At 29.1% G+C, this 144,179-nt stretch overlaps 2 protein-coding genes, 1 long non-coding RNA gene and 1 pseudogene across 3 annotated transcripts; 3 read left to right on the forward strand and 1 right to left on the reverse strand.

Moving 5' to 3' along the window:
• Nucleotides 1-15,529: 15,529 nt before the first annotated feature.
• On the forward strand, nt 15,530-48,946 carry LOC136976144 (ras-related protein Rab-11A). Its single transcript, XM_067271354.1, has 6 exons — nt 15,530-15,787; nt 36,140-36,335; nt 38,194-38,387; nt 38,941-38,942; nt 44,856-44,934; nt 46,566-48,946. Exons 1-6 carry the CDS (start codon nt 15,748-15,750, stop codon nt 46,706-46,708), a joined length of 654 nt encoding a protein of 217 aa, XP_067127455.1. The 5' UTR covers nt 15,530-15,747; the 3' UTR covers nt 46,709-48,946.
• Nucleotides 48,947-52,283: 3,337 nt separating this feature from the next.
• LOC136976146 (dTDP-glucose 4,6-dehydratase) lies at nt 52,284-76,977 on the reverse strand. Its single transcript, XM_067271355.1, has 13 exons — nt 76,901-76,977; nt 72,647-72,708; nt 56,270-56,326; nt 56,130-56,184; nt 53,894-53,985; nt 53,711-53,824; nt 53,490-53,643; nt 53,353-53,405; nt 53,159-53,285; nt 53,009-53,094; nt 52,817-52,930; nt 52,643-52,744; nt 52,284-52,578 (listed from the first exon to the last, which is right to left on the reverse strand). Exons 1-13 carry the CDS (start codon nt 76,947-76,949, stop codon nt 52,525-52,527), a joined length of 1,119 nt encoding a protein of 372 aa, XP_067127456.1. The 5' UTR covers nt 76,950-76,977; the 3' UTR covers nt 52,284-52,524.
• A 15,833-nt stretch (nt 76,978-92,810) lies between these two features.
• Nucleotides 92,811-93,451, forward strand: LOC136976207 (uncharacterized). Its single transcript, XR_010880891.1, has 2 exons — nt 92,811-92,925; nt 92,993-93,451. It is a non-coding gene; the product is annotated as an uncharacterized lncRNA (long non-coding RNA).
• Nucleotides 93,452-100,757: 7,306 nt separating this feature from the next.
• Nucleotides 100,758-102,108, forward strand: LOC136976184 (polypyrimidine tract-binding protein 1-like; annotated as a pseudogene).
• The last annotated feature ends 42,071 nt before the right edge of the window (nt 102,109-144,179 follow it).

The raw sequence follows: 144,179 nt of genomic DNA on the forward strand, positions 1-144,179 counted from the left end.
AAATTACGGTTCACTTATTATTGAATTGATAATTTGCAGTTATAAAACGACATTTTCCAAACTTTTAAAAAGCAGTTGGTTTTTCCATTATCTTCGTTTAATTGATTTAGAAGTAGCTAAAGTTTGTCGATTAGCAACAGACGAGAACAATTAGTCTATGTATTTAATATCTTTAAAAATTAATGCACAAGAAGAGATCCGAAATAATAAATACTGTATCCATAAAAATTAGAACAATAGAAACAACACATAGAAACAACACACACAAAAAGAACAATCTCGTGACTCTATCGTCTACACGTCCTCTCTCCATTCTTTCTTCCCTAAAAAAGTCCTCCTCTTCCGTTGAGCATGCGCGATCTCCTCTCTCTCTCCTTTTTTTTCCGAAAAACGCGGCCCATCCTTTCTTTACCCTGCGGCCCACCCAAGGATCACGCAATAGAACACGTGATCTTTGGACCACATATCTCCCCTTCTCCCATTAACTTTTACAACAGGAAGCTTTTATGCTATGAGGGCCTGTCCCTCCTTTACACCGTGAACCACCCAAGGGGTTGGTTACGAACCGGTTAGGCAACAGAACACGTGGTCTTCAGACCCCAGTATGTTTTATACAGCATAACCTTTTTTTTCCGAATCCATCAGTAGTGTGTAACCGTTTTTCCAATTTATGCCAGATTCATCTAGTAAGGCACTTGAAATTCCATACGATTGACGTGTGTTGTTAAATTTATATTGCCAAGTATCTTTGATGGGGTTTAGGACATTTCTTTGATACATATTTTGGTGTAAAAATTTTATATTTTCATCATCTGTATTTATAAGTCGTTAGTAACATCTTATTAATCTCTTTAAAAACCAAGGAAATATTTGAATTCTATTTGTTTCAGCTCTGATAGAGTAACCCCATTACTCTATCAGAGCAGACCCGGCACCGTTCTCTCGAGCTTGAATATTTTACGCAAATAATTAATGTGAAACTTTTCAAACTTATAAAAAAGATCAAGAGCCCACACCAGGCTGGCGTAAAAAAGCGAAGGAAGAATAATAGCGTTGAAAATTTTAATTTGAAGTTTTAAATCAGAAATTTTTAACGTTGAGCATAAATATATAGTATTATCAATGAGTGTATTAATTTTTGCAGTATGTACTTTCAAATGCTGTTGGTATAAACCATTCCAGTTAAAAGTTATTCCCAAGTATTTTATACTGCTGACAATTTCGAGAGGTCTGCGGTCTAAGTAGAAAGAAACCTGTTTCTTGATTAGCTAATTTAGGATTTTTTCTGAATATAATTATTTTTGTTTTGGAAGCATTAATCGATAAATATAACGATAATAAGTATTTATTTACTTTATCGATTTTATGTTGTAGTGTTATGCGAGTAGGTGCTAATAATACCAGATCATCTGTATACATGATATGGTGGAAGATACGGCCGTTGATATGTATTCCTTCATTGTCTTTATCAAATAAATTATTTATGTCATTTATGTAAAAATTGAAGAGATACGGAGATAGAGGTTCACCTTGAAGCCGTCCACGATTTGTAATTATTTCTGGATTATTTAAGTTGTCATTTACGATATAAAGTTTATAGGAAGAAAACAGATACATAATCGAGCCTGAGAAGCAGTTAAGAGCTAAAGAATTAAATCATTGTAATGATTTAATTCTTTAGCTACTTGCCACTGCAATATGCATAATTTTCATTTTTTAGTAGCTTTTAAAATGACAAGCATTGATGAAGCTACATTTGTGGATAAGATTTGGTTTTGGATTTTGGATAAGACTTTTGAAATTAGATGATAAAAGTTATGTTAAATTAGCATATAAAAGATGGTATGAAATGTATTTAACGAGAGATAATTCTATATACAATTAATCACATAATAATTCTACATACAATTAAGATGTAATTTTTACTATTAATGTTATTTTCATTACAATCTGCAAAGTGAGGAAATAAATTGGAATTATGTAACAGAGAACATAGTGATTGTCAAAGTTTATTAAATCCAAATAATAATTTTAAAAAATGTTAAAATAATTGTTAAATTCAAAAGACTTTATACTTTAAATAAATGATATTTATGTATGAAGTAATGTTACAAAGTTAATTTAGAAACCTACTTCTATAAGTAACACATATATATGTAATATATCAATGGCGTGGCTTCTTTATAATGTTTAAAAATCAATTTCTTTAAAAGAAGAACTTTCTTTCTTTAAAAAATAATTGATAAAACCTTCACAGTTAAGAACGAATAAGTTCAACCGTTGTTATGTTATCTGGACCGCATTTCATCAGAGACAAAAAATTACTACTGGTTGTAATCTTTGTTGTTGTTTATTTTACTATGTATTTCGGGTGCAAGGTTTTTCCTGTTATTCCTGTTATGGTACTTTACATTTTAATTTGTATTTAATCTATAGCAATGTCTAGATAAAATGTGAGTTAATTACACTTTATAAGATTTATTGTATTAAATTTGATTTTAAAAATATATATATGTTTAGAAGATAACCATAATACAAAATATGCTTTATCTATTTTTCAAAAATAACTAGTATTATATAATTGTATGGTCTGTAAAGTTAAACATTTAAACTAAAAGTTTGTCTTTAAATGTTATATAGTAATTGTAAAATTATTTAATGCTTTTACACTGCATTAAATCAAATTTGTAAATAATTATAGTAATTCTAAAAGTTTAACACTGTGTTGTGATAATGTAAAATTTGTCATTAAATATAAAGTGTTTTAAAAATTGTCAACATTAATGAATTATAGCTTCTTGACCAATCAATAAAACAAGAAGGAATGGAAAAATCTTTTTAAATGTATTTTTAAATATTTCATATTGTCTTAAGCACAATAAAAAATTATTAATTATTAATAAAACGATTTTATTTTTTCTTCTCATAATATAATTTCATTACATCAACGACAATTGCGAAATCGAAAAAGCAAGGGTGCCTGTAAAACTGATTTTGTGGTTAATGCGTTTTTAGTTTACGTGATAAAATTACTTGAATATTGCTTTTCTAAAAATATAACAGAAATAAGGTAGGTTGATACAGAAGCTATTTATTGCACGTGTACTGTATATAAACTTCAAAAAACTAAAATAAATTTTATCAAACGATGAGATCGGCCGATTAATTGTATGGTGTACATTATTTTATACCCCTAAGGAAAATACTGTAGATCTACGGTAAATTAAATTTCGTTTTCCCAAATCGGAAATGAACTATATAATCGAAAAATTATATCTATGATTGATTATTATTTATAATTTACACAATTCGAACTGTCATTTTTAACATATTTTTCAATTATACCAGCACTAAGCTGGCTTTATAATTGTATAATTGAACACAAGACTAGACAAGAAGCCTATCACATAACATATTTTTTGGGAGAAATTTTTTATGCTAGCGAAACTTGACTACTGTAAAAAACGAAAAGTAACGTATACACGTGAATTTTTTCGTATGTGTATCATGATACACATACGAAATCCCCCCTCCCGCACTTACTCAGGAAGGGACAAAGAGTAAATCGTAAACAAGGCAGTAACTTTACGCCCTGAGGCCCCGCAGAGGTGAACTTTGTAAGAAAAGAAAGAAAACATTACTCTGTTTTAAAGTCAGGAAATATTCACGATCATTTTAATTCTTTTTATAACGCTTTTTCTTGAAAATGAAATATTTAAATATTGCTTTTAAAAAAAGCTTTTCTAAAACTGTAAAACAAATTTAATTCTTGTAAATTTATAATTGAAAAACATTCAAAATAAGACAATGAATGCAGGGTGTGACTAGCTAACAGTATATTTCTAAATGTTTTACAAAATTTCCAATTTTTATTGCTATTTCTGTCCCTTATATTTTATTAAACGTATATGTAATAAAATCTGTTAATTAAATTAATTTGATAATAATATCCCATAAAAAATAATCAAGTAATCCTCCTCTATGAAAGGTTGACGCTCGTCTTCGGATAGAAGCTTCCACCTGCAACCCAACCATTTACTGATCTCCTAATTGTGCATGTCTGGCCGTTGCTTGCAGAAATTTCTTCGATGGATCTTACTCCAGACCATAAAAGCATTAATCGGTCTTTTGATATGGTTTGTAATAGGTTACGTCAACAGAATATACACTAAAAAGGGATTTTTCGATATTCCCCGCGGGGGAGAGGGACAGGATTAAGGCTTACTGTGAAGAACTCGGCTTTTATTATACTATTTTAGATGCGTTTTTGATTGCGTTTTAATAGGGTACGTCAACAGAATGTACACTAAGAAGGGATTTTTTAAAATTCTTCCCACGGGGGAAGTGTTATACATTTATAATAGATACATTTTGAGCCACAACAACGCGTGGCCGGGTCAGCTAGTTTAGTACATAATCACATTGCACTAATTTTATACATTGAGAAAATACCGACAGTATAAAAAATTTAGTCCCAGAAGCATTGAAAACGTTAATCCCTTTCGTCATGTGTTATCTCTGTGAAAAGGGTTTTTCGTCAATAGTCCAATAAATCGGTGTCATCTTTCCTAAACAGTAACAGGATGTAATTCTCAACATTCCTCTGCAATAGTAAATCTTTCAAGTATCGAGAGAGCTATTTAATTATTACAATAACAATACAATAATACTCAAACACCAAAACACGCTTACTGCTATTTTTAATTTCAAACGTTTTCAACCTAATCTTTATAGGTCATCCTCAGGAAAAATTTTTTATTACATTTTCACATTCGAATATAAAGCTTTCGAATGCTCGCGACATTCAAAACTTTTCGAATCTTTAAAAATTTTTTAACGTTTTAAATAATAACAGATTAAACCAACTACAATTACTAATTAACAAACATAAAATAAATAAATAAATAAATATTGTATCAAAAGTAGATTAAACTAGTTACAGCTGCCATGTCCTTTCTACGGGTTTTTTTAATCCCATTTCTTTTTCTATTACGTACTTCCATGCCGTTGGAAGATTATTTGCGTCTTTTGCATTTAAACATTTGTCTTCCACCTTACTCCTATATATTTCTACTTTTTCCATCTCTAACGCAATCGTCGGGGAATGGACTGCTTTTACTATTCTCGCTTCATCCCATTTTACGTTCGCTCCTTCCTCTTGACCCATGATCGCCAAAATGGTGTTATTGTGCTCTTTTTTTACATCATATTTGTGTTCTTTTATACGTGTTGCCAAATTACGTCTAGTTACCCCAATATAATCTTTTGTTATCTCTAATTGCTCATTCTCAAAGGGAATCTTATACACTCCCGCCTTATCCTGCATTCTCATTGCGTCCTTATCATTTCTAAGTAATCTGTATATGCTTGGTGCTCTTTTATAAATCATGTTTGTGTCTTTATATCTACATAACTCTTCTATCACCCCTTCCATTTTTCTGTCGTACGTGAACTTGCTGATCCGATCCCCTCTATGAAATCCTCTGTGTCTATGCTGTTTGTAACTCTTAAGCAATCCTTCCATTACGTTCGCTTTATAACCTAACTGCTTTGCCACCTTTTTAATTCTGTTAATCTCCTTAATTTGATCTCGTATGTCGGTGCAATATACGTACGCCCTTTTAATAAGCGCTTTAAACGCTGACATCTTTTTAATCTATTTAATTATTATTCTTTCCGAAATTCACCTTTCATTCATTTTTCGTCCTGGGTTATGATAATATCAACTTAGTTTTTATAATTTCCTCGTTTAAGATATTATAATGTACTCATCATTTAGAGATGATAATTTATTACTGCTTAACACTGCCTCGCTTAACACTGATTCGATATAACGTGGTCTGCTAAAACCTAAAAAAAGCTCAGAATTTACGCTGATTTAAATTATCGCAGCATTTCATTGATTTGTATATAATACGATCATTTACGAACACGAAGCAATCAGAAAAAGGTGGCAAAAGGTGCACTTTCTTTAAACTTTATCTCTCTTGTTCTCGTTAACTAAATTGTTAGAAATGCCACATAGAAATTTTCTAATTGATGACTTCACTCATATTAATATATTTCAGTTTTTTAAATTTTTTTTTGTGTAGTTTATCTTCTGGATGAAAACTAAATTCAGTTTTGAAATATTGAAGATGTGTGTTAAATTCGATATTCAATTTAACAAAATTGTAACACGTGTGTTTATGTTACGTAGTGTTGATGTACAGTCCACAGCTATGTCACACATGTCAGGTGTGTTGTGTAACTATAGACTTCAGAATGCGGGAGAGATCTTCCTGCCTAGAGAGGGAAAAATTGTGCTTTCCATCGTAATTGTTTTTATAATTGATGAGAACAAATTTTTTAAAATACAAAAGTTTGACGTATTTTCATTTAAAAAAATTAATTTAAAAAATTGTATATCTTGGAAATTCCTGTGGACAGCTAAAATTTCTTGTCCTAAAAAGAATTCCTTAGAAAAATAATGACAGCAAGTGATACACTAGTAATTCGAACAAAAGAGGTATTCACATAAACACCATTATCACCGACCCCTAAATATATAGAATATGCCTACAGCTAAGAACACTAAAAGAGATAGTAGGTTCATAGCAACTTTTAAAATGTCAAGCGTTAATGAAGTCACAAGCCTCACGGGAGCCCTACTGTACTGCTTCACCTAAATATCGGCATACATAAAGGCAATACTCAGAAACACACATACACACGTTACACATACCCCTTATTATTGAGAATCTTCTAATGCAATCGAACGTTTTCAATTTGATCAATTTTCTAGAACGTTTGCAATCGTTCTATAATCGAACAAATATGTAGTAACACATTTCGTTCATTCGTTTATTTTATTGAAATTTCGTATTTTTTTGATAGGATTAAAACAAAAAATTCAATTCGGTTTAACCATTTTTTTAAAGAAATTGTAGCAAATATCAATCAATCAATTCTTTATTGTACTAAGGAAAAAATCCTTGTTAAGGGGGGTTATTTAAACGTGAAATAGACTCATAATAAGTTATTGTACATCATATGTTAGTTCAGTTATTACACATAAATCGAATAAAAAAAGATAAGTTTATTTATACATATAATAAGTTATTGTTGACTATCATTCTCTGAGTCATGATTACTAACATCGTTGTTAAATATATCAGTAATTTGGGTAAAAAAATTATTTAGTTTATATATTTTATTCTTTGATAAGTCTCCAATTCTTGATTTATAATTTAAGTTTTGGTTGATGCCAAGTATTTCTATTATTTGGTATTTTTGACGATATTTTTTAATAACTGTACAGTCTTTCAGCAGATGAAGTATAGAAAAGTTGTTTGATTTGCACCAATAGCAGTTTTGATTGGAAAAGTTTATATATGTATTATTAACCAGTAAGAAATATTTATTAAGACGGGGTTGTAAGCATAATCGTTTAACCCGATGACGACAGAATTTATTTTTAATTAACATGCCTTGAGGCTTGGATTTTTTGTAAAATAATTTAAAATTGCCATATTTTTCGTAATTTTTGCGCTAGACACGCGCTCTCTTTTTATTTTGTCTACAAACACTTCAGTCTCTCCGATTATCGTATCTTTTTACATAATTGACAAGAAAAAGTTTTTTAAAAAGTCAAAAGTTCGACGTATTTTCATTTAAAAAAATTAATTTAAAAAATTGTATTGTTTAACATACTGATTACAAACTTGAAGTGTTTTTACGTCTATCAAAACAAACCACGTCATTCTAGCTGCAGTAGAAGGCCAGATGTTTACGTTCAAAGTTGTGATCTATGACAGGGGAGTTACACACGCTGTCATGGCGGCGGCCCCCCGCTGTGACAAGCGATACTTATTTTTTATTATTTCCAAATATGTAAGATTTAATAAATGTTCGCAATAGAATTACTTGGATTGGCTTTTGTTCAGGTTGTCTGACTGTACACCAACAAATCAGTTCATCTCTAGTCAAATATTCCCGGGAAACCACCTTCCTATATTAAGTCTATGGGAGACTTTCTTGCCGTTAATTGGCTTTAAATTTCTTGTTTATGCGCCTTTTACTCTCTAATTAGTCATTTCTATCATGATTGAATCTATATTAACAAATGAGCGTTCTCTCAGAACCGTCTATTCAGGATTTTCCCTCGAAGAACCAATGTCTTCCGTAGTCACGTGATCGGAGTCAGACCTAAACAAACGTTGAGAAATAGCTATTTTTTCATATTATTGTTGTAATTTTACTAGTTTTCATGTTATTTGACTTTATTTAGACCAGAAGATTACATATCAGAAGCTTCCAGTCGAAAAATTTACTCATTACTTCCGGATGTTGCCTATTCTCTGGAAAAAATTAATTCATCGCTAATTATATTTGAATATTGTAATATTCGTTTTAAAAATATTTATAGTGTTTAACATTTACTTCTCGAAGCAAAAATACGTTTAAAACTCGTTAATGGACTTAACATGACCTAGTTATCAAACCCCACCACTCCCTCGTTGAGTCAGGAAGTAATTATAAACTATTAAGAGATTAAGAGATAAGCGATTAAGAGAATTACTTCTGCAGCATTCAAATGAAGCATCTCTCATTGTGATGACGCTTCCAATGCCTCGTAAGAGTACCTGTTCAGCACCTTTGTATATGGCATGGTTAGAAATGTTAACCAGAGATATGCCACCTTTTTTACTGATTAGAGGAAACCAAAGAAGTGTGACCAACTTTTTACTCATAGAAATTTGTCATATTGATTTCATTTTTTTTTAATTTTATTAAAGAATTTTATTAAATTTTTTATTTATTTAATTTAATTTTATTATAGAAATTTAATTATTAGTTTAATTGATGTTTTAAATCTACATATTGATGAGAGCATCAAATTGAAGAGGGAAAATAACCTCTTGTCTTGGGACCTTCTTTTTGTAAAAAAAGACATGAAATTGAGAAAAAAAAAGCTGAAGTTGTTACTGTGTAACAAAGTGTCTTCCAAATACCCATTAAAATATAGATATATATATATGTGTGTGTATATTGCTTATTTTCATAAATAAAATACTAGCTGACCCGGCAAACGTTGTTTTGCCATATAAATTATTTCTAGGTAATTTCTAGTGTAGACAAAAAATAACTAACTTATTGTAAGTGTGTAAGGATGTGGTATATGCGTGAAATAGGCATGGAGCGCTGTGAACGATGAGGGAATATAAAAATAACAAATGCCAAACATTATTATTTTTAAGTTATTATAATTTATTCCTTAAAATTATATATCATTAATTAATTACGACAGCAACACTAACAAACAATATCAATTTCTTAATGCTATAGCGTGAACAATATTTTTTGTTAGCCCATCTTTAGCTAACACAAACAAACTGGATGGTTTACCCACTCGAGAGCATGCCACGTATAATTGTCCGTGTGAAAAACATGGCGTGCTCAAATCTAAGCCACAAATAGACATCGTTTGGCCTTGGGATTTGTTGATAGTCATTGCAAATGCCAATCTAATCGGAAACTGAATACAAAAAAGATGATAATTGATCAGTTATCGAGCGGGATGAAAAATGATTAAATTACTAAAATGGCTATTAAAAAATAGGGGTTGGTGATAAAAGGGTAAAAATTTAGGGTTGTATGTATTTTTTAATGCCACATTATAGAAAAATAAAAACAAAAAATTTTGTCCAAAAATTAAAAAAAAGGTTAAGGGTCAACAACCCTTATCACTTAGGGGTATGAAAAATAGATAGTAGCCGATTCTCAGACCTACTGAATATGCATATAAAATTTGGTAAAAATCGGTAAAGCCGTTTCGGAGGAGTAAGGTAACTAACATTGTGACACGAGAATTTTATATATAAGATTTAAATTAATCTGAATTGTAGATATGATCACTATAAATTATAAACTTTTTGAAAGTCTTAATTATTTTATTACCAAAACCATTTTTATATTAAAATTGGAAATTACAACAATTAAAAACCCCGGCGTAAAAAATACGCCTAGGAGAGTTTTCAAGCTTACATTAACGCCATCTGGATTTCACAATACTAACTATCTACATACAAAAGTAATATTTTATATTTAATATACAGTATTACAAAAATAAAACATTTAACTTATTAAATATTACACAAAATAATTAGAATGTATTATCTATATTTTTTATTACGATAACTTTGATAAATTTTATAATAATAATAATAGTAAATATAATTTCATTATTTTAATATATTTAAATTTAATTAATGGTAAATATCTAAACAATCAGAAATGAATTTATTTACTGAAATAATGCTTTTAAATAATGGAAAACATTTAAATTATTTCAATTTCTTAGCTAGCTTCTACGTCATAGGATCGTCACAGGAAATAGAATGGCGTCACCTTATCTGTTGCAGGTGTGTCTACGGTCACGTGACCTGTGACGTGGCCTTCAGAAACACGTGTTTTTGTTTTCAATATTATATTTTGTAAATTACTTAACAGAATTGAATAAAAATGTATAGAATTACAAGAAGCGATGTATAACAAATATATAAGAGCATAAATTAGTATAAAAACTAAGAAAATTATTATAAAAACCACAAAAGTGACTTCTATACATCGCATACATACGATTAAAAAAAAAACTTGAATCAGAAATCATGAAAACTATAACAGAAATATGTAATGAACTCAATAAATTTGTGATATCACAAAAACTAGCAAAAAAATTAAAGAAACAGAGAGAAAAACGATCATTTACCTCAGTACTATCATGACCTTGAATAGACTAAGTGGTAAGTTTATTTAAAAAATCAAAAATGACAAATTTATTTAAAAATAAAATCCAAAAAAAATATTACTATGTAAAATAAGATCAGAAGAATATAATCGCGAAAACTGCATACTTCTAAGATGCATAGTTCAAATAAAAATGGTTGTTATTGCCTTCGTCGTCAGCCCGGCAGAAAATTCTGCCGGCTGAGTGTACCAACTTGAAAACGACCCGGCAGAAAATTCTGCCGGGTAACGTGAAACGGGTTAAACTAATCCTGCTATTGTGCCTTTCTTATATCCTAGGGATTCGGCCACTTGCGTGATTCTGTCTATTTCCTTATTTCTATTAATAACGTTGTCACAATAGGTATAGGCCCTTCTGATAAGAGCTCGGAATGCTGCCAGCTTGTAATGGTACGGGTCATTAGAATAAGATGGAATATAAAGTGGGCTGTGTGTTGGTTTTACGTACACGTTGTACGTAAAACCAACGTGATTGCGTTGTTAAAAGAATAATGTAGTAGTTAGTGATGTTCATTAGATCACCAGTTCACTGGATGATATTAACGTCCTTTATTCAAATTTTTCCTTTTGGGATTAATGATTTTTATCTCCATCTGGCGAAAAAGTTTTGCACTAAAAAATACTTTAGCTCCTCCATAATAAATTACTTTATACTTAACGCAATTTACTGTATAAAATATTTTAAGTTAATAGTTCTCTAGCAAAACTATTCCATTCTTAAGCTGTCGTCAAATGGAGAAAACATCATATTGATGACTTTAATTACGTTTTCAGAAATCTATTGATAGGTCGAATCTTCAATTATTCCAACTTTTTATGAATGAAACGGATTCTTTTTAATAAACATTTTGATAAAATCTACTAAATTTTAAGACATGGATTGAATAATTAAGACTTCCAGAGTCTGTAAAATATTAAAAACATAATAATTCCTAAAAAATATATAAAATAACTGGTTTCAGATATTTTTACGGGGATACTATAGATTACTATCTATGGAATTTCGGGACTTTGAGTATATATCTGAACTGAGGGGACCGAGACGAGTTCAACGATACCCTACTTTTGGACCGGAGACGAAAAATAGAAAAGTTATACTTTTTTCGGCGATCGCGCGATGATAGGGAGTCGCGTCGCTCTCCCGCTAAGTCGGCCTCGCTATCGCGATCGGAAGTCCCTCGCTTGCCGTTAAAATTGCCTTTAGTAGACGTTTTCCCCTTTTTTTTACTTTGTTCAAGAACTACCGTGAATCGATCACTAGTTTAGCACATGGCGGCGTGTGGTGGCGCCCATACGAGAGGTCAGTCGGGCCGCCATGTTCGCTGCCATAAGTAACATTAACCGAAATGGCGATCGCGCGATGATCGGAAGTCGCGTCGCTCTCTCCGCTCTCGTATCGCGTGTTTAACCCTCCGGGAGATGACCGTAGTCCGACGTCATGGTTTGCAGACTTTACCGCAAGATGGCAGTACTAGCAACTATGGTGCCGTCTTCATGAGAGCATTAAAAAAGTATGGTAAGTGAAAAAGTATGATAATTTTTTTAGTTTTCGTCTCCGGTCCAAAAATAGGGTACCGTTGAACTTGTCTCGGTCCCCTGAGTTTCAATATATAATCAAAGTCCTGAAATTCCATAGATAGTAATCTATAGTACACCCATTTTTACAACTAAGCTTTTATTTATTGTTTTATCCATCTTATAAACTTCAATATCATTCCAATTTATTTGAAATTATCATTCCGGTAGCTCGTATTATGTTCATTCTGCATATTGGTTAGCATGCATATCGATCTGTAGATCATTGCTTGCATTGTCAAATTTCGAGATTTGAAAGACTTTATTGAATACTGAAAATGAAGCGAAAGTAAATAAGACTACCTATGGAGTGATGTAAACCTCAAATATTTGTTATGTATGATACTTGATCTCATTGCAGTTAGGCCACGAATTAAGTTCTTTTTTTATCTGTTCGGTGATATATGTTTTTAATTGCTATAACTATTCTTTCCGGCCTTGGAGAATAAGATGGCTCTTATTGAAGGTGTAACCGTTAATTGCAACCGCTTCGGCAAGTTTTCTTTTTCGCTGGAAGAGGGGTAGAGAGGATAATGCATTGTTAGCGAAATCCGCTCTCCTAAAACAATTTATAATATAAATCAGAAATGTCTTCAAATGTAACTCCGTAACATCGTAGAAGTATTTATATTTAATTTTGTTACATTATTAAATGTTACATATTAAAACTGTATTAGGTAAACACACCAATAAGCAACCATTTTACTTAGTATTTTTAAAATTTATATAAGCTTAAAGCATTGTTTATGCGTTATAAGCAACGCAATAATGCACTTTATAGGAGTACATACTTCATATTAAATGTAGAATAAGTAGAGCTTTTGATTAAATTTTTTCTAATTTTTTTTTTATTAATCTTATTTCTTCTATTAATTTTAATTTTTTTCAGTGCATAAATATTTTAGGCGAAAATATTATGCTTTGCGATAGTACCTACTTTATACTTGACCAGCTCTTATCTAAAAATTAACTAACTTTTTCATTACTTGACCGAATTAAATATTAATTATATCGGTAATGTGCCAAAGATGTTTCAAGTCACAAATTGGCGCATTTTACATTAACAGTGTATTTTCAATGTAGACAAGAAGTTTCGCCTATAATTTGATATGTAGACAAGACGGGTATTTCTTAAAATGGTACAGCAACGATTTGAGGTTATAACTAAGTTGATAAAGGAATTTAGTTCAAGACTAAAGTCTATTGGCAATTAGAATATCTTAAAAGTATGTCATTGCGACTTAAGTACCTTTGAAAAATTACTGATTCAATTGTACCTTCAAGAATTCTTAACTTACAGAATAAACTCAGCTATATCCGATTAGTTAAATACATTTAAAAATAACTTATATTATTAAAATTAAAAATATTCATTTTTGCGTCGGGAAGAAAAGAGTATTACAGTACTTATGAAGTAATCAATGTAGTTTTCTAATTCAACATTATTAATAGAACAAATACATGCATTTTGGGCCTCCCTTTCAAGTGGGCTCTGTGCGGGTGAACCTGTTGCACCTGCTTAGTTACGGCACTGGTCACAACGGATGACACAGCAGACAATTCTTACTTCATATAATAGCTTTTATTTAAATCTAAATACATTTCGGACTTTTAGTCCTTCTTCAGTCGATTTTACAATTGTTCATCACCTGGTGATACTATAGATTACCACCTATGAAATTTCGGGACTTTGAGTATATATCTGAACTAAGCGGACCGAGACGAGTTCAACGATACTCTACTTTTGGACCGGAGACGAAAAATAAAAAAGTTATCATACTTTTTTCAGCAATCGCGCGATAATCGGGAGTTGCGTCGCTCTCTCCGCTAAGTCTATCGCGTGTTTAACAGGCAATCCGGCAAGTCGGCCATAAATACCTTCAACAGAGGCAGATGTTGATCCACGAGCACACCAATCGTCTGCAGTTTGAATTAAGTTCTTTTCGCACACCCTCGCGCTCCTCAACCTCGGGGCCAACGGCCCCTCAGCCGCCTACACGCTCGCGGTCGGGTGGTACTACGCGGTCGGGTAGTACTACAAGCCTCGAAGGCTTGTCCAACAAACCTAACCTATTTATCCGGAAGATAATCGTAGTCCGACGTCGTAGTTTGCAGACTTTACCGCAAGATGGCGGTACTAGCAACTACAGTGCCGTCTGCATGATAGCATTAAAAAAGTATGATAACTTAAAAAGTATGATGACTTTCTAATTTTTTGTCTCTGGTCCAAAAGTAGAGTACCATTGAACTCGTCTCGGTTCCCTGAGTTCAAATATATACTCAAAGTCCCGAAATTCCATAGGTGGTAATCTATAGTACAGCCCCATTACGTTACAATAAATTATCAGTCTAAATATGGTTTCTTGTTGTTTAAAATATTGTAAAATCATGTATATTTATACATTAAAAAAAACCAATTCATTAGTAACGATTTCATAAAGCCTATTTTACAATTAACAACCTTTAGGTGACAAACATATTCATTTGCAAACTTACTAGTCATCTATTTATAATTTGTGAAAAAGGCTCTATGAAATTGTTACTAATAAATTGTTTTTTTTTTTTTTATGTATAAATATACATGATTTTACAACATTTTAAACAACTAGAAACCATGTTTAGACTGATAATTTATTATAAGGTAACCAAATGTCGGATAAACAATTGTAAAATCGACTGAAGAAGGACTAAAAGTCCGAAATGTATTTAGATTTAAGTAAAGGCCTATTATATGAAGTAAGAATTGTCTTCTGTGTCAACCGTTGTGACAAATCTAGTGAAAATTGAATAGAACAGCCAATCACCAAAATGATAATGAATTCTACTAGATACGAAGAAAACAGCAATAATTTCTTTAATTCTATTTTAAACTATAAATGTATATAATATATAATATATAATATATATACTTTTTTTTCAAAAAGATATACAGTATTTAGACACATGTATTTTAATTTAAGAATTACTTAAGTGAACTTAATCGTAAGTCGGTAAAAATGACATTTGTATCGGATCGGCAAATTTATAATAATAAATAATTTCAAATGAAACTACTTATATTTTTAATACATAATAGTTAAATGATATTTAAGAATTTTTAAATAAAACTATTCACTAGTTTTTTTTTTCCATATGAAATTAATCGTTAGGTGTCGTCAAATTTATAAATTTTCCTGTTTAGTTGCGCATAAGTGGGGGGCGTTGGAATCGGTCGCCATTTTGGAAGAGAGATTTTTGAAATTCGTTTGGTTTGCAACAGAAATTTACTGTATATTAAATGAGCGAGTTTTAAATAAACGAAAAGTTGTCGGAATAACGTTGAATATCGTTTATTTAATTATTTAAGAGGTTTTTCGTTTGAAATATTGATCATTATTGATCGTGATGGGAACTAAAGATGACGAATATGATTATTTATTTAAAGGTGAGATTTGTTCTTTTTGTTTGCTTGTAACTTTGTAAGGTGTTTATAAACGTTTTATAATTGTGTTAATAAAGTATAAGCTGTTACGAAACATCAGAATTTTATATTTTGTTATAAACTCGACTTTTTTTTGTATTTGGTAATATTAATCTTTGTAAGAATGTTTTATAAAAATCAATTTAATTATTTTCCATGATTGATTGATTACTTTAAATACACTCGAAAGTTGTGATGCGTAGCAATTATTAATTGGATTATTGATAAAAGTAAACGGATTTACATAATGTTAACTGATGTAACTTTTGATTTCTTTATTACAATTTTTTAAATTTATAACCAGCATTGACAAATTTCACTTATAATAATTACTTTAACCCATATTGTAACAGCCTTTGTTCTTGTTGAAAAATAAAAGAATAAATGGTAGAATAAATCAATTACTTAATCATTGTAATATATAAAATTAAATCAGTATACTGTATTTTAATTGTTCCATTACTTAAAGGTATTCACAAGTTGAAAGTTTTTCATATTGTGTTTACAATTTAAGAAATTTCATTAATAGAATGATTTTTGAGTATTTATATGTTAAGTCTTTATTCGGTGAATAAAATATACGTAAAGGATTTATTAAATAATTCTTGGTAGAAATTGTAGGTATATTTATTAATTACTTAATTATAAACAAAATACTTAAAATTTTAGTAAAATAAATCTTTTTCGAGACTTATTGGAAAGTTTAGTAATTGATTGCAAACATTATGACATAGACAGTTTAAGTTTTTGTAATTTAAAACATTAGCATATATAAATTTTATTAATATATAACATTCCAATTTTGAATGTTAAAGTTTTTGCTCTGAATTTAATTTTTAGATGTGTATCAATTGTCAGAATATAGAATATTTAATAGTCTGACAATTAGAATATAAATTAAAATAGGAATTTTTTTTTTTTAGTAATGGCTACATTATTATATGTTATTAAATATAATGTAAGTTAGTTTTTAATAAAAGCAAAAATTATCTTGTAATTGTTCTAATCATATACTTATAGGCAAAGTTCGTTTATATGATTAGAACAATCAGTTAAATTACAAACTTCCTATCCATAAAAATGAACATTGAAGCTAGATATTAATTTGTTGTGATCATAAGTGAATGTAGCAAATGTGTGAGTAAACAATAATTTTTAGTTTTAAAAATACAAAACTTTTCATTAATGGATCTGTAATCATATACAGTATTTATGATTAAATAAGAGAATACTGACACATTTATTTCTAAAACATAATTTCATTCTTCGGTTAAGTAAAAAATCTTTTTAAAACTTAACACAATGTAATTTTAAACATATTTAGAGATTGATTTATAAATTTTTCATATATATATATATATTATATATATATATATCTGTATATAACAGTGACATTGTCAGGACTGATGTGATGCTGGAGTTATCAAATATGCCAACTTATCGGACAATGAAATATTTTCCAGTTTTTTGATTCCCTGGAAACAATTTTACATATCTTTGTGTGTAAAACTGTACAAATTGCTTTTTATGATTGTTTAACATGTCATTTTAATTTTTCCAGACTTCCTACTTTTGGTTGGTTTGAAACAAAAATACACTAATCTTACTTTGTGCTTTGCACACTTTTATCTATCTATTCTATATCTATATCCACATACATATTAAAAGCAAACTGTTTTGTCACCCAAAACTGAAACTAATACTTTACAAAAAAGTGTTATAAATGGAGACTCAACTCTGACTGCTTGGATGAAATATAATCAAATCAATCAGATAACAGATTCTTTATCCACACTTTCCAAAATATTCCGTTTCAATTGATTTGATTTTAATTTAAATTAATTAATTTTGATTGTATTTTCAATTTCAGTTTCAAGTAAAGGCTAGAGTTTTAATTATTAATTTTAGTTTTAATTAACTGGCTGCCTAGTTGTGTATATATACAGAAGATAATTCCCAAAAGATGAGTTAGATATGCTGGCTTATTAGGTTTGCCTATATATATATATATATATATATATATATAAAATTAATGGTGGTTTGGTTTGATTGGATTCAGCAAATCAACATATAGGTGATCCACCTCCTGGTACCTGGAGCTCGACTGAAACCCGTGACTCCCACTTACTGTGTGGATGCATTGCCAATTACATTGCCAGTTCAGTCTAAATTATTTAATTAAATTATAATTATTAAATTTAATATGAGATGGCACCTCATGCCTCCCTTACTTTCCTGATAGATTCCATGTGGCCAGCTTGTTGGTGAGATACAGATCTACAACAAACTACCAGTATTCAGTGATTTTTATCCAATTGGCCACTGTTGGGCTCATGTACTATATAGAAACTGATCTGCTATAAAAAATGCAAGGCAACTGATGATTAGTTGGAAGTTCTCAGATTGAAAGTTTATTGTTGAATTTGAAAGTTATGGAGAGTTTATTTCTGAATTTGTTAAATAGATAATGACTAATTATATCAACTACAAATTAATAATTTGTAGTTGATATAATTATAACAATTTCACCTTCAGAAGGCTTGCCTGCAGGAAATTGCCACATAATTTTGATAATGTCTTGTTTAAGGCATACATAAGTGGGGCAAAAGTGCACTTCAGTATTTCCTGTTCATATGTCACCACCTATGTGTTAAATGGTTTTCTCATTTTTTGGGTTGCAATTTGAAAAAATTGTAGACCTATAAATTCCCGCTGTTGTCTGTCTGTCTCTGTCTTTCCTTAATCTCGAGAATGGGGACATATATGAGAGACAAGACCAGATAAGGAAAGCTTAGGATCAGGAGAGACTGATTAACTATATACAAACTTCGGATGCAAACTGGTAGTCACATTATTTCAATTCAAAAATTTTCTTCTGAAAGGAGTTAGATGACCTACATGACTCCATTGCTAATGCAAAAGCATGACATATAGGAGCAAAACACTACTAATTGGAGGTGGAAAGCATATGTATTAAATTAAATATATTAAAAATTACAACCTAATATTGTGACAATTTTAGAATAAATAATTGCTTGTAAGCATTTAGTTGTTTCTGAGCTTTAAAATAAGAGATACTGTATCTACGGTGTACTTGCCAGCATGTGCTTTGTGATAAATATAATTGCATTTAATTTTTATTTATTTTTAAGTATATTTGAAAGAATAAATTACTTTTTTTTGCATATCCATTGCAAAAATATCTTTATTTAACAATGTCTTAGATTTCAATGAATTCTTAGATGTCTATTAGTTTGGAAGTATACCAAACAGCATTTGGGATGGTGTAAGGCCTTCAAGGTTATGGGACGACACTCAATCCATCAACAACAGGGCCTTTCTTTTTTGTGTTGCCATTTTGTTTTGAAAATAAAGCTTAGTTTACACTGACTGAATAGCGAAAGCGAATGATAAAAATGAAAAGCGAGTTTCATTCGCTTAGTGAAATTGACCCTACAAGCAAAAGCGAAAAGCGATTGCGTATTTTAAGGAGCCAATCATTTGCAAGCAAGAGAAAACGTCATCTCGAAAAACAAAATGGCTGCTTCCGATATTCCGTCGTTAACCACGTTTATTTATTTATCAAGAAAGAAAGATACGTCAGACAGAAAACAATGCTGGGTGAGAGAAATACTAAAAATCTGTAATTGCAACATTTATTCTATTGCGTGAGAAAGTTTCTGTAGCCATCTTGAAAACAGCATGAACCACGTGACAACTAGTGAGAATACGATTGGTGGCGAAATTTTTTCGCTAGCGAAACAGTTCGACAGTTCCGAAGTTCGAAGCGATTTGCGAAATGGTAATATTCACCGGAAACAACGTCATGTCTGACGTGTTATTTGCTCTGTTTTTTGCTTTCGCCAGTGAATTGCGCTCAGTATGAACTAAGCTTAAGGCAGCCAGTCTTCAAATATCTTTGCAATCATCCAAGAGTTTTTATTTGACTCTTATGAAGAAGGTAACTGCAACTGCCTTCATAAAATTTCCTTTCTCATGCATTGAGGTGGCAAATTTTTTAACCCTTATTGCATGAGACAGGCAATTATACCACCTGTTATAGCTGTAAATTTCCAGCTGTAATAGGCAGAAAATTTCTGTCATATGCATTAAACATGGCATGGCTGTAATCCATTCCTTACTGTTTTTGCAATTATAGCAAGTTTCATCTTTCAGTGCTAAAGATTTTGATGGCATTAAATTGTAGAATACATTTGTCTCATCTAAGTTGGAGACATCACATTCAGCATATTCTTGCAGTATTGGATGAACAGTTCCTAGCATGTGTTCACTGATGCAGATTTGCTGCAGGAATTGAGATATGATATTGCAGTGGGTTTGAAATCAGCACAATCATCCATTGGAATATTTGGTCATCAATTCCCATGTATATAATGGCTTTTCTTTGATCAGAGGTCCTGACAGGAATATTTTTTGCACACCTATTGTAAAGTGATTGGAAAAGAGCCTCTTCTAGTTCCTCATATTTAAGTCTGCAGATGTTCTTGTTTACTGATTTTTGCGTCACATTCAGCCAATTGAAGTTTGTCGTGGGTTTTTAGCCACGTTGACAGTCAAAAAAGAAATATTGAAAGCTCTTGCAATTGCATGTTTTGAATGTTCATTCTCATCCACCACCTGGAGAATGAAAAAGAGAAAAAAACTGGACAATCAGGATTTTATTGTAGCTTCTCTTGAGTCTTTTTCTGATGCCATCTCCAAGAAAATCACTTAGACAAGCAAAAAAAGTTTACTTTCTACCCACTTGCTATGTACTGTACTTCTATGTACTTTTCGGTCGTACAATGGATATCAGCTAGAAATAAACACTGCAACATATAACCAATATCCCACAAGAAGAAACTATAAGAAAGCAAACATTTTTATCTGTGTTTAATGGGCATTGTCAGATTTACTAATCCTTTGCAGTTTTAATGCAGATTTAAAAAAAAAAAAAAACAATTTGGACAGAAAAGTTATTCTGAATAGGTGATTGCCATCCACATATTAAAAGAGGGAGGGATGGGTGAGAATTATAAGACTAAAATGGTTTAGATATTTAGAACAACTAGAAATTTACAATGCTGCAAGAAATATGTTTATCAACTTTAGAGATGTAGACTCTTTTTTCCTGTGTGGAAGTTGATCTATGAAATTTAGTCTTAGAACCTTTTCCTCCTCCCTCTCTCATGTTACCCATCTTTAACATGTGGACAGCGATTTGCCTATTCTGAGTAACTTTTCTGTTCAAGCTATGAAGGTCAGTTAGCCTGATGATGCCTGTTAAACATGGATGAAAACATTTGCTTTCTTGTAGTTTCTTCTTGCTGGATATTGGTTATATGCATGGTGTTTATTAACCTATACCCAGTTTTGAGTTAATTGAATTGATATCAGCAAGTTTTAACAAAATATCATATACTGTATTAACACTGAAGATAAACAGCATGTAAGGTTGTCCCATAAATATAAAGGCACAACTTGTTATGCAAATAAAGGTAAACTAATTATCATATAACCATACCAATTTAATTTTGAGGTAGTTACAACTGTGAGGCTGCAGATTTAAGGGCAAAAATTTGAAAAAAAAAGAATGTTAAATCATTTGTGTGGATTCTCCATGATGAGGGTTTTTTCTAACGACGGATTTTTATCGTCATTAGAAAAAACCCTCATCATGGAGAATCTGATCGAATGTTACCTCCAATGTCAACAATCAAATGGGAAAGTTAACACGTGAAATGGTGGTGGTCCATTCTGAAATGACTCTCTGAAGAATGCAAGTCATCGTAAACAATGGACCATCATGTGACCCATTTCCCACGATAACGATATAAAAGCTGGAGTCACCGGAAGCTCAGAACGATTGACTAGAAGTTGTACTTATCATAGTGCACATTTTAGCCTCTGCATTCCTGATCCTGCCCAAGAAGACAGCAGATGAGGACTACTGTACTTCCATACAAAAACCAATTGTTGCATACAGCTCTCCATCAATGCATAGAGGTATTTTGTTAGCGGTCTTGAACTCTCAACAGAAATAGGCATAGCTAGTAGATTAGCCCTTTTTGTAAATAATATGCATAGTAATTGCGTTTTATCGTATTTAGCTGTGTATAACCCATATGTATGTTAGCTTTAGATATTCAATAAATGCTTTGTTTTTACATTAACCTGTCAAACTGTCCATTATTCTGAATCTGGACACCTATCGACTTACTCGTGACCTCCCACTCGAAATAGCTCTCCTAAAGCCATCCAGCAGACAAAGTGAGTGAGTTCCACCAACTTGACGAATAAGTGGCATTTAGGGAACATTTCTGTGTCCCTGTATTCTCACACAACTTAAAATAAACATACTAAAAAATTGTTTCTTGCTGTTCCAAAAATATAAAGGCATAATAAAAAATCACTAGAACAGTAGAAAATATAGTTACAAATCTTTAATAATTATTAACTAATAACCAATACACTTCCCCTTTTTCATTATAATTTTGTAGATACTGTCTGACATTGATTGTATAGGTTTTTTTTTATCGTAGTTAGTTTTTCCCAATGGATATTATTAATTGCAAGTTTTAACTCATCTACACTGTTATATTGGCACCCATTAGCATATACAGCTGTAGCTAAGATTCCCCAGAGGTTTTCCATTGGATTCAAATCTGGGGAATAAGCTGGTCAATCAATAACTGGCACTCCATTACTTAAAAACCACTCGTAAGTTGATTTAACTGTGTGGATAGGGGCATTATCTTGTTGGAAAACTCAATGATTTCCAGCAATTATATCAGCCCAAGGCAAAAGATAACTTTCTAGCATGTCTTGATAATGATTTGCATTCATATTGACTGCTGAGGAATGCAATGTTTGTCTTGCTAAACCAACTAAACCCACCCCATATCATCACTGAGCCCTCCCCTTGCTGCCATTTTGAAAATATGTTTTTCTCACCCTTCAAATCATGCTAATAACAAGTCCAACTATCTGGTCCATTGAGATTAAACTTCTTATCACTCCAGATGATGTGCTCCATGTGTCTGTCCATCCCATTTTCTCCTGTGCCTTCTGCAAGCACTTTTGCTCATGGATGGGGGTTAGTGGTGGTCAGGCTTTTTCTTATAGATGAGATGCTGACATGTACAGTACTAACAATTTTTCCAATTGTAGATTTTGATACATTAAGCTCTGGTTTTGATGCTAGTTTTTGTAAAGATGTTTGGTTGCTTTTGATTTCCCTCAAAATACTACATTTTCTTCTATTTGTAAGCTTTGAAGGTCAGCCTGTTGATTTCTTTTGTTTGTATTTGTCTCCAAGCTTTATGAGATTGTTAATTACAGTTGGAGAATTGATTAATTTTCTTTGCAATTGCTATTGCTGAGTAATTTTCATCTCTTAAAGCTGAAAGCTTGCCTTTTTCAACATCTGTTAAGGGTTTTGCATGTCCCATGACAATTTATTTACATCAATATGTAACAGAAATAAGCATTTGAAATATGTGATAGTTATACTTTTATACTGTATGACATCTATTGTTAGAAAATTTGAATCTACCTTTATATTTTTGGGACAGCGAGAAACATGATTTTGATTTAAATTAATTTATTAAGTTGTTAAACAATATAATTACATGTTTTTTAGTAGGTCTATTTGTAAGTTGTAACTACCTCAAAATTAAATTGGCATTGTTATGATAATTAGTTTAGCTTTTATTTGCATAACAAGTTGTGCCTTTATATTTATGGGATGCACCTTATCTGATGAGACCCTCACAGGTTGTTAGATAAGTTTTATAAAAAAAATAAAGCAAAATTCTCAAAATGGTAATCCAAATTACTTTTAAAGTAGCCCAAAAAGTAATAAGTTGCCCAAATCTAAAAGCATAGAATTCTACAAATATCTGAATCTGCTACTTGTAGTCCAATCTTGTAGCCCTGAAATTCAGTCATATTTTATGACATAAGAGAAAAAGGGGTAGTTAATGGTTAAGGTGAGTCATAGCTCACCAAAAAATGTTACTGTAAAAGTAAGGCCAAGGCCATGTTGACCAGATTAGAGTTGTTATTCTGTTGTACTATGGAACCATGTGAACTTCAATCTAAACATACAAATTAACATGCACATCACAGTTGGACAGAATTTTTGCTTTGAATTTCAGAGTAGCCGTATTTTGAACTAACCAGATTCTTTAACATGTAAGTCCCTATATTCCTGGCCAAGACAAATTAGTACAGTTATAAACTAACAGGATTTTGAACTATTAGAGTTTATATTAATGTAGATTTTCTGTAGCTGCTTTATCACTGTCCTAATTCTTCAGTTTTAGTCTCCAAGTACCCAAGAATTTGGTGTAAATTTCTAACATATTTAACCTTGGCATTAATTGTCATATTGATAATAAGAGAACCTAATTTCCCTTGCACATATGATAAATTATCTCTCTAATATTCAAGCCTTTGTTTAATTGTTTAATAAGGGAAGTTATTTCACTTTTACCATTTGTAAGTTTTCAATGTCTTTGGATGGGGAACTTTCTTGATGATTAAGGATCTGAAATATTTAGTCTATTACTTTTCTCTGCCAGAGTACACATACTTTTAATGTCATTTTCTTACATTTTATATACTTTTTTTCCATAATTTTCATCTTCTCTAAGAGAAATGACTCTTAATTTACCATTATTGTCATTTTTCTGCATTTCCTGTATTATATTATAGAATTTTGATCTTTGTCGTCTTGGATTTTCTCAGCTCTCACTTTTTTCTTTAATTATCGTTTATCATAATCAGTAAATGCATTTTCTCATCCTGGTTTGTTTATTTTTCTTGCTGTTTACTTTCAATTCTGATAAAGAAGCAATCCGAATACCAATTTCTTTTGTTGTTAATGTATCATTTTCACAAGAAATTTCACTTGTTTCCTCATTAGGGTTATATGAAACTTTCTTTTGCAATTCAGAGTTCGATCTTGGAAGAAGCTTCCTCAATTGATGAATTTTAATATATGAACCAGATAGTCAGTAAAAATTGAAGGCACTAGGTTGGGAAGAAGTCTTTTAATGGACTTACAGTAAAGTCTATTTAAAATGTAAACTGCATACACATATGCATCTTGTGTAGTTTGATTGTCATGGTAAATTCACTGCTTGTTGCAGGTATTTCTAGAACTGATTTAGCAGCATTGTGTACTTGGAAATGTGGCCATATTTGTTCTGCTCAGTCAGAATGTGTTGCACCCACTTTGTTTGTATACTTGATGCTCAGCTGCTTTAATGCCTTTCAGACTGATGATTGAGAGAGCTCAGTTCAATCTTGCATGTTCTGGGCATCCTTGGCTCCCACCTGCCATATCAGATAATCATTAATTACCTGTGGTCATCTAGAACACTGTTTGGTGTGTAGTCTCTACACCTGAACTTACTGAACCAATTTCTGACATTTCACTCAGTTGGTGAATGCACTCACTTCACTCAGCGTGATTTGAATTTCCACCATAAACTTTTTCCATGTGCTTTTGATCGTATGCTTCACAAGATCTGAGCCAAAATTTATGGAGACCATTGATTTTTCTTGACTTATTTTTGGTAGTACCTTTTTAAAATTTATGTATAGAATACAGTTGTTACATCTGTCTTGGATGTATGTTTTGAGCTACTAGCTGAAAAAGTTAAAATTTTTATATAACACTGTCTACAAGTGTTTTTGTGAGTGCTTTTTACAATTGACTTGATATATAGATTATAAGGCTCTTCCTGTTTCTAATAAACAATTTAGAGAAACTTCCAAAAATCAATGGTTGGTTCTTGATATTTCTATCCAAACTAGAAAGTATATAAATAACGATATGAAATATAATATAGTAGCTTGTAAAAGATTCTTCTGGACTTATAATTCATTTTGATTCCTTGCTTTTATTAGCTCTCTGCTAGAATTATCAATATAGACCATCTAGTCTGGAATTGTAAACCAGGTAGTCTATAATTCTAGCAGAATGCCAATATATTTGGAAGAGAGAAATCTTGCCAAACATTATGATGCTCCATTTAATACTAATGTGACTTTCAAATTTGTTTTAATTTTAGAATGATTGGAAGAGAAAGAAATATTAAAAAATATAAAATTCTGACAAATGTTCACAAAAATAAAGTATAATTAGAAATTTCTCTGAAAACACACACAGCAGTAAATTAAAATCACATACAACACCTTATTTTTGCCAAAGAAACTGTTTTTAATTTAACGCTTGAGGATGGTTTGTTGAATAAGCCAAAAACATTTGCGATTGAAAACTGTTTCCTTGGCAAACATGAGGTGGTGTATGTAATTTTATAATTAGAAAGTTTGGAATAATTATGACCATAAAAGTCAAATTTTTAAGTAATCTGATATTCTAGTTAATTGCTATTAATCTTTCCCATTATTGAATTAGATAGTTAAATATTCCTGTCAAAACCATTCTAAAATTTCTAAAACCTCAAACTTTTTGGCAGGAATGATAAGATATATCTTTCATCTGTTTGCAAGGTCCAGATAAATTTGATATTACTTTCTAAAGCATGCTTAATATTGAAAACTATATAGAATAAGATATCTGATTTTTGTGTTTTTTAGCAATTTATCTTTGATATTTTCCTTTGAATTACAAGACTTGTTTAATGTAATTTATACTTCTAATTAATCAATGCTGTAAATTATCAAGTTGAAAATTTTAATTCTAATAAGTTATCTCTGTTAGAAAATAATATACATATGTATATTATAACAATATTTTTGTTAATCAAAGATTAGTTTATTAAAATACAACAATAAATAAAGACCCAATACAATTAAACATTAGTTTCATAACATTTTGAAACAGTGTGAAGTTTTTCTAATCTTGTTTTCTTATGCTAATCATTAGTTTTCAACAACCTCCACTGTTAAATTTGTTTGAAGTCAAATATTGAATTAAGATCAAAATAGAACAGAGGATGATGATGATGATACTTGCCATTGACATTAGTTATGCTAGAGTGAGAAAAAGAATAAACATTTAATGTTTTTGATATGATTATTATTATATTGAAGATGATATACTAATTTAAAATTTAATTGTTTTTTTTTTAATATTTTAAAATCATTATTTCAAAGAGGAATTTACTTGTCTTTTTCAACAGGAATTGTTTGGTATCTTCAAATAATAAACTCATTCATTATATATACACTTTTCAGATGAAAGGGATGATGATGATCTAGAATGAAACAAATCAAATTGTAAGAATAATAATAGTAGTAGTGTTTTGATGATTATGAATTAAACCTTTTTTTTTGTTTTTGCTTTGGGGTATTCGTTTGACAGATTTTGTCTTACAGGATACATTTTTTTATTTTAAATATTCTTTGTAGTAGATAATGCATTCAATTTATAACTTTCATTCTAATTTTAGATACAAAAAAGTGTCTTATGGAGTGAAAAATACAGTGTGTTAGTTTCAAGACATTTTTATTTTTTACAGAGGTGAAAATTTTATTTGTCTTTCTAAATTCATTGACATTTTTTTAAAATACTGTACTGTTTCTTTTCTGATAATGATAATACATATTACAATATTCTTGTAGAAATTCTAAATCATATATTTTATTCTATTCTTAGACTTCTCTCTCTCTCTCTATTCTTTGAGTTAAATGATATAAAATTAGTCCCCTAATTATTTTCTCTGAGTGGATTATTAGATTATTGGCTAATGGATATGAAGCAATCACAATGATACCTTGGAACTTGAATTCAGTTTGAAACTCAAACACTATCTCAGAACAAAGCAATTTTTCCCATAAGGAATAATGTAAAATGAATTAATCCATTCTCAAACTCCAAAAATGCCCATTTTAATTCTAAGAAATCATAACTATAAACTAATACAAGTAAATGAATTAATTAATGCATAAAACAGTGAAAATAATCATAATATAGATAAAAAATGAGTGATTTTTTATTGTGACACAATGCTGGGCTGCAATTTTTAATCATATTTTTAATAATTTTTTATTTTAAAATATATGCTCTCAATCTCAAATTAGTAATCTTGTTCCTGTACATAATACTTTTTCATTAGCAATAGTCTATCTATCGTCATCTATCTAATCTCTTTTGGGGAAATTTTTAAATTGAAATAACATAACTTCTGGTTTGTGCCAATTCATATATAGTTAATTGAGGCTTCCTGACCCTAATCTTTCCATATCTGATCTCAGCTTTCATCTATCTAACTCCATTCTCCAGATTAAGGAAAGACAGACACACACACACACACACACACACAATAGTTGCTGAATGCTGCCATGCTGGACATAACCTAATGAAGGCCATTTAGGAAAGTTATTAGCCTAAGGGAGATTGCAACTTCATGCAGGACTTTTTTTCTTGACAAAAACTGTCTTTATATACTGTACATAAAATTTTTAAAATTTACCATATTTTAAAGTCTATGGATTGTGATATATACAGCTCTAGAAGTTGGGAATAGGGCCTATTAAATATTATCAGTGTATTAAAATATTATTTCACTGAACTGAATCCTGTTTGACTTAAACCAAGTTTGCTTTATATATTAGTATTTCTAAGGTAGATTAAACCAGTGCTTCCAAGACTAGGATGCTGCAGGACCTCAGTTGGAGGTTACAAAACATTTAATATTCTAAAATAATTTAAATACTTTTAAAACCATTTTTGTTTTGTTTTTAATTTGTTCAGTTTAAACAGTTTAAATAATAAAAAACTACACAATATAACTGAAATTTTGTTTGATTTTTTTATGAATAAAATTTTTTCCTTTACATTAAGCATGGATAGTTGTTTAGTTAGCCAAGTAACAATATATAATTAATTGGGATTGTGTAATTGTTTAATTGTACAATTAATCATTAGCTAATTGTTGTTGGATATCTTTTAAAATATAAAATTTCATTTATAATTCAGTTTTTATAGAGCTTTTTTAGTAATTTAACCTATCTTTTTAAATGTGGATTATATATTTTCTTTGCAGTTCTATATTGATGCCATTCTAAGCAAATAGGTGCTGTGACTAATATTTCTAATAGTCAAATTTTTCCATTATTAATAAACTAATTGACTTATGTTACAATTACTTCCACACACCAGACATCCTTTCAAGTGCAATTTAGTTAGCAATATTAAATAATTGACAATGTAATAACAATCTACTTGTTTAAAAACAAAAAAATTTCTTTCAAAAATAGAGACATAATTTTCAATTAGCTATGAATGAGATTGGAATGTTTTCATTAAAAATTGCTTATTTCTAAAAATTTATTAGTACCAAAGTAAAACATTTTAGTCTGAAAATATAAAAAAAGCTGGTAGATTATAATGGAACTGGGTGTGTTGCCAAGGTTATCCTGAATTATCATTATTAATAAAGTTATTGTTTCACTAAACATCCATCATTCATTTTTTAATGTTAATTTAAAATCATAAAAAGTAGTGTGTGTTTTTCCAATGGAATTTTCATTTACCAATTACTCCAATTATTGGAGAATTGTCACTTGACAGTTAATCAGTGGAGAAACTGATTTAGTATGATTAACAATTAGCAAATGATTAATGGATACAGCCTTTTTTGTATTTAAAGTTGAAGCAGCATTAATTAAACAATATTTTAGTCTCATTTGCCATTATAAATTCTCTAATGATTATTTCAGTTGTTAAAAGCTACTAAATGCAATTTTTATATACTTATTAACAAAAATATAAATGTGTAAGCATGCTGTTTATAAGCTTGTAGAAAATCTGTGTTGTGTAACTACTGCACATGTGGATGATGCCTGTGACCATTTGGTCAATGCTTCCATGAGTTTGCATATGATAAATGGTGCATTTTGGTCTTAGGTGAAAACAAAGAAAGATTAAGAGAGAATATTGTTTAGATTTTAGAAGTGGAAAACTTAAAGGTTTTAAGGTATCACTTGAGTTTGTATCCTACCTTCATCAGTTTTCATGTTAGAATTGCTTAATATTATGAGTTTGTGCACAAGATTTAAAGCTGGGATAAGTTTTAAGTTCCTGTGCAGAAAAATAGTTGTAGTTACAATGACTTTGAACAAGATTCATCTTTGCTCAAAGTCCAGAACTTTGACTGTATTGAGAATATATTGATCTAGGAAAGTGTGCAGAGGATTTCAAAATGGCAGTAACAAGTATTATTCTATACTAATTTAAATATCCATATGACAAAAATTTGAATCATATTATTAACAATAAAAGGAATTAAAATATGAAGAAATTAAAAATTTAATAACATTCTCAGAATATTTTTTCATTATTTCAATATTTTAGAGTTGACTTTACCAACAATAAATAGGTTGATTCAGGTGGATGTACTGCTGCTTAGAGATCATTTTGAGCAAACCATGCCCCATAAACTTAGATTCTTTTCTCAGTAGTTATGGAGTAAGTCACTGTAAACAGTGTGCAACCTTGGTATATTTGAAAATTGAAAATAAAATGTATTTTTTGTAATAAACTGTTCTAAATAACATTAAAAATAAAAGTTGTTATAGATCCATTTTGTATCATGGATAAGTGTATGTAGCTAAGCAGAACAGTGCACTTGTTAAGTGTGCAGCAAGTCTGTTGAAATGGAAAAACATTTTTGAAAATCTCTTAAGTTTGTAAACAGTGATGTAAAATGGATCCAACAACTTTTATTTTTAATGTTCTTTACAATAATTTATTTAAAGTAAAATGCATTGTTCACAGTGAATTACTCCATAACTATTGAGAATAGGACCAAAGATATATGATGTATTTTGTTTGAAATGAGCTTTGAAATAAGCTCCATAGGTTGCAATGTATTTTCTTGAATCCTGTGTATAAATCATCTTACCATTGAAAAAGACTGTTTTTAATAAATTGTAGATGTTGAAATGTTCAACTACTTTATATTCATTTTGAACATTTACTCTGAATCTGAGTAGATGTTTCAGCTTGTTTGTCATATTTCTAGTTACAAAAAATAACACATCAATATATTTGATTGACTACAAAAAGCTAATATCAAAACTTCACTGAAATATATGAATTATTAAAGTAAGTACTACTAAATATTACTGCAGATATGTGTAATTTAACAGCAGACTGAATATGACAGAGGTCCTGTAAGATCATGATGGAGCTGAAAAATTCATGTCCACCTGTAGTTTTTATATGTTCAGATATATAAGTACTTATTGTAATACATATAGCTTATATGAGTAAGTAGTAGACATAATACCATTTATCTAGGTAAGTACATGCTGGTGTTTGCTTAATGACACATTTATCAGAAAACATTCCTGTTGTTAAGTAGTTCATACTGCTGCTTAAAACATTGGGTATTTGTACTTAAAATCCCTATTAAACATTGTCTAGAGAGAGATTTAATAATAGAAATGCAACCAAATTAGGTATAATAAAATTTCAGGACATAGTACTTTTTTAAAAAAAAGAAAATGTCTTTTGCAACTTGCCACTTCGGGTGCTTCAAGAAACAAAAAGCATAAACACATGTTGCAGCTGCGTATAAAAATGGTAACAATTGTTGAATTTCATTTTTATCAGTTAGGGCCATCACTTTGCCAGAACACACATTTCTTATGAAGTTGAAAACAATGGATTGCTGCATCTACATTTTGGGAATTTTGCTATCATAATGATTTACTTCAATTAAATATGCAAGTGAAGTAGAATCTGCAGGAAAACTCATATTTTTTAGCAGATTCTACTGCACTTGCATAAAACTAGACTGATGTGGATTCACAGCCACATTTATCCTTGGATGCTTATCTTTGAAACAGCTAGTCCTAATGGTTTTGTAACATGCTCTGTGAGCATTTCTTTGCTCAATATACCAAGAGATGCTCAACACTTGAATTTAACACTAGAATGTCTGTACTTTCAATCTATTCCATAACAGTTAAGGGGACATTTGTCTCCCCTGAAAAATTCAATACATTTTCACTTTTATGTAATTATTTTCATTAAAAAAAGTTACTATGTCATTACTGGGAATGTTTATATTAACATTTCATGTAATTTTGTTAATTTTAATTTGTATTGACTAGTTACAAATACAGTCAAACCTGTTTTTATGCGGGGGATAGGGACCGCATAAAAAAAAATCTCACGAAACTTCACGAATGGCTGTAAATAATAGTTTTCGCGACACAATTAAAAAATATTTTTTTTATGCGGTCAACAGGGACCATATAAAAAAAGTCTCACATAGAAAATAACTCAAAACCGTACGAAATAGAATTTATTGACAACAGATGTCAGCACTTGACTGCATCTGTCTACTTTTTACATATTTTTGTCCAGGTGGTGTTTTGTTGACTTAAAAAGTAAATTATTTCATTTTTCACATATTCATGCAATAATATTACTATAATAAGTGCATTTATGCTATAATAAGTTTATTTAGCTATAATAAGTCAACGTAAGACATGACGAATCGCACGAGACTAGTCGCCAACTATACCGCACAAATTAAAAATTCGCATTAAAAAAATCGCACATAAAAAGAGCGCATAAAAACAGGTTTGACTATATAAGTTTTATAACACAGTCAAATATTTAAATATTCATTTTTATAATTTGTTTTTATTATGATTAGAAGAAAGTATATAAAAGATTGAACCATTTATGTTATATGAATTATAATAAAAATAATTTTCTTGTTATACATAAAAATTTATATAAGATATCAGGTCAGTCCATAAGTTCATGTGTATTTTTATCTACAAAAAAAGCAGCAAAAAATTTTAATTAAATTTTATTTCAATCTATAATGTATTCACCATTTTGTACAATTTCTTGTCATCTTGATAGTAGCTTTTTAATCCTGTCTTTGTAAAATGATTTCGGTTTTGTATCAAAATTTTCAGAAATAGCCTTTTTTACATTGTTCTCATCCTCAAAAGTTTTTCCTTTTAAAAAATTCTGCAAACTGCAAAAAAGATGATAATCACTGGGAGCAATATCTAGCAAATATGGTGGATGAGGTAAAATTTTCCAGTTGTAGCTTTCAAGTTTCTGTACAGTTATTTTTGCAGCGCGTGGTCTGGCATTGTTATGCTGCAAGAGAACCTGCTTTCTGTTCACTAACGACGATCAATTTTTTTTCAATTTTTTATTTAAAGGCTCTAATTGCTCACAATACATTTGAACTGTAATTGTTTGATTAGGTTCTAACAGCTCAAAGTGAATTACACCTGACATAACCCATCAAACAGACAAAAGAATTTTTTTTGGATGCAACCCACCTTTTGCAGTCGGTTTTGGCTGCTTGTCGCAATCCATTGATTGTCTTTTTCTCGTCACATTATTATAGAGGATCCATTTTTCGTCTCCAGTAACCAGCCTACCAAGAAAAGGTTCTAAAGCAATATGGGATAAAAGAGACGTGCAAATGTTTACACGTTGTTGTCAGTTAGCTATTGACAGTTCATGTGGTATCCATTTTCCTAGCTTTGAACCTTTTCCAATTTGTTGTAGGTGTCTATGAACAGTTCCATGGGATGAATTTAAACGTTCCACAATTTCATAAACTGTTAAAGACAGTTCTGCTTCAACTAGTGCAGCTAGAGCATCATCGTCAAAGTCAACGGGTCTTCCAGTACGAGCCTTATCCTCCACACTAAAATCATTGTTTCTAAATCTTTCAAACCACTTCTGCACAGTCCTTACACTAATTACAGCTTGATTATGTACAGTATTTATTTTTTTGGCAGCATTTGTAGCATTCTCACCACTTAAAAATAAAAAGTATAAAACATGTCTTTTATATTCATCGATTACTTTTATTTTAACGAAAATAAACAACTGAAATGTTCACAATTCTGAACAGTATTATATGAATGAGATCCAATTTAACACTTCAGTGTAAAAATTATCACATTAGACTGACATTTTTAACAGCAAAACAAGATTTTTCTCAAGGTCATAAAAAATGGGCATGGACTTATGGACTGACCTGATACAATGTAATTATAAGTATCCCAATGTAATTATGGTTAAGTATCCCAATCAAAAAGCTTGATGATCTCAGTAAATAATTTAATGTAAATTCAACAAACATTTTTGATCTCAGACAAAATCTACTGCAGGTTAACATTTATTTACTGTTACTGTTTACAACATTTGTCAAATTTACATTAAATTTGTTACTGGTATTATTGAGGTTTTAATTAGTGTGCTTAGTTATGTAACATGATGCAGATCTGTTTTTCAGCTGACACAGTTGACAAACTATAGTGATGTGTTTGTTTCCCATGCACCTTTTGCAGGTGAATTTTCTGCATTTTGAACATACATTAAAACTATTATTATTTATTTTTTTACATGATACTTTTTCTTGGAATTTGCATTGATCCAGAAGTTGCTCAATGTTTATCTTTTCATCTGCTTTTTGTTTGCTGTTGTTGATTTTGAGTTGAAGAATAGTCTTTGGTAAGAAGCTAATTCTAACTTGTTTTCGCATTCATCTCAATTTACATGCTTACAAGAATGCTTATACAATTTGGTGTGTATTGTTAAATTTTTATTTTAACAAATTAAATGAACATTTTTCATATAATTATATAAATAATTTACAAAAGTATTATTTATAATTATGAATATAATATAGATTTGTAAAATGAGGTTAAAACATTCAAGTATAAAAAGTAGGGCTGTGGATTCAGTAGATCATGCTTATGAATCATAGAATTTTAAAGATCAACTCCAGCCTCTAAATAATTTGAAATATACTTTAAAATGTCATTCTGAGTTAATATAATCATTGTCATGAAGTGAATCACCAGGCTACTTTTTGAGTATTTTTAAGTGAATCTTAGGGCATTCTGATCAAAACTGTGAAAGTATCTTTTTTTCATTATTACCATTATCATTATCACCATTGACATAACATTCTCCATGTAGTTGTAGTAAGGTATTCAAAAACATTGATTTAATCAGAATCATTATAGCCATTTTGTATGAGTCTTTTGAAAATAAAAATTTAGAATTAAATAATATAGAATGTACTTGAATATAAATTTCTGAAAAGAAAATCAACAATAATTAGTGATGTTAGTGATGTGCCAAGAAAGATCATGAAAGAGGGGAATTATCATAAAACAATATTTTGCATTATAGGAGGCTCTTAAAATGCAAGACGGGAGACTAAACTGTAACAACAACAATGCACTTTAATGCGAGTTGGAATGCCTTCACATATCAAATGCATATAGCAGTTTGTGGCATAATTTCACCAAGAGTGATTATTTGTGCATTTCCTATTGTTTATATTGCCTTCTCAATAACCACACTTTTAAAAAAGTGTGCCAAATTTGCAATATGTCCTCAATAAACGAGTCTTGAAAGACATTATCATACTGCAAGTGAAATGCATCAAGAAAGATCAAATTACATCAGTTGCTGAACACATTTTTTACTTCCTTTGTTTTATGCCATTTCATAGTATCCTCTGCATTAATAAGGTCTCTGAATAGCAGTAGTATTATTTTCAACAGATATCATTTATCATCTATTAAGTAGCTTTCTATATATTTTTTTGTTATTGTAGCTACAATTCAACACTTTCTCTCTTAATTCTGTTAAAGTGGTATGGTCATTCCATCCTTGACTGTATTTCTCACCTCTTTCATTAAAATAGTTAATCTGTTTTTTCATTGCTACATTTTGCATTTGGCATTTCTGATGCTACAGTTGATCTGTTTCCAGATAAGACAGCCTGTATAGAGAATCTGAACATCATTTTGCACAGGACTAGACAGTTTGTTTCACAAATTTTGACCAGGTATATTTGGTTACCTTACTCTTAATAAAAAAACACCATTTAGTAATAAAATGTTAGAAAAAAGTAATTTGCCAAAGTTCTCAATGTGAAGAAATGTCATTCATTCTACACTAATTTAAAACAGTTTATTTCATTTCAAACTTTTATCATTTTGAAAAATAGAATTAGCCTCAAAACTCGTGTTCATCTAAATGTGATATAAAATTTTGACAAATTTCATTCCAATCTAATACTATAATTTTTGATTTGTTATGGCTGTAACTCTTTAAAACTTATGAAATGCTGATTATTAAGTTTTCTTTAAAGAGTTTGTCTATTTCTAAAGCTTTGAGAAGGTTTGTATATATGAGAAACAGAATATACTCTTAAAAATTAAATTTCATATAAAGTTTAACCATCTATCTTAGATTAGAATTGTTGTAAATATATAAAATAATTTAGTAAATGAAAATCATAAAAAATAATTTGATGTATTAAATAGTTGTCCTTATTGGAGATTCTGGAGTAGGAAAAAGCAATCTTCTATCGCGATTCACAAGAAATGAATTCAATTTGGAAAGCAAGAGTACAATTGGAGTGGAATTTGCTACACGGAGTATCCAAGTAGATGGGAAAACTATAAAGGCTCAAATTTGGGATACTGCTGGGCAGGAACGATATAGAGCAATCACTAGTGCGTAAGTACTTTCTCAATTGAGTTTTTATGGTCATTTAATGAGAATATTATTATAGTTGTATTTTGTTGTATTTGTAAATTGAATTATATAAAATTTTCTAGTTTTGCTTTTTTATTAAATATTTACCTGAAGATATTAATTACAAAAATTGAGGTAAATTATAAAGCTATACTTTATGTTAAACATTGTATTTGATATTAATATCTTGCTTTGTGATTACTAGGAAAAAACAGTCTAAATACAATGAATTTTACATAAAATCAAATTATTAATGTGAGCGCACACATTTTTATCCAGTTGGGGTTTTCTAAGTACATCAACTCTAAATCAAAAACAATATTATGCTAAAAGAACTGCAGATTTGTCAAACATCTTTCATTCCTGTACTTTAGTTAAATTTTTATTATAGAAACAAACTTAAATTTCAATTACTAAAGCAGTTAATAACTTTCAGCAAAAAATCATTAGCCATAATCTTACACATTTAATATTTCAAAAGCAATTTTATCTATACTTATACATAAAGATACTAAAGCATAAATTAATGCACTTTTGCATGTAATGTTTTAGATTGGATATTAGATTTTCTACAGAACTGTTGCACTATTGAAGACTGTAATGTTCAATATTCAAAAAGGCAGGATTGCAAATTTTTATTTGATTTTATGTTTAATGCTATATATTATACTTTTTACTACATGGGATTGTAAGTGATGTGCATTCTTAATTACAGTTTTCACGTGATGTATTTTACATTATATTTACCAGACATTATAATTATAAACATATGGTGTTTATAATTATAATGTGTGGTAAATATATTTGTGCATCCAAGCTTGTTATGATGTAAAAATATAACAAACATAGATGGAGAGCTTTAGCTCTCATTTTTTCTCTTGGAGGTATTAAAAATTATCATCTGATAATTATTTAACTGTTAACTGAAAGCAAGAATGCAAACACATGTATGAAAGCAAAAACAATATGGCTGACAAACACCAGACTCATTCTTATGTGGTCGTGCATAATTATGAAAATGCATTGATGTCAATAAAGAATCAAATATGATTGGTTCTGCAATTTTATAAGTTATAATGGATGTTTTCATAATGTGAAATATGTCATGCACAAGCTCTATATTAACTCTTCAAATTATTATATCACATAAGTCTAAATGGTATACAAGTGTTCTATTACAAATTAAATTTGATCCACACATATAGATAATTGTGCCTTGGTTAATTGGTTTGGAAGAAATTTTTTAATATTCTTATTTTCATGTAACAGTTTCATATGTTAAGTAAATAGTTTCATAAATTCTGATTGAGACACAAAATTATGAATTTAAGATGTCAATCATTGCAAATTTTCAGTAATTATTTCTAATTATGTGAATTATAAAATCCCTCTATATTATTACATAAAATCGATTGATGGATGATCCCTGCTAGAAAATATAAATGTCCTCCTTAAGATGTGTTGTTGTGGTCTTCCTAATCTGCTAAAGTACATTTTGCTTTAGTGGCTGAATTTTGAAGTAAAATTTAATCCAAAAATTGAAACTGCATACTTGGAACAATATATATACTAAGTGTGGTTGAGATTTGCCCAATATTTACTTCTACAGAGAGCTCTGAACACCTACTTAATTATAACTACGTTGTTCATTGTATATCTTCTATCAGAGAATACATGCATTGTTAAAAAATATGGCTTTGTGTAGAAGCTACCAAGTATTGTAAATTTGGAAAGCTAATTCTGTATAAATTTTTTCTTTTATATAAATATTAATTTAAATTTCTATAAATATATTGAATTTTTATTTTTTAAATTAAAATATATATTTTATCTGTTTTAGATATTATCGTGGTGCAGTTGGAGCCCTTCTGGTATACGATATTGCAAAACATTTAACCTATGAAAATGTTGAACGATGGCTAAAAGAACTTAGAGATCATGCTGATCAAAATATTGTAATAATGCTTGTAGGGAATAAGAGTGATCTTCGTCATTTAAGAGCAGTACCAACAGATGAAGCTAGAACTTTTGCTGGTAATGTTTTTACTTAACATGATTTTAAAATATTTTAGCATTTAGAAATAGAATGTTTCAAAAACATGAATTAATGTTGATGTTTACTTCTAATAATAATCAGATTTGTATGAATAATGTCAAACCTACAGAAAAAATAAAATTAAAATGAAACTTTTTCATGTTTATAAAAACATACAAGGAAATGATAAAAAAGTTTGACTACATTACAGTCATGCATATGATGTGTCTAGTGTCTAGAATGAGCTGATATAAAGCCAGTGAGTGATCTAGCAATGTGATTAGTAAGATATTTGCTGCACTCAGAAAACTCTGTGGAACATGTGGTACACGAATTAATGGTATCATTGCTATCAAATGTCCAAATTATATCAATGTGCCATTGTTCTGTTTTTTGGCTGCAGAAGGACGTAAACGAATGGACATTACACAGGATAATGAAGATTTGTGGGGAATACATGTCTGTCTAAAATTACCATTGTGAAATAATATGCAAAATTCTATGAAGATTGCAACAATATGCCAACAATATGTTGACAGTGCCATCAAGCAGAAGTTGGACATCGTTAAATGGGAAACCTTTGGGACTGTAAAATCCATCTCTCACCCTGCAATTTTTTGTACCTTTGATCTCTGAAAAAGAACTGAAAGCAGAACTGTTGCAGATGTAGAATGACATGAACAGGGCTGTATTGGACATTTTTATGCAGCAGCCAATTGACTTCTACCAAATGGACATTGTTAACCCGATTTGTCAATGGGACATTAATGACGGTGATTTCCCCCTAATTGGAATGAACCTATCAGGACCTGCAGTTCTTGAAAGGAAACTTTGATTATCTCTTATTTTAGTATGCATTAATTGCATAAGAGGCATTTGTAATGTTTTTAGCAAAAATATTTGCTTAATGCATTTCTTTAGCAATTTGCAAATGCCTCATATGCAATAGTACACTGTGTTATTGTATATTGTGTTAGTTTGTTATAATCCATGAATTGGATAAAGCTAGAATTAACTGGCTAATGCTAACTTTATCAAAGTCTTTTGGCTTAAAATATGTAACAATCCATTAATTTTGAATTTTATTTATATAAAGGGCACTATATTTAAGTCACAAGCAGATCAAGCTGACATTATCAATGAATAGCTAAAGCAAAAACAAAACTTAAAATTCAGTCTTTATCTATACTATACTATTTTGGATAAAGTGAGGAGAAAATTTTGGGCTTCATTTTAGTCAGATAATGTGCAGTCTTTCCAATGCATGTTGGATGACTAAAGAAACTGTTTTTTAAATGAGTTAGAATTTATTATTTCTTTATTGTATAAAAACAGGGTGAATGAAAATAAATGTTGCTAATTACTTCACTAAAATATTACCATATTTAGCTAAAAAACATAGCTTTAAAACTAGAAATTGTAAATTGTTTTAAAGTAACAAAAATAAGTACTCTTATTCCAGAATACCAATACAGAGATACCAATCACTACAGATTTTCCATAGTTTCTATGGAAGCCACGTGTAAGTTAGACTTACAAATAATTCTCTAAAAACTATTGAACAATCTTTTATACTCTCAAATAAGCACACTAATGCAATAAATGGAAAGAAGTGTAGATTTTAATTAACACTTATTCTGCATAGAATTACTAATATGATGAGTTTTACACCAGTCAGTAATTTCGCACCAATGATGTGGAATGGTGTTTTCAGTTTGTACGTGACCGACTAAAGCTTTTCCTAAAAATTATTCCTATGCATAACTGAGTCTTGTGCTAAAATCTGTCTGAAACTAACTTATTGTTGCATCTAAAAATGACATACTTTCTTAAGTCACAATTGGGTGTGCAGGAAAAACTCAAGTGAAAAGATGTGTAGATAATGTAGATGAATGATTGTCAATTATACAAATTTTGTGTTGAATGAGAAATATTAATTTAAATTTATTTTAAAATCTGTATTATAAAATTTTTTTATAAATATTCAAAATTTTTGGAAGAATTTTGTGATAAAGTTGGGTTTTTATCTATTTATACTGTATATTTAATGATGACACAAAGAAATTAATTTCATAAATTTAATTATTTTATAATTTTGTTTCAGATGATGATTTGAAAACATTGTAACTTATTTTAAAATTAAAGTAAGATAGTTTATGAATCTCTCAAAATTTGAGCAATATCATTTCATAAGCAAGGTTAATGGGGAGTAACGTCCCCATTCACCCCCTCCTCTCCAACCATGACACTGTATTATCCTGATGGCTCTCATCTCAGGTTAGCATTTATGCCAATATGTACTTACAAGAAAAGAATGCTATTTGAGGATAAAAGTGGCAAAACCAAACCTTAAAAAGATGTGTTGATGCACAAAAATTTAGGTTCCATGGCCAACATATTAGAGATTTTTTTCAAGAAAATACTGATAAACATCAACTTTTAGAGAATACTTTGTTTACAAATGTAAGTTTGTTTTCCTTTCTTGGCACTATGATCCAAAAATCTGATATAGTATGCATTTTTCAAATGTGATATTTGTTAGAAAGGCCTGGATCATTTGAAACACCCTTAGCATTTTGTTTCAAATGTGATCTCTCTAAGAAATGCAAAGAAAATGAATGTTCCATATTTTTTTTCATTTATGAAGTCTTCTCACTGTGAAAGGTGTTTCTGCTTTGATCATTGTTTATTTTGTCCAATTACATGCCCTGCACCACCACTTTCTGTACATCAACAAAACTTTTGAATTTGAAATCTTTTCATTACGTTATTTTTATTTCAATAACTCTTTACTCATTTGGTGATGGCATCTGAATTTTTGTCAACATAGCTTTAAGTTCTTTCAGATAGATCAGGTTTGGTTTTTCAACCTTTTGTCCCTGAACAGTGTCCTTTCCTTGTTAGTTCTTAAATGGCATATACTAGGGGTTAATCATAATAAAATTGAAGAAAAAATATCCTCTGATGACACTTTTAATGTGCTTTTTGTTTGCATTGTTTATAATGTACTATACATAGTATATATGAGTTTGTTTGGAAAGTTGCTTTACAGATTAATAAAATATCTGATTTTGTTATTAACTGCTATTTACTTTATTAATAATTCTAACATTATCATCTATGTTTTATTTTTGATGACAATTGATATTTGCTTTTGAGAATGAATGAAAATAAATGTTTATTTTGCAGTTATTTTCTCTTTGAAAATTATCCCATAGTTTATCTAAATGATTTATATATATTATGACCTAGCTTCTTTCAGCTTTAACACTATTGCATTGTAATATTTTTGATGGACTTGTTCATTTGTTGTATTAAATAAATAAATGATTAATTTTCTAATTGGGGGAAATAATCAGCTGAACTTATAGATAGCTGTTAAAATGTTATATTCCTATGTTAGGTCTGTTTTTTGTTGTCATATTATAAATTTATACTTGAGATGGTGAATACTTTATCTTAAAACTAATTTTGATACAAAAATAATTATACAAGAAAACTTCTAATTATGGTATTTTGCAACATTTTGAATAATTATTTATAATATAGCATTAATTTAAAAATTTTTATAAACATGTTAGTTAAACTATCTTTCAGATGTGTGGTGAATTGTTTAAATTTTGATAACAGGGTAAAAATGTTTATCACTGCATTTATTCAAAAAATTACACAGAATCTATGATACTTTGTTTGGCTTCTAAGCATAGCATATCAAATGTAATCTTCTGCTCACCTAAGACAAATGGAAGTTGAACATGATGATCAAATACACATCTCTGAAATTTTGCTTCCATTCATAAAAAACAGCTACAGAAGCTTATGAAATAGTCAGTCACATAGTGAGGTAACCTTTTTTCACAATTTACAGCATTTTGATTCAAGGCATTTTTTGAAGGATGGAAATCAACTTTTGAAAGCAGACAGATTACTGTGAGAACTCATTGAGAGATTGATTGTTTGAAAAACTTTTTAATACCATAAGTATAATGTTTGGAGAAGACCACAAAATTACCATTGATGAAGTTGCCAGTATGCTCATTTCCCTTGGGAATGTCGAGGGAGAGTCAAAAAGTAAGTTACAGTTGGCAAGAACTTTTTGTTGATAAATGGTATTTAGATGAAATCTAGTGACAACACTGGTAATATTTCAGGCTCAAAGCATGGAAGATTTGTTTACATCGGGGATAGGCAACCTGCGGCCCTTGCGCCACATGCAGCCCACACTAATTTTTTGCAGCCCGCATCGCATAAAAAATGAATAAATATATCAATTTCCCAGCTTAAGGAAGTATGCAGCAAAAATTCAAATGTTATTTTCTACAACTTATGTATGTGAATTGTTTTTCTGCAATGAATTTAGTAAAAATTAAAACAAGAAACCAGCTAACAGACACATCGAAACTAATTTAAAACTAGCAGTGACTAATATTTAACCAAATATTTCTGATATATTATGTTTACATCAGTTCCAGAAGCTAAATTAAGTATACCTATTCTAATTTATAATTATATATGAATAAATAATTGTGATTTACTGACATTTTTTTCTTTTTTCTCTTGTATGGGCTCACGTCAGTTCAAAAGTCTTGAAATGTGGCCCTTACATAGAGAAAGGTTGCCCATCCCTGGTTTACATGATTACAGAGGTTTCAGTTGTGAAAGATGTAATGTCCAAATTGGAAGATTGTGGAGAAACTTATTTCTTATGGGCAAAAAGGTGTAACCCCACTGAAATTCAGTGTCAGTTGAAGCAGTACAGTGAGAAAGCATTTGCATGACAATGTTACACCTCATTCAGTGGGTACTGGAATAAATCAAATGAACTGTATGGGAACATCCTACAGTCCAGACCTTGCACCTTGTGATTTCAGTGTGTTTGACTTCATTAAAAAGGACCTTTCAAATTGCCAATACCAGTCCAATGAAGACACTACAAATGCAGTGCGAGAATGGTTATTGCATGTTGGACAGGAATATTTCCAAGAAGGAATAGAAAAACTTGTGCCACACTGTGTTACATGTTTAAATAAACTTGATTATGTCAAAAAGTAGCACTTGAATTGTACATTCAAACAAATAAAAATTTTTGGCTCCTGTGTTTCATACTTTTATTTTTGGTATGAGTGCAACTTACTTTTTGACTCGCCCTCATACATACAATCATTCTCACTGGATTTCCTGGTTTCTTACCCCTTAGCAGAAGCACATTCAGATAGAAATACACCAATAGTAGTATATTTGATAGCAGATCTAGCTGTTACATTTCTACATTCAGTTATCACTGGTGATGAAATTGGCTATATCACTTCAATCCTGAAAGCAAACAGGCTCCAGCATTGTGGAAACATCACCACCCAATTAAAAAAAAAAGATGAGTTGTTCCATCAGCTGGCAAGAAGATAATCACCACTTTTTAAAATATTAGCTGGGGCATAAACATACCTTAAGAGAGTTTTTTAAAAGTATATTTATGTCCCAACTAATATAATTTTTAAATGTATTGTATTTTTTAGTGTCCAAGCCACTGCCAGATGAAACTTTTTTTTTAATGTTTACATATTGAAGCAGGGAATAGTAGCCTCAAAAGAAAGGTCATCTCTACTAGTGAAATTGTTATATCCTACAGGCATATGAAGAAACAACAGATGGACATTGATACAGTTATGTTCAAAGAAGAATTCTTTGTGAATTTTTTTAAAAGGATAATCACCATTTTCTTTGATTACCAAATAGTGTTCTGACATGGTTATGCCAACACATGTCATTGGACAGTACTACTACTAAGTAGTTTTGCACTCACTTTTGGATCATATGTACTGTACCTTGACAATGTGCATCTGAATATTGCTAATGTGATGATTGAGTTTTTGGCCAAGAGAAAATGTTGCCTATCCCACATCCATTGTACAGCTCAGATTTGGTACTATGAATCTTTTCCTACCCCTAGCACCTAAGTTCAAGTTACGAGAAACCCATTTCCTATTCATAGTAGCAGTGGTCAGAGACAATTTTGAAAAACATCTTAAAGGAGGGGCTATTAAAAATCTAAAAATCTTTAAGGATTGACAATGATAGTGATTGAATTCTATGGGGAATAATTTGAAAAAGACTATGGTTGTTATATTCCAAGTGATTATTATGGGAGGAAAAGAAAAAAAAATCAATCTGTTTGTTTTGATTCATTTTTATAGTGTGAATAACTTCATTACGTAAATATTCAACCCTCCATAATTTGTAGTGATTTATTTTGACATGTTGATGGAAAAACTTAGAGTAAGCAATTGGGGAAAAATTTATACTAGTAATATTATATATTAAACAGATAACTATAACAAAGCATATTAATGTATTTACTATAGTTATAATTATTATTAAATGCTATAAATACACATAAGGAATTTTATATTGAGATGATATCAAATTTTTAATGAAACTGTATATTTAGAATATATATATTATTTTCTGAGAAAAATAATTTATCATTCATTGAAACATCTGCTTTGGATTCTACAAATGTGGAAGCAGCCTTCCAACAAATACTAACAGGTAAGTTTTTAAAAATATTTAAAAGCCACATTCTAAAACTTATATTTCATACCACATACATCACTTTAAACACTTTATAATATATAGTTATTTTGTCTGAAATAATTTTAAGAAGATAAATGTACATTTGAAGTTTTGAAATTTCATAAAAATCATAAATTGCAAATTTTTAATTTCATATCCAAAATTTTGACACTGTTCACTCATTGATTATATTTACTACCAAAACATTAGAAACTGTTGCATTATATCAGGGGTCCTCAATCCATGTTACAACGTGTTACCATAGCGCCTGGATAGTTTTCATATCTTGAGATAGTAAAGTTTCGCTATATTTAACAGAGATTAGAAATTTGATTTTTTAAAATGCATTTTATAGTTTTTAAAATATATTGAAAATTAAATTATCTAAGAATCAGTGTTTTGCTGATTTTATGAGGGTTGATCAAAAAGTAAGGTTACAAGGCCGATATTCCTTGAGTTTCATTTGTTATAGAGAAATGAGAAGTGTGCAGTAATTCCAGTACATGTGGTTGGCAACTGTGCAGAGTTTCAGCCACTGGTCACCTACAGCACTAGTTGTAGGTAAACACAAATGGCAACTTGTTTGGAAAACTGGTCTCGTGAAGAAATCAACTCAGTTATTCGATTTCTGTGGGTAAAACATGTAACCGCGGCTGAAATTCGCTGGTAGAGGTTTACAGAGAGACTGTAATGTGTCGTTAGCATGTTGCAGAATGGTGTTGGAAGTTTGCAGCCAGTAGAGAAAATGTCACCGATGAGGATCACAGTGGCCGACCCAGTTTGCATCAAAAGATGTCAACACAGCTCGCATGGAGGAGCTGATTCGGAACAACAGGAGGATCACGTTACAGCATATTGGGGTAGAATTGGGAATGTCGTTCGGAAGCATTCGTTACATTGTTCACAATATTCTGCAGGACCAGACAGGATTTTTACCAGGAGGAAATTTTCAAACTCATCACACAAAGTGACAAGTGCCTAAACCAATGTGGCGACTATGTCAAAAAATAACCTATTGTATGTACTATCAGTTGGCTGTATTGGTTGTATGAAATAAATGTACACTTTTCACTGCAGGCTTTGTAACCTTACTTTTTGCTCATCCCTCATAATTTTTTTTTTTTCATGAAAATAAGAATTTTATATTTAAGATTAATTTTGTCTAATTTATTATGTACATTAAATAAATAAATGTAATGATCTATCTGAAAAGTATTAATTTAGTCTAGAATAAGGAAATATTTATACAAAAGATTGTTTTCCAATCATTCAAAAATAATTATTTCATTTTTTTAAAAATATTTTAATTAAAATTTAAAGAAACCTTACTAAGTGAAAAAGTGGAAGTAATAAATAAATTTTAGCTTTAAGAAAATATGAATCAAATATATTAAAGTAAATTAAATGCAAGGTAACATTTTGTAATGTATAATTGTTAAGAATAGATTGTAATCTTTATTAGTTAAATATTTTAAAATGTAAATTCTGTAGTTCTAACAAACTTATTTGATAACTTAATTTTTATGAATTTAATATTAAAGTGTTGTTGTATTAGTTTGTGGGATATTTTATTAAAGTCTTCTCATACAATTTTATTTATTTTTCAGAAATTTACCGTATAGTTTCACAAAAGCAGATCAGAAATGATACTGATAATGATCCGTCACCAACAGGAGATAACATTAAGCCTATAACCATTCCTCCAACCGATAGCTCTGATTTGCGTAAAAAACAATGCTGCCAGTCATAGATAGCTATTATTTTTGTGAAGGCATAGTTAATGCACAGTAATTATTCCTCTACTTTTCACTTTTGTGACTATTAATGAAGGGTACTGTTTCTAGCAGATTGTTCAGTTTGGTTTCCCGAGCAATTCTAAATTGCCACTTATAAAGGTGAAAGGTGGAGTTTTCATTTAATGTAAGAATATTTTTTCGTAATTATTTTTGCATGGTTGAACTGTCCTAACTTTACTTGTAATTGTAAAATACAAAACCCATTTCATTGTATGGTGATTGCTATATTTGATGTCTCACGTGTAATCGACAGAAATTTCCGTAGACGAAAGATTCATGCATCATTGTTAAGTGGTAAATTTTTTTTTAGAACAGACCAAATGTAAGCTTTATATTGTTGTATCCAAATTTTCTTTGAAATAATAATCTAAGCTTCATATTAGTATCTGGATGGTTTCGACTATGTTTTAAACACTACAAGAGAGCGGTCAAGATTTGCTTGCAAGATAAAAATACTTTAAAAAATTTTTGTATTCTATGAAAATCCTGTAAGATTCATATCATCTTAAGTGGGATAGATTATCACTATTGTACAGCTTCAGTACTGAATTTTGTTTTCTTCCAGGTCTTCACAATGAACATTCTTCAAGATGACTATAAATTTGTTAAATTTAAGAGGAATTTGATTACTTCATATATAATATAAAACTTGTTCATAGTTGTACAGTGGAAAACTTGTTTTCTGTCACTATTTGTCAAAATTGATACCTTTTTATAATTCATACTTTTTGATTTTATTATTACTATTATATATATATGTATGTGAAAATATAATTGCATCCAATTTAGATGAAAGATTTAACGACTTAAGAAATCAACATAAGAATAGATCTGATTTTGATGATGCACTGTAATTTGTGAATTGAATAATTATCTGATTCAATGTAAAGTGTGGTATGAAATGAACATTTAAGATTGTTTGTTAGAAAGAAACTAGTTTATCTTTTCAGTTTTCCTTATGTAGTATTAGTGACTTTTATCAGATGCATTTTATAAATTCAGGATTTAAAATAGTCTGTTGTTTAAGCTATATATTAAAATTTTTCAAAATCCCTTTGGATGTAAAATATAAAATATAGTTTGTTCAAAGTCCCATTTAAAAATAACTGACCTTGGACCAAAAGAAAATTGTAGGTAGAAATATAGGATTAGACAAACTATTCAGTTGCAATATTTATTTCAAAATCTAAAAATTATAAAAAATGTTTTTAATCAAAAATTGCAGATTTCAAAAATCTTTGTTACTTTAAGTATTAATTAAAATTATTATGAGGAAAATGAAACAATTGAATTGCGAATAACTTCAGAATCTGCACTATTCAAATGAAATTTTTATTTAAAACTGGCTTTAAGCAATAATTAAGAAGAAATTATTGAAATTGAAAACAAAATTTAACAACAGTATAAAAATTGAATTAATTTTTGTGACATTCTTTACTCAATATGGAACCACAAGGCTTGCAGTGCCAAACAAATGCTACTCTATAATTAGTTGTTAATAATTTGATATTGATTTTCCTTGTAAATAATTTTGTTTGGTTAGTAGAATTCTGATTATAAATAAATAAGAAATCATTCCCAAAGAAAGATTGCTTTTTCATCTGAGAAGTTATTTGGCTTTCTAAAGATAAGTGTTTAAAATTCTGAAGATTTGAATTATTTGTGATTGGTGTGTATTTAGTATTAATTCTAAAAACATTTCTTTTTTAATATGATGATATATTACCCATTTCTTTAGAATACTTTTTTGTCTTTCTACAACTAAATGCAACTAACCTTTGACTTCCTAAGAAAGCAAGAAAATATAAGAATGGGTGCTGGGACGAATGTAACAATGTGCTTTGTTTTTTTTTGTTTTTTTTTTTGGATGATTGCAAAGGAGTGCCACATCTGAAATTCCTGATATATATATAAAACATACAATATAACCAATAAGTTGAATGACTGTTTTGCTTAGAATGTGCAATGTGCCCGAATGTTCAAGTAAGAAGAAATTAGATTGAAAATATATTTGAATGTCATCCTTATTGAAAATATATATATGCTTGTGTAATCTATCAATAATTATTTTATGGAATTGAAAAATTTTATTATTAATTATCATTACCAATTATTTAATAGATTGAAAAATTGATAGATCTACCTGATTATCAACAATGTGTTCACACTAATAAAAAATAATTGTTAATTTACTTTGACACCAGTATTTTTTACATCACTTTCTTCACCCAATTCTATATATTTTTTTATTGACAGATTTTGATCTCATCTTTTTTTTTATTTTTTTTATTTTAAGCATTTAATTCACTTACAACTCACTTAATACTATTAAATTTTGAAAATATTTTAACAAAACTTCTCAAATTTATAGCTTAATTTCAAAATTTGAATACAAAATTAAAAATTCAAGCTTTCTTCTTAACAACAATTTGTTTTTGTTGTTTAATGTCATTTAACTCATTTGTTTTCAAGACAAAGCATTTAATATTTTTGCTGATTTTTATTTATTTGTTCCTTTTAAATGAAAACATTATTCATGAAGAGAAAATGAATATACATGTAAGTTTTCTTTTTGGTATATTCCCAGTTCTAAGCACATCACACGTTTCATTTGAGTGTTTTCTTGACACTTGGTGGTAGCCCTACTGCTTTGCTGGTATGGCAGCATCCATTGGTGCTGCTGTCCAGTGTGATCCAGTTCTCAAAGATGTTTCATGTGCAGACATCAACCAACTTATTTATGACAAGTCTTGTGAACTGTAGCTGGAATTGAGAACAGTCGTCATAAAAGCAATTCTTAGTAATGAGATGCAGTTCATAAATGTAAACCAGTATCATTGTTTGGTTATTACCAATCTGTAAAATGAAATGATTGTCCTATGTGACTATAGATAGATATCAAGTGTGGTTGTGGAATCTTTTTTCTGACAGTGGCTGTATTATTTTGCTTGATTTAGATGATGAACAGTATTATAATTGGTGACAACACAGATCACTTTATTGCCAAACCCAACCATCCAACTTGTAAGTCCCCCTTTCATCTGACAAACCTATGTTCTTTAATGTATGCTTTTAAAGCTGCATTTGTACAGTTTCAGTTGCATAAAAAAACCTATTTATACTTTCACAGTAAGTCATAGAGGTGAAGATGTCCATAAATACAATGTGGCAAGTATAATTCTTTACACAGGTCAACAAATTTTTCATGACTACTACTAAGAACATCCAGCTTATCTTTTTGATTTTTTTCACAGTGAGTCTATACAGAAAGGAAACCCCGAAGAACTCAGTACCCATAATTTGTATCCAAACCTTATTTTAAGGGACCATTTGTTCATCTGTATTGAAATGTTGCTCAAATTCTGAATTGTTGAAGAGATTCCTTCACAGCATCTATGAGAGGTTTTACTTCCCCAGTTTTCTCCGGGAATTAAATTGTCAGCTGTAAGCAAATTTTGCTTCATTGCATGAAATTATGACCCATCTGGTTTGGAACAATAGGGACTGTTACATCATCTGCTTTTGTCCAGTAAAATTTTTCCCTGGAAAGAGAATGATATCCAGGTAGAAAAATAATTCCAGAAAAAACTTTAGTTCATCATCAGAGAAAACTTATTCTTTTTCTGTGCAGCATAAATGTCTAGTTTCTTTTGAAAAAATACAGACCAAATCAAACCTTTTGAATTAGTGAAATGTGAATGTCTCTTCTAGTAAGGATAACATTTCATTTAGAAGAATCTGAATTTTCAGTTTTATGCCATATATTACAACTATTTGTGAATGACAAATACATTTTTTTTTATATGCTTATCATCCAGATCTTCAGGGTTTTCTGTGTGGAGTTCCAATTCTTTATTCACCTTTTCACCTTTTAGATCATCGGTGGTTAGTTAAATTTCATCATTGTTACTTTCTTCCTCATCCATAATAGACCCTTCACCATTGCCAGGGAGTAACAAAACATCATCTGCTGTTACATTTGAATCTTCCTCTTGGGCAGAAATTATTTCTTCGAGTTTTAGAAATTTTTTAATATATATTTCTGAAATTAGTAAAAACACCACTGATTGAAGTTTGAAACTATTTGATGTATAAAAATAACACTGATGATAAAGAATGCATTTGAAATGAAGCAGGAACAAACTTTGAATACATGCAGTAAAAACTGCAATGTGTGATGTATCAAATATCTCACAATACATATATTTATTTTAAACTTTACATATTTTTATACTACAGATAGCAAACATTCTCACTCTTTATTATTGCAAAATCTATAAGTAGACTCCATCAGCTCAACACAAAATACAAGCAAAGTACCAGTGAAAGAGGTACTGTATGTGATCGGAAAACCAGAAATACTTGAAAAAGGAAAAATTCAGTTTCAACGATACATTCCATTCATTGATGTTCGTGCATGACATTTCACATCCTTTGAGAAAGAAAGAAGTCATGTTTTCAAATGGGAATAAACAGGTTAATGAAATAATACTTGTGATGATATAACTCAAACTCAGTCATAAAAATGACTTCAGTTTCAGTATGAAATGATTAGTAAAACATTCCAACACTCCCACATTTTCATTAATTTAATATAAGTGTTATAGATAACCTTCACTCAACTTGCATGTAATGGCATGGTAATGTTCTTATAATTGAGCAATGTTTACAGCAAGCAAACTGACAACTCATAATGGTATGGTCATGTTTAGCAAGTTTTGCTGTTGTATTCTAAACTTAGATCTGAAATGTTCCAAGAAATGTTTTCATAATTTTGATATGACTGTTAATTGTACATTTATCAACATCTATGAAAATGATAAATATTTCTAACAAAACGGGAGGAATTAATTAACATATTTGAATGAGGAAGAACCAATTTCATTTTACTTGTAGAAAATTCAGATTACATAACTTGCGTTATATAACAACTTTTGAGTAGAAACTTCTTGATTTGAGAGATGTTGCTCCGAAAAACGTGTACATTTTTGAATGTATAACTTGTGAAAGAAGTTGATTTTGATCAGCACCTGATTTCAAATTTAAGTTTGTAATTTATTACAATATAGTAAAAACAGGTATCTCTAAAGAAATTTAAATGACTTTAGAAATAGTGAAAAATCCTTTATATGCCAAAAACATTTATTTAAAAATAGATAAGCAAGTTTAAAGGAGTTTTTCTTCTAGTTAACTTCTATAGTTTTTGTAGTGTAGTATTGATGCTTATGAAAAATTTAATATTTTCAAGTAATTGAATATTTGAGACCCTTATAAGTGCCGAAAACATTTGTTAATACTGAGGCAAAAAAATTGCTGTGAAATGGAACATTGCATTGTTACAAAGACCAAAAGTTAAATTCCTCTAGATTTACTGTAAATAATACCAATTTAGATAAAATGCAGTTGTTTAGAGTACTCTTATCTGCTTACATTTGTAGTTGTTTGTGTTATAGACACAACTACAGAAGTATTTGCATGTGCAGTTAATGATGATAAAACTATGCATTGGTAAAGCTGATGATACAAAGATCTAAAGAATTAATTTTATTGGAAATTTAAAATATCTTACAGCATTCAACAACACTATGAAAGAGAAATTCATAAAAAAATACTATAGTAAAAATTCGGAAAAATATTTCTAATTTAAAAGCAGAAATATACATTCCATTCTCTTTCGATTCGTTTGTAATTTCTTGGCAATTTTTCGTGACTAGGAAGAACATTTCTATGAAACAATTCTTAAATAATTGAGCAATTCCTCTGGCACTGATCACAGTGCCAGTGACCTGGGAAAGAGGTTCATTTCAACATAATCATCTATGACCTGAAGGGAAAACAGCAGATTGTTTATGTAAAATAACTGATAACAGAAGCATAAAACTGCTTACCTCTCTCAAGTTTTCTTTAGTTATACTAGGCACCTGATAAACAAATCCCGTGGCATCTAACTTATTTCCATTCAAGTTAAGGTGTTTATCATTAAGCAATTCCTAGTTGCAATTTAAAACAAAGATTTTATTTAAGTGTGAAATTATTATTGATAACACACAATATGTACTTACTGAATGCAGGTAAGGATTAAGGGGGGTATTGCAAATTCCATCTTTGGCACATGCTTCAGCCCAAGGACCAAGGTGTTTATCATTAATTTCTTCAACTAAATTATTCAGATCCAACTGAAATAATTATCACTTAATAATGAATACCACATTTTTTAAATAAACACTTCCTTGTTTATTAAAAAATGTTTATACCTTTGCAAGTGTTGACATGGCAGATCCGAAATAATCGTGATTGATGTTAAAGATATCCGAAATAATACTGCTGATTTTACCTTGTGCTAGAAAAATTATTTTTGTTAATATAATCTATAAATTTCAATGTAAAAACAAAAGGTAACTCACTCGACTCTCCTTTATCCACAACATTATATACTTCACCCTTCTTTCCATTCATACAAACGTGCCAAACGGCTCGACTGACGTCACTTACGTGGACGGTGTTCATTTTCAAATCTTTAGTCCAAAGAAGCTTAACGCAACAGAATAATAAGCATTATAGCAATTAATGGAAGAAATTTCTTTAAAATTCTACCTACCTTCATCATTTCACCCAAATGCTTGTATACTGCACCCACAACCAGTCGTGGTGCTAAAATACACAATTCTGTTAGACTTTTCTTATGATACATAAAGTTTACCTTCATTTAAAAGTGATTTTCTCTCTGATATTTACTAAGTCCCTGTTTGTCGCCTTTTCCGTATACAATGGCGGGTCTCAGTACGATATAATTGAGATCAGAAAAAGAAGAAAGTTCCTTCTCGACTTCTAACTTCAGTTTTCCCATTGTGGTCCACGGATCCAACTGTGAAGTTTCCTTAGACGGCATCTGAAAACCACATTTTATTGGCAAAAAATTTTTTTAAAAAACTAGTGGGTGTTATTCAAATGCACACTTTTTCATTGGCATAAACCTGTCCAGAACTTATTTCAACATATCTCTTGACTTTTTGTTTGCACGACTCTTTGGCACAATTGATGCTGAGTTTAACGATTCCTTCCCTGTATACCTAGTGTAAAATCAAAACTTTGTTATTACATAAGTAAAATAATTTTGTAATTTTGGAAGAAATGCTTACGGCATCTGATTGACCAGTCTTTGTCTCTGCTGCAAAATTAATCACAAAATCAAATGTCCCTTCAGAATCAGAGAATGCATTTTGGCAGGAAGCTAAAAGGAAAAAGATATATAAATTATCTGTCAGAATAAATGACTATGTTTGATGTTGCTATGATATACAAAATCATTCTATACTTAATTATCAGTCATTTTGCTTTCTCTGCATTTTTTGTTCTCTCTCCATAGAGATTATATCAATTTAATGAATAGTCTCTATGAATGGACATTACAATTTTTTAAAAAATTTGTCTCTATTTTCAAAATTAAGGTTTTTGTTTTTTATGTGAATAGCAAAAACTGTTAATACAACAATGTATTAAACAGTATAACCTATGAGATTTTAATAAAAATAACTAAACAGAACAGCATAGCAGTTAACAACTTTTCCAGCATAAATATTTATGAAACCTGTTGCTGGAATATTTTCAAAATCTGAATGTTCCTCTGTAACAGGCCTGACCAACTTAGAACAGAGACAATGGGGTGCAATTGACTTTTGTATATGATAGCTTAGTAATTTTAAATTTAAAAAAAAATTAATGCCATTAAAATTTTTTATTTGTCACCCAAATCAAATTTTGCTCTTCTTTGGCTCACTCATTTTGCCCTTAACTGAAACTGCAACAAATACAGTTCAAATTACTTTTATGACAAGCTATAACCTAAATTTATCTTGGTAACTTTCAGCAGTTATATAAAGATAATGCAAAATTTGTGAAATGCATTCACAAGCCCAATTAAGATATATTTGGAAAATATGAATAATGTATATATTAGGGTTTCTCATTTCCTGGGATAGAATTAATTATTTTTCATTTTTTAAAGATATTTTGTATAATTTATCATTTGATTTCAAGTAATACATTCTGCAACCTCCAAAATCACATTAATAATGCTGTGTAAGATAATGTTTAATGTTATTAAACATTATCTTACACAGCACATTAATGTTATTAAAAATTACTACATAAGTTTGCTGGAAACTGCATACAAAAATGCTTCAAACCGAGTTGAAAATTTTAATGAACGTAGATCAAACTTTTTTTAACTTAAAAGGTAATTTTTGTTATTTAAATAAAACACACACAAAAATTTACAATAATATTTTAAGATTTTAAAAAGCAAAGATGGTCAATACTCCAATCACTCAATCTGGTTCATATTTTAGTAACAAAGTCCCGCTACCGAAAATGCCCTTTCTGATTCAAGTGATGCGAGTGGAATCGTGTTTAATGCATTTAAGAAAAGACAGATATGATGTGTTTTTCACATGTAGCCTGGAAGATTTCTAGTTTGTTTTCGAGATTGTAGTACGTCTTTTGTTCTCTACTAATCTTGATTTGTCTACCTCGGCTGCTTTAATAGAAACATCAAGCTTATAGCCCAATAATTTGGTAGTTTGTGTGCCTGTAATAATTAGGTTTATGAAGAAAAACTTCATACTTGCAGACTTAGTACTCATTTGTATCCTTGCCCAATTTGCACAACCTGGCGTTACACAGTTATCGAAGCTACTGGGCATGGTTAAAAATTCAGACAGCATAAGCAGATATTACAGGTTCTGACAAAGAATTTTCAGAGTCCTGCCATAAATAAGCTACATATTGATTAGTGACCAGTTGTGACATGAGCAAAAATTAAAAAAAAACTAATAAGTAGGTTTAAAATTAAACTATCCGAATACATTTGTATTTATTGAGTTAATTATACTTTCTATTTGCAAAATTTCCTCAACCTTAACACAAAATAAGAAAAATCCCGAAAATTTCTTAAAAATTCACATCTCCTGGGTTAAAAAAACAACCAGGATCCCGTTTGAGAAACCCTAGTACAGTAGAGCATCGATTATCCGACCGCGTTCTAGTCGGCAAATTCAAATGTCCCGTAGTGATGTGGCGCTACAATATTTGGTTATGTCTTGGCTACTTTAATAATATTTTTGTTAAATTTTTGCATGTTTTAGCTGGTAGCACTGGCTCGACCATAAAGGGAGGCTGGTATTTAAACCGGGCCTAATACACTATACTAATAATGTATTTTTTCATACTTTTCGGTTATCCGACCAACCCCAGTCCCCAATTAAGTCGGATAATCGATGCTCTACTGTATATGTATAATTCCTGCAATAAAGTATTTTTTAAATCAATTATGAATATTTTCAGTTTTAAAGTACAAAATATATGAATCATACTTACCAGAATTAATTAGATTAGCACTCTTAAATTCAACAAGTGAATTAGCAAAAATCTCCTGAAAGATACACATTTTTAAAAATTAATAAACCAAATATTTACAATATATACATAAGAACAAATATTCAGTTTAAAAAACTAACTTGATGATATTTATTCAACCAAGCAGTCTGTGGAGGAACTTTATCTACCACACGAATCTAAAAATAGAAATTGATTTATATGTTAAAATTTGCTTTGCTTTTCTAATTTTAAAACAGAATTATCAAAAATGTTTTCAAACTATTTAATAAATATATACATACATTATATATAAAAAAAAGAAGGAAATACTATCTAGAATCACTGGCTTGTTTTATAAGAAAAGCAAATCTTAAAATAACCAATTTATAATGACTTAGAGATTATTTGTATATTATATATACTGACTGTAAAGGGCAAAAAATAACAGTACAGAAATTAAAAAAGCAAGCTTTGTTAGAGATGTTCAAAACAACTGGGTTCTGTTACAATACAAGGATGCAGACTGTTGAGTGAAGTATTTCTGGTGTCACCAGTTTGCCATCATGGTGGGTAGACATCATATACTGATGATTTTATGACTCCACAGGAAAAAAGCCAGATCTGGGGAATGATCTGGGGAATGTGGCCATAAACAGGGTTCTGTTGCTAGTACCAAACCACTGTACTTGTGCCAGTGGCAAGTCATCAAGCCATTAATTAGCATATGATGGCCGGATGACAGCCTACTACTCTGAGTGACCCGGGATTAAATCCACAGGTCGAAAAATTTCCAGAAAATTTTTCGGTGGTTGTCTGACCAGATATGTTGGCCCCCATCCCTAACCACCCGGCTGCCCCACTTTGGGTATGGCTGAATCCATAATGGACTTGCTAAGAGAGGCCATCAGTGCCAACAGGATAAAAAGGATTTTAAAAAAAGCCATTAGTCTAGTGCTATGTTTAGGAGTTCATATACTGGTCAATATTTAGAGTGCCATCAATAAATACAGGCCCAAGAAGCTAGTCATCTCAAATTCCACATCAAGCATTGTTGTCATCAAACATCAAGCAAGTTGTCTGTATCGCGGAGTACACTTTGCTCAGTGATGCACGCTGTGACAGGAAAAATGCCTCATCAATCCATAAAATGAGTTGGAGTTCTGGTTTGTCATACCGTAAATTTAACATTACATTGCACCATTTGTATCACTGAATGGTTGTGCTGGTTGCAATTAGCAATGGAAGGGTTCATGTTATGGCATTAAAATATCTGGAGGATTATTGTCCACATCTAATATGGACAATAGTAAAATCTCTACTCATCCTATGCTAAAAAAATCTCTTTTGCTCTTGAATAGAAGTTTAGGTGGCACCCTGTATAATAGTTTGCTATTTATGAAAACTGTAGTCATTTTATACAAATTCTGTTCTATATCCTTATTTCATCTATAAATAAATAATATGACTTTAAAATTTATTACTTGAACTTTTAAATTAATGAGATGGATGTTGTGTCAGTAAAATTACAAAACTGAATTAAAACTTATAAGAAAGATGTTCAGTTGAGCCCAATACCTATCTATTATCAAGTATGACAAATATTTAATTATTGAAATTTAAGATCCTGTTATACTTGTTCAACAATATGGGCATAATCAACTAGAAATATTTTTGAAAAATGTACTTAAGGAGTCAACACTACAAAAACCAATGATGTGGTAACACAAGATAAAAGGTGCTTCATGGACATTTATTACTGAGATGATATTATTTGTCTCTTCTAATATAATAATTTTATCACTTTTGTAAAGATATTGTAATATCATTTCAGCTTTTCACTAGAATTTCTGAATGGTTAGACATGTTGCATGAATCACACCACTAATGTTTGAGAGGAACATGCAGCTTGCAACCTGTACTTTTTCACTGTTGGTACCCAAGGTCTTAGAATATAAGGTTACCTCATACGGCCGTTTTAGCCACTTCCTGCCAGATTGCGGATATACGTCATCCGTAGTCGAGCAATTGCTTCACAGCAGTTAGTGAAGAAAGAAAATTTCAGAATTTCAATATTTTTGTTGCTTTGTTAAGAGTTTTTAGACTCTTAATCTTCGAAGGTAAATATCTCTATGTTTATTAATAGTAATAACAATAATTATATTGATAAAAATTGTATGGAAGTAACAAAACTGTTCCTAGAGCCATTTGATATTCTGTTGTAGTCTTTACACTTCGTTCTGTAGAAATTGCAGAATATGATTACGGATGAAATATATTTATTACTAAAATACTTAGAAAACTATTCTTAGTATTTTAATGTGTATAGAAATAGTATCTGCATGATGAAATGATGACTACAAATAATAAGCTGGCCAATAACACTTTTAAAATAACTTGAGATATAAAAAAGAAATATTGTTTATTATTAATTAATGTAACTTTCTTAAAATATGCATATTTATGTAAAATGCATAGAAATTCAAAATATGAAAATGTTTTATACATACAGTAGAACCTTGATTATCTGGACTAATTGGGGATGAAGGTAGTCCGGATAAGGAAAAATCCAGATAATCGAAAAATAATAATAATTGACAGTGAAAGACATGTACAGTACGTACATACAGTATGAACAATTATTATTTGTCTAGATTTACATATAGCTTCAATATTAAATTATTTTTCATTAAGAAATTCAATTATTGATTTTTGTTTAAAGCTAGCTGTTCTTTTTGAAGCTGCTAAATTGCAAATACTTTTAAGACATAAGTTGTCTTGAGTTACACTCTTCTTGGCTCAAGTTCCTAGAATATATTCTAGGACCATGGGGCAAGGTACATTTCACAAGGCCCTCTTGGTGGTGCAAGAAAACGGATTTTATAAAATAAAAAGCAGTTGAAACTGTCAAATTTTTATTCATGAAAATGCAAACTATTTATTGTTTTATGACGAGTAAAATTTTTTCATCGCATTCACGGCTTTTAAGTAATGGATAAACCTTTGAGGCGCGAGGCTGTAGGCGGTGGATCATGTCGCCCATGCCTTACGCCACCCTTGGCCATAGAAATGATGAAATTTGAATATAAATTATTTATAAATATGTATGTCAAGTTATATTTTTATTATGATGCAAAATGTATTAAAAAGTTTACTACCACTGTGCCGGGTGAGACATTGTCGGAACAAAAAAAGTTATGCATTCCATCACGTACGTAAACAGAGTCGCAATTCGCCAAGTGCAAATCAGCAAATTCGTAAAATTTTTGTTTATTTTGAACAATCTGTATAATCGAGGTTCTACTGTAGTGTTATTTATTTGTATAATAATTTTTATGTAAGAAATGTTAATACTACTTTTTTCTACTTCAGAATATTATACCTTGATTAAATTTATTTAGGAAAATAAAAAAAAGCTAAATTTTTTTATTATTATTTTTAGATGCCAGGAGCATCATCTGCTGTTGCAACTTGTAATAATGACTATCATAAAACAAAATTATTAAACAAGAAAGTTTACTAAAGATCCAATAATAAGAAGAAAATGGATTCATAATTGTAAAAGAAAAGACAAATTGAATGCTGATTCTTGTTATGTTTGTTCTGATCATTTCACAGAAAATGATTTTGAGAGAAATTTAAAAGTTGAATTATTAGGTTTACACTCAAACCTGTTTTTGTGCGATTTCTTTGTGCGATTTTTTTGTGTGCGGTATATGAATTTCAATCAAATTGGTATACTGCACAAAAATAATTGCACAAAAAACATTGCACGTATAAAAAAATCGCACAAAAACAGGTTTGAGTATATTGGCAAAACCTAAACTAAAGAAAACTTCACTACCAACATTAAATTTAGGAAATATAGAAAATGAAAATATTAATCAGTCAAATGAAAAAGAATCGTTTATTAAAATAAATAGAAAAAAAAACCTGATAGAAAAACTTTTAGATGTAAATAAACAGGATAAAACAGAAGAATCTCTTAAATGTAATGATTGTAAAACTTTAGATGATCTTAATTTTAAATTAAAATATGAAAATTCTATTTTAAAAACTATAACAACAATAGAAAATTTTAAAAAGTTTGTACCTGATTTCTTTTAATTCTGTTTTTATGTAACATTTAATTTGTATATATTGATATTAAAAATATGTTTATGACAGAACTTTTTTCAATTCTTTTGACAAAACTATTTTTTTTTGTATGTATGAGTAAATAATATTGTTTTTGGTATATGACAATTAAAAATTAAAAAATAGACCAATATAATTTTTGGTGTTAAAAAAGTTGTTTGATGATATAAATTAAATTACCTATGCAGAATTACCAAAATTATTCTTTTAAGAAACTATTATTATTATAATATCATTAAATAGATAAAATTGATTTCATTTACAAAGTAGAAAAATGCATTTTAATTTCAACTTTACACACAAAAATTACAAAGATTTGCTCAATATTCCGGATTTTTCTTATTTACATTTAATTAAGTATAAATCGTAATTAATGAAATATTAGTGTGTAATTAAAGCTACAAGTCTCTGATCGGTAATGTTTTTACCATAAGGACGTAATAAGATGTTTTGTTTTTGAATACAAGTGACATCAAATAAGCAACCAATAAGAAATATTTCTTCTCTATGAGGCAACCTTATATTCTAGGACTGTGGTTGGTACCAGGGTTGCAGAGTCGGTAAAAAAACACTTGACTCCGACCGTTGATAATTTTAGTAGGCCGACTCCAACTACGGCAAAATTAAATACCAAGTCATTTTATGGGAGACAGAGGTGCTCATAGGGGGGGTACTCTACTCTGAACTCTGAAAGAAGCTTGGGGTGTTTACCCAAATACTTTTATAATTAGTATTTTTAATATTTAACTTACATTAATATTTATTTGTATTAAAAAAAATAATTTTTAACAAATATTTAATAAGACGAGAAAGGGGGGACAATAAAATTCTACATCTACATATATTCGACAGTATTTGCACTTCAATTTCACCCTTCCAGATAAAATTAGTCCAACTAATAAAGAGTGCGATCTAGCTACCCTTGTTCAGAAAAGAAAAATATATACTCTGATCAATTAGTCTGACTCATTCAGAAAAATAGAGTATTTATTTAGAGTGGGGATAATAAAGGTATGATTCAAAAATATTCAAATTCAATTGGGTCAAAATAGTAACTACTAAACACAAATACTACAAAAAACACTTACATATTTAATAAATTAAATTGCTGCATTTTGTATTTAAAATAAATGAATTATAACAAAATTCAAAAAAGATTTTAAAAAATTAATAAATATATAATAAATTTTTTTCATTTAAATAAAAAAACTAAATTAAATTTAAAATGTCGGGGTCGACACATTTTTTCCGATTCCGATTCCTCTGGCCATAAATTCCTCCCGACTCCGACTCCACGGACCTGGTTGGTACAACAATTTGAGAATGCTACAAATTTCAATTTTTGGTTTTTTTTTCTCCAGTTTCTTTTAGATTTTGATATAATTAAATTTTAAGATGAATTTACAAGCAAACTTAGATTAACATAATTTCATTTTTTTTAAAAATTCTTTTGATGATAATTAATAATTAGAAAACAAATAATTGCTAAACAAACACAATGGGAAAACATTATCATATAAAACTCTTATCACTAATCCTGTTTACAAACAGCAGTTTTGTAATCACGAAAATATGACATGAGTTTTTCATAACTTTTTGTAATAAATATATAAAGGTACAATTAAACCATATTTTCAAATGACATCTATTTTGGATGGGACTGTGAATAAAGATATGTTTTAGAAAACGTTATACAGTACTTTCAATATTACTGTATTTACAAAATATAAATAATCGTCAATTAGATTATCTGCAGCTGCAAGGATAGAAAAGATATAAAAAGGTTAAGATACAGATTTTAGATATAATATCAGAATTTTCATTAAATATAAAATTAAGAGATAATGTAGACTAATCAAGAAGTTAACTTTTCAAAAGTTAATATAAAAACTTTTGGAAAGTTAAAAGAAAGAAATTATTATTAATTACATTTAAGAGAATTTAATTACTTTTACCTGGCTATATTAAATACTGTGCAAAAAAGAGAAAATGACAAGCCAGGTTGTATATTTTAATGTTGAAAGGCAAATACAGGAAGCTTCAAAGAAATTTGTATACCTAAACTGAAAAGAAAGATAAATGAGAAAACAAAAAGATTGAGCATAGCATATTAACAAATTCTAGATTAAAGTTTTAATAAAATGGCTTATTCATATTTTTTCCATTCTAAAAAGGAAATTAAATTAATAAAAGTTCTTTAAAAATAAAAAATATATATACATATCAATAAATAAATAAATTTTAATATTTAAATAAATAGAATGCAACAAGCAAAACTAATTTTAAATAATATAATTTTATTCATTCAAATAATAAATATTTTTTCTAACAAAAGATTTTTTTTTTTATTGATTTAGTAAGGTAAAGATTTAAAACTTTTTCATTCATTTGTAAGAGATAATTTTTAAATGAGTCACAACAATTTTGCTAATTAAACACACTTTTTAAATATCATCCATCAATTTCAGAAAGTACTCAAAAACAAGCAAAGTCACTTCATAATTTCATAAATATTGCAGTTCATTTATTATTCATTTGTCTTATAATATTTTAAATATGTCTTAACAATACATAATTATACAGTAGAGCATCGATTATCAGACTTAATTGGGGACTGGGGTTGGTCGGATAACCGAAAAGTATGAAAAATACATTATTAGTATAGTGTATTAGGCGCTGGTTTTAATACTAGCCTCCCTTTCATGGTCGAGCCAGTGCTGCCAGCTAAAACATGCAAAAATTTAACAAAAATAATATTAAAGTAGCCAAGACATTGTAGTGCCACATCACTAGCGGACATTTGAATTTGCCGACTAGAACGCGGTCGGTTATATCGGGGGTCGGATAATCAATGCTCTACTGTATAACTTTTTATCTTACACAACATATCTACATCATATTTTGCACCATTAAATGTAAAAATTAAATTTATATGTAATAAATACCATTTAAAATTATTAATTTTATGTAGCTTAAATGAAGAACACAAATAACTATAATTAAATTAATATTTTAATAATTAATTATACTTATTAAATTTAATGAGAGATGACATCTAAAGCCTGTCTCTAGTGCCAAATTACTTAGCATTTAATAATAGTAGTACTAATATAGCCTGATATAATTTGGCAATTGGCTTTAAAATATATTCCTAATATAAAAGCCACTGTCTGTGTGTGCATATGTGTGAATTCCTTATAACTCCTGCAATTTTGTCAATCCTGAAATTAAAATTTCGGTTATATTCATTTTATTTTCCAACGGAAAGTATGGGCTATTATTTTGCGAAAATATTAGCTAAATAATAAATGTTTTATCAATTTCGGATCAGTGATTGCACTTACGTTGCAGTGATGTCAGTGACCACATGACATTCATGCTTGGTGAAGGAATATCCTTTAAATATTTTGGCAAATGGCATATTTTAAACATACTTCATTAAATTTAAAATTTAAACTTTAAAAGAAGATAGCCTCATTGTGTCACTTCTATAACAAATTATTAAAACATTTTTCAATTGTGACCAGGAATTTAAAAAATTATCCAATTTATCCATTCTATTATCCAACAGAAAGTAACAATCTAATAAACCCACTATTTAAAAAGTGTTATCACTCATCTAACTAACATACATACAATTTATCTTTGTTTTATCAACATGGAATTAAGAAATGGCTTTGTCAAGGGCTGCAGAAACAGCATCACAATGCCAATCATCAAAAAAATATTAAGGTATCTATTACTAAAGGAAGACAGCAATGAAATCTTTTAAAAAACAATAGTGTGTTTATTCAGAATGTAGTGTATAAAGTAATTTTATAAAGATATTATTATTAATATAAAGGCCTAAATCTGTTTGTGTGTGTGTAAGTGAATTCTCTCTAACTCGTATTCCATCATGCTTCAGAGGTATAAACATCCAAACTCTACACTTTCTGGAACCTTTTACCGGTGTTAGACGCAAAACGAAAAATTTCCGTTAACGTTTTCGAACTTTGTAGTTCTTCTTCAGACGGTAAAAAACGAGGAACGCAGATCGAATAAAAGAATGAGTTATTTTTAAACCGAAATCGAATGCTTCATGATGCAGCTGGTCAGACATGCGCATTACGGTGCAAGTAGATGGCGATTAAAGTCCGTGTTCGCGTTAACTGGAAATTTTTCGTTTTGCGTCTAACACCGGTAAAAGGTTCCAGAAAGTGTTGTTTACATCCCCGGTGTTCCTTGATGTATATAGATTTTCATCCAAACTCTATAGTTACTATACAGTTTGGATGTTTATAACTCTTCAAATTACATATGATTTAATTGTTTTAACATGTTCTTTTACTGTCAGAGTCAATAAAGTCAGAATTTCCACTAATTAGTCTCATTTATTTATATTTTAATGTTATCAGTTGGTTATTATGGGTTCTATTCGCTTTCTGGGTTTAAGACTAAACATTATGCAATAGAGTGGATATATAATAAACAATTTTTCAGAGTTTTATTTTTATTTCACAAATGAGTTTTACTTTTGACATACAAATGTGTTTTACATGATTGATTTTGACTGTTTTGAGATAATGGAATGTTGTCAATGAGAATATTCACAATTAATATAACTGAACTTTATGCAGAAAGTATGAGAATCCAAGTGTTAGATGGAATGTAAAATTTTATATTGCTAAAAGTCAGTCAAATGCAAAAATTCTTCAATTTAAGCCTTATTTCCTTCTTAGTGGATACTTTTCTGTAGTTATTGTGCAAAGCAACAATTTGTCATTTTAATCATTTTTTTTTATTGTTTTTAGAATGACAGAATTTATTACAATTTTGTTGTTTAACTATTAATATTTTGCTGCATGCAACTTTTAAGTTTGTTAAGTTCTACATTATTCTGATCAAGTTTCTAAAATAGTTCCTGATTGATGAATATCTGGGGTCTCACAGATCTGACCCATTAAAGCATGTGAATATTTTAACCTATATATTCCAGAATTAATATCAAGACATATGATAATACATATATGAATAATGAATAATAAACATAATAATTATAATAATAATAAATAATCCCCCATTTATGTAAATTCACTTTAATGCAGTTGAATTTTTTTTAAATCATCAACTTTATTGAAATAAATGACAGTGATAACAAAAACACTTTTGATAAAATTTTTTTTTTTTTTTTTTAAAAACTTTAGTTAAAACTTCTCTACCCAGTAAGAGTAAAATATTGTATTTGAGAAGCAAGCAAAATATGAAGAAAATTTAACATTTTTATATAGATACAAATATCTGTTGAGAGTAATTATGAGCAGTGAGCAAATATTCTTAATAAATTCAAAACAGCTATGAATATGACCTTATCCATTGACAATGTTTAAACCTATGAATATCCATTGACAATGTTTAAATAAGTTGTTGTTATGAGTTGGCTCCAATGACATTTCTGGGAATAATTTGCTTGAATCTCTTTCAAGGTATTCGATATACTGAATGTGACAAAATAGAAAGCAAGCACTTAATTTCCCTTGCTCCAACAATTCAACTGCATTGCATAGTTCCATTAAGTCATTTTTAAATTCAACCACTGTGTTTTTGAAATATCTCACTGCTTCCTAAAAAAGGATACCATTGTAATTTTTTTTTCATAGTTAACTGTTCTAGTATGTTTTCTCTGATAGCTTTTTTTATGACTTTGATGGAGCTGAGATTGTGTGACACCATGACTTTATTCTCAAATTCACACTATATAGAAATTGAACACCTAATCTTTCATCCAGGTCTTTTCTGACATAACTGACATTTTTACAGCACTTCAAGTTCTGTAAAGAAGAAAATTAGACTTAAGTTGCAGGATTCCATCACTTGGCTGACTTGTAATAATACCAAATTTCACATTCTGTATGATACATACAATCTCACAAAACAAAAAAAAAATCAGTTTACAGGTGAAAAGAATGATATGTAAGAATATTACCATAAACTTTAATAAAAATACAGGTATACCTCGAGTTACGTCGTTCTCGATTATACGTTGTTTGTCAAAAAAGTATATGGAAAAATAAAAATCAAGTTTAAGCCATTTTTTTCGACTTTACATCTGTCCGCCACAAATATTGAAGTCGTAATATCACTAGAAAAGCGTTAAAAGCACATAAAATTATATTAAAATATGTACATTTACAGTAAATGTTAATATAATCATCATAAATCCTAGAGAACGAAACATGAAAACATCTGTGTTTCTGTGTTGTCGTCTTATTTAGCAGTCATTAAGTGCTCTTATTGGCGTTTTTCACCATAGTTTGATTTACGTCATAACTACACAAGTAAATTCGACTTACGTCGCCTCTCCTGGAACCAATTACCAACGTAAGGCGAGGTATACCTGTATACAGCTTTAAAATTGTACTGTCAATTACAAAAATATATCATGACTGATTAATCTTTCATTATCTTTGTTTTCTTTCATATATTGTCCTAGTGTATGTAATTTTCTAATCTTTGAATATAAAATTCTTTTTTACAGATATTGATTTCATTAACCTTCTATTCATAAATGGTTGTAAATAAAACATTCTTCTTCAAAATGCATTACAGAAATTCTTTTGGTACTCTTAGTCTTTCTTTAAGATTTGTGTGAGATCTGGAAATTCCATTAGACTCAAAATTGTAATAATTTTTCCCTATTATAGACAACCTCGATAGAAACATTCCTAACCAAGAAAATATTACGTCCCTCGCCATATAAATGTCAACTATCCATTATTCTCGCGCTGTTTACAGATCAGCTTGCAGCTTGAGTTTATAGTTAGCGTCCGAATTCACCATATTGTTTTAAATCCCGGGAACACCTATTGCCTGATCACATTCCGCGAGAGATCACGTGACCAATTTTTCCATCAAAAAGCTATATAAGATGCTTCCCCCCCCTTGGGGAGTGGATTGTCAATCAAGATCGAGTCACGTTGGATTTCCATCTTGTCCTTGTGCCTAACGTAAAATTTACTTTTGTGCCTAAAGAGTTACCGACCCTTGTGTCCAGTGGAATATTGGATTACAGATTCTCTAAGAGATATGGAACCCACCAATGTGAACTCTCTCTCTCTCCTCGCGTGTTAAGGATATACTAATATATATGTCACCCCCTAAATATTAGTTTTTGTAATGTCTCATTAGAATTCAATAAACGTTGTTATCTTGTTAATTGGTGTCTTCCTTGCTCGAATATCGCCTGTCGCCTTACCATGACCCCTTTCCCTCCTACACTCGACCGGATAAAAAGTAGTCCTGTCCCTGCAGGAAACCCTACAAAAAAATAAGCCATCTCTGACTCGTGGGCTGAAAGTAGACAGAGGTCCGACTCGTCGTACCTCCTCGGTACCCACATTTGCAATCCACTCCTTCAAAAAAGCAGATTCAAAATAAAAGAAATTAAGAAATAATATTTTATCATCTATACATTCCACTTTCATACAGTGCGACTTTTATTTACAACTATTCAGTCTATAAGAATTTGATACAATAATCCATTTTATCTCTCGCCTCCATTCACAAGACAAAGTAGTTAATGTCAATACCCAAGCACCACTGATATTTACAAGAAAAAAAACATTGTAATTATGAGTACAAACAGATTGAGAGTTTCATGGGCTTAGACTAGTGAATCTTAGATTACAATTTCTATTTTTTTGTTTTGTTTTATTAGACTGTCTTCATTTGCTACGTGTAATGTCATCCATTGTAATGTGGTTGTGCAGTTTAGTTAACTACATCACAATCACTAATAGAAAAATATATATTTTCATTAATTAACAAACAATTTTATTTTTATCTATTTTACTTATTTTCTATCTATTTGTTATGTAAATTAACAAATATCACAAAGAAATGTCTGATAACTTACATATTTGCATATGTCATATTCACTTCTCTCATCAATATTAGTTACTTTTATATCAGTCCTACAAATTATCTAATGAATCTTTTCATTTGATTTCATTTAGAATCATTGGTTGATAGTTCAAAGTACTAAAATACCCATATTTATGCCATTTGAAGATGATGGGTAGAGTGAATGCATTGTGCCAAAATGAGGCTTAAAATGTAAGAGAAAATGGATAGCTAATCTTTATTTATGAGAGGCATATGGTATATGCATAAAAATTGCAGTGTATTATTTTTTGAGCAGCAAAATACATAACAACACCAGCACAGTCACTTTCCTTATCAGTTTCTATTGAACACAAGATGGTAACAGTTTATTATATGATCCTGTACATCACATGAATAAACCTCATTTTCAGCATAGGTTAGTCCCAACATGATTACAATAAGCAGATTATACTAATGCCTATTACATTCATTTTCAACTATCAGAAGAGAATGCTAACGAATATGTCTCCTAAAGCAATTAGCAAAAGATTACAGAAAGCACCATTAGAAAGAATTAAGACAAGATATTATTGATCTGTATTTATAAAAACTATTTTGAGATAGTTTTTCCATAAGCCTAAATAAAAATATCAAAACAATTTTAGAAAAAATAATGATGATGATGATGATAACTGTAACTGTTATTATATTCAAAAGTAAAAAAAGGCAATTCTTTACCTGCCTGCAAAATATTTAATTATAATATGATAAAAAATGTACCAAATTTTATTACTGTTTTGTAGTATTCTAATAAGACATTAGAGTTTTGGTATAACCTAATATGCCTAAATTATAATTTTTAAAAATATTACACAATAATATATTTTATTTCAATAATTTTACATTGACAATCTTTATGCCATTTGCAAAATATATTTTAAAAAACCAATCAATCAAAAAGTAAAGAATTTTTCATTTTTAATTGAAATTAATTAATCTTGATGTAGTGATTTCATACAACTGATCTTCATTTGTTCTAAATTATTTTATACTTTAATAAATAAGCTAATATAAGCTAAATCAATTTTACTGTTATTTAAAATTATTTTCTATAAATGATATCATATTAATATTACTATTATAGATGTTCCCTCTCCAAATTATTATTACAATATATTTTTATTATTTAAAACACACTGAAATGTTTTGCATGAAAAAAGTAATTTTTTGCATTTGCTACTTTAATAAAAATATTTCAAAGAAAAAACTTTATATCATGTAATTTAAATACCCTGTACAATGTTCAAAATAGAAAAATATTATCAAAATATTCTATCTTGAGGAAACCGTGTTTTGTATTTTCGTTTCTTTTCTTTTCTTTCGAAGACACAATGTAGTGACGTAAACTTAAACACTGGGCGAATTTTTCATCCTGTATTTATAGTAATTTTTATCTGTTATAGTTGTTTTATTATGTTTTTTTACAGTATATTTTTTTAATTTTATTACTTAAGGTCGTTTTCAGAATTCTTGATTCTGTATCTTCGAGTTCATTGCACATACGATCCAAATTAGGTATTATATCCAATACTTCCCAAGTGTTAGGGCCGTTAAAGTCTAGTCCTTTTCTTATTGTTTCTAGAATATGTTCGGGGATCGTGATTTGTGTTTTATTTAATACCAAGGATGTTTTCCATTCTATTATTTCTTCCATGGTTGGGTGGCCAAATCGTTTAGCTAGCTTTTTTTTGTTTATTTGTCTGATATCTATTTATATTATCTCTTGGTAAGTTGTTAGTGGTTTCTTCTTTATTTTTTGGATCTGCTCTTCTTTCCTTTTTATTGTATTTTTGTAAATCTCGTTTTAGTCTTCTAATTTTAATGTGTTTAAATTTTATCGCTGATCTTAGTATTTTGAGGTTGATGTATTTTTTGTCTCTTGTTGGGATATTTTCTGTGATGGACCGTGGAAGAGAGAGTGTTCTTAAAGGTGTATTCTCTTTAAGGTGGGTTTTGAGGTAACGTAGGTCTGTCAATATCTTATCTATCTCACCTTTTATCCTTTGTTGGTATTTGTTGTCTTGGTATTGGGCCATGTTCTTCTCTTAGGTGATGATATTCGCCGTTTCAATAATAATATTTTAGTTCTATCTTGAGGAAACCGTGTTTTGTATTTTCGTTTCTTTTCTTTTCTTTCGAAGACACAATGTAGTGACGTAAACTTAAACACTGGGCGAATTTTTCATCCTTTTTATTCGGTCCAACCGAATAAAAAGGATGAAAAATTCGCCCAGTGTTTAAGTTTACGTCACTACATTGTGTCTTCGAAAGAAAAGAAAAGATTATCAAAATATAATTAAAAATATCTTAAACAGTATTTGATTTTTAATTTTCAATGGCTGGATGAATCATCTTTACAACAATAAAATGATGATTCATCCCATTCATATTTCTTTACATCCTGATATAGTTTATATTTAAACATGTATATGATTTGCAAAATTTAACATTTAATTTTAACATAACAATTTATATATAGACTTATCAGGATGTAAGAAAATATAAATAGTTACATTCATATAAAAAAAGTAGATGTTTCTGGAAATTAGATAAAATAAATTATGATAGTATTCTTTCAATGTTTCAGAACAATTACTAATAAGCAGGTAACATTTCTTGCTGACATCTTTAAATTAATAATGCAATAAAAGAAAAATTTGTTTTATAAAAATCTTATAACAATATAATATATATATATAATATAATATATATCTTAAATAACAATTTTTTGTAATAAAGAACAAAAATAATAAAAACACCACATTTTTAACAAGGAATTCATAGAATAAACATATTAAAGACATGAAAATGTCTGAGATATCTGACACATGCCTTCTATTCTAAGGTTTTAAGTTAAATTCTCAGATATTTTTGAGCAATCTGAGCTAGTTCAATCAAGCTATTCAATAAGCTAAGTTCAGTATTGCAAAATCTTGCTGTCTTTTTAAGGTGCAATACCAAAATATTTCTAACCACTTCCTGGTTCCATCCATTTGTAAAATTCTTAATAGATCAGTCAGTATACTTTTTATATGTTAACATCTTTCTTTCTCTGCTAGTGACATCATCTTTTCTGCCGTATCATTTGAAAGATAGCTGTACATGTTGGTATATATATATATATATAAATTATTAAAATGAATAAATAATCAGTTTTAGCTCTTCCACCATTTTAAACATGGCCAACTAACTCTCTGACTTAGAATGACATTCAAAAATACTCAAAACAAGTTTTTACTCTCCCCTCCTAGTCAATTAAATTTCTTACTCAACCTTCTGTATTACTGAACATGGCCCTGTTCTGAATGTATCAGATCAAATCCTCAATAATTTATCGGAGTTGTTCATTATTCAGCTACCCCATTATGGTTTTGGCTGAATTCACGAACATGTTAAAAGGCTCTTTTTATTCTTAGAAAACGAAAATAAAAGAAAAGGTATTTGAAGAAAGAATAATATTCAGGTATTAGGTATGATGAGAAAAAATATCTTCCTTCTATGGAAGAATAAAACAGCTGTTAAATTCAAGTAAGTATTTTTAAATTGAATTTACTCGAAAATAATTTTTTCTTCTAAAATATGCTAGATGTAAAATTTATGTATGTATCACACACAAAACTTATTTTAGGTCTTTTATTGATTTGATATCATTGTAATTAAAATCTGCTTATTTAAGTCAATTGTTTTATAACAAACAGCTGTATTCTTTGACCAGCTATTTGTTTGATATTCTAATCAATTATCAAGTTGTTGTATGTGTTATTGATTGTTTCATATTTTAATTTACTATTTAAAAAATAGTATTCTTTAATAAATCAAAATATGTTTAATGTGAAAATTTTCTTTTATATTGAAGTATGCTTATATTTACTGCTTAGTATTATTATAGTAATCATATCTAATCAGATTATGTTCATTGTTTTTCTTCAGCATTTAGCATCATCTAATGTGCTGTGTAAAGATTTTTCTATTTAAATTGTTTTTAAAGAAGTTCAAAGTTTTCAGCAATTAATTAAACGAAGTATCAATTTGTATCAAATGCTAAATTTATATTTTCAGTTTAAATTACTATCATGATGCCAGAATCTTGTGTAATTGTTTACAAATTTAATAAATATTTTGTCATCATCATAATGCTAGTTAAAGATATTTTATGCTTTATATTATATTTGAATTTATTCAAAAGTTATGTTATAATTTTCAAAAACCTGAGGAAGTCCAGTTGTTTGGACAAAAGTACTTACAATTCTTTATTAAAGTTAAAAACAATGTACAAGTACTTACAATGTTAAAAACAAGTACTTACAATGTCCTTAACAAGTACTTACAATGTTAAAAACAAAACTGCATTTATATAAATTCTTGTAAACTATAAATTCTACTATGATATACAAATATTTGAAGTGGCTTTTTAGAACTTTACATAAATCCAATTAAATATATTCCAAACTGCAATTTACCTTTGAAACAAGTTCATTCTTTATGAGAAATTCTGTAAAATGTCTCCCTAAGAATCCACAGCCTAAAATAAATAAAAAATAAATATTCATTATATATATTTCATTGAATAAATATTTGTCAATTTCATAAACTTTAATCTACATTTATTTTATAATCCTACAATTATTTAATTCTAAAAAAAGAATGTTTTTAACTGTTACAACAGAAAATAAAAAACTGTATGTGTTATATAGACTACCTATTACAGTAAAATCTCACAAACTCAACTTAATATGGACTGAGAAGGTGACAAGTTACCAAAAATGACAAGTTTCACGTATCTAAATGATAAGTTTGATGATAAATACCAAAAATGACAAGATTTAATGATAAATACCAAAAATGACAACTTTTCGGCAAAGCAATGATATGAGTCTAAATAGCAGAATTTTTGTATGTATTAACTTTATATCAATAGTGACATTTCTATTTGTAGTTAAATTTTAATTACAAAAGTATTGGTTATTTGGTGACTACTTTTGAGTTAGTGACATTCACGTTGTAGCATTTTGCAGTAGTACCTTATAAAAGAGCTATGGTCTTTGTTAACTTGTGGAATTGTGCTATTATTAAAATGCTTCCAGTGAAAAATGATAACTTATTTGATCCAGTGTTACATTATAGAGGTAAAAATTAGGTTACATATGTTACCAGTTATGCTACCTGGACCTTCGGTCCAATCTGGTAACGCATTTGCACAGTAAGAAAAAGTTGCGGATTAGAGTCCCACTTCAGGCTGATTCTTTTCTTCCAGTTTAATCTAAATTATTTAATTAAATATTATAATTATTAATTTTAATACAAGATGGCACCTAACACCTCCCTCTAGTGCCAAATTCATTTATTATTTATAATAATTTATTCTAAATTATAGCCCAATGATTTATGGCAGTGGTTGGTTTGTTGTTGCATTGCATTGGGTTAATAGGGTTGTTTATTTGACAAATGTTTTATTAGTTCTACATCAATGCTTCCATAGTCCCTATACTTGTGTATATGTTGTACTGTACCTTCCTAGTTACAGCATTGGCTGAGGGGGAGTCATGTTGAGAGTCTCCACCCCAAAAAATTAATTTTTGGAGGTGGCAATGATTTCTTAAAAAATGTTTAGGTCAAAATTATAGCTTATAAGTTATATACTTGTAGGAGTAAAATTTTCATCTAGTCTGATCCCACTCTTTGACCTACACTTTCCAAAATTTAAAGGCATCAATATCCTACATATGTCATCACACTAAATTTCAAACTTTTCTTATTATCTATACTAGATATATAAGGGCAATTTTTTTTCAAGCTCTGATGGTCCATAAAACAAAGACTAATGTAAATAACAAAATGAATTTATTACCAAAAGTTAGGTACAAACATGGTTACTTTTCGACATTATCACTGTGAAGATTGAGGAATTTGTCATTTCTGTGGATGAGCTTTTCCATCCCCTTATCATAGAATGTTGCTGCCAGTGAATTGAGATGGCCTTAACAACATTGTTTTGAAGATCGTCATTAGTTCATTAGTCTCAAACCTCTGTCTGCTAGCCACATTTTCAGTTCAGAAAAGAGGTGGAAGTCTTCACACATTAAAAAGTTTTAAGCTGGGTGAAAGTCTTCACCACCGTTAAACACCCAGTGTACAGCCCTGATTTAGCACCAAGTGACTTTCACCTCTTTCCTGAACAGGAAAAGTGGCTAGGAGGGCAGCGGTTCGAGACTAATGATGATCTTCAAAAAAACGTTAGGGCCCATCTCAAGCCATTGGCAGCAACATTCTATGACAAGGGGATGGAAAAGCTCGTCCACAGATATGATAAATGCCTCAATCTTCACAGTGATTATGTCGGAAAGTAACCATGTTTGTACCTAACTTTTGGAAATAAATTCATTTTGTTATTTACACTTGTCTCTTTTTTGTGAACCATTGGAGCTTGAAAAAAAAACAGCCTATGTATAAGTCAAAGAATATCACTAGTGTTAAAAATTTGATGTCCTCTATCTAGGCTCAATCAAAAAACAAGCACACAAAATTTTTTACTTTTGATGAGTGATAGGTAGAGTCAACAAAACGTGCACAACCTTTTTCATTTTCCAGTATAATAATAAAAACATTCTCTTTGAGTCCTTGAAAAAACAGAAATTAATTTTTTTTAATACTATTAAAATTTAACAAAGCACTCTGATAATTATTCAGCGGCTATTTTATATATTTCACATGCATATAACATCCTTATGACAATACAATTTAATCTGTTGGAAGTTTTATAGTTAAAAAGAATGTTTTACTTTATAGAAACATTTTTCTATTACTTTCCAAACATATATATAATGTTTTTATATTCCAAGTGTAATAGAACCCAAGCATTAAAAATACAGCAAACAAGAATATCTAATTCACATAATCAAATATATCAATATTGAAAAATATGTATACAGTAGATATGTCATAAATTATATCTGAAGAAAGATAAAGTTAGTCAATTAAAGTTATACAAGTAATTAACAGATTTTAAATTCAATTTTTAAAATTTGGTTTCTTGATTCCATTCACGGGCATTTGAAACTACCTTTGTGCTGTGCCTGATAAAGACCCCGAAGGGGTTGAAAACGTTAGCAGTTGTATAAACACACTGGATTGTCAAGGTTTTTCGTAGAAGAAAGGAATCAATTTTTAAAATTTAATATTTATGTTTTCAACATAAACTGGAAATATAAATTTAACTGAATGTTTATATTTTTGATGACCTAATTATATGCCCGTGCTATTATATTTATGCAACCTATTGCTATATACATGCATTATGCAAATTATGTATTTCCATTAATATATAAGATTACTAATTGTATGCAGTATATTTTGTTTACTACACTGCCATTATATCAGCATTCTTAATATAATTTTAAAATAAATAATAAACACATTCTACTGTATCTCCAGCAGTCAACTCCTGCTTAAAAACAGAATCTAAGTTAATTCCAAGATCTGTAAACTTAATTTTGAAATAAATATTATTTTTACAAATAAAAAGAAATACAGTTTTGTTTAAAAAACTCATTAATAAACTAATATAAAAAACAATTTTAATAAACACACATTGTCTTCTTTCTTGAATACGTCATTCGCTGGCCCATAAACAATACTACAATCACTTTAATTCTTTTCACATCAATACATTCAAATATAATTCCAAATTACAAAAATTGGTTAATATTACCTATGGTAGCGAACATGGCGGCTCATCTCTGAAACAGTGGGGACACACATTCTAACCTAAGCTATTCTAATAAATTACCATAATTATTGCCAATCAAATTATTAGAATAGGGGTAATTTATTAGATTAGGTTAGGTTAGAACATGTGTCCCTACTGTTTCAGAGACGAGCTGCCATTTTTGCTACCATAGGTAACATTAACCCAAAAATTAAGTAACAAAAAATTTATTAAAGGAGAATGTTTTAAAAATTTATGCATCTACTTATTAATTCTTGAAATTTATTAAAAATTCTATTCAAGTTCCTTTCAAATATATTTTATTAAAATAAATTTATTATATAAATAAAAAAAAAAAAAGAGGAAAAGTACAGTAGATGGAAATGTAAAGATGTAAACCACTAAACGCTCATTATGTCAATCAGTGGAGTGTATCCAAGATCATTTGTGACAATCGCTATTTCCTCAGAGAAAATCTTTCGTATCCTTTGTTGCAAGGATTTAATTTGAAGCAATCACGAATGATTCTTTCTTGAAATCCAAGCGCCTTTTTTTTCTTCTTTTTATTTTCTCAATTAAAATAATTTAGCAATAATTTATATAAAGTAAGTATGGAAGGAAGTTGCCATATGCCAGATAAAATTGTTGGCCAGCAGGAAACGTTTCACAATATCGGAAATCAACTTACTTTTTTCAAATTTTAACATTTTTATACGGAAAAATAGGAATCGCAAGTTATTTTTCTTTACGTGTTTCAAATACATAATTTTTTCTAACCAATTATCTTATTCGTATTTATCTGTGCCGAGTTTTTAATTGATCTTATGCTTAATCACATCGTGCTTTTAATTTTATTATAACTTAATTAGAAAACTTCGTGATGATAGAAATAATCGAGAGAAAAATTACTATTACAAGAGTCTTAAAACTGTTTTATATACAATTAGGCATCTCAATTTCAGTTTATTAACGATAAATGTGACGATTATATTATAAAAATGATATTTACCTCCGAGAACAAGAACTCTAAACTTGTTCTCTCCAACGGATCCCGCCATCTTGGCTACTATTGTCTTCGGATGTACGTGCACGCTCTCTGGTGGCGATCGGCGGCGCAACTGCGGGAGCCATCTTGTTTGAAGTCAAATGTAGAAAAAATAAAAATCTTGTGAATTCGCTTCGAGCGCCGAGCTTATCTGTAACGAGGAAAAACTCCTAAGGAAAAAATTTGACTGTCATCTAAATTGTCATAATTCTTTTCTTGGCGCAAGTTTTTTTTACATCTCAGATGTTTTTATTTGGATATCAATTGTTTTTTTGGATGATGATTCGATACAATTTTGTACTTATTAGAGTGAAATTAAGCCATAAAAGTAAAATAGCTCTAGAAGGAACCCTCGTGAACTTAGACCGATCAATCCGGAAGTTTTACCAACACCTTACTGATAACGAAAGTGCCCTAAGTTTAAAATTTGAGTTTTCCAGACTCAGTAGTTGTTTTTCTCTAGAAGCGTCTGCAGTGCCGAATGAAGAAAAGAAGAAGAAAGTATATATATATATATATCTATCTTATATATAAAATTGTCGTGTCACAATTTTTGTTACCGTACTCCTCCGAAACGGCTTTACCGATTTTCACTAAATTTCATATGCATATTCAGTAGGTCTGAGAATCGGCTACTATCTATTTTTCATACCCCTACACCATTTCCCCCTTTCAAAAATATATTTATATATGGATTAAGGCTTTTATGTCCAACAGATGGCGCTACCTTCCGACGACCTAAGTTTGCTTTTCTGTCAGGCATTCTGCTTTTCTGTGAGAATGGACTGAAGCAGATCATTTTCTATCTATCTATATAAATAAAATATAACGTTCGTTTGTTCCTACCGATTCCTTTGAAATTTTGACACAACGTTGCATTCGAATACGCAGGTGTTTTTATATAATATACATGTCGAAATTCCCCCAGTGGGGGGAGATGGACGGGATTAAGGCTTACCGTGAAGAACTGGGCTTCTATTATACTATTTTACATGCGGTTTTTTGCGTTTTTAATTGCGTTTTAATAGGTTATGTCAACATAATATACACTAAAAAGGGATTTTTCGATATTCCCCAGCGGGAAAAGTGACGGGATTAAGGCTTACTGTGAAGAACTCGGCTTTTATTATACTATTTTAGATGCGTTTTTGATTGCGTTTTAATAGGGTACGTCAAGAGAATGTACACTAAGAAGGGATTTTTTGAAATTCCCCCCACGGGGGAAGTGTTATACATTTATAATAGATACATTTTGAGCCACAACAACGCGTGGCCGGGTCAGCTAGTATATATATATATATATATATATATATATACATATACAGCTTTTTAAGCGATTTTAGCACTTTACAATTGCTTATAATTCGGCAACCTTTTTATTGAAAATCTGAAATTTTGCATAGTATCTAAGAAAACAATTATCTTTCGAACCAGTTAAGAATTACATTAGGCGTTTGAGGGCGGAGAATCAATCCTCGAAAACTGGCAACTATTTCCTGTATATCTAGTCAGTAAGTAATTTTTGTGAGAATCGAACAAGTAAAAGGAAAACAGCCCTAGGATAACCTCATCAGATGCTAGTATATGTTGTGGTGATACACCAATATATTTTTGTTATTTTTTTGATATATATGTTTTTCTATCCTTCCTTCTTTCTTTGTTCTGTGTTCCTTTGTCTATTCGCATTTTTCACCGGATGTTCGCCCTCTGGTGTTTAAAAACAAAACTATTCTATCTGGGTCGTTTGATTAATTCTTGTGTATTATCAGCAGTAAAGAAGAATAACAATAGAAAAAGCAAAGCTTTCTGTTGCGTTCCAAATTGCTATTTCAAAGATTTACGGGAGCCTAATATAAGTTTTCGTCTATTCCCATACGAAAAAACAGATGATTATTCGGAAATCGGTCGGTTATATTTATGAGTTTCTCCGAATTCTGAAAGAGTGGATTAGACTGTTAAGATTGACGGCCGGATGGCCGAGCGGTAAAGGTGGCAGCCTGCCGCTCTGGGGAACCCGAGATCGAATCCGAACGGGTCGAATAATCCCCAGGAATTTTTCGGGGGGTGGTCCGTTCGGATATGTCGGGCCCCGTCCCTCACCACCCGGTCGCCCCATTGTGGGCCTGGCCGAACCCATAATGGGCCTACTAAAAGAGGCCCTCTTAGTGCCCACAGGGCGAAAGAGTTAAAAAAAAAAAAAAACACTGTTAAGAATTGGCGGTTTCCCGATTGTCCAACTTTACACAAAGAAGTTATGCTGTCAATTTTAAAAGACATTTTCTTAAAGTTTAAAATGCCAGTAATTTTGTGTGAGACACAGGGTCGGATTTAAGCATTTCGAAGCCCTAAGCTGAACTCTGTAAGTCAGCTTACCAACCATTTACAATTTTAGAAGTCAATCATAAAAAGAAAAGAATTAAATCGGACTATCTCTCTGATTCAATACGGTTATTGGAAGAAAAAGATGTGAGGTTTCATTAGTCTTCTGTTTTATAACTAGGTATAAAAATTTAATTTAATTCATTCTATTAAAAATCTTTTTTAAAATTGGTTTTACCATTTTTTTTAAAAAAAGACCTTATGTTAATTCTTATAAAAAATTAATGAAATACTACACAAAATAAAAAGTAAAGTATATTTTGTTGGTTTGTAAAAAAATGTTTATTACAAAATCCGACTTTAATTTTTTTTTTTTTTTTATACAAATGTTTCAGGCTCCTTGAAAGTCGAAGCCTAAGCAACAATTTACATAGCTTTTTACTTGTAAATCCAACCCTGATAGGACAATGCAAAACTGATGTTTTTAACACAAAGGGCACAAATATGTATAGAACGATCTCGCTCACTTGTTGCGATACCACATAATGACGTATCCCACTAGCAATAATTGTTCTGCTCTATAAAATTTCTCGATAAACAGCTACAAGCAGCATATATCATTATATCGGACAGTAATATATGATTAATTTTACATTACTAGTTACAAGCGACCCAGATAAAGTAGCCATTTTGTAAATTTCAGCGCCCTCTATAGTTCATGAAAAACGCTTTGTCTATACTTTCTGGAACTTTCCTCCAAGTGTGGGTGGTCGGTGACCTAATTAGGGACAAAGATTAAGAAAAAGCCCAGAGGGCAAGTGAGAGAGGAGTGAGCCACTTTTGGTTTTGGACCTAGAAGAAGGAGGACAGTCAGAGAGAAGTCTCCAAGTCGGTGTTGCTTCGACTGAGAGTTACGAAGAGCACGTACGAAAGAAATAGCGTAAATAAGGACATTGGTAGGCCAAAGATAAAAGACATTTGTTTTGTATCGAGTCTCGCATACGATCTGTCCCCAAAAGGAGAGGAAAATTCCCAAGACGAAGTCATCCAGCAGCCGCCACCTCGATTTCCAACTCGGGTACCCATTCCTTCCTAAAAATATATTTCTGTTTCTCCATTCTAATCTATCTTTTCCCTTCCTTTTCCCTTTTAGATATAAGTAGGTTTAAGTTAGAAATTAAGTGTCTCTTTGTATCGCGAAAGTTCTTGCTCGACTGTGAATCGAAATACGTGTTGTTTTGTTCTTTTGTTGGAAGTAAGGAACCAGGAGGTCGGAATCAACAAGAACCTTTCCTGTATATGTTCACAGAAATAAAAAAAAAAAAAGCACGTCTTATTTGTTTTATATACCTGTCTCTTTGTGAAGAAAATCGACTCTCACCACGTGCTTATTACAACAATGTCAACCTTCGGACCTGACTGAGTTTCAACTTTCGCTTTCTTAGAGTCGATAGTAACACCTTTTCCGCGACTTTTAGTCATCTCTAAGGTATTTGCTGTTTGTATTATAAATGACTCGACTGTCCAGATAACACAGATAACTATTAAACACGAGCGCAACATATTAATCAAATCTTTTACGAGCGGAACACTTTACATCTCTGGCTCCCTGGAGCTACAACATGACTGTCCTTTTTCGCACCACAACCCTTTCAACCCGTGTTCTCATTTCGGAACATACACAGTTAAATTTAACGTTTAATTGGCCCACCAGTGGCCGAGCGACTCCGTTCCCTAAACACTGGGAGTTCGTGGGTTCACGCCTGGCCAAGACGGGCTGGCCACGCGGAGTTTTCCGGGTTTTCTCCACGTCTGTAACGCCTGAATAGGAGATAGTTATCCTTAAAAAGACCTCCCGGAAGGCATTCCCCTAGGCAGATCGCCCAAGTGTTGCGTTGCCGCAACTTAAGCATAATGTTTAATTACAATTTAAATCTCAACATACAGTAGAGAGTCGTAAATCGGCACCCTGGTAATCGGAATCGCCGGTAATCGGCACGATTTTCAGTCGGACTGTGTCGTGCTGAATCGAACGTTTTTGATACTAAATTTACTTCTAAAGTATAATTTTCATGTTTTTATATTCTTCAATATATTTATTTTGTTTGTACAAAATGCAGAAATAATTTTTAACGATACGATAGCCTCGATTATTATTATAAAAATTTTCGTTAGGCTTAAAATCGACGAAAATTCAACACGAAGCGACACGCAACGGAGAAAAATTCAAATCAAAGCGACACGCAACGGAGAAAAATTTGAACATCGGACAGGTTAATATATTTTTTCGTACATAGACCGTAATCGGAACAAATCCCTAATCTGAACAACCCCAGTCCCCAATTGATTCCGATTTTCGGTTCTCTACTGTATATTACACTGCTTTGAATATGACGAGGAACGGCTGAGTTCATTCCAGTCAGTCGTCGCCCATTTCTTTCAACTGTTCAGTTTAGTGTGCTTGTGTGCCTCACAGAAGAGCATTAATTCAAATTAATGCTCTTCTGTGCCCTCAGATTCCTCGTCATCCCTATACTTGCTGCTTCTCTCCCGAACTGCTAATTGAAAGACTACATTCCGAACATCCTTAATAGGGATTTTAATTCCGATTTGTGAGGTAGCAAAAATTTGTAATCTCTCTCTCTCGCAAAACGCGAATACCCTGTGTATGTGTTGTACTAAAATTTCGTGCCGTCTAATACATGTTTAACAGTGGCGTGCCGTGACATTTGATGATAGGGAAGCTGTGTTTCTGTAAAAAGCCGACTTACAGGGGCAATCAATTAATTGCGCGTCAGGGCCCGTTCGTATTCGTTTGTTCGATAAGCCAGTAAAAACCGTATACTTCTTTAAATGTATTTTTAATAGATTATCCGGCGTACTTTTTTTTTTTTTTAACTCTTTCCGCCCTGTGGGCACTAAGAGGGCTTCTTTTAGTAGGCCCATTATGGGTTCGGCCAGGCCCGCAATGGGGCGACCGGGTGGTGAGGGACGGGGCCCGACATATCCGAACGGACCACCTCCCAAAAAATTCCTGGGGATTATTCGACCCGTTCGGATTCGATCCCCGCTCCCCCAGAGCGGTAGGCTGCCACCTTGACCGCTCGGCCATCCGGCGTACTTAAATAAGAAAGTTCAATATAATTACCTCCATTATTAGATTCAAATAAATTCCCTATGGCCCCTAAATGCCAATTCTTGCTTTGAGAAAAAAACATATAACATCTATTAATTTAGATATACCTATTAATCGTAATTATCTTGTTATAATTTTCAATATTTATTTAATATTGTCTACCAATGTTAAATTCTATTCCGCTTTGATTTCCAAATTGCTTTAATTTTACGAAAGAATCGTCATTCGTCATAAATTGTATCGTCAAAATGTAGTGAAGTAACGAATATTCGGTTATTACCCGGTATTCGGCCTATTCGGCCTATTTTTCACTATTCGGCCGAATACCGAATATTTAATTACTATTCGGCCGAATACCGAATACCTAAAAACAGGAGTAAGAAATAACAAAAACACAATAAATTAATCATTTTTGTAACTTTTATTAATGCTGAACATTAAATTATAATTATTAAAGTTAATAAAAAATAGCATATAACTCTAGTATTAAATTATTTCGTAGTTAAATAATAATATAGCCTTTATCTAGCCCGATATGGCATTGATGGTGTGTAGGTTAGAATGTATTGGGCATTAAGGTTATGGCAGTGAACAAGGCGGCCCGACTGACCTCTCGTATGGGCGCCACCACACGCCGCCATGTGCTAAACTAGTGATCGATTCACGGTAGTTCTTGAACGAAGTAAAAAAAAAGAGGGGAAACGTCTACTAAAGGCAATTTTAACGGCAAGCGACGGGACTTCCGATCGCGATAGCGAGGCCGACTTAGCGGAGAGCGACGCGACTCCCTATCATCGCGCGATCGCCGAAAAAGGTATGATAACTTTTTTATTTTTCGTCTCCGGTCCAAAAGTAGAGTATCGTTGAACTCGTCTCGGTCCCCTGAGTTCAAATATATAATCAAAGTCCTGAAATTCTATAGGGAGTAATCTATAGTACACCCGAACTTTTTAACTGAAATATTTCAAATATATTAATATTTTAACGTAACACTTGACGCATTTGTTTGACAATATTTGAAAGTTACAAAGAATTTTATATTGTTCGGTTTTTTATCGTCGGTCTCCATCTCTAAATGGAAATTTTTCCAAAAGTTTTGTGTTTTCTCTCTTTCTTTTAACATTTTTCAGTAGAATTTTGAATACAAACTATGTAATGAAAGTAAACTACTATATCTGATTCGTAAAAGTCAAAATGGAAAAACTTGCAACAGAACGTTAAACCGAAATATCTTTGTATTTTTAGATTTAAATTTTCATTCAAAGTGTGAGATTTTTTACGATTAATGTCTAATTAGATTAATTATCAGATTATAAATAAATAAATAATGCTGACAATGGATCTTACAAGACTTTCCCGGCATTCGAACAGATTAACGGGACAGAAGTTCGATAAATTCCAGTTATACAAAGATATAAATTTTTAAAACTAATAAAAGCTTAAAATACATAATTTTGCCGAATTATGATAAAAATATATTTTTCAAAAACGAATACCGTATTTGTTTAAAAAGTTATATGTGGCGCCATCTGTTATCAGATTTTATTAAAAACTAAATTTTTATATAAATTATTATAAAAAGGCAAATGCCTTATTTTTGAGGGTGTGGTGAGTTTTTAAAACACTGTAAATGCCAATAACGAATAAAATTTCCCCGTCTCCATCTTCGATACCATAGGTAATATTAACCCCAAAATTTAAATTATTATTATAGGTATTAATTTTTCATACATAGAAATAACCCCCTAACTAACAGATGGTGTGGAAAGCCTTAGAGAGTAAGGGCATTTCGGAAAAAATTATAAATCAGATACAAGCAATGTATCTGATTTATACCTCGGTTTCTGACTACAAGCGTAAGTTGTATCAAAACAGGAGTTGGGAAAACAGAGTGGTTCGAAGTAAAGACAGGACTTCGACAAGGAAGTGTTTTGTCATTACTTCTGTTTAAAATTACAATGGATGAAATCTATAAGAATGTAAAAAAGGCTTAATGGGAAGAAGTCGAGGGCTTGGCTATTTGCAGATTACATAGCAGATGGGAGACACAGAAGAAGAATTACATCAACTGGATGTGTGAAACAGGGATGGGGAATGAAGATAAGCCGCGAGGAAAGCAAGACAGTGATGATGTCAAGGAAAACTTGGGAAGGGAGAGGGAAAATAGAACTGAATGGAGAATTATTAGAAAATGTCGACAGCTTTAGATACTTGGGAACAGAAATATCAAAGGTAGGCAAAGAAGTATAAGAATACAGCAAGCTGATGGCTTCTACCAGAATATGAGAACTTTGATCTGGAAAATGGAAGTGACACTCAAATATAAGAAGTCCTTTATCAATTATACTTTGTCCGAATATTGACATATGGAGCTGCAGCAAGGACTGCATCGCGGAGAGAAGCCAAAGCGATCCAAACAGCAGAAATAAAATTTCTCAGGAACATGCTAAGTAAGACCAGGATAAGGAATGAAAAAATAAGGGAAAGAACAGGAATGGAAAATTTGGTTGAGAAGATAGAACAAATTAGACTGAGATAGTTTGGACATACCAAGAGAATGAAAGAAAATAGAATGCCAAAATTGGTTTTGGAGAATAAGATGGTGAGAAGACCTAGGAAAAGACAAGATTGAAGGTGGGTGGACAAGATAGCTGAAGAAGTAAGAAAAAGGACTGAGTATGTAACAGCGGTGTTTGCAGAGAAGTGATGGATAGAAAGAGATGAAAGTATTTGGTCCATGGCCCAATCCAGACTTCACTAGATTAAGGGCGAAGAAGACGAATAAATAATTCTGCCAAGTTTCAAAATTTTTGGTTCATCCGGTCCTGCGATATATGTAAAATTGTCTTCCAGAGCAAAATAGACGCCTGCACATACAAAATGCAATATAGACTTTGTAAACTTTATGTATCCTACTGTATTTGAGCTCATGGTATACCAAAACGCCGAGAAATGCAAAAACACCGGAAGTCAAAATACTTTTTCTGTGTAATACTCTATTACAATTGGAAAGTAATATAAATCAGAATGTGGACTAAAGTGACTGTTGTCTATATTCTGATTTATATTACTTTCCGATATAATCTATATTCATTTAGATGTCATAATAAATCGATACGTTCTAAATTCAAGAGGTTACTTGTGTGGGGTCCCTCACTACATCGTATTTAGATAGAGTAACCATTGTATAACATCAGAACTGATACCAGTCAGTTTTTCTCCAGAGAACTGGCAAACTTGAATCGTGTATGTAAGTTTTAATCTTTTTTGGGGGGCAAGTGTATGATCGTTAGAGGTACGAGGAAACGGAACACTTGTCTTTGAATTTTTTTCTAAGACAACAGTTTTTACACCAAATAATCATACGTATTTCTTTATACCGTGTGTTCTGCCCGGCGTATAACATCTAAAAGTGCGTCTATTGCATAATTCCCCAGAGAGAAAGAGAGAGTTCTGAAAGAGGACTCAAGGTTAACACCTATATCGTGTATGAACTTCGTGGAGTCGGGCTAGATGAGCTAGAAACAGAGAAGGATGAAAGCGACGGAGATCACTAGCAAAAGTATGTGAGGAAGAGCAAGAGTATTAATATACCGCTCTTCTCCCTGTTCAAGAGTTTTCTTCTTTTGGCTCCTCCCTTTGGGAATCATCTCGCAAATCAAATTCGGTAAACTATCAGTGTTTCTCTTTATTGGATTTTCGAATTGTCACAGGAGGTTTGGGCCTACGGGGATTGGCCAAGAAACGTTTTCTCGTCTACCCTTTTCCCTCAATCTCACATTACACTATTGTTATAATTAACCAAATACACAAGAACCCGATTACAATTCTATTCTGACATTCAGCAATCGAAATGACAAATTTATGATGTCACGATGCTACGTTACCGTCAGCCCGGGTTGCTGTTAAACTAAGCGCTGCTAAGCAATGCCGTCAAGAACGTTGCTAAACTCATTTTCCTGAAGTGCTGCGCGCAGCGGTCTCACTGGTTCGCGGTTAAATCTTCAGCGCTTCGTTTCAGTTTTTTTTTAGAAACCTGTCTACATCAATCTGTTTGTTTGACAGTGGCTGTGCATAGACCCTGCTTTTATAATTTCGCTTATTTTACAGATTAGTGTTAATTTCTTTCATCAATAAATTTTGTTCATATAACTTTGCATCATTCTAATTTTTTGAGGCCGTTTCTCACACAGCTCATCACCTTGTAACTTTTTTTTAACATTAGTGAACTTAATCTGTAACTTTAACTCATTATTTGTCAAAATAAATGACAAAACCTTGCATAAACACGCTTATTTACGGACCTAATTAAACGTTTATTTACTGCAAAATAAAATATTTTCGTGCATGCAAACTTAACTGAACTGTTACGTTAACTGAAATAAATTGCATTAAATTTAATTTCGATAATATACATTTCACTCGATGCGTGCATTCAAAAGTCCTCACTATTAGCCATATTGGATTCTCGGCTGAATCCATGGCGACGCGACGTAAAGAAGTAGGCGTGCCATCTCATGGCAACAACCGTAACCTTTTTTAACAATCAAACACAAATAACAAGTTAGAGTTGTCAGTGTTTTTGAATCGATATAAGGAGACAAAAATTTAATTTTTATTAAAATACTGTGATTGATATGTTTGAAATGAGACAAGGATAACAATTGAAACCACTGTACGGTATTTTATTTTATGGCGTATAGGACGAAACTTTTATTCAAAATAAATGCTAAAAAATCACGCGTGTCTTATATGTAAAGATGCGATCTCCCATAGGAAAATCAATACATCAAATGGTCTTCATTAGGTTACAGATATCCTCTACCTAGCCCAACTCTCAAATTAAAATTTTATTGTTTAATTAAACATATTATTATAGGTAAGCAGCTTTTTCATGTATTCATATATAGCCTAATATTTTAATGGTAAATTTTAAGTGTAATGGATTTCTTTTAAACTCTTCTTTTTCCCTGATAAAAGTGTGCATTCTAATTTTACTTTTTAAACCAGAATACAGTAAAAAAAAAAAAAAAAGAGATAATCTCACACCTTAAATGAAAATTTAAATCTACACACAAAAGTTATATCGATTTAACATTCTATTGCGAATTATTCTACTTTGACTTTTTAAAAATCAAATAGAATAATTTACTTACATTACATAGTTTTCGAAATCAAAATTCTCACGAAAAATTTTAAAAGAAGAGAGAGGAAAAAAACGCAAAACTTTCGAGAAAAACTTTCGTTTCAAGATGGCGATTGACAATAAACCATACAGCTGCCTACCTTCGTCAGACAAAATTATACTCATTGCAGTTCGTTTTTTTCATAAGTGAAAATCAGCAAACTGCATGCAGAACACAATCATCAGCATGTTTTACAACCATTTCAAGTGAATGAAGTGTTTCTACAATACGTGTCACACTAACAGTAAGATTTGTTGCAAATTCACGAGTTGTTATTCGTCAATCCTTGACAATTTCTTCCGGCAATTTCTCATCGACAGTTTTGGTTGGCCTGTACGTTTTGTAACCTTTTAGTTCAAAATTTCCCCGTACGAAACTTTCAAAACGACATTTGACACATTCGGAGTTTAGAAGCATTTTTCTGACACTGGCAACACGCGGCGGCACTACGCGTGCAGATTACTGTACATTAAAATAACAAAGTTGCATCAAAATTATTATATATAATCCGAGAAAAAATAATATACAGTATAATATGTATAAATGGTCAGGAATAGAAAGTAAAAATTGTTAGTGAAACAATTTTCCAAGCATCTTTCTTCTTGTAGGCTATAAAGCCTGGGATAATAGTACTTCAATCTTCAATCTCAAGTGATTTTTTTTATTATTTAACTAGTACATTTTTCTCTTCCTCTGAAAAATTTTTACCCTTTTTTTCCGCCATTATTAGCTAAGCGATGGTTAAACAATCTACGCAATTGTCCTTTACTTGATTAGACAATATCGAGGGGTAACGAGTACAAAGGAACAGCGTTAATAGAATTGATTAAACGAAATTCTTTTAAGACTACTTCGTAAGTTCCTACTAATATATTCATGTCTAACAAATATGGAGTAAGACTAACTGGACAATGAGTAATGCCGGTTTTCTGGTATAGTCTAGATTTTGATTGGTACGAGTTTAAACAATCGACCTATTAATTTTAATTTTTTTAAAATTGTATTTAGTGAAAATGAAAAAAAAAGTGTATGACTAGCTTATTGAAAAATATACACACTATTTACCATTCTCACTAATTACATCATCTTCAGGTTTTACAAGTAATTCTCTTATGTAAAACACGATATCCTATTACGTAAAATTTATGTAAGTAAATAAAACAATAAAAAAATCCAGCAACGAGTTACTTAACTTTTCCGGCGACATTTAGTGGCGCCATCTGTTATGATATTTTATTTTTAAAAACTTTATATATTTTTAAGTATTATAAAATGACAAAAAGCGTCATTTTGAGGGCAGGGATAGGTTTTATAAAAAATTATAAATGCTAATAACGAGTGAAATCGTCTTTTAGTCCGATCCTACTGGAGATACACACGACCCCCCATTATCTCCCCACTCCTCGACCTTTAATTATCAAAATTTAATAGTACCAATTCCTCTAATAAACAAACCTCCCTGCAAAATTTCAGAGATTTTCGACAAAAAGTACAGGAGTTATTAAGCTTCAAACAGGGTGAATAAAATCGTGCTCCTTACACACTAACATACAGAAATAACCCTGAAATTTTTTACATCTTTCGACGTTTCAAGGCTCCCTGAGCCCAAAAATGTAAAAATTTGGGAGTCATTTTTTGACAGTCGCCATACTCTGTTATACAGTATATAACAGCCAGGAAAGTATAAAAACAAAAAAAAAATAATTGCCAGAAATTAATTAAAATATTTACATTAATATTTATATTAAGGCCTTTACGATGTTTATATTGTTTGTATTAATACAAACATCGTAAAGGCCGTATACACAGAGGAATTTTGATGGTTTAATTTCTATTTGTAAAAAATTTTTTAAATTAATTAAACAGTATATTGTATATTTATTTTGTATCCGTTTAGTTTCTCCTTATTCTATTGTATTGTGTTACTCAATATATTTATATTAAAAATGTAATAAACTCATGTACGAAAAATTAATGTGTTTTTTTAAAATCCTTTGTCTGTATATCGTACATCTATTTTATAATTGATTATATTACCCAATAATTTATCAAGTGGTCCTGCTTCGGAAGGACGAGCGTATGAATAAAATATAATCAATATAGCTTTGTTTACTGAAACAGTAACCAGAGTGAAATAAAAACATTATCCAAAAATACTCTTAATGCATTATGCATTAAAAAATGACTTTAAATAAATGCTGAAGTTTAGGTGAGAATCTAAAAAAAAAAAGAAAATTAGCTTTTAATTATAAATTTTTATTTATTTGGATTTAAAAAAGGACAATAAAATTATGATGATTACTTTTTAAATATATTCTACATTATTTCCTATAATAATAATGATCTGTATAACTAATGAATCTTCAAAATGATTTAATCAATACAAATTTCACTTTTATGTCTCAATAACTTAAGTATGTCAACATTTTGTTTTCTGCTTTTATATTTGAAAAAATTTACAGAAATTAGCTCGTTTTGTATCTGTCTTTTGTATGCTTGGATGAATAAACTGTTGTCCCTCAATATCTGCAGGAAATTGGTTCGAAGGATACCAAAATCCGTGTATGCTAAAGTTTCTTATATAAAATGGCGTAGTATTGTGCGTAGGTTGTACAACGCGCACTCTCTTACGTACAGTACTTTAAATCAAGTTATTCCCAAATGGAGCATTATCGCCCGCAAAGAGGCGGTAGGAGATTCAAAAAGAGCACTGGAAGGCAAAGAAGAGGTAAATAAGGAAAAAACATTCATTTTAGAACAAAAACAAAAAAAAAATACTATTGAACTTCAAAAAAACACTATAAATTCAGTTTTGAGACGTACGACTTCGTATTAATAAAAAAAGTATTTTAAATCTTCTCTAGATTACTTGGGATGTTCTAAGGTAAATTCTCTTTTAAAGACAGGAACCATACAGTAATTGTTTTGTTGAAATACTTTGCTTTTCTGTGGTTCTTTAGAAAATTAATTTCGAACTGAGTTCATCAGTTCTGTTTTTGGAAGAAAATTCACCTTACTACAATTTTATTTACCAGCTTGATTAAAAAGGATTATTTTTTTAAATACCTAATATAATTTAAATGCTATGTAAATAATTGTCACACTGTATGTTTTAGGAATAATAACAACAAATCAGTCTGTACTGTACAGTACATGTTCAATACAGACTCAACCATCCTAACTAATAGTACATACCAGCAATAACATAATACTGTATTTCATTTCTTTCAGTACTTAGATCTCTTTCGTTTACTGATCCAAAAGAAGTACAGTGGTACCTTGGTATTCGAACATAATCCGTTCCAGAAAGAGGTTCGAGTACCAATATGTTCGAACTCCAAATCATTTTTTCCCATTACAAATAATGTAAAATAGATTAATGCGTTCCAATCCCCAGTTGATTCGCTAGTATGTTTTTTATTGTTTCTTTATTCTTTAAAATAGTCGATATCGTCGACTTAGCCATAGAATATTTGACAGCAAGATCCGAAACACGCACTCCATTTTCGTGTTTAGCAATGATTTCTTTTTTCAGTTCGATTGTTGTTCTCACTGTTTTCCTTTTCACTTGACCACTTTCACTTTTATTCTTCTTGGAACCCATGTTTAAGGGCTAATAAATCAAAAGAAAAGGATGCTAATTCAAAAAATATAGCACAGCGTAAGTTAATGTGCATGCCAAACAATGACTGTCTCGTAAAGACCAACAACTGCCGTATTATCGGGCTAGCAAATGGCTATAGTAATATTAATAATTTAAGATAATTTGGTACTAGAGTTAGGCGTTAAGCGCCATCTCTTGCTAAATTTAATAATTGGAATTTTAATTAAATAATTTAAATAAATTTAGGCCTAACTGGACTGTCTCGTAACTGACGCCGCCGCCGTGGCGTCGGCGTCGGCGTCGACTTGGCGGGCTTTCCCGTTCGAGTACCAAAATTTTGTTCGGGAACAGGGGCATTTTTTTTCGAAATTTTTGGTCGAGTACCGATTTGTTCGGGCTCCGAAACGTTCGAGTACCGAGGTATGACTGTACACAGAATATCTAAAATACAACAAACTCAAGTTTTGTTCAAGAATTTTTCTCGAATATATTCGGCTTATACGGAAGGCCGACTGTATTTATAACGTTATGACTCTTTATTAACCAAAAAAATAGTAGGGCCTAATAGTTTTTTGGTTAATAAAGAGCCATAACGTTATCACCCAGACCTACACTCAAAACAATACGTGAACAAAACTATAAAGTTAAAAACTACAGTATATTACATTTATAAATCAGAGTTGTCAGTACGATACATCTGACAACTGTATACATGATGTAACACCGAGCGAACCTATTTATTTACAGTAATTCTAAACTTGTAAAATCTTTACCGTATAACTTATAAAAATGCTAAAGCCATGTATAGACTATAGATTTTTTTCTGTGACATAACAATGTTTCAAGCCGAGCCTCGACTCGAGCCTTTAAAGTTTCGGAATGATGGCCGTATAAACGAGACGTTATAGCGTCAGCCTGACGTTCTGGGTGACCCGGGATCAGTCCGGGAAAACAATACCCAAAATCTTTTTTTAAATGGTCTATCCGGTATATCGGAGCCGTTTCTCCCAACTCGGTGGCCACCATTGTGGGCTTGGCCGAATCCACGATGGGTATGATTAAGAAGGCCCTCTTAGTACTAATAGAACGGAAAGAGCCAAAAGTGTTTAAAAAAAAAAAAAATGTTTTGGCGTGATACTTTGCAGGGAGCTGTCTCCGAACGGAGCACCGAGTGGATTACGTTACGCTCGGGTGTTACGTATCTGTAAATACTACGAACACGTAACGGTGCTCGGCTCGGGTAGCTGTTACGTTACGAAAAATGCTCTATAATCTGTACAAAGTCTCCAAGCAGGAACGATCTAATAAGTTAAAACTACAAGTTATTCATTATTTCTTCAATTTCAAGCTGTTTTCTACCGATACATTAATTTCTTATGCAAAATGTGGTGTCTATTTGAGACAATATGCCGAAGCTACAGTGACGCAACGACGTGTACGCGCAAGAATCTCAACACGTATTCATATGTTAGCGGAACAAATAATTATATTTTTAAATTACTTATAAATATTTAATATAATATATATATAAGTTTATATATAAAGTTCAATATTATTCAAATTTATCAACAAATTAATTCATATCGCACGTGACAAATTCCCACCACCTGTTTGTTATCCCCACGACGTAAAATCCGCCTGCGACGTCCCATTTTTGTTTAAATTTAGCAGCTGTAGTATTAGAAATTTTCTATTTTATCATTAATGCAGTTTTATATCATCGTTTTTACACGATGATACCCGAGTAAGTAACCAGTTTGATATATTTAATTAGCTTTTAATCGTGATATAATCAATTTATCTACTTGCAGATCGTTTAGATTGTAACCATGATCCTTATAATCATAATCGTTCTCTTGGCAATTCTGTTAACCGGTATAATTTGTTTCAATGCTGTGATGCAGTCCAAGCTGTCAAGAGAGTGGTCCAAACTCATAATTAGTGTTCATCGTCCCCTTATTTCCATTGCTGCTCCTTATTATCGTCCATATTATCGTATATTATGCGAATATGAAGATAGATGTCACATGATTTTTAGTAGGAGACATTTATCTGCAAACTACAGCTTCTTAAACGATAAAATCAAGTTCGATTATCAATTAATTCCTATAAATCCTACTAAATTAGAAATAATTAATGCTCCCGCCGATAATTACGTGGTCATTTATTAATTAATTTTATTTGCGTAATGAAGTCTGACGTAGAATAAGCAAGCTTCGACTGGAGACCATTAAACAGAGTCTATGACAATAAAATATTTATGGAACTAATTTTATGTTTTATCTATGATTCTTTATATAAAAATAAATTAGAATTTTATTAAATTATATTATATTTTAAAAAATTTTTAAAGTTTAAACTTGTTAATTTAAAATATTCGTTGGTTTAATTTAAGTAAAACCCATAATTTCTAAATTTACGATTTTTAATGCTTAAAAATTTATTCTAAGTTGGCAAAATGAAGATTTAAAACAAGAAAAAATTTCATTAATTTTCATTAAGTTCATACGAATCATTTTTAATGAGCAGAAAAAATGCTGGTAATTTCATTTATCATACGTTAAAAAAGTATATAATAAAATTTTTAAAGTATTAATTTAAATAGAATTAAATAAATAATTAGTCGTTTAAAACTGTTTTAATTGCATTTACAAGTTTTTTTTTGTTTTTGCTAAATTTTCTTTTCAAATTTAATTAAAATCGAGAGGAGAAAAGTATAAATGAAATGTAAAAATCAATTAAAATTTTAATCGTTTATCATAAAAATATAAAATATCAATGAAAATTTTCTAGATTTTCACTAAATATACTGTACTTAACACTTTTTTTTTGGTTTAAATTTATTTTTTAGGTTTTTTAGAGAAAAATGTTTAAAATTTTACTTTAATTGGTTTAATTTTTATATTAAATTAATTAATTAAACTAAAAATAATTAAACAATTATTTTTAAAAAAATTTGATTAACTGATTGAAATAATTACATTAATTTATTTATTACCATATTCGATCATTTTAATGTTATAGATTAGAAAATATATATATATATGTTTTTAAGTAGATATAATTTTACAAATTTTAAAATATTAAACAATATAAAATTTTAATTAAAATTCTCTTTTTGTAAATAGAATATTCAAATTAAATTTCTTTTTACAATTGAAGAAATAAGAATATTTTGTCTATTTTCCCTTTATTATTATTCTGTTCGCGAAAAGTTCTGAATGATCGGTGATCTCGATTGCGAATAGTTAATAAAATAGCCAAAACATTATTCTTAAAAAATAAAAAAATGAAAATATCTCGTAAATAAATTAAAAAACTTATTACTAAAATTCCGTGTTTAATTAATTTTACCGCGAAGATCTTCATTTTACAATTCGTTGTAAAATAACACATGTTTACTAGAAATTCCCCCGTCAAGCATGACGAAATATTTTAATGAGAAAGTTGAGATTGAAGAATTGAGAAGAGCTTCGTGTCGAGCTCGACATTGTCTTGCTGTTTCTGTAGTCCTTCTGTAGTCCCCTTCTTACTCGATGTTGCTCAAGTCAGACTTCACGGCCTTCAGGGATCTCGCTTGTTCTTAAGTTTTTAGATCTAAAATTTACCTCGCCTCTTACGCCTTTTCCTATGTATTTCTTTCTAGCCAAAACCATGATGGGTATAGAAAAAAGGACACAAGGATTTGCTTTAATGTTTTTCCTTCATAATAATCGTTACAGTGACGTAACTATAGTTTACGCGTAAAGTGATAATCCCTCTAATTCTTTGCATGGTGTGCAGGTGTTTTACTGTTTAGAAGACTACAGTTTTTAGAGTATTTTGAATTTTCGCTTGATTTTTATGTTTATTATTCATTATCATTGAAGAAAAAATAATTGGAAATATTTCGTATGATATCTATTAATATTAATTAAAAATCAGTTAAGTTCGTTAAATAATATCAATTGACAAATTGAATTTAATGTTATGCTTTACATTAATATCATTTAATGTGGTAATTTTTTCTTAAGTAACGTAGATGCTGTCTCACAGACTGTTTAGTTTAATAATAAAATATCTCATTTCTTAGCTTACTATAGTATATTCTAATCATTCAAATTAAATAAACCCTTTTATTGTAATATATATATTTATAAACTGACACTCCTTCAGGGTCATTGTTTTTGTTTAGGCCTATAATTTAGTATTACTACACAATCCTTTATTAATAAGTTTTCTGAATATATATATATTTTTTAATATTTTTATTATTTTAGTCTTTATAAAGTTTATATAAATATCCGATGACGTATTGATTTATTATTTCTTCGCCAGATTAATATTTATCTTTTTATATGAAATACGTGAAATGTATGCCTATACATATTATTTTTAATTTATTATTTTATTTTAATTAGCAATTATTATTAAATACTATATTTAATTCAAAATTCTATTTCTGATTTATAAATTGCACCGTGGAAACTTACTCATACCAATTAAAGGATCATTCGATCATTTTTATTATCTACCATTCAATTATTAACTATGCAAATACATTTAATTATCAACCGTGAAAACTTCGCTGCCTTGAAAGAGTTACAACGAAGTTTGCATGGTAAATAAATAACAATGAAAAGATAAGTGAAAGATGTATGCAAGGTGTGACTAAAGTTATAAGACTAACGAGCAATTATTTAGTGACATCCTCACAATGCCGGGTTGCAATTTTTAATCATATTTTTAATTTATTTCATGTAAAATATATGCTCTCCACCTCAAATTAGTACTGTAGTGTCTTTCCCCTGTACATCATACTCTTTCTTTAGCAACGGAGTCGTGCCGGTCATCTATCTATATCTAACATCTTTCAGGGAAAATTTTTGAATTAAATTAATTATTTGGATTACGACGTATAAAAGTATTATTTTGCACCGACGTTTATAATAAATTTGCATTTCCCGTTTAAATAATCATTATAATTAAATCATGGTTTATCATATGGATCAGGGGTGGCCAACTTTTGTGTACATAAGATCTACTTTTTATCTTAAAAAAATGTGTCGCGGTCGACTTCTCATAGGCATAGTCTAAGTGGAGAGGGGGAGGTGTGAAATACATACTATGTTTATCCACTGTATTTCAGTACGAAGTGCACTTCCGCGAGCTATAAATAGATAAGCAAAATATAACTTCAAAACTATTTTTTATTTTTTAAATCATTTATTAAGTTTTCAAGATATATGCTCATAAAGAAAATAAATTTCCAGACCCAACTTTTGATATTTGCAGCTACGAGTTCATTCTGTACAGGCGGTACCTAAAAAAAATCGATTTTTGACACTTTCTAGATTTTTAGTAACTTAAAATATAATTAATTTTTTTTAATCAATTGCAAAGTATGAGTTGTGATACTATTTGTTCGTAAATATGAAAAAGTTGTTATAAAAATGCACAGAATGGTTGATAATTTGATTACAATATTTCACTTTCGCGATTTTTTTTGGGCGAGGAAAATTTATCATGGAAGAAAAACAAGATTTTTAGACTTATTTTTTGCTAATCTATCAATAGCTCGGGAAGTGCACCTCGTACTGGAACACCCTGTATATCTACCTACGTAAAAACAACCTCCATATGAAATATGGAGGTGGCTCCATATGAAATATGTCTGAAATTTTTTGGCAAATGCGTTTTCACATTTAAATCTTTTTAAAAGGAAAAGATATAAATTCCACAATTTCTTTAATTTTTTTTCAAAAATCTTGGAATCTTACCTCAAAATCTTCAATTACTTTTCGGATTTCCGCGACGTATTTCCCGATCTTATAAGTATTAATATTTTATGTTTTTGTAGGTTATCCGCTATATTTGGAAAATGATTTAGATTATTTTATTGTAGATCTATTAGGAAAATAAATTTTGTTTTATATGCATCTATGCAGCTGATCATATCAATTAATGTTTTATTTTTACTCTTTACCCGGTTACAAATGTAACACATTAAGTTAAGACATCGCGAGCGATCGACAAAAATTGGCTTCGCCGATCGACTTGTTGGCCACCACTGATATAGATGATGTGCTTCAACAATTACATTGTTAATGTAAAGGTACTAAACCCAGTGGCGTAGCGTGGGTGTGCAAACGCCGCCCCCTTATTTAGATATTTTTACAAGATATTATTATTTATTGTGAAATTTTGCCGCCCCCTAAAAAGTGCCGCCCGGGGTGGGCCGCCCCTGCCGCCCCCACTACGCTACGCCACTGACTAAACCTTTATATTAAATGCGCGAAAAAGATTTTATGAAAAATAATATTACGTTAGATGTAACATACACGAAATTTTGAAAATATCTGGAACGTAGACTAAGGTGCTCCATAAAAGTATAGAACCGCTGCAAATTTACTATACGAAGATTAGGAATTACACATATGATGTAGCTACCTTTCTTATATTTTGTACAGGATTTATGAAAACATAATTTGTCGAAACACATGGTTTTCTATATCTCGGAAACCAGCAGAAATTGCAAAAAAAAACAAAAAAAAACTGATTTTAAGCACCACAAAAGTATAGAATCGACTAGTAAATGTATGCAAAAACATTAAATAGTACAAAATGGTTTAATTTAGTAATTTATTTGCGCACCTCTTTTACTAATAACATCGAAAATGTGATTTGGCATGCTATCAACAAGGTTTTTTTAATGATCGATGCCTCAAGGGAGTTCCAAGCAGTGACAATTGCTTGTTTTAAGTGTTCAAAGTCGGCATTCTGACGATTTTGGTCATAAATTCGGCCAACCAAGATCTCCAAACGTTTTTTTATAGGATTGCAATCAGGAGAACGAACTGGCCAATCCGTTTATTTTCAAATTACTGTTTCGTATCTCGTGAAACACGGATAGATGCGTTGTCCTGTTGGAAAATAACAGAATTCTTTTGAATCTATGTGTGTACGGCAGCAATTTGTTCTCCAGAACTTGTTGATAGTCGGCACTGTTCATGCGACAGGTAACAAATGCCAAATCCAATTTTCCCAACGCAGAAAATGCCCAAACCATAACATTTCCACCACCACGCGAAGGAACTTTTTCCTTCGCGAAAAGCACTTGGGCTCTTTTCGTAAATCACGCTAATAGAACGCTAAACCATCTGGCCCATCCAAATTAAATTTTCTTTTCGTCCGAAAAGATTACCTATATGACAGAAAAGTTGTTATTTCTTGTGCTAGTACGATAGGTCTAAACGAAACAAAAAACTTACCTCATTCCATTGAGTGTCCATATTTATTTTTCTTAGCAAAATGGAGTCGGGCAGCTTTGTGCTCAGGCTTGAGAGCAAAGGCTCTTTTCATTCTAGACCGAACAATGTCGTTTTTGTTGTTGTTGTGTAACAACAGCAACAAAAGGGTTCGAAGGGTTGTTGTGTAACAACAACAACCCTTCGAACGGTTTCGTGATGCACAGTACTTGAATACCCAAATCGTCTTATATTTGACACGTAGACGCGGTGGATTAGAGGCTGCATTAAAAATTCGCCTATGGTCTCGCGGAGTAAGTTTTGAAGGACGTCTACTTCTACGCTTTGGTCCATAATTTGCAGGATTTGACAAATAATGCTGAACGACCTTTTTCGAACGCTTGATGCTGTTTGCTACTGCCTGGTGACTTAAACTAGTGCTTCTCAAAGTCTTTAACAGACCTTTTAAGTCTCAAAGTCTGTTAAATGAGTACCACGATGCATGATGGGGGGGAATACTTTTACACGTGAAACTTGCGAGAAAGATTGCAATTCTATACGTATCGAGGCAGTATGTAAATTGACTTCATTGCTATTCCGCAATCAGTCACGAGTTAGAAGCTCAAGTTTCCTAAAATTACGTTTTTATAAGTTAGGTGCTGAATTACGCGTAAAAAATCTATTTCTATCTATTAGTGCATGTTCTGACCTCAAAAGACCAATTTTTTGAGCGGTTCTATACTTTTGTGAAGCACCTTAGTCTTATCATTCATTAATAATGGTAAAATATATATTTTACAAGAAATTTAAAATTTAATAAACTTCCAAATGTTGGCTATAATAATTAAAAATTATAACATCTATAATGTATTTTTCAAAAAAGTTCGAAGAAAAATTGTTTAGATACAGTACGATGCAAGACAAATAGATGCTATAGGCTACACGTAACATTTTATTTAATTATTTAAAAATGTTTTACTACAGATAAAAATAAAATCACTAATTGTTATTCCTAAATAAGCATTAGTCTACCAACTTGGAAATTTAAATTCAAACTCGGTATATATTAGGGTTTCTCTAACGGGAGAGACGGTTGTATCTTTCAGAAAACTGTGGGTTTGAAGCGGTCGATTGAAACAATTTGCTTCCTTCGAGGTGTATCTAAATCGGAGTGTTTGTTTGAGCGTCGTCGGTCATGGAAAGGACCATCATAGATTGGTTGTAATGACTTTGCGTCAGGCATCGTGGCACACAAAGACGTGTGGAGCAGTCATTAACTCAGGATGTAAAAAAAATATTTTTAGACGAGTGGTGGATTCTCTGACCGGGCGGATCGACCTCATATGATCCTTTAACCTGCAGATCAAGGTAGGTATGTCATTGGCAAGAGTCGGTGAGGAGATCAGAAAGCAGTGTAATAGGTTCGCCGTATGTGATCTCTGCTGCTGTAGTGTTGTAGTTAGGGATGACATAGGATCTTAGCCCCAAGAGGATGGCTGGGAGTTTAGCAATCCAATTGTCAGTCAGCTGAGCTCTCAGTGAGGACTTGAGCCGACGGTACCACCGTTCAATTTTTCCGTTTGAGGCTGGGTGGTACGCCGTTGTCTTAATGTGATTAATTCCCAGGGCTTTAGTGAGATCAGCAAAAAGTTGGCATTCAAACTGGCGACCCCTCTCAGTGGTTATAATGCGTGGTATGCTGAAGCGTGCAATCCATGTAGAAAGGATTGCATTGGCTATAGTCTCAGCTGACATGTCTGCCACTGGTATGACTTCTGGCTAACGTGAAAATCGATCTACGATAGTGACTAGATAAGTAAAGCTTTAGCAAGGTGGAAAGGGCCAATTATATCCACATTGGTGTAAAACTAAACGGCGATTGACTTGGCTGTAGGTCCCCACTGCACTGTTAGTGTGTTTTTCCACTTTGACTCTCTTGCACATTTTATGCCAGGGATGCAAGTTTTAGCCCACAATCTGACATTTTTCCTTACTGATGGCCAAATAAAACGTTTGCTGACCAGATCCAGTTGTTGTTGTTAAATTATGGCGACGTAACACTTCGGCGATCTGGCTAAGAGGATGCCTTCCGGGAGGTCTTTTTAAGGGTAACTGAGAAAAAAGCCAATAGTTTTTAATTCTTTAAAATCCACGACAAAACCAGTAACGAAAAATTTAATTAAATAATAATAATAATATGCTATGTGAGATGTGATGTTGGTACAGATGATATTGCTGATATTTTGCAAGATACGAAGATGGGAATCTCAGATGATATTTTAAAGTACGAACCAACTCCACCCTTCAAATGCTTGTGTTGCATTACTCCAAATACTATAACATCGAAGGTAAAACTTGACAAAACTCAAGTAGGGAAACGATCTCGCGTAGTTCCTATCCGTAACATTCCAAATGATGCTACTGAGACAGATATGATTCATTTTAGGGTGCCATTTGGACATGTAACTAATGTATACTTATTGAAAGGAAAAAATCAGGCTTTTTTAGAAATGACAGATGAAGTTTCAGCAACTAGAATGGTGAATAATTTTGTAAATTCTGGCTCGCCAGCCATTCAAAATCGTACTGTTTATGTTCAATTTTCAAACCATAAAGAACTTAAAACAGACAGTTCGCATTCAAATTCACATGTAACTACACAAGCAGCACTTCAAGCTGCTCAAGCATCAATAAATCAGACAAAGACTCGCGGTGGACCAAATACTGTTCTTAGGGTCAGAGTGGATAATTACATCTATCCTGTAACTCTTGACATTCTTTGTCAGATATTTTCTAGATTTGGGAAAGTTCTGAAAATAGTTACATTCACAAAAAATAACACACATCAAGCTCTCATACAGTATTTAGACGTCAATACAGCAAAAGCAATAAAATTGTTCCTAGATGGTAAAAATGTTTACCATGCCTGTAGTACGTTGAGAATAAAATATTCCAAACTGAAAAAATTGAATATTAAATTTAACAATGACAAAAGCAGAGATTTCACCAATAATAATCTTCCTTCTGGTGATGTAACATTAGATTCATTAGATTATCACAGGAATAGAATCACGTTCTACGGGTTTGCTTGCATCTCCTTTTGACACACCTGGTTTAGCATCACCACTTTTAGCTAATACTGCTGGAGCTCTTCCTCTTGTGAATTCTACATTATTACCTTCTGTTACAACTGCTGTTGCATTAAGTCTTTCTCGCATTGGATTTCGTGGGCAGTCTTCTGTTGGCAACGTACTACTAATTAGCAATTTAATCGAACAGATGATGACATCCGATGCTCTCTTTAACTTTTCTTGGAGCATATGGCGACGTCTTGAGCGTAAACATATTATTGAATAGAAGAGATAATGCACCGATACAGATGGCCGAACCACAACAAGTTCAAATTGCAATGTATCACTTAGACAAATTGAAAGTTTATGGTAAAGCAATTAGAGTTGTCCAATCCAAACATTAAAGTTGTACAAACTCCAAAAGAAGACCAACTTTATGCAGGTTTAACCATAGATTACACAAATTCACCATTACATAGATTAAAAAGATCGGGATCTAAAAATCATCAGAACATATGTCCGCCTTCGACTACGTTACATCTTTCAAACATTCCATCAAGCGTTGATGAAAATCATGTTCGGGTCACCATTTTGGGTTTAAACCAAATAATCACAGCTCTTAAAAACTAATAGAATTTTATTTGGAACTCAAGTACATGAACTGGCACCAGTAGAACGCACGTAGTAAAAATGAACGCGAGAGAAAGATAAAAGCTAAATTAGGAGATGCGCTGACGTGTTGCCAGGTTGGCCACAATGCCATGCTATTGTAATTAATTAGCGTGCCATAATTATTATAATTAATTAGTTCATTATTAAACTTTTATCTTTGTTATTATTATCATCGTGGTATTTACATGATTACATTCATGTCATTAATTAATTATTTACAATACAATAGCATGTAGAGTTTCTCTAACGGGATCACGACAGTTTTTAACCCGGAAAATCCTGCAAATTTCTTAAAATTTCACTTATTTCTTATTTTGTGTCAAGATTAAGACAATTTTGCAAATAGAAAGTATAATTAACTCATAAACTGTCAGAATACGTTTGTATTTATTCATTTTAAGCATGTTTATTAGTTTTTTTAAATTTTTGCTTTTTATGGCATGTCACAAATTGTTAATAGCCTACTTGTGGAAAAAATGAAAATTTTTTACTTGTCAGAACCTGTAACACCTGAAATAATTGTGCTTATGCTGTCTTAGTTTTTAACCATGTCCAGTAGCTTCAATAACTGCACTATGCCAGATTATACAAATTGGGCAAGAATAGAAACGAGTACGAAGTATGCAAGTATAAAGTTTTTCTTCATAAACCTGATTTTAAAGCCAAACGAACTGCCAAATTATCAGGCTATAAGTTGATGCCGCTATTAAAGCAATCGACGTAGACAAATCAAAATTACTAGACAGCAAAAGAAGCAATGCAACTCATCTAGAAAAGGAACTAGAAATCTTCGAGGCTACGGGTGAAAAAACACGTAACATTTGTCTTCTCTTAAATGCATTAAAGACGATTCCACTCACATCCATTGAATTGGAAAGGGCATTCTCAGTAGCGGGACTTTTCATTATTAAAATAATAACCAGATCGAGTGATTGGAGTATTGACCGTCTTTGCTTTCTAAAATCTTATTATCAAAATTTACAATAATATTTTGTATTATGTTTTATTTAAAAACATAAAATTATCTTCTAAGTTAGAAGTTTGATCTAAGTTCATCTTTTTCTTTAAATTTTCAATTCAATTCAAAGCTAATTTTTTTTTGTAAACAGATTCTAACAAACTTTAATAATTTTTTTTTTTTTTTTTTTTTTTTGTATTTCTGAAAATTTCTACGTAATTCAAATGTAATTTTTAATCATATTTTACACAGCATTATTAATATTATTATTTTGGAGGTTGCAGGATGTAGTAAATTACTTAAAAATGAAAAATAATTAGGCTATATCATTTGATTTCGAGATTTATTTTATATTTTAGAAATAATTAATTATATCCCGAGATTTCCCGGGATTCCGTCGAAATCCCGGGACAAGCGAAGGACTGAGAAATAGTGTATATTCCATAATTCATCAGGTCAAGTATCGTTTCCGAATCCTTATCCATGCCGGATAAGGATTGGGAAACGAGATAGGATATGGATTAGATTCACGTTTGATATGATATTATAATACCATATACTCTATGCCGCTATCTCGCATTAATTAAATTAATCACTCAAGAGAGAAAATTTCGCAAATATGTAAGTTTCGAAACACAGAAATCCAAAATAATCGCGCTCTCTTTTTTTAAGGTTTCGAAAAAAGGTTTTCAAATTCTTAAATTTGAAAGATTTTTTTCGTCATCTTTAATCAATTTTACAAGTTCCGATTCGCTAAACGAATGACATTTGTGAAAATTAAAATGTTATTCTAAGTTTTTAGAATGTATCATTGAAAAGACTGAGGCTATTTTTGAGTTGACGTTCGAGACTTTAGAGTTAAAGTTTCTTGACGAATGCCTTCTGGTAATTTTACATTTCATGTAACAAAAAACAAAAAATAGGAAAAGTTTTCAAATATCGTTAAAACAAAATAATGTTGTTCGAAATTGGATTATTTTGAATAAAGACGAATCGTTGCCTCGAAAGCAATGAAATTTTTCACATCAGAAATTCGTTCATTCATTAATATCTTCGTGATAAATAGATCAAAATTGAATATTTCAAAATTAATGAATTGCATTTTAAATACATTGTACATTTAAATTTGGAATTTGTTTCAACTAAAGCAATAATTGTACATTTAATTCATTAATCAGCAATGTTATTACGAATAAAGTTATGTCGTTTCATTATATATCAATATCAATATTACAAAACATTAATTGTCGTGTTTTGCAATAAGATCGATTGAATTTTGACTTATTGAAAATTATTATTATTTTTAAAAATAAATATGGCAGTAATAGAGTCAACTTACATGTACTGTACAGTATATACACGCACATAACCTTTCTTTTACTTTCTGCCTTATGGGTACCAACAGGGCCTTTTTTATAAGCCAATCGTGGGTTCGGCTAGGCCCACAATGGTGGTAACTGAGTAGTTAGAGATGGGTTGGATATATCCGAGATAAACCCTTCTGAAAAATTCCTGAGATTTTTTGAACCTCTGGATTCGATTCCCAGGTTCCCTAAGCGTGGGAGCCTGACTTCTTATATATATATATATTGTAATGCAATGTTGTTTTTAAAAATGTTTCTACATATGTCGGGCGAAAGCAAATAAACAAATGAATAAAAAATAAGGTATATTAAAGTTTTATTCTATTTTTTGTACCATTTCATTAATTTTACATACAGAATATGGGAATCGTTAATAAAGAAGATGACGTATTCTAAAATCATATCAATGTTTACAAGACGACGTTTAATTACAGAAAAAAACATTAATTGTAATTAAAAATTGTGTTATTAGTAGAATAAATCATGCATATTTATTAAAATATAATAAAAATTAAACTTTAATGCGCGTGTTAACCTATACATTTGATTCGAAATTATGACAGCCAAGTATCCCAAATGTGTATCATTTAAAAATGTAAAATTAAACATAAATCATAAAACTGAAATAAATAAATTGTTGTTTTAATAATAATTTAAATGAACTATTTAAAATAAAATAACAGTGTGTGACCCCGATTTAAGAGTACAGTATATTCCCCTCGTTCCTTGTAAACCTCTCATAAATCAAAATCTTATTAATAAGGTCCAGCTTATCCATTATTTCCTATAACTTTTTTACTGAAACCCAATTAACATTAAAATGCTGCAAAATATTTATTATAAACGAATGATTCTAAAAGAAATAAAATTAATTTCGTTGATTAGGTTATTCACCCACATAAAAAAGAAATAATACGATATAAGAGAAACAAATCAGATATTTATTTAGTGACAAGAAAGCAACAGTTGTTTTCTGATTGCTTATTGTCGTAATAAAGTAAAATAGAACCAGTTTCTAATTAACGAAATTGTAATCACTAATAGAAGGATTTTTAATGTAGAGAGAAAGTTAACTAAACTGCCAAGTTCTACGTTAGAGCAAATAGCAGAGTCCCTAATGAACGAAGACAATGTATATAAAAGAAAACAAAATGGAGACATAGCCAGACTGATAGTTAATTATCTTCCAATATTTTACCAAATTAAGGAATTTTTCGATAAAATTCCTCGCAATATTGTTAATATAAAAGTAAAAATTTAATAATTACGGTGGTAACTTATTATAGAAATATTCGTTTCGTACCATTAAATTTCCACTTAATAATTTGTTTTTTCCCATAATTTGAAAATATGGAAGATCCTTATTGTCATATTACAAACTAGTTGAAAGAAAGAAGAAAGTAAAAAAAACTATTTTTTTTGGTTATATATTTCATTTAATCCCTTATTCATTTTTATTACTATCAATCCATCTCAATTTTAAAAATTACAATAATCATTAATACTAAAAAAATCAAAGCATTTATCAAAATAATTATTAATTCTTTTTGAAATGCAAATTACGTCTGAAAATTTTAATTATAACTTTTTGATTATAAAGAGCTTATGTATTACGTGTTCATTTATTAAATATTTGTCATGCTATTTTATGAAAAATGACACGAGAAAAAGTAAACAAATACACACAATAAATTATCAGAATTAAGAAATAAATTTACATGAGACTAGAGGCAAAGTCGTGATCGCCTTTCTATTATTTTAATTATTTAATTTTATCAGGATTTTTAACAGGCTTAATCAAAATTTCATCTTGTTGGATAAGCTAATAGTAAATGGAATGCGTTAACAAATATCAAAGACAATTATTATTTTAATAATAAAAAATTAAAATATCAAGTATAAATACAAAATATTCCAATTAATACAACTTCTCAATTTCTCCCAACAGATTAGAAAAATCCGCTACGATAGTATATCGTTTAAACAATTTAATGCTGCTACACGCGGAATATAATAAATAACACTGATTATTTCAAAGTGATAGAAAAGTTTGCCAAATAAAAATCTAGAAAAAATAATAGCCCCGTGTGTAGATTCTATACTGAATTATATAAAATATATTATTTCTTAATTTATAACTACGTAATTGTGATTTATAGGCGTTCCTATTTTACTTTCAAAGTTTAGTACATATTTTCTATTACATAAAATATGTTTTAAAAAATTTGCATTCGAATTTGAAATTAAGAGGAGTTGTTTTTTCCCTGTTTTGTTTTCTCTATATTATCTAAAAAATAAAAATTTAAAACTGAGACAATGACTTACCTTTAAACAAAAATACGTTAAAAAATACGAAAAATTTAGTCTTCATAATTTTGTTCTTTTCGTTTCATAAACAACTAAGTCACATAGTTGAATTGACCTTTATTTAGAGACTCTTCTCTGTCTCGACACGAAAATTTTGTCTATAAACGTCCCTGTGTAATAGTATAATTATAAAATTACAAGTAATATAAATTAATTATAATTAAATGAAGGTAAAAATAAATAAAGGAGCCTCCAAACAAAAGTCGACTCTGCTATAGATCGGATTGGACTGATGATAAAACAACGTAATGCGATCTGCCAAGGAGGAGATGTCCCTCCGGAGGCATTTTATGGACTATATTGAAACTAGCTCCTATTTAGGTGTTAGTCACGTGAAGAAAACCTGGAAAACGGCACAGTTGGTGAAGCTTGAACCCGCGACAAACAACCGACGTTCATTGGTTTTATCTACATTACTCCTCTATGTCATTCGCTGTTCCTGAGGTGCGAGAAAGACAAAATTATGAGGACACTGTATATTTTTAGTGGGTTTTACTATATTTTAACTCAAAATGTAGAAAGTATTTCTGTTTTGAAATAAATGTGTTTAATTATCTGTGCGTATTTCATTTTTTTTTTAAATTAAAACTTAAAGTAGCGCATCCAACTTTGTGCTGCCAGGAGCCCCAAAAGCTTAATTCTCCTCTGGTTAGCGCTTTATTTGTCGAATATTTTTTCTCTTCTTCCTGATTATTTGGGAAAAGAAGGAGATGGGATCTCGTAAATGGGGAAAGAAATAAAATAAAACGTCTCGTTGTATCAAATTTTCATATATCGAGTATATATAAGTAATGGTCATATTGTGTACGTAAACATTGATAGATCAATGAATCAATTTCTTTATAATGTAGTCGGAGCTTTTAAGATTATTAAAAATAAAAAATAAAAAAATAAAGTCTTTCAAAATAAACTGTTTAATCTCAATCTAATCAAGACATTTGTAAAGATTCCTTTGGGAATTTTCTACTAATTTCTTGATACTGTATGTTGCCAGACATTATATAAATATTTGACAACATTGAGTATATATAAGAAGACATTGTAACCATTAACTATTTGTTTACAAATGATCATACCGAGTGGATAAAACCACTGAACACTGATAATTACTTCTGGGTAATTGGGCTGGCCACGTGTAGTTTTTCGGGTTTTCTTCGCATATCTAGCATCTAAATAGAGCCTAGTTGTTCAATGCCCGAGATCGCTGTCTTGTCGCGTTGTCTTATCCCATTTAACATCCATCTATAAAAAAAGTTCAGACTGACACCTTAGATATTTTGGTCCGAAACGTCTAAGGCGTCGACTTCCATCTGAGGACTCTGATTCGAGTCCAAGTCGGATTCCCAGAAACTTCCATAATACGTCGGACTCCCTGTTCACTACTCGACCTATGCCCTAGCCGAACTCGTGATAATTCTATTATGAAAAGCGAAAAGAATTGGTTGTAAGTTACGTATACGTGAATTACAAACCAATTATGAAAAATAAATATGAAGAAGAAAACACATATGCGAATGAAAAAAAGTTTATTAATATTCTGTGCAAAAGTAAAATTATAAATAATAATTAAATTAAAAAAAAAATATCTCATAGAGACTTTAATAGGAGAAGTGTAACAATATTTTTTACTATTTCTGATATTTTGAGTAGCAACAATTCGTAGATCCGATTTCAAGTTATAATTGTAGCTTTGCGTGCCCTCACGAATCACCTTGCTCATTTCCAGAGTTTACGTACCCTCCACTTTAAAGACCACTGTAATAGAAAACTCTTAAATTATGCGATATAAAGCGATGTGTCACAGCGATTCTGCTATATCTGCCATCATTTTATCGTTATTGTAGAAAGTTGACGTATCTAAAGGATCGCTCTGACAATAGAGGAGCTTCGAAATTCCTAGAACTAAAAGCTAAATAGATTCTAGAGGCTATCATTTTGTTTTCTTTTTGTTATTTTTGAAAAATTGATCGCACGGGAACCGAGAACGTATCAAGATTCATTACAAAAGAGGTTTTACAGTATTTTTGTGAAAACGGTAAAAAAATTTCAATCCTTTTTACGGATAAATGAAGGATAAACTAAATCTTATCTATTTTTTTTTTTTTTTTTTTTTTTTTTTTTTTTAATTTCCAATCTGATGTTTTTGGGGTTCCCTGACTATTTTCGGAATATTATTCGGGTGCTAACTTTAATGTAAGCCTACTCATTAATATTAAAACTTTAGATAAATGAAGTGCACTAACGGCCGAGTAGCTAAAACTACCGAACACTGGTCTAGTAAGTTAGTGGCGGGTTCGCACCTGACACGGGTTGGCCTGTCAGAGTTTTCTGGGTTTTCTTCACGTGTCTAACACCTAAATAGGGATCAGTTTTCCATAGAAAGTCTTCCTCCCCTTGGCAAATCGTCCATGTGTTGTGTCGCCTATTCAAATCAATCAATCAATGAAATAAATGACAGAAAATTTCTCATAAAGCTTTCTTGGAACGATATAAAACTAAATTTTATTACTTTCTGCAAAATATTTAACGTATGCGACCGAAGATTGTGTCTAAAAAATCAATATCGATATTGAAACACGTTTAGAGGTGACACGAACAATTTTTACTAGATTTAAAACGACAAATTTAAATAATTTAAATCCGTTTTAATTTATGATAACGATTTAAGTGCCTAAAATTTTGTCGCGCGAAAACAATTTTTCTCAAAAGGATTTTTTTTAAAAAAAAAGTCAATGCAATTTTAAATTATAATAATATATTACAATTTAATTCAGAAGAAAAATGGGCCTCACTTTTGCTTATTTAATTATAAAGTGATTCAAAAATAGAAACGAAATTTAATGGAAATTTTTATCGTCGCGCCGTATTTTACTTTTAGAAATTATTTTATCACAGATAAAATATATATTTAATTAAAACAAATCGAGAATCCCATAATAGTTATGGTTTTTTTTGTGTGTTTTTATTTAAGAAATAAAAAAAAATAAAATATTCAGGACTACATCTATAGAGTTAAATTCCGAGAACGGATTTTCTATCAGAATCAATAAACAGTAATTTGAATAATTTATTCTTTTATATTTGAATATTAATAAGTAACCTTTTGATTCCCGAATTTTTCTGTAGATATATTTTCATTTTTTAATTTTCGAGCGAAGAACGAAAATAAATAATACAATTCTATTAAAATTTAATGGATAGCACACACAAACAAGTAAATGTTTATTATTTAGTTGTAACGATGACGGCACCAATACAGAAAAATCATATTTATTCTTTGATTGTTATACAACTTTTATTCAGTTTTTTAAAATATAATTTTTAAATAATGCTTCTTCAGTTTTTTTTTTTTAATTTTAAAACAGGTAAATGTAAGTCAATTTTTCAATTTTTGGACGTCTCAATTACATTAACAACTTCTTTCGGTTTAATTTTTTTCGAAATCGTCCGCGATCGCTGAAAAAATTACATTTATATCTTTTGTCAGAATTTATTCTTTTAGATATTTTTAAAAATTTTTTGACGTTGCTGAAGACATCACTCGTTGATTTTATTTTATATTTTTGGATTATTTTCGATCAAAAACAATTACTGAAAACATTTATACCTGAAATTTAAGGGGGGAAAAAGTTTAAATTTTATTACCTTTTGATTATTTTATTTAATTTCTGTGAAGATTTTTCTCACCTGTTTTTTTTTTTTTTTTTTTTTGATATTTTTTGACTTCCAAACTCTTTCGACTCGATTCAACACAAAGAATGGCATTGGACTGGATGTAATATACCTTGAGCTATGCACTTCTTCATGCAGTTGGCACCTCTTTTTCGGAAATTCTCTTCGTCTCTCGAAGGTATCTGCTTCTTCAACACGTTGCCAGAGAATATGTCATTCTCTTCCACATTAATTTCGTTCGGGTCTTCGAAACGATTTTTTCGAAACGAGTGGTTTCTGTTTAGTACCACTGGAAAGAATCTTCTGAACACTTTCTCCATTTCGTCTATAGCCTGTTGCATGTCACTTTCGTACGTGTTAGCTTCTAGAAGAGAAATTTCGTATTAATCAGTTATGGAATATGTTAAAATTGTGAATATATAAGTTAAAATTGTTTAAATTTGTATATATATATATGTAAATAGCAACAGAAAAGCCAGCTAATAACAAGGTCCCGAGAGAGGGGAGTTGGAGATTTTTCTTGAGTCCGAGGAAAACTTAGAGGCCCTATAAATTAATGTTATTTTTACTAACAAAAAATAAAATTTTCTAACATTGCTTGTTATTAATAAAGAAACATTTTACGTATTTCATTTGTTCCAAAAACAATAAAAAAAGGATCCACTAAGGAGCTAGAGGGACTCGATAAGGAGCTAAAGGAGTCCGCTGTACCCCAAGGCCCATACAGGCTTTCAACAGCCCCGCCAAACAATAAAAAAGTGACAGTCTTCGTACAAAATACGGAACGTAATAAACGGTAATTTGAGCATAAGAATACAAAATTTAAACCAACACAATGCTTAGAACTAAGTCTATAAGGTTCTTAGTATCATTTCTCCTTTTGGATAGATGACAATCACGTGTGGAGAAAAAATAAAAAATGCCTTTTCATTACAGTACATTAATTCTTATATTAAACGCGTTATTTTTTATTTTTACAACTTTTAACATAAAATATATAAAAATTTATTTCAAAAGAATTAAAAAAAAAAACAAAAATTAACGAAAATAAAAGTAGGTCTACTTGTTTTTTACATTTATATGCAAGAGTTTCGTAGGTATTATTATTGCATCGAGTAGATGGATCACGAAAACAAACCATAACATCTTGTGAAAGAATATTTCCTTATCGAGATTGTTCCTCTTTTTTATCTACCGAGGGATTTCTATAACTCCCGGTATTCTTTTTTATCCTTACTTGCTTTCATTTTTTATTTAGATTTTTAAAAAACTTCTCAGACGTATAAAAGTAAGAAAGAAAATCTTTTGTTTTTTCTCGAAATCTTTTCTGCTTTCTAAAACCAATAATTTCAAATAAAAAATTACGAAGTAGATATCCATCGATTCTTTGAGAGATGAAGAATTGTAAGAATTTTTTAAAGTATAATTTCTCAGAATAATTAATAAATTAAGATTAGAAAAACATCCATATTCCTCCAGTCGAAGCCTTTCATAAATTTGGTAATAACCTATACACCGTAGATATTAGCAATTAATTTTCTTTAATTATCTAAAAGTTCAAATTCTGTTTAATAAGTTTAATAATCTGTCAGAAAACGGTAGTAGTTTCTTAGTTATCGCGAATTAAAAATGTGTAAGCTATTAGATATTACAGTTATAACGTGTCTTTAACGAAATTCTTCGTCAAACAGACAGACAAACAAACTAACCCCAATAGACCTATATAAAATAGATTAAACGCTACTTTAGAAAAGTGCATTACTCGAGTAAACATTATTACAGAAAAATAAAAGAACAAACAAATTAACAAATGTTTATACAGGAAGAAGTAACAAATGGAAGAGAATTAAAAAGTTTTTATTGAAATTATATATAAAAAAAAGTTATTATATATACAATAGTATCAATAAACGAGACATTTGTTATCGAGGTCAAGTGAAAGATTGCATTATTTTTGGATGAAAGAATTAAATTATTTCGCTTGGAAAAAAGGACAAAAATGAATATATTTAAAATTTTTTTAAGTAGTGAAAACGTGAAATATCGAAGCGAATATATACACAAAATGTACTCCATGAATTCAATCTAAAAGTTACTTAAAACGGAATAAACGTTGACGGTAATTAATGAAATTTGATACATTTCCAATTTTCTGTGAATCTGTCTTTTCCAAATAAACAAATTTTCTCGAAAAGCATCTTTAAAATATAAAACACACACATATATATTTAAATCTTTAATAATTTATTTATCTCATCTGCAAATGATTACATATCAATGAGCGTAATTACGAGTAAACTTTGGATACACAACTCGACTCCCCAACATGGGTAAAATTATAATTAATATAATTTTAAAAAATAATATATAGTTTATAGTTTAAAATAGAGTTAATTCTGTTAATTTAACACATAATTAATATAATTAAAAAATGTTTTTAAATCCAAAACATTTACATAAAACATAGCAACTGGTTTATAATTTTTAGAATGGAAATTAACAAAGATATAAAGGGATTCAAATTAAACGATTGAGAAGATTAAAATTTAAAATAACTGAGGTGATATTTTCGTTTCATAATAAATTATAAACTCTTAAATTTCTGAAAAGCTATTTAAAAGAATAAATAAATAAAAATAGAGACAGAACCATGTAAAGAATAGAATAAAAGATTTGTAAACGTTTTAAAAGAAACGTTACAAAATTTATACTGTACAATGTAAAAGTTTTTATAAAATGTGTAGAAAGTACATAAAATATATAATTCCAATAAGAGTTTACTAAGTTATATTCAATATTTACTCGGAGCTAACAGGTTAATGTTCTATTGAATAATGTAAATTCGATCGAGTGATCACTCGCAACACATATAAAAGACGATTAACCGACATTTTCATTATTTAATATTTAACCAAGTACCAACACATGTTGCAACAATTGTACTTCTTCGCTAATTAATCATATACTATATAATTAAGCTCCCGTGATTAATGACGTTCGCAAACAAATGCCTTCCAGATACCGATATAATACTAATCTGAATTGATTAGGATGAGAATAAACTTGTTTTCCTAAGTTCTCGTCTCCAAAAATAAGATTAAAATGTCGTTATTTTTAAATTAAATTCTTCGAAAGGGACTCCTCTGTCTATAACGCTTTATTTTCGAAATTCGTGTGTTTCGGGAAATTATATAAAATTTAAGTTGGTAATTCTCGGTTTTTGTCGATACAATTCGATGATAGTTAAATTAAATCTTCTAAAGATAAATGCTATAATATCAGGGGCCCAAAAAAAGTCGATATCGACTCCCTACAGGTCGATCGGTGGCGCGTTATCCTATGGGCAAAAAAGGCAATTTCCTGGGGCCCCCCAGTAACAGGGAGCCCAAACCAATCTTTTATAAGAAAATATTTCCCCAAAAAATTACCCCGAAGAAAAATCTGAAGTCAACACTGTACATGGGGCCCCTAATTCAAATTTTCCTGGGCCCCATGAAGCTATAAACGCGCCACTGAGGTCGATAGTTCTTTCTATGAAAATTATGTTTGGATTAATACTGGCCCACAATATTTATTTATTAATTATAATTATTAACTGTGTTAGCGAAAAAGGTTGAGGAATCCTTGAAGGGGTCGACAGTGAAAAATGTTTGTGGACCCCTGTTATATATTTTTGTTCGCTTCTGGAAATTCGCTAACATTTAAAAAGATTGAAAGAAATCCAACTTCTAATTAAAAAAGGAAGAGAAAAAAATCGATAAAATAACAATAATTGGAAAGAAAAAGTTACAGGTAGATAATAGTCGTCATTTATTTTTAAAAATAACTTACAAGTATCAAAGAATTTCGAAACTAGAAAAACGCATTTTATACTCATTCAGGTATCAATATAAGACTTTTCCAAATAAATTAAATAAAATTTTACTGTTTTTAACACTTTATAGGATACAGTAACTATACTTTTAAATGTAATAAAGTAATTTACTTCATTATAATATGTTAAAATGTCTTATAGACAAACTCTTTAGTGGTTATTGTTAATATGATAAAACAGTTAAGCATTAAACTCCATTAAACTAAATATTTGAAAATTTAATGTATAAATTTTAGAGTCGATTATTTATTGAAGATTGTAACTTATTATAGATTTAATCTATTAATTTTTAACAGTTTATTAATCGGAGTGAGTTCCTCTTTATAAATTTTTAATGTTTTATTTTAAATTAATGTTTTGAAAAATATATTTGTTAATTACACAATAAATTCTTAATGTTTTGTGTGATATTCAGCGTTAGAAAACCTTAAAAATACTTTATACACTTTATAAACGAGGTATTAATGTTTCTATGTCTCTCACATATAGAAAAATACTTGACAGATAAGATAGTTTCTGCGTGACATGTCACGTATGCTATTGTGAGGCTAAAAAAGCATAAAATATAACACTTCTTTACGTTGTAAAGAAGATACCGTTCGTAGAAAATTGATGTCTACATGAAAAATACACACTTTATAATGTTTAAAATCGAATTGAGTAGTCACAAACGATTCTAAATTCGAAAGTATTATGTGAGAAAGAATTTCTCGACCTAACTAACGAAATAAGCGAAAATAATGCACTCGAATCACTTGTAGATCGTGAGTTTTCGATTAAGGAAAGGCTCAACGGAGCGGGAAGAAGACGAAAATAAGACTTTGATACTCGAAAAAAGTTATTTTATACATCTTGACATTTCTAATCATATTAAAACGTTACAAAATTATATAAAATTATTGAGAAGTCAAAATTCTATCGCATCGCGTCTTGGGAATTATGCGAGAATAAACAGTAATATATATATAAAGAATAAAAAATTATAGAAAATATAATTTTTTTATTAAGTTGTATAAGATATTCAATTGAGAAACTTGATTTTCTTATTAAGTTTAACAAGCGGCAGCAGCAAAATGTTTCGGATGAGAAAATCTAGTTTTGTTTATCGCCATTCTCTTCTTACTTTTTTCTTCGTGGAATTGGGGAGAAGACGTTAGGATTTTTATATATCTTGGCAAACATCTCTCCTCTGATAAACCAAAGTAAAAGCAGGGAGTAAAGATTGATCGAGAAATTTATCTGTTCTCCTAACTTCTTACCTACACGTATCCATGATTTTGAAAGCCAAGTTTTCTCTTTTGAATATATTATAAATTTAATTATATAATAAAATTCGGGGAAAAAATTCGATTTTTTAAATAAATTTTGCAAAAAAATTCTAAAAATGTTTACATTACCCGAAAATTTTATATATTAATTCTATCAAATGAAGTTGTAAATGTAACAAAGAAAACGATAATCGGAACGTGATATAGCTCAAGTCGATTTTTGTTTAGAATTTTACATTATAAACAATCTGATGTAAATATAAGAATATTAAAGATAAAAAGTGGATAAAAATTTAAAAGTTTAAAGTACATATTTTTATCACTCGAAATATATATATATATATATATATATATATGAGTGTGTGTATTATGAGAGTATTGAGAATCGGAAACAGTTGTCCCAAGAGGCTAAGAATAAAATTTCGAAAGTGGTCAACGTCTACAAATGTCCAAGTTAAGTTATGCTGCGGAAAGACCAAAGAGAATTATGGATAGAAAAGCAAACAAGCAGAATTCCCATAGAGTTTCGAGCAAAGAGAAGTAGCATATATGAATACTTTGACATATTTTCATCACTCTCGAAATCTCGGCTATAAATAAAATAATAAATAACTAGATAAAAGATGTTTTAAAGTAGAAAATACAATAAAATAATCGTTAAAACAATAAAAATTCAAAAAGCAAACTTAAACTTTGAATTAGGCCCTATATTCCAAAATTGATGTTCAATTTTATGGTAAATAAATAAATATATTTTTATTTGTAATAATTTAAAATAATAATTATACGGCCGTTATATTTAAATTTTATTATTTTTACGTTATTTTAGCGAAAGAATTTTATATATATTTACAAATTAAAATGCAAAATAAAGAGACATTATAATATTTTTGTATTTAAAATTTTAAGAGTTACGTGAGGTTTATAAACGAATAAAATAGATGCGGAATTAATGTAATAATTACCATTTTTAAAAGCAATAAAAGATAAAAATTTCGAACCACTTAAAAAGTTCAAAATAAAGATACAGTCCCTATATATTGCTTAAAATATAATGGAGTTTAAAAGCTCATTCTAAAAATAAACTCGGTTATGTTTTAGAGTTATAAACTGAATATTTGAATAAAGAAAGCAAAAACAAGTTTTTAGAAAGGAATTTTTGATGGAATCGAAGATGGAGTCAAAGTAGCGACAAAAGATCGTGAGAGCAGCTGTTGTGCTGATCATTCTCCTGGAAATTGAACTCAATAGACATCAGCAAATGACGTAAAGATGCAGCATTGATCGCCCACTCTAAGAAAAACACGTCCAGGTGAACCGATAAACTTAATGATAGATTGCCCCTACCTTTGTCTACTTCCCTAATAAACCCAATTTCTTCTTTTCTTAGATCATAACCTCTCTCTCTTTTCTTATAATTAAAAATGGATGTTTTTTTTGCATCACTTTTAGATTATTACAACTCCCGTAATGATAATTTAAACTAAACTTTATAAGGATTTTTTTGTTAATGAAAGCCTATAAAATCTTTTAGTTATTTTTATAAACATCTTATTGTTTTTATGTCGGATGAGAGTGAAATGATAACATAATAAATAGGACAAAGAGATAATAAACTATTGATATTTTCTTCGTATGTGGGTAAAATTTTGTTATTTTTTTCCTTATAATTTAATCAAAAAATCTTTAAAATATCGGGCATTTTAGAGTTAATACAATCATTAAACTTCTACAAATGTTTCTAGTTGCAGACATACGTATGAACAGGCATCAAAATAACGTATAATTGTATATTATTTTGACATCTGTGCGACTAGAAATTATTTATACTCGTATTGATTATAAATTTATAAACTTCGAAGTATTTCCTGTTTTACAGTACAAATTCCAGCTGTGTTTTTCGAATAAACATGATCCATTATACATTTTAATTTTAGAAAACGAATTATTTCAACTTCCAAGTAAATTTTCCGCAGTTTATTTGTAATTTTAACTTCATAGGGATACTGAATTTCTCTCATTTAAATTATCGTATTTAAAATAATTAAATAATTAAAAACAGGCGAAACAAATTAAAAATTCAAATATATATAACGAATATAAAACTAATTTAAAGAAAAGATTTAGTTTACAATAATTGAGTGTATCAACAATTGTAAAGAAAAAGTATCTTTTAATAATAAATTAAACGAATATTTTCAAAATTGAATAAAAGAATACATCGAAAACATCGAGATGCAAATAAAAATAAGAGAAATACAAAGCTTTTATTAAATATATTTGAATCACAAGGAAACAACAACAACTAAAAATAGCAAGAAAAAAAAAACGAAATTGGTACATACAGAAAAGCGAATAGTCTGATAAATATTAAATAATTGATTAATTCTAAAAAAAAGATCTGCAGATCAGCTGAAAATCATGTGATTATCATACGATAATTACACGTTTTCCAACTGACGTTGAATTCATTAAAAACACTAATCAAGCATCTAGAAAATTGAATAATTAGCATATTTTAAATAAGATCATTATAAAAATTTCTTATGTTTTTGGTATTGATAAAACATCAATTGAATCGAAGAGAATCGATAGAAAAATTTAACATAAAATAATATGGTAAATTTGATTCCATGATATAATATGTTTCTTAAACCTAGAAAAATGAATTATGTTTCTGAAATAATATTTATATTCCAGATAATGTAAAAAAGTTTATTTAAAATACATTTTTAAATATTTTTTTCTTGAATTTATCTAAAATAAATTGATAAAATAGTTTAAATTTATCCATTTTCTTACGTTTCCCCTTGAGGAGTAGAAAGGAGGATTTGGATCATTCTAAGAGTACCAAGAGAATAAGATGAAATTTAAAAATGTCAGATTAGATGATTTTATGCTCTAATGCATCAATATTATAAAGAAAACAGTAGAAAACTAAGCAGTTAAATCATTCTGAAAAGAATGAATTCGAAGCATAGCCTAGAATTGAAAAAATCAAGCGAATAAATCAAGAACAAAATATAAAATTCGAATAATTTGAAGCTCATTACTCTGTCGTTTATATAATAATACTTCATCTTTCTATAGGTAATAGAGATATTTGGAAAAATTATCATTAAAATTTTTCAGAAAGAATGAAATTATTTATAGAGAAAATCAAGTTAGAATTCACTTCACGCTCACGATTTACATTAAACTGAACTCTACTTAAACTAATATACTTATTTTAAGGCAAAGAACTTAGTAGTAACTATATAATCTTCACTACGAATTGCTCGACACTACAATTGATATTCCTATATTTTAAATGGATGATAATGTATAGAAGATTAAGTGCGTATACTCTTTTCATTCCATCTAAAAGCTCACGATTTAATCTCACGAAATCTCTTTAAGATAAAAGTTAGTTATTTAGAAATGGACATTTGTCGAAAGAAGTTCACTCGAACAACTAGAAATGATCTTTGCTATATAAATATACTGTCACTTCACAAGATGAGATTAGCCATTCAATTCTACGGAGTGAAAGTTTGTATCTAGACTCTATCGTGTTTATTTATTTTTTTATTAACGATGATAATTAACTTTTCGTGGTAAATTTTATGAATTGTTTATGGTAAGTATCCAGAATAATACATTTACGTAGCTAAAAGAATGGCTAAGAGACCCAAACTAAACTTTAAAATTAAACTTTGTAAAAATTCAAATACGAAATAATCCAAGATAAAAAATTTTCAACATTATAACATGATGCTAGATTATACTTTACGAAAATCTATACATTCTTTGCTTAATTTTAATAAAAATATATAATTAAGATAGTCCAAATTAAAATAAAAAAATCATCTGGAAGATGTAGTAAATGAGGAAAAAACCGAGCATTTATTTTTGGTTTTATTTTAATGATTTTGAAAATCTCCAGTTAAAAATTAAATTTGCCTTCCTTTAATTCGAGGAAAATCGATATAAGAAAGAAAAAAAAAAAATAGTCATAATCCGCGATATGACTGTCTTTTAAAATAAATTAAATAAGACACCGTGAGCTCCTTCAGTTTCCGTTATTCTAAATCGGATGTATGAAATTTTAAGAGTGGAAATATTGCACGCGTTAGATATTTTAATATAAGGCCTCCATCAAAAATAAACTTCGTTGGTCTTGTGATGGAAACAAAAAATTTCTTTGTCCGATTTTGGCTGGTAATTTTCCGAAGCTAAGAAGTCCAAAGTTCTTTTTTTTCCAAAATTTCCCAGTTTTTGGCTTTTCTTCCGGTTGTCAAATAGTCCTAAAATAAAGTGCTGCTTTCTTTTTTCTTACATAGCTCCGATTTCTATCTAAGTTCTCACCTGTCTCTATCATTACGACTTAATCTGCGTGATGTGAGCAAGGACGATACTGGTATTCCCGAAAATGGAAATTATTACATAACTTTAACAATGTATACATTATGTTACTGGCAAAGGTCATGGGTATAATTAAAAGCACACCTGTAAAGGCGACATTAACAAACCTACTGAACTGATAAGGCTCTGAAAATGGAAATATCGGAGGAAAAAGTTTATTTTTTATTTTTATTTTATTTTTATTTTTTTGTAATAAACGCTAAATAGAAAGTTGCGATCTTGTGATCTTGAAAAGATATTAACAACTGTCGGGAAATGCGTTTGCCTCTAGAAAACGTCGTGTCTCTAGAGGCAACCGAATGGATAGAAATATACTGTCGATATGATTAAAGAAAACATTGAAACCGTTCATACTGTCACCTTGTTACGTCATCAACAACGTATCTAAACTAAAAAATTGGGTAACGAATTGCGAAAGGCCTATGGAATACCTGTTCTTCTAGCTGCTTCGTAGTAATTTCTGCCAATTCGTACGACAAATTAAATATAGCATTTCAACATCTCGCCTATTAAACTTATCCGTTTTTTCTGCTAAAACCTTTCTGTGAATTATAAAGCCTCGAGCGTATTAATAGAAAAGTATTATGATATTTTTGTTTGAACAGACGCAAGCGGTGTGTGGTTCGAACTCCTGAACTTAATACATAATTAACTAATGGATTCAATATTTCCACTCTTAAAATTTCAAATATATGAAATCAAGTACTGTAATTGCTTCTGCAACAATTTGAGTTCCATTCGATTTAAAATAATGAAAACTAAAGAAACTTGAAGTTTCTATAAGCGAAAGTATTTTTACTTTATTTTAACAAACTGAATCATATTGTGGATTATGTCAATTGTACTTTTTTCTTATACAAATTTATGTAAAATGACGTTATAAAATAGTTTGACGGTTCAAATTTGTTTTTTTCCAGAAAGAGTCATTCACAATCGAAATCCAAAAGGACAGATTCGAATTTAATAAAAATAAATCGACGAATTTACTTTAGAAATCTCGTTCAATAAACTGTACAGAAACGAAAATTCTAAATTTAACAGAAATTCTTAATTGAACTAGATAAGGAGTCGATATTTCCCTATTTATAAGCAAAATTCGATGTAACGTATAGTACTATCGTTTAGCTTAAGGAACACCGATATTTTTTAAAATTTACTTTATGCTTTTTTACCTCACCAATAGGAATTGAAGTTTGTAGCATGTTACAAATATAGCTTGATATTTAGGATACAATTTTCGGAACTTCAGTCAGTAAAATAACATGTGAGATGGAAATTCTATTTGTTCTGACAGAAAAACTGATTCTCACTTTCCATCTAAGAATGAATTCGATTCACATCCTGTATCATACGCAATTCTATATTAATTTATTTTGATGGACGTGTATTATTATTATCCCTTGTTTATAAATAAACCGATAACTCATAATTTAAAGAAACATATAAATATCATCAAACAAAATGTTACTTGTCTCTCTTTTTCTTTTTCAATATTCAATTTTGTAAGTTGAAAATTGATTACAAGAAAATTGAAAATATTGCTTCCTGTACTATTTTTAACTTTTAAACAATTTAAAAATTAATACAACATTCTAAATTATTTTTTAAATTGATGTTTGAAGTAAACTGATTGGATTTACAGATTCTATAAGTTCAAATTACCTTCCTATCATTCGGTTCGTCGTTTAATTAAGTTTACTATGCGCGATGTTCGAACTTAGAACATTAGTTTACCATTAGAGTATATCGTGTATAATTAATAAATACGTACATATTTCCGACATAATTATCGAATTATGCATGCAAACTTTTACGCGCTCCGATCAAACTTTCAACGTAAACAAGGCAATTACAGAAAAGATAATTCATTTATTTTAATTACCGTAAAAAGATTTAAAATACCGTTTAAAATTTACAAAACTTATAAAATTATAATTAGGAGAAAAGAGAAATTAAGAATTTTAAGCGTACTTTTATAGTAGGGAAAGATGCCAATTGCTTGTTACTACAAAGTTATTTGGTAAGTGGTAACAAATGAAGCTGTAATTCAGGTAGTGATAGTTCCTTTCACCTACTTTTTTTTACCGAAAAAAAAGAAGTTAATGTTCAATTTTCTGATAACGAAAAAAGTGATAACAGATTAAAGAAGTAATCGGTATTCTCTTCGTACGATGAAACTGTTAATAGATCTATTTATTAAATGCAACTTTTTACGTTTGTAACTGGATACTGTCCATTTATTTTTTGATAAAAATCTTGTTTTTTTAACAATTTGAATTCAAAATTTGTTACAAACTGTAAATGAAAAATAGATTTTTCAGTATGTAGAATAATAAGTTATAAAAATTCGCTGCGAGACATGTTCGTTTTCATGTAAAATCTGTTAATTTCTTCCACAAGATTATGAAATTTAGAAGAAATATCATACAATTTTATAATTGTTAAAAAGAAATTTATAAATATATATATATATATATTTAATTAAATATACTTTTTATACGTATCAAGAGTTATCAACATATTTTATTAGCGAATTATAACATAATTTTAATTTTAATAATATAAAACAAACATAAAAAGTAAATTAAAAACCGAGTTATATCATTTAAAAAATGATAATTTAGAAGCTTAAAAATATTAAATTAAAGAAAACAAATAGATTTAGAACGTATCAAAAGTAACTTTCCTGATATTTTATAACGATATTAATTCGAAAATGAATATTTCGTGCAATGAAAAGTAATGCCATGAAATTAAAAGATGGGTTTTATATGTATAAAATTGCATATACGATAAATATCTGGGAAAATTTCGTAAATTATCTTACAGATCATAGTGACTTAATGTTATTATATTAAGCGACATAATCGTATTCACAACAAATTTAGTTAAAATCGAACGGAGAAACCGGGAGATTCTGCATAAATATTTAAAAAAAGAAAGATTAAGAAAAGTCTAAAATATAATTTTAAATATTTTTATTCTAATTCTTTATTATATATATATATATATATATATATATGTACGACACCGGTTCAAAGAACTTATTAAAATAAAAATAAAAATAACTTAAGCGAATCGAGATATATTTATTTAATGTTGTAAATCTCTTAATTTTATTTAAAAACTTTAAAAATTTTTCTATGTTTTATTTATTTAAATTTTAGAGTAGATTTGAGAGAAAAGGAAATTAGTAAATAGCGAAGGGGGATTTAAAAATACGACATAACTTAAAGACGAAATGTTTTTTTTTTCTTTTTTCCTTAAAGAATATCATCGTTTATCTTCAAACTTTTTAATAAATTAATCCTAAATACAACGCGAAATTCTCACGAAACGGTGATTTTTCATAAAAATTAAAATAAAAAACTTTTAATTAACAGCTTTGTTGAGCTAATCTTTATTTATTTTTATAAATAAAAAAAAAATGTTTTAATTAATATTTAGACGATTTAATTAACTCATTATCATTCCAATTTTTTTTGTTTGTTTGTTTAGTAAACAAATTTTTAATAATTTTCTTCAATTTTTGATGATTTTTAATATTATAAATTATAATTTTTAATGTTAAAAAATTTAATTTTTTTTAATTTATAAATTCGAAATGAAAAAAATCTTCAGTTTCTTATAAAATATTAATTTAAAAAATATTCTAATTTTTTAAAAAGTAAACTTTAATTAATATAATAATAATAATAATTTTTAATTTAAAAAATAATAATACAAATAAATGTAGTTTCTGAATATATTGCTTGAAAGAATCAAATATTAAATAAAATTTATTAATATTAATAAAAAAAAAATTGCATTTTTCTTTTTAATTTCAATGTTTAATTTATTATTTTTACCGTTTCATTTAAAGAAATAAAAATGAAATATTGAAATGGATAAAATAAATGTCTGTTTGTTGAATTTACATTATTTTAATTTAAAAAATTCTCATTATTATTATTATTATTATTGTAATGAAGATTTTTAAATAATATTTATTCTGAAAGTGAATAGAAAATTTATCTATTTGAAAAAAATTTAAATAAGAGAAATAATCACATTAAATACTTTCCCTGATATGTTAAGTAGCTAAAATTTAGTTTTAAATATATATTAAAATAATTAAAATCTTTCCTTTCAAAATGTATCGTGTTTGAAATAATTAAAACAATTCAAAATATTATTTTAATGATGTTTTTATGGTATTTTAAGTAATAATTTAGCGACATTTATCTCAATTTTACGCTCTTTTCCAATTAATTTAAGTGCAGATTTTACGAAGAATAAATGCCTAATTAGTAATTTAAACATTTAAAATGTAAATATATTATTAAATTAAATTATGTAATTAATTTAATTAAGGAACATATATAAAGATTTTATTATAATTATTACTTTTTTAGCCTCTGGAATTTTGTTAAATGCATTAAAGCGATCGAAATTTTTAAATTTAGCTTTTAATTAAATAACTCCAATTTTAATGATTTAAAAAATGAAGAATTTATTTTTTAATATTTTGAATATTTAAATATATATTTTAAAAACAGTTTTCATGTTTTATTCAAAATCGGCATTAATGATATATTTATTACTTCACTGAAAACGTTTATCACTAAGAGAAAATATATTCAAAATTTCGAAGAATATTTTATTTCACTTTTACATAATTATATTATCCAACAAACTGAGAAAACAATGAGAAAAGAGAATTTCTCTGCCGAAGGAGGGGGAGAAAAGAATGCTTTTATCTGTAATTTAAACAGTTTAAGCAAACAACCGCTACGGACATTTTATTTTTCTTCCTTTTCTCTAGATACATTTCCCAGTTTTCACTTCATTTAGTGAATTATTTATTTGATTTTTCTGTCGTAAGCGTTTCGCTTAAAAATTGGCATTAATATTGGATAAAGTATCACTCGATTGACTTTCCCAAAAGATAAAATATCAATTCTACAAAGTACTTATTGTGTTTAGAAAAGAGATACATCAAACATTTTAACAATTGTAATAGATAAATAAAAAATGATAGAAAGCACCTAATAAACTTTAAAGTGTACTTCTCTTAAATTCTTCCTAATGTTGATGTAAGAGTGAAATTAATATGATTTACTATCAGTCTGTCCGTCACGTTATACATTTGTAAATCTATTCTTACTCATATAAACGAATTTTTCCTATTATAAGTTGTGAAAATTGTTCTAGAAACACAGAGGCTATTTAAAGAATATGAAGTGCTTTCAAGATGGTTAGTTATTACTCATCTTAATTAATTTATCCTTTGACTTATCGATTTACTAAAAGGAGCATTAACGTGTGTACTACGCTATGATCATTATTAATGTAAGATTAACAAGTTTAAACAATAAAGATTTTATGTAACACATCAAATAAATAATATTATTTATTTACATAGTTATACCGTACATAAATAGAAATTATTCATTAGTTTAATTATTATATTTTTATCCAAACTCTTGCTAAAAGTAAAGAATAATTTAATATTTTTCTCCGTGTTTCTCTCTACTACAAAGTGATAATATATTAACGAAAATATTAATATTTAAAAAGTAAATTAAAAATAGAAATTTTATATACTAAAATATTCATATTTGTATAAATTAATCATTGTAAACATATATAGAATTCCTACGAAAGTCAAAATTTCGTTAACCATAGTTTGTTAAATTACATCATCATTTCTAAATTGAATTTTAAAAATCAAATTTAATTCAATCAATAAGAATTCCAAAGCTGTTTTCTTAGAAATTTTAACGCTTTTTCACTCAGTTCGATTTTAAGAAATTGTAAAGAATGACAAATATAAAAATGAAAAAGTAACATAACACTTAGCCAAATTACTTGTATGCAGTAAAAAGAGCATCTACCGTATCTTTCAGGTACTAGAGAATTGACTCTCGTGTTTTAAAATCGATTTTTCTTTTATAAGAAATAAATAGAACACTCCATTAATTGTTTATTTTGTTGACAGTAAAAGTTTAAGAGGTTCTTCTTTGATAAATTTGTTTAGTTAATTTAATATTTTTCTTGTTTACTCTAGAGAATTGCATTATAATCCACTGAAATTCTAGAAATATATATATATATATAATATTCAAAAATACATAATTTTATTACATAGAAAAATTTCCACCCTTATTTTAGTAAAAATTATAATAAATACAAAATTCTGCATCAAAGATAGAAAATATGTAAGGAAGAAAGGAGAAGAGGAAGAATTTTCTTGAGAGAACAAATTCAAATATTGTATTTTGTACATTTTTCCGAGATTGAAAGGGTCCTTCTGTTTGAAATTGCCATTGTAAAACGTAGGAAAAACCAATAAACTATTTTGATCTGGTAGAAAATATGTGGAAGCAACACATTTGAAATTTTACAATCTTGCTTTCTATGTTTAGAAAAGGAGAACGAAACAAGTTGTTTTAAGGCTTTCGGTATTTTTCTATCAAATATTATTTTTTTTATAAAAAAATTAAATAAAAATATATTTTTGATTTTCTTTATTTTCTGAAAACATTTCTTATGTATAATATTAAGTATTTGTTTTTGTATGATTCACCTTTGCCAATTATTTATATTTACTGATCTATTCTGCGTAGGATCCATACAGAAATTTTTTCATATGATTGCTACACGTTTCTTTCTTTCTTTTTTTGTAAGTTCTTTACGTTTTCTGCATTTTTAAACTCTCCATTTCATTAGAAACTTAAAAATACATTAATTACTTATATATATATATATATTTACTCCTACTCCTACTACATCAATTTTATATTCTTTATGAACTTACAAAAAATACAAATTCATAAATAATAAAAGTTACAAAGTATATCAAAAAGAATAAATGCACATACAATGTTTTGAAGTTTTTAATCTTATAATTTTAATTAATAATAAATAGAAAGAGAAATTTAAAACTATATATATATGTATATTTTTTTTTACTTTTATTTTTGGATAAATATTTAAATCTACTTTTATTTTTTTTACTTATTATTTATTAAGAAGATGAATTTATGAAATATTTATAAAATATACATTTTATGACGAAAATAAAATTTGAAAAAAAAAATATATTCGACGAAAGATAATATTCTGGAAAAGAATAAATGAATTTTTTCTGTTATTCTGTTTATAAACAGACATTTAGAAGTGTTCCAATTTCTAAATTGAATAGAGGAAGATCTAAAGTGACCCGAATTTTATTTGTTTTGTATAAATTTACGAAAGAGCACGCACGTTGCAATACGTCAAGAAACTAGTCCCGGGAGAAACTGGTGCAGGTGGATAATCCTCTCGTATAAATGACAAGTGTTGGACTTACTACTCTAATGGGAGAAATTAAGCATTTAAAGACTTTTGCCATTCCTTCTAAGGCACTTTTATCGACTGGAACAGTAATAAATGTTTATTGTCTACTAAAAGACGCATCACCTCTTATGGGTGTCGACGTAACACGTTTGTAACCAACGTTACAAACGTTTTCCTTCCCTAAATATCAGATATTCGCTGTGTTAAGATCGGAGCGTGTGAAAATATAAATCGGTTATTCTAATTTGGATCGTAATTTATTATTGATATATACAATTAATTAATAAATCTCTGTGGTCATTTGTCAGCGTCATTCTTTATTATTTGAGATATGAATGCTACAGAGAGTTAAATGTTATTTCTTTATTTGAAATCGAAGATTTTATAGAATTATAAGTTGTAAATCAGCCGTTAAAGATGGAGAATGTTTAGTATTATAAGGTATCAAGATCTGTAATGATCAAAAGAGAGGACGGAAGAACCTTTTAAAGTATCCTTGAAGGAAACTCATGTAAGTGACAAAAACAATCGAATCGAAAATTATATATTTCTTAACACTACACAGTTTACTAATAATTTAAAAAGTAACGATAACGTTTGACTTTTTAATTTATTTAAAACTTTGCAACAGTAAAACTATTAATTTATTGTATCTTAGAAGTGTTGAACACAAGATCGTGTTAATAACAATCACACGGCTTTTTCCACCTTTATTTAGTTGATACGGTACACGTTTCGGGCCTTGTGCCCCTCATCAGTCAACTAAAATAATATAAGAAATAGTGTATACAGCGTTTTAACATTATTTACAGGCAGATTGTATAAACATTTTAAAACGTATGTAACGTACCAGTCTTCCCCCAGTATGACACTTGCACACGGTAAGTTTGCACATTACAAACCCGAGAATTAGAAGGTTATAAAACCATAAAATTCTTGTATATCTATTTAAATTAAAAAGGTATATCTATTGTATCTTATTAAATTTTAGCTATTGATATAATAATAATAACAAACAAGTAAATTTTTATAAACATGTTATATTTTCTATGCAAAAATAATCCAAGTAACATGCAAATTTAACTAATTTGCAAAATTTGTAATTCATTTTTTATTCGTCTAATGTTAGCGAGTTATCTTTGCCTTTAATTTTAGGAAGTCACGAAATTTGTAGTAAATAAGTAGGCTGTTTCTCTCGAGGGATTCTATCGGAAACACTACTTATACGAACGGATAAGAGAAAAAGATGTTCATTGAGACGTTGAATTATATAAAAATTTATATATTTTTCGAAATATACAGCTGAAACAAAGATAAGAAAAAGTGTTTTTCGAATTTATTCTGGCTTTTTGTAGTAAATTGCGTTAAAAAAAACATGATTTTTCGAAACGTTTTTACTTTATAAAACTTTACCTGATAATAATTTTTTCTATTTAAATTTTAACTAGGAATTTTTATATTTATCTTTTCTAAACGTAAAATTCTAAGAAAAAAAAAATATATATTACCGGTATATAATCTTATGTTGATTCATTAATTATAAATCGATTTTGAATTAATTTGTGGGTGTTTAATCGTAAAGGAAGTTAATCGTAGAAGATTAAGTACTCTTTAAGTAATTATTTATAACTTTGTAAAACAAATTATTTAATTAGAAAAATTGTTTATTAAAATAAACTATTCCTTTCTATACACACGAGCTGGCTAGTATAAAAATTTTTTAACGATGTCTGATTGAAAAAGTGACAATTAATGAATAGTAATTAGAAATAAAAATTAAAAAATAAACAATTTAGCGATACCCCTCCCGATTTTACTTTCTCGACCAATCGCTGTCGAGAAAACGAAATCGTCTGCCAATCATCGTTGAAATCTTTGATATTAGACATCACATATATATCACAGAAGACGTCATATGTTTACAAAACCTTTATGTTTAAATTTAAAAAATATATATTATTGTGAATATTTATATTTAAGTATACAAATGAATATTATATAAAATTTATATAATTATTTTATTTAATAATACATGTGTGAAATTTAATAAAATATAAAATATAAATTGTTAACATCAAAATTAATGTCTAAGTTTCGACACGTTCGACAAAATGTCATTAACAAGCGGAATTATTTAAGATTTTGAAAATATAATATACTAAACTTTGTATTATATATATAATATTTATTTATTTATACTTGTGGTGTCTAAACATGCTGCCATGCGATGAGTACCATTATATTTATCTTTGTATTTATGTAAGAAAATTATACTTTGTGTCTAGGGAAAACTTGTAGCATCATGAGTATCCTGTATATGTCCTGGCCAAAATTATTGTACATTATTATATAAATTCTCATATATACTAAGTAGACATTAAATATAATGGGGAATTAATGAATTTTATTTTAAATATAAAGTTAATAAAGAAAATAAATGTTATAATGTTCAATATCGATATATTTAAATAATTTTATACTCGTATAGCCTATATATGCGAATAGGAATAAAATGATTCCATCAAAAATTATTTTTTAAATTTATAATTTCAACTTCTTTCACGTATTTTAAAACGTGAAAAGAAAAAAATACGATTTACTTGTCAAATCAAAAAATTATATTTCCTTCCACGCTTATCTTATTACTCAATATTTCTTTGCATTTTCGTAAACACATTGGAAAAAATAATTAAAATTTATTTTTAAATTTTCTAAAAACAATTTTTTTCTGAAATAAAAAGTATTTAAAACGTTACAGAATAAAGATCCTTATAGAAAAGGATAAACTATTATGAAGTATTAAACACGTCGAGTTCAAAAATATGTACAGCACCTGTAAAAACAGAATTAAATTCGCATATGTTACTTATATATAATATATTTACAATTTGTACAGCTTTGTATTAATATTTGGAACCGTCTAATAGTTGTGAAAGTATAAATAACCAGCTGTACTTTTCGAATAGAAATTTTATTTTCATTCCAAAGAATTCGTCTATTTGTAAAGTATTTAATATTCAATCTTACATTTTATGAGGCTGTTAAAAACACACAAAGGATTGCCAAGTAAAAACGTGAAAATCTTAATTTTGGCTACAAATTTGTAAGTTCAATCCACTTCTAAATTAAAAATAAGTTTAAAAATGTTATTGTAATAATTAAACTTTTTGTTTTAGACCAATCGATCGAGATAAATTTAGTAGAAGATTTATATAAGTTGAATCATTTCGTAATAGTAGATAATCTCACGACGGAAAAAATAATTCCAGGCAACAGTTTTAAAATATCATAAAATTCGAGTAATTAATCGCAATAAACCATTAACTTCAAGCAATTTTAATAAGACATGTCTAAGTTTCGACACGTTCGACAAAATGTCATTAACAAGCGGAATAAGCTTCCTTGTGTGTACGTATTCTATAAAAATCATCTGTCGAAATATTACCGTGGGTGTGAATACAAAATATCTAAATTTATATTTACACCCACATAAAATTTGTCATTTTCCCATCATATGTAAAAGTAGATAGCCTAATCGATGATTATGAAGTTGTCTACCAATGCAAAATTCCATTATATTAAACGTTTCTGCTAATTGATTTTTTAAAAATTAATTAACTTACATCAATAGCAGTTGCTTTTTTGATCAACAAACGTTTACTATTAACGTAAGATTTTCGAATTTTCTCACTTTTAGTATAAATGCCAAAGTTTGTAACCTGTTAACTAATAATAATTGTACGTAACAAATATTTTGTCTTTATGAAAATGAGAATTTAGAAAAATGTTGTGTAAAATTTTATAAAAATCTGTTTTATTGTCTAAGGTAAATATATTTGCATAGATTACACAATATATTAAATCAATTTCATTATCTATAATAGTCCGTTGTATAGTAGAATGATAATGATTTACCATCATATTTCTATATACAATTTTGTAAATATTTTATCTTCTATGTAAAGAAGTTGCTTACGACTTCCTTACACAGAGGATAAAGCATTTATTAGTATATTTCGTGAAATGTAAATCGTTAAGCCTGTCCTATGTTTCAGATAAATTTAATCACTTATATAATTTGAAGATATAATTATTAGAATCATCGGTTATCAATTGGTATATATGCATATATATATACTCGAGAGAATTCCAATGGAAATTTTCCACTTAACTTTCTCCCAGTGTATAAATCAACGTCTGTTACATATAGATAATAAGAAAGATTATTAATATTGAAGTTAATTTATTTGTTAGGCATTACAGGAAGAATTACTTAGTAAACAACGTTCTACTCTATTTCTTTAATATATCAATTTAGAGACTACTTACATAAAGTGTAATTTAATTTTTTTTCTTTTTTTTGAAAAGTCTTTGATGTGCTTTTAATAACGCAATTAAATTGTCGTATTCGTTTAAGTTATTTTAAACTATTAAAGATATCACACCTCCATCCAACATAAGTTTTTTTAGAATATCTGATACGTTCTTAAAAGGTCTCTGAAGGAATTTTTAACTGTAGAAATACTCTAAAGAAATTGTCTATTTTCATAGTTTTTGAATAAAATGTCTCAAAAATGGCGGAAGAATTTTACTTAATGAATACGTTTAGATTGCGTAAAACATTGTAGAAATATGCTTTGAAAAACCGGTGAAATTTGTGATCTTTTTAAACGATCCAATGTAGAAAATGTCATTAATAATATTTCATTTACACAATTAGCTACAAGCAATTTTCAAGTCGCTGTCCGCCATTTTGTTTCAAACTGTCCGACTATTAGGCCTAACAAATCGTGCTAAGCACGCTTTAAATAATTACAATCTAACAAATAAAAATGAAAAAAATATTAGACAAAAATAATAGAAAATACAGAATACAGCAACTGAGTTTTATGAAATGTACGCTTAAAAATCATTAATCTTTATCTTATAAGAGACACTCCATAAATTACGCAGATACGAATGGAATATTACGTAGATAATCATTTCGATGGATTACAAGGAGCGAAGTGTTTACAATAACGTTACGTAATGCTAGGAACTCAACTTTTGAGTAACAGAATGATTCATTTTGTTTATTGAGTGTTGCACAGCGAACCATACGTTTGTCATTGCATTGTACTGTATCTTATTAATTACATGTATACCGTACTGTAATGTGGTGTGTAATATCTCTTAGCACAAGAGGTAGATCAAAAATATGTATTGTATAATTTTGAGAATGGGTATGCACAACAGCATTACGGAGTGTTTGTTACAGGGGATTGAATGTTAGTTGAAAAGTATAAAAGTAACGCTATATAATTTACAGACGAATCCTAACACGTTTATTCAATAAAACGAATGCTGAAAATTTTGTTTAATTTATTTGAGTAATCTAAAAAGAGAGAGAAAAGTTTAGAAAAAGCACTTAATACACATAAATGAATAGAAATTCCGATAAATAAAATTATAGAATTTCGTTATCGCGGTACTTTCGTAAATTCACTTTGCAACTTTTTATAAGAATCTATTTATGAAATAAAACTCATTACGTATTATTGTTTTTCATTTTGATGATTTTTATATTTACAGTACATCAAATTATATTCTAGTTAGACGAAATCATTTTATTTTCAATAATACCATATTACTAACAATAAATTGATTTCATGTGGCTAGAATATCACTTGATGTAAGCATAAATATCAAAATGAAAAACAATGATACGTAATGAGTTTTATTTCGTTATTTTGATTCTCGCAATCGATGTCGAACGTTCGATAAGACGTTATCAACGGTTTCTTTTTATTTCGCTATTTTAATTGGATACAATGTTTCAAATAGTTTTTGCAATTTTAAGTGGATTATCTCTAATTGCCGAAGCGCTAATCAGTTTATCGATACTGTAATATTCTTATAATGATCTCAAAAAGAATAACAGTTGAAGAAAATAATAGATTGTAACAATGTCGAGGAGCACAAACTTGGATTGCAAAATATATTTCTATATAAATCGTAAAAAATAAAATAATAATCGATATATAATTAAGTTATGAAAATTAAATAATGTACAGTACAGTAGTAATGTATTTTTAATGAAATAATAAATATATTTTTGGTGTTTTAATTCAATGAATAATCTGGATTTGAAATTAAATTGAAATGTCAAAATTTATGATTGATTATTTAATTTAATATTAAAAACTTTTTCTCACTTTCATGAGAAATTTTTGATGTTTTCCAACAATAAATACAAATCTCACTTTACTAATCTATTGTTAAAAAATAACGAAATATTCAACTTCATGCAGAATGTTTTTTAAATGCTAAATTCTTTTATTTATAATTATTCTGTCGAATTAAAAAATACAGATAAGACACGTTTTAAAAAAATGGATCCACACCGAAAACAAATTCAATATTACATAATCGTAATAATGAATTGCACAATAGCAATTCTCTTAATACTTTCCACATTCGAGTTAAAATCGAATGCGATAATTACGTCGACAGGCGATAATATTCGAATGCAGTCTCACAAGTATCTAATGTGACATCATCAATGACGCGATTTTCTCATTTATTTCTCATTCGCTAACAAATCTTCGTACACTTAATAGATTTTAACTATATCAATACAAATATATAAACTTTTGATAAGAAAAACGTTTATACACTTGTATACTTAAATATATAACTTTCAAAGACGTTTTCTTCCTATATTCTAAAACTAGAGACTTTCAAAATAAACTAGGAATTTTATTAACACAGAATAAATTTAAATAAATTCGAATTTTTTAGATTATTTTTCTCCTGGGTTACTTTATTGCGAGTAAAAGTCAAAATAACAAATATTCGAATTCGTGAGCTTTAACTAGACCGTTGCCACTAGTGTTTGTGCATTATTTTTCGATAGTTCGAACACTTTATTACGTAAACGTGTCCTCTAGTCAGCTTAAATCACATTTTATCTAAGCTACATCGCATAAACGAAGTACCAATTAAGAATTTAGGACCACACATAACAAGCAAGAACATAAAACTTTACAGTCCCATATAATGTATTTAATCATCCAAAACAAACGTAAACTAATATAAAACGTTGTGTTCGGAGCATAACTTATTTAAAATTGTTATTTTAAATTGTTATTTTTAATTAATTTTTACTAAAATAGACCATTTGGATCAAAACTAAAATTAAAAGATCAGTTTGATTAACAGATGAAATAATACGTCCGTAAACAAGTTCAAATCCTCAGAAAAATTGTTAAAACTGATTCTAACATAATTCTACGTGTTAAATAATTCTAAATTTAAGAAATATATTTGTATTTTTATAAAATTAAAGGAATTATTTCTTTTACTTGAAAAAAAAATTAGCATAATTTTGGCTTTTTTAAACTAAATTAGAATTTAAAATCTTAATAATGATGATTTAATAAATAAAATAAATTTATAAAAAAATATTTTTAAACACTAAAGAAGTGTCTTTTTAAAATCGCTGTTTAAAACATAAAAGTTATTATTTTGTTTAATACAAAAAACTTGTGTTAATTATTATGAAATTGGATATTAAACAATTTTTTTAATGCTGAATTAAGTATCACTAATTAGAATTAACTACAGTTAAAGAGTTTTTTTACTGAATGTGTTTAGTAAATTAGGAAAAAATTAATTGTTCGTTTCCAATCTAATTAATCAATGTCATTAAATCTATAATTAGAAAACTTACAAACAACGTTTGATTTATTTATTTATTTTGTTTACAATTTCAAAACAAACTAAACAATATTCTAATTAAATTATACTTTTGAATTTCATGTAAATATTTTATAATCAAATATATAAACATATTAGAAACAAATTTTATCATTTATCCCATATGTTTACATGGAATTTGATATATTTTTCTACTTTAAAAAAGCAATAAAAATACGGGAAATTTTTATTAGTTAAAAAAATAATTACTACAGAAAAACATTTAATATTTAAAATTTGATTATTCTTACTAAATAATAAATGCAAATCTTAATAAATTTATATCTAAAGAATTGTTATAAATTATATGAAAAAGAGCTCTCCTCCTACCTGTTGCTGCTTGGAGCAGTATAAAACTCAAAACCCAAATCATAATATAGGGTGACAACTTCATTCTTATAACTTTTATTTTAATTTTATTTTTATTCTTATTATTATTATTATTATTATTATTATTATTTGAAATTTTATTTTCTAACAAAGAATATCTTCGAACACAGACAGTGGCAAAATCACCGTGATAACAACGTGAAGCTACAATCGTGACGATCCCATATATATATATAGATCAGAGCAACCGACCGTCCAATCGCCTTTCTTCTCACCCACGCTCCCGTCCTGACGTAACTGTGACGTGGTCATTTTATTTTCGTGACATTCTGCGTGACGCGTGAACCACGTGATAACGTCCATCCTTTCTTACTTTCTAGTTACTTTAATAATTACGCGTCGTATAATTTATGCTTAAACTTCTATTAATTAATTCAGTTTTTGATAGTTTAATTCAACAAATTACACTTTGTTTTACTTAAAACTATCCGAATATTTATCTAAAAATATATCTTAACGGATTTTTTTTTAATGTACGAGTTTTTTATTAATATAAAAAAATTAATTTTGGAATTATTAAAGTTTATTTTTAATAAAATAAACGTAATTTTCATGTTAAATTTAATTTAAAAACGTTAGAAATTTAAAAGAAAAAAATTATTATTATTATTATTATTAAATACTTAAATCTAATTTAAGATTAAGGTTAAAAAATGTCTTAAGATTTTTCATTTAGAAGATAAAATTGCCCCGAATCGATATTAACTTAATGCTTGAGGCTTGTTTTTTTAATTTAAAATATTAAAATATTCTTTCTCTTTTTTAACGCACGTAAAGAAGAATCTTTTAAAAATTAAAAAAGACAGTTCTTTATCTTGTAAGTATCCATTTTTTTCCTGGTAAGTCGCGCGATTAATCAGAAGAGCAAATGGAAGTTACTAACTTTCACATTTGTTTCAATATCCAAGTTGAATGAAAATTTAATGTGTAAGACTTGGATTAAAATTCTAAAGATTTATATTTTAATTATAGTTTTATAATGAAAAAATAATGTTTTCTAATTAAAATGTTTTAATCTTACTAATAATAAACTTTATAAACATCTAAAAAGTATTTATTTAAGACATTTTGATGTTATTTTAGTGACTCTCGAGATATAAATTAATAATAATAATAATAATAATAATAATAATAAATGTATATTATTTATTATAAAATTTAATTTTAAACGTAATAAAGACAAATTATTTGTTTATTATTCATAAATTTTGTTCATAATTTCAGAGTTTAAAAAGTAAAAATAATTCTAGTTTTATTATAATTTTAAATAATGTTCTTCGACGGAAATATTGTTTTTGAAATGTTTTACCTGAATTAATAAAGGAATAAATTTTATTTTATTTCTTCTTATTTTATTATAAAAATTGTTTAAATATTTATTATTTATATTCATAAAAAATTTTCAAATAAAAAAATATTTTAATACGATATCGCTCAATATTAACATTTTTTAATAATAACATTTCTTGTATAATAGAAACTTTTGCAAATTTACCTAACGTAAATGAACATTTTATAATGTAAAAATAACGGGATTTATGAGAACTTTGTGTTATTTATCATTAATATTCGATTCTCCTACATAAAAAAATAGTTTAAAAATGAAATATCTGCGAGGGAAATTCTAAAAGATTCGCCAAAAGGAACTTCATTAAGTAAATTACATAAATATTAATAGAAAATTGGTTTAAAATGAAGTTTTATTGAACATAGAGCCTACATACATTTACAACAAGTCCAGCACATAAAGCAAGTAATCCATGCTTTATATAAAGCATACAACGAATATACATGTATAGTACTGTGCATATGTATTCTTTGTATTCCCTAGCATGTACAGTTGGATGTGGCTTCCCAGCACACATTTATACTCAAATATATGCGCTATGTATACGATACATAAGTGACAATTATGCAATAAAATCATACACGGGACAGTAATATCGAAGTCGTCTCGTGTAGAGTTATTCACGAATAAATCAATTCGATGCGATGCATGTAGGATATTTTGTATAAACGTTTTATAGCCAATATTTTTATGATAAAAAGTAAAGATTTATATAAATCGCCCGGTTGTAAATATTCTCAAATTCGACTTTTAAAATATTCTACCCACAGTTTTTAGAGATGGATATATTATGCTCTAAACCACAAATTCTCTTATCTAGCTTCGTATAAATCGCTATTATAAATATTATTATTATTATTATTTACTTCTGCAAAATATGATACGTTAAAATTGCTAATTAAGTCAAATTAAATTAACATATTATCAATTTAATCTTCTTATCCTCTTTGGATTTGTGATCTTTGCTCGAAAATCTCTATTTTGCTCCTTTGTGAATCGTTTATCGAATTATATTTTAGTTTTATCGTTTGATCAAGTATCCAGAAACGATTTATTTACAACTTTTATTGGAAAAAATTCGATTTTTTACAATAAAAAGTGTCCTAATTCGTTTAATAAAATGTCATTATATATATATTATATGTTTTTTTTTAGGATATTTTAAAGATATTTACATTAAAACATTTACCTTTACATTTGCCTTTACTTAAGAAATTGTTTTAAGCGTGTTTTTACAAAAAATTAACTTTTAACTTGTTGTGCTTTCAATAATAATTATTTTACAAAAACAATTTTGATAATTAAAAATATAAAACAATTCAGATTAAATTTTACAAAATATTATAACGCAGAATGAAGTTGTAAATATATAAACAACTATCATTTATCGATTGTTGAAAGAACAAAATGACTATTTTAAACTTGTTGAAAATTACTGCTGTGGTATAAATTAACCAAAAATCTGGGAATTTTGGTGCATATTAACTGTTTAATCTACTCTTCAGATAGAAATCCATCTATAGGAAACCGTTGCCACGTTAAGCTCTCTAGGTTTATCTCCTGTCAATCAACGACTATACCTAATACCCTTTTGTTTGGAAATGGAATAAATTCAATAGTCTTTATAAAATTTTATTAAAATTCTTTCGAAAATAGCACCCAAATACTAAATAACGAAAAATTCTTTCTAACGTAAATTGAAACTTTAAAATATATTATTAAAGTCACTAGATGAAAATCGTTGCTATAGTGTAAAATCGAGTGAGACTTGAATCAAAACCATTTTTTTTTCTACATTTCTCATAGAGTATTTTGTAAAGTTTTGTTATATCCATCTACAATATCGACTCAAATTTATTATTATATTTATTTAAAGTTCAAAATTTTGTGTAGATTTTCATAGACATGCCTTTTATAAATTTTCTAAACTAAGATTGAAACTTAACGCCAAACTATTACATAATTCATAATTCAATAAAACGTAGAAACTGCGCCCAGTTTATGATCCCACTTATAATGTATATAGGTGGGATCATAATGCAAATCCTAGCGTATATAATGTATTTATTTAATCGCTTTTATTTAGAAGATGGAGCTTAATTTCGAGGTGTTTCATACCTCAATTTAACGATAACAGTGGCCGACGAATATGTTCATCATCATCCTCATCATCACCGTTATCAGCAGCATTAACGATGTCGATTAAGTGATGTAACAGCCAATTTTATCAACTAACCAAAGAGCTACTTGCAGAAAAACAAATCGAATTCTAACCTAAGGAGAGAAATCAACTTATAAACTTGGCTTCTCTTCCTAATTTAAGATTCAGTTATCAACTGAATACGGTTATAAAACCGAGTAGATGCTAGCATTTATTGCTCGTTTGATAGATATTGTAAAATTTAAACTACGTACAACTTGTTTTGCATGAAGACGAGCTTTAACTCTCTTTCGAATTTAAAATAAGTCAATTTTCAAATAGAATTTGAATTACGTACGACGTATTACATACTTTTTTTTCCAGTAATAAAAAATATTAAAGTAGCATTTTGTTTCTAGAAAATACAAAATTTCTCCTGTTTAAAAGAAGCATTTCTATTGTTTGGTCATGTTTTGTATTACAAGAAATAAAGAAAATAGTCGAATATGACACTCCTTTATTTTAGTATATAAAAATTTACTCATAAAAAATTGAAATGAAATAAAGATTTTTCGGCAATACGGATAAAAAAAGCGATTTCTTTTAACATAAATCTTTACTTATCAATATTAAACTTCGAATAATATATTATTATTTTTAAAGGTTTATATTATTTTAATTATCGTGGCATCTTTACAATACCGGGCTGAAAGTTTTAAGAAGAGGATATATTTTAAATATCCTGGTGATCTAAAATTAGTGATGTCTTGCCCCTGTACACCATCTTTTCCCTGATAACAACAGAATCGTGCCGGTCATCTGTGTAACTCCATTCTGGAGGAAATATAGTTCGGGTCCTTCTGTCCCTAAGCTTTTCGTGTGTGGTCTCGACTAACACCGTTATCGAGATTAAGAAAGACATACAGACAGACGACAGTGGGAATTTATAGGTCTACAGTTCTTTCAAATAAAGAAATACGAGACATTCGAGATTAAATATTTCGGTTTCGAACGCGTAAAACATAATAAAAAGATAGTTTATAAACAAAGTTTGGATGAAAATTCGTAAACATTTTCATATTTCGTTGGATAAATCGTATAGAAATGAATTTTAAATTATTCTTCAAGCGAATAAACAATAGCAGATTCGTTATCGATTCGTGTTTTCATTTGCATTAGTTATAAATGATAATTATAAATGATCGATACGATTTACGACCGTCGAATAATTAACTAATGAATATTTATCTAACGTCACAAAGCTACTGTTTAATATATTAATCTATAAAGAAAATAATTTTCAAGCAGATATTCTTTATTCATTTTCTTTATTCAGTTAATCTATCAAAACTGATTTGTCTGGAATTTGTAATCCGTCCGATGAACGCCTTAATCGATATTAATTGTTTTGCTGTCACGCAATTCTATCGCGTAAACGTTCAATTTTCAAAATTTATTTTTATAAATTCGTCTAAGATTATTTATCGATCATCATCTCAATTAAATTCTTCAACATTGCTACGTGTTATACTTTATTTACTAAGCGCCATCGCTTAATAAACTATGCGAAATTTTCATAATTAATTAACTTGGTCGTCTCTTAATGGTAAATTGAATAATTTATTAAAGGAATTAAAAATTATTTAGTTTCACTTATACTGATTCTGATGTGTAGTTATGGACACATTTTAATTTTATCCGTGTTTTTATATACATATATATTATTTGCATAAAAAGTTGTATTTTAAAGGACTGCCTCTTAATTAAGCACTTAAAATTTAAATAATACTATAGAAAATTTATTATTATTCAAAATTTCGGAATAAGAATCTGTAGATTCGTTTTTTTTTTTTTTTTTTTTTTAGCGCTGCATCACTTTTAAAGTGTTAAATCTGCATAAAATATTAATTGAATTTCATAGAAATTCGATGTTCTAAAGCTTAAAATTCAAATAAATTTAAAAGTTATCATTTTAAACTCGAGAAAAAAATAAATAAAAATAAAAAAATGTAAATGAAACTTTTAAATGTTTTCAACCCTAACTTTCAAAATAAATTTAATTTATTTTTTGCAAAATATTCGCAATAAATTCATCTTTAAAACAAAATTACGAATTAATTTTTTTTAATTGTCATTTTTTCTCCTTATCCATCAAGATCTAATTTCGATTAATTTACATCATCTAAGTAAATGTCGTCATTCTCTACAAAAAGTGATAATTAACGAAATATCTCGAAATATAACCTCAAATGAAATAAGGCAAGACTCTACAAATTCATTTTTAAAATTTAATTAAAAATTTATATCCGTTTCAATTTTTTTTTCAAAAGTTTAATATTATTTACGGCATTTTTTTTAAATTATGTTTCTATCGTATTTTCGTTAATTTATCATCACCTTCCTATCTTTTTTATCTTTAAGTTATATTAAAATAACTTATCTATTATCTAAATCTATCCTAATCTTCTATAACAACAACATCATCATCATCATCATCATCATCATCCCTCCTCTTATCATCATCATTTTTCATTATTTGATCTTCGTTATCTTTTAGCAAATTTCTATTATCCATAAAAAATCATTTTCATTACTTTTTCTCGTCTTTGAATTTATAAAATCAGTAATTTAACTTTACATCTGAAAATACAGTTTATGAGAAATTTATGTAAGAAAAAGTAATTTTCGTGAAACGGATACAAAGTAAAAAATATTATATTATCTTTTAACGGATTAGAAATATTAGAATTGATCATTTCTCCGTAGATTTCATTTAATTAATCATTTTATCATTTGAATGTGTTCTACTCGTCCATTCTTCACTTCGACAAGGATTATTCCACAGTTCAAATTTCAAACAATTAATCAAAGTGACAGGCTAATAGTTTATTTTATTTTAATCATCTTCAACTTAACGAGCAAATTGGATTTTCACGCCCTTCAAATCTGCATAATAAGATTTTAACACCATTTTCTTTGCTTATTTCTCTCTTACTTTTTTTTTAAATTTTTCTCCGAAATTAATGGATTCTTCTACATTTTTATCATCTCTCTCTCGTTTTTTTTATAATCATTTTATTCGTCGAGTTTCTTATATTACAATTAATAAGATTTATAAAATTATGAGTTTAATTAAGATAAACACGTGTTAATTATAATTGGCATCTGTTTTCGTACGTTTAACATTTTTCAAACGCGTATAAGTCGTATTTCTTTGACTTCTTTCAATAAATTCGAAAGAATATTCTTTCATTTTTTTTGTTTTTTTTGTTTTATCCTATTAAGTTATTGTTAGAAACATTAAAAAAATTAAAGGAATTCTTATTTTTTAACATTGTTAAATGGAAGTTGAAAAAAATATTAAAGGACGTCTCCTCGAATTTACTGAGAAAAGAATCAAAGAAATGAGAGTTTATTGAGACTTTTCAACGAAAATAAGTAAATGTGTCAGAATATAATAATATAAAGGGATATATTTAAAATTATTTCGAAAAATTTCGCAAAATATATATTAAAAATTAGAGAAATTTTTAATTCTTATCGCTTTAATATAGTCTCGCGATTTTTTCAACATCTTGTTTAAGTGCATTTTTAAATTTACTTTCCAACAAATTCCCGATAAATTTTCTTTAAAATATTGTAAAATATTTAAGAAAAAGAGTGTAAAATATGATAAAATTTTCAATAGACGAAAACAGAATTAAAATCATTCTTAAGTAAACTTAAGGAATAGAGATTTACGAGTGAAAATCAATGAGATTGGGAATTTGATCACCTGTTTCAATAGCGGTTATCAGTTTATTTATTAAAATGTTGCTGATAAATTATCATCCAGCTGTTAGTTTCCGTTTTCCTCTTTCTCACAGAAGTTAAATAAAATAAAATGTTACACAGTATAAAGCGGCCGTTTAATTAACATCTTCACACGTCGAGTTCCTTTTTCTTTCCCAATTTCAACGCGTGAAAAGTAAATAATTTCATCAATTTAGTAATTAATGAGATATTTACGATTAGAAGAGCAGAAAAGATTAATTTTGTTCAACAACTTGTTATTTCTTTGCTGATTTTGTTAATTTTGTTTGTTCTCATTCGACATTTTCTCTTACAAGAAAGTAAATTAAATCACAATCTAACTTCAGAATTTTAGATTAAAAGTCTAAAACACTGATTTTTAGACTGTATTAACGCTTTTTTTCCTATCTTCCAATAAATAAATGCGAATTAATTTATTCGTTTAAATTTATTTTTTAACTAATTACGATGAGTCCAATTTATTTTTATATGATAATTTCTCACCAGTAATCATAATTCTTATTAATTTAATGCTTAATTCGATTACGTTTCGTCAGGGCAAAATTACTAATTTAAATGAAAAAAAAGAGTCGATTTTAAATCTAAATTCGCACCTTTTTTTTCCGTAATTTTTAAATTGTTTGTAAGAAAAATAATTTGTTTAAAACGATTAATTTAAAAAAATCTTTTATTAATAAATTTAAATAAGAAAATTATTTAATTACTTAAACTTTATAAAAATATAAATACTAACTTGACATTCCTCTCCTTTAGGGCATCTGTTTGTCTGCGAGTCTTTTTTTTCTGATACAAAGAATAAATAATTTTGTAAATTTAATTCGTTTTCGGAGATTCTACAGATTAAAATAACATAATTTACTTCGAAGAATAAGACTAAGAAGAAGTAAAGAGGCAATTAACTAAAGAAAATAATTAAAAAGTATATTATGTAAATTATAAATATAGCTTACTTTAAATAGTCGCATCTTCTATGAATATTAATTGTTCTTCTATACACTTAATATTCATAGAAATCTTTATCTCTTAAGAAGCAATGCTGAAAAAATTAGAATTATTCAATTTTCGAAACATTTTCTTACGTAATTACTAAAATTACTCAAATTTAAGTTGTTAATATAAAAAATAAACTAAAAAAACAAATTAATCATCGAAATATGAACCTTTTCTTGTCGGATATTTAAATTTATATTAAGAATTTGATCAATTTTTTTTTATTTATAACAATCCATTTGTCAATAATAAAATTTAGCGTCTACTACAATATATGTTTTTTACAGCATTCGATTTATAGGATTTTCGGCAATAGCGAACACTGCTTTTTCCCAATTTTTTCGTTAAATCGAGGGTTTACTGCACTTCCTAAATATTCAATGC

The sequence above is a fragment of the Centruroides vittatus genome, unplaced genomic scaffold, assembly GCF_030686945.1.
Source record: "Centruroides vittatus isolate TY-2023 unplaced genomic scaffold, ASM3068694v2 contig_397, whole genome shotgun sequence".
Classification (NCBI taxonomy): Eukaryota; Metazoa; Arthropoda; class Arachnida; order Scorpiones; family Buthidae; genus Centruroides; species Centruroides vittatus.

Coding starts and splice junctions, on each gene's coding strand:
- LOC136976146 (XM_067271355.1), bottom strand. CDS start 76,949: ATGGCGGGATCCGTTGGAGAGAACAAGTTTAGAGTTCTTGTTCTCGGA. Junction 56,185..56,269: donor GGTTGAATAAATATCATCAA/GTTAGTTTTTTA, acceptor TGTATCTTTCAG/GAGATTTTTGCTAATTCACT. Junction 53,286..53,352: donor ATTTGGGTGAAATGATGAAG/GTAGGTAGAATT, acceptor TGTTGCGTTAAG/CTTCTTTGGACTAAAGATTT.
- LOC136976144 (XM_067271354.1), top strand. CDS start 15,748: ATGGGAACTAAAGATGACGAATATGATTATTTATTTAAAG. Junction 15,788..36,139: donor ATATGATTATTTATTTAAAG/GTGAGATTTGTT, acceptor TGTATTAAATAG/TTGTCCTTATTGGAGATTCT. Junction 44,935..46,565: donor CTTCCAACAAATACTAACAG/GTAAGTTTTTAA, acceptor TTTATTTTTCAG/AAATTTACCGTATAGTTTCA.